Genomic DNA, 135,758 nt, shown 5'->3' on the forward strand with positions numbered 1-135,758 from the left:
TGCAGGGAAGTGCTGCTCCTGTGGGCTTGGGCCCAGGGGGCTCTTCCAGAACCTTCTCCACCCACAGCAGAGCCCCCACAAGTCCAGAGCAAAGCTGGCCGGAAGGCAGGGCCAAGCCCTGCGTCCTGCAGGCCCTGGCAGAGGGCATGGCTGGCCACTGGCGTCCCCTCTGCCCACCCACCCTGCCTCTGCCCCTTCCTCTTTCTTCATCCACAGGAGCCCCAGAGGGAGCCTGAGGCCGAGAGAGGGGCCGAGAGAAAACAGGAAAAGGGAAGCAGATGCAGAGCCGGAGAGAAGTGGGCGGGGGGGGGGGGGGGGAGTGAGCTCAGAGGAAGGGGGCGGGGCTGGGCGCAGGGCCTGGGTGGGGGTGAGCTCAGAGGGAGGGGGACAGGGCGGGGAGGGGCTTCTGGGCCACCCCACCCTCCTGGGCTCAGTCCTGGACCTGCAGCCTCCGATGTTCTCATGCTGCGGCCAGGCCAGAGCCCCAGGTCTCCCTCTGAGGTTCAGGGGCCAGGAGCACCCACGCAGCCTCATCTCCAGTGGGCACCGGACAGAGACTGGTCTGAACGCCCCTCTTCAACCAGGAATCTTCCTGGGGAGCCCACACTCTGTCATGAAACCATCCCCATTTGTAATTCTGCTCTAATGAGCAAAAGACACCATACACCCAGAAGGGTGTCTATACTGCATACACGGAGTTTAAAGGATTAAAGGATAATAGCAAAAATCGCACCCAACCACACCACCGTCTCATCTCTTCGAGTGGCTCCAGAAGCCACCGCTGACTCCCAGAGATTCAGGCAGGCAGGAGAACGGGGACGGAGGGAAGCGACCATCCAGGACTCATGATCAAGCCAGCAACCACCCCGGGCCCTGGAGACCCCACGCTGGTGAGCCGAGGGAGCCAGGCGCCCTGACTTGCGACTTGGCAGCCGGGGAGCACGTGCTGCTCCCCAATTCCATAGGGTGCCCTGAACTGGCAAGGCCCGGGGTTTGGGGCACCCCAAGGTGTCTGCTGCCCACTCACCTTGAGAAGAGGGTCAGTCTGGTCCCCCCACGAGCTTCTCACCATCACTGGTCACTAGGTTCACCCCACACCCATGGAGACCTGCAGGTCCCTCAGTTCCACTTTCCAAGCTTCTTAAAGAAGATGGAAAGTCCCCTGCTGATTTTACCCACTCGGTTACTAAGGGAATTTGACGTGGGGAGCTGGACAGGAAGGTAGGGAGACAGCGTGGTGAGGCCACCAGAGGTTGGCGAGGGAGGAGGTTGTCACTAGAGCCTGGAGCCCTGCTGGGTAGGGCTGAGGATCACGAAGGGGATGGAACTGCTGACCAGCAGACCCCCTGGGGCAAAACAGGTGAGAGAAACTCTGTCTTTTCCCTTCCTCCTGCCCTTTAGTCTCAGCCAGCACCTCCACTGGGTGAAACTCAGGGACAGTGCAGTTTTCAGATCCGGAGCAGGGGGGTGGGGGATGGGTCTGAGCAGGAGCAGGCTCTTGCCTGAGGACAGGTTCTGGTCTGCAGAGTAGTCCCTGCCTGGGAGACATAGGGGCACTTCCAGTTTTTTCTCCTATGAACCTTCTTGTGCACATCAGGTGACACTCAAGTACCAGGGACAAAGTGTTTCTCTGATATTGTTTTCTCAACTTTGGGACCAGAATCGTTTCATGAAGACCCAGGAGACACATATACAGCTGAAACCAAGAGCTGCGAAGCAATGTGTGCAGTGTTTGCTGGTATTTTCTTCTCTATTTTCTAACCATTATCACCACCACCATCATCACCACCATCATCAGCTCCACCATCATCACCATTATCACCATCATCACCACCACCACCATCATCACCATCACCATCACCAATACCATCACCATTATTACCATCACCATCACTATCACTGCCCCCATCGTCACCATCATCACCATTATTATCATCATTATAACCACAACCACCATCTCCACCACCATCACCATCACCATCATTACCATCATCATCACCATTATTACCATCACCACCATCACCACCATCACCACCATCACCATCATCACCACCATCACCACCATCACCACCGTCATTATCATAATCATCACAGCTCGTGTCCCACAAAATTGATTTCACTCACTGATGGGTAAGCAGTTGGAAAAGCACTGCTCCAGTGTACCTATCCGAGAATGGCATTGTGGCCCAATGTGACAAAATGTAGCACGTGTATCTTTAATTCTGCTGGGAATTTCCCAACAGTTTTCCAAGCAGTTCCACCCACATACCCACCAGCAATGCAGAAGAGTTCCAGCTGCTCACCATGCTCACCAACACGTGGTGAGGATACAGCAGAATCTCATTGTAGGTTTTAATTTGCATTGGGAAGGGGGAAGAGCAATTTTCACTGCTTTATGGGCTGTTCCTACATCTTTTCCGTGGCCTTTGTTCTTGAGCCCATCTTTCTTTTGCGTCATTTGATTTTCTTCTTTTTAAATTTGTAAACTTTTTTTATATTCAGGTTACTAATCCTGGTGGCGAATGTCTTCTCTCACTTTTCAGCTTGTCTTTTCACTTTAATTGTTGTGTCTTTTTATGAACAGTTCTTTAATGTAGTCGTGTGTATCAATCTTATCATATACAGATAATTTTTTTGTTTTGTTTGAATGTTTCCTCCCCTTGTGATCATAAAATATTCTCCTTTATAGTCAGTTTAAAATATTTGTCCTTTTACATTTACTTCCCTTTAATGTATTTGGAATTTATTCCTATTCTTGAATCACAGTCTGAGTGAAGTATTCGATTTTCTTCTTAGCTGCATAGATACCAACATTCCTGCACAGTTAGTGAGGCCCAGCCTTTCCCGCTAAGCTGTAGGTGTATAACTGTGTTGGTTTCCATATCTGTGAGGGTGGGCTTGGGGTTTTCTAGTCTGTTTGGTTAATCTCTGTCTACCCTCTGCTGATACTATACTATCTTAATTATTGTATCTTTTAATGCATCTTGATACGAGGCAGGGCAAAGTCCCCGCCTGGCTCTTCTAGATGCTTTGACAATTCTTGGACATTGGTTTTTTCATACAAATCTTGCTTCAATGTGTGAAGTTCCCAAAAGCCTTGATACTCTGTTTGAATTGCATGGAGTCTGAACATCTTTAGAGATAGTGGGCCTCTTTTCTGAGACGTGGATTCCTATTCATGAACATGGTATTCCTCTCCATTTACAAATGTCTTCTTTAATGCATTTCTGGGGAAAAGGATCTGTTGCGTTTGTTCAGCAGCTTGAGAGCTGCCTGTGGGGTGGGTATGAGGGGGTGTTCGTTCCTAGGCACTTCCAGAGGAAGCCTCAGGCCAACAGATGCAGATGCTGCCACGGAATTGCCGGGGCCTGTGCTGAACTCTGGCAACGGGGGTCACCACAGCATCTGCTACCTGTGAGAAGGAATTCCTGTAACTGCAAGAAAAATCCACTTGTACCAAGCCCACTCATTTGCTACACTGAGCTTTTTATTTTTTCACATGGACACAGATCAAGCATTTCATGTCATATTTTTGAAGTCACCTTGCAGGAAGCAGTAGTCTTATTTGCCCCAGTCCTGCTGTGCGATTCCAGGCTAGGGGTACTGGGTTGAATAGTGTCCCCACAAAATTCACGTCCTTCCAGAGTCTCAGACATGGCCTTATTGGGAAACAGGGTCTTTTCAGATATAATTAGTTAAGGTGAGGTCCCATCGGACTAGAGGGGGCTTACCTCCAACGTGACAGGTGTCCTTGTAAGAAGAGAGGAAGAGACACTGAGATGCCAGGAGAAGATGCTATGTCAGAACAGAGACCAGGGTGGGGTGACACCTCCACAAGCTTCTCCCTCCCAGCCTCAGAAGGAACTGGCCCTGCCAGCAGCCTGTCCTCGGACATCCAGCCTCCAGAACTGACAGATGATAGATTTCTGTGCTCTAAGCCCTCCAGCCTGCAGTACTTTGTCACCGCAGTGGCAGGACACTCACACGCCTTCATGGCTGTGACACACCTGGGTGGCGTGTCTCACTGAGAAGACTTGTCTTCACTGCAGGGTCTCAGAGCCTGAGACAGACCTGGGTCTTCTGTGGCCACGTGGCCAGATGGGCCGCTGGCTGGCATCTGCACCAGAGAAAGCCAGATGGAGAATACGGGTGGCAGGACCCCGGTCTCTCTTGGGAGTGATTATGGGAGGGGGCAGAAGGGCCACCCCCTGGCCATGGCCCTGTCATCAGTGTCCCAGCGTGGGTCAGGATTGCTCTGAAGGCTGAGCGGTTCTGGGGTGGACCTGAGGGCTCTGGTTCTCAGTGTGAGGAAGCACCCAGTGTTCTGGCTCCTCCTGGGGTCCCTCCCAGTGCAACGGGAGCTGCCCTGCCCCAACCCTCCCATGGCGCCCGCATCAGTGACCCGCTCGTGGCTCCCTCGTGTGATACCAAGACCTGTCCCAGCCACTCGATGGCCATCACCCAACACAGAGCTAACCTCCCAGGACTGGACCTGTTATGACACGTCCTTTGGGGCAGCAGTGGTTGTGCCTGTGGAGGAGGCTGCACGTGGGGAGGGCGAGCCCAGGAAGGGGTCCGAGCACAGCATGCTGGGCTACACCGACCTCCTGCTCACGCAGAGGTGGGCCAGTGTGGCACGGGGACCCTACCAATGTGCCCAGCTCAGGGCTGCTGGATGCACCGGCATGTCTGGCTCCTCCTGCCTCGACAGCCTGGAAACAGGGTGCAGCCTCAGCCACTGGTGCCTAGAGCCTGGGGTTGGGAAGGAAGGACGCGGAGCAGCTGGCTTCTCTCCTGCCACTTCAGATCCAGGGGCTTCACCCACTCACTCACCAACCTGGCCTCCTACGGGCTTCCAGGGCCCTGCTGCCCCCGAGCCTGAATGTCCCCTCGCCAGGCAGCGCCACGTCTCACAGCCACTCAGTTGACCACGAGCCCCACTGCACTTGGGGGGTCTGCCCCCTTTCCTGCCCTCCCGCCTGCTCCCCAACTGCCCCGTTCAGCGTTGGGCTCTCAGCCCGCTCCCTGGTCCTGACCACACGCCAACCAGCCCTGAGGACGGCTGAGCTCCCAGGTTGCCCCGGCCTCTGCAGGCTCCCCTTCGAGCCACGACACACACCCATCCAGCTGGTACCCGGGCCCTCCCATCGAGATAGCCTTTGCCAAAGTTCATGGCACACCATCCTTCCTAGACCCCCAGCCCAGCCAAGCACCCCCAAACGGTTTCCTACCAGTCCCTCAAAATACTCGCAGCCTCAAAACACTTGCAGCCTCTGTGGGCTGCAGCCCGGCCTCCCCTGAGCTGTCAGGCAGGACACGCGGCCTCGGGCCAGGCAAGGGCAGCCTCTGGGGTCCGCTCCCCCCCCCCCACCCCCGCAAAGGCGGAAAGGAAAACCATTCCTCTCCACGCACCTCCCTTCTCACACCAGAAATGTGGGTTTGCACACCAGGCCCTGGTGACACTCCCAGGGTTCGTGCAGATCCCACAGCCTAAGCACTCAGCCCCTCAAGACTGCCCCCCACTCAGACACCAGTCACCACATGGGGTCCCCGGGCACCCACGCTTCTGTCCAACTTGGCTGCGAATCAGAGGTTCCCACAAAGCTCTCATGTCAATAACTTGCTAAAAAGGCTCTGATGGAGCTCAGGAAGGAGCTCCCCTCATTACTGGTTAAGCACCAAGGATATAAGCGAACAGCAGACCGAGAGGCCACAGGGAGTCTGGCAGGGGCTCCGACCCCCGTAGAGTGGGCGCAGCACCCTCCCCGCAGGGCGCCTTCACCTGCCAGATGCTCTCTGAATTCTAAGCTCTTCCATGCGGGCGCTGTGGAAGGCCCAGGGCACAGGACCGTTGATTAAATCCTGGGCCTTTGCTGATTCACGTACCCTCCAGCCCCCCTCCCCTCCCTGGGCTGAGGGCTGAGGCTGAAAGGTGCCCCCGAACCCCGAAGGACTCCTGGGTCCCCAGAGTCCTCATTCGCATAGACTCAGGTGTGGCTAAAAGGCCTAGTTAGAGAGAGCAAAAGCCCCAGCCCCTGGGGATTGCAGGAGTTTTGGGCTCTGTGTCTGCACTGCCCTCTCGCCCCACTGGTCACTGCTCTCCCAGGAGGAGTCCCCTGCTCCCTTGCCCAGATGAGGAAACTCAGAAGTCAGGAAATTTCCCAGGTCACAGATGCGGAGGGGCCCGGAGCCAGGACGGAAAGCCGGGCAGAGGGTCTTGGGGAGAGTCAGGGCTGGTGGCCATCGTGGCGTCTCCTCCTCGGAACTGCCTCCCGCTAGGCTTCGCTGGACAGAGGTGACAGCTGAGCTGCCCCCTCGGAGCCGGCGCCCCTGTGTCCTGGTGGGCATTTCTGCCACAGGAAGGTGGTGGGACCAGCTGGGTGGGGCTGCTGAGGGGGAGAAGGGGAGTTGTGGCCCCGGATGCAAGTGCCTGGGCATCCTGCTGCCGCCCTTACAAGGGGCTCACTGAGCCCTGCCGGCCAGGAAGAGGATTCTTGAGGGGAGAAGCCTAGGGCCTCCGGTGGACGTGGTGCTCAGCCACGGGGGTGAGTGGGAAGAACGAAACCGGGGCCACAGTCCCCGCTGCGTCCCCTTCTCTCATGCCCCGGCCCTGCTCCTTCACGGCTGTCCTGGTGGCTGGACGGCGGCCCTGGGGACATGGTGAGTCAGCGCCGGTTCTCAGGGCCCTGGGGGGGTCCTCCCCATCCAGCCACCTCTGCACCCAGAGCGCAGGTCATCCCGCGGGCATGGACACCTCTGAGCCAGTGTGCAGCTGGGGAGTGTGGCTGAAGAGCAGGGACAGTCCTGGTGACCGTGGGGAGCGCCTGAGAGCTGCCCTGGCGGACACGCAGGGGTGCGGGGTGCTGGCTCTGCGTGAACCCTCAGCAGGAGGCCGTGCTCACAGGAAGGCTCGCCCGTGAGGCCGGATCCTAAGTACATGCTGGATTCAAAACACGCCCAACCCAAGCCAGGCTGTCACTCAGATATGCCGTCAAACGTGAAAGAACCGTGAGAAAGCACCTTCCATGCGCTTCGCCAGCATCCACAACTCAGGAGTGAGATCCAGGCAGCAAACAGTGGGTGAAGCTGGGAAAGAAGGCAAGAATGGCTCCCATGCCTGGGGACAGCTGAGAAAGGCTGGCACGTGCCAGGGCCTGGGGGTACAGGGCCGTGTCCGAGTTAGGATGAGGGAGACTGAGGGGCTCGCGGTCGAGACCTGAGCAGCCCTGGAGAGAGGGTGGGCATCCCGGCAGAGGGGGAGGGAAAGCAGGCCCGAGAGGCACCTGTGGAGGTCAGCACGGAACTGGACTGAGGTCGGCAGGCATGGCACCAAGGGTGCAGGCATGGAGACGCAGCAGCCGCAGCAGCAATGAAGCTGTCCCTCTCTCCGAGCTGGAGGCCAGACAGGATTGGAAGAGACAACGGAATGGCTCTCTGATCATCCTGGTTTAGACTAGAGTGGTAGTGGTTGAGACTGAGATGCAGGTGGGCTGGCTGGGGAGAGGCCAGGAGACAAAGCGATAGAGCTGGGTGGGAGGCAGGGGAGAGAGACGGGAGCTGTGGCACTGCTGTATGGCCAAGAGGGCACCGCCCCCCAAGACAAGAGCACCAGGAGAGGAGCGTCTTGGAAAAAGAGCGAATTCAGACAAGGATGGGCTGAGTGCCACAGGTGGCCATGGGGTGGGGGCTCGGGTACGGGGCTCAGACCTCGGCCTGGCTTCCCCCCTGCCCTCCCCAGCACAGGTCCTTGGGGAGTCTTTCCCACTGGAATCCCTCCCTGAAAGGGGATGAAACGCCCTCCTACATACCTTCTGCCCCCTCAGCTTCCACACCCCATGATTGTCCCTCTGGGTCCTCACCAGGCACATGAGGCAAATGCTATTATTACCGCCACTTGGAGGACAAGGATTATGAGCACGAAGTGGGAGAAAGGCTTGCAGGTCCACGCTGGACAGCGGACATGGGCCAGGCTGGCTCAGCCATGAGCTCTCGCCTTCTGTTCTTCGGGCCCTCCGTGTGAATCCTTAGCCATGAAGTCATTGGATGTCCTAGCTGGTTCCCCTGAAAACAGAGCCTGATGCGAAGGTTAAGTGCAGGTACTTTGTGGGAACAGTGATCTGGGAGCGGAGGTGGGATGGGGGGGGTGGGGAGCAGGGAAGCATGGAAGATGGTAACAGGGTGTGTTACTGACCTGATCAACTGTGGCAACGGGGCCCTTGAACTACCCCTGACCATTAGGCTGTCCTGTTCCAAGAGTCTGGAGGGGCCTCCCCTTCACTGAGCTCTGTTTTTCAATCCCCTGATAGACCCGGAGCATTTTAATCAAGCGTATGTGCCTTACTAAGTTCACTGCTAGGCATTTTATGTGTTTGTCACTATCATGAAAGCTTTTGTTCACCTCATGATTAAATGGATTATCATTGACTTCTAAGAAAACTGGTGTGTTTTTAAGTTTACCTCACCTCAAACTACTATTTTCAACTTTTATTTATTCTAATGTCTCTGCAGTTCTCTGAATGATTTCTCTTGGAATTCCTAAAAGAACATGCTGTCATCTGCAGATGCTCAATTCCAATATTTACTCATTCTTTTCTTGCCCTATCACATTGTCCAGGAACTCAAGAATAGGCAGATGTTTATTCTCATCAAATGATTATCTTTTAAAAATGATTTTTAAAGGAATGCATAGGAGTTCCCATTGTGGCTCAGCAGTAGCAAATCTGACTGGTGTCCATGACGACATGGGTTCAACCTCTGACCTTGCTCAGTGGGTTAAGAGTCCTGTATTGCCATGAGCTGTGGTGTAGGTCGAAGATGTGGCTTGGATCCTGAGCTGCTGTGGCTGTGGCGTAGGCCAGCCGCTGTAGCTCTGATTAGACCCCTAGCCTGGAAACCTCCATATGCCATGGGTGCTGCCCTAAAAAGACAAATAATAATAATAACAACAACAACAACAACAACAACAATAATAATAATAAAGGAATGTGTAACATGTCACAGTTAATTTTAGATACCTGAGAGACAGCATTTAATGAAAAAGTCTGTTTTGCCCCATAGCATGAGCAGTTTTGTCACCAGGTATTGAATGTTATTAAACATCTTGGGATTTATTCAGAGTCACAGGCCTTGTGCCTTTTGACCTACCAGAGACACGTTGTAATACGTGTGCCGATGTTGATCTATCCTCGCGTTCCTGAAATAAGCTAATGTTCATTAAATGCACAGACGACTTCGTTTGGGAGCTGCAGCTTCAGCTTGTGTGTACACACATGTGTGTTATCTTTGCAACTGACACGAACTCCCCTCAATGCCCGACATGTATTTCTTGATGGAAGTTGTGTCAGTCCTCTTGAATTATATCTGGGATACGGGGCTCTTAAGCTGGGAGGCTTCACTCACCACGTGGCTCTGGCGTTCTCACAACTGAGCTGTCACGTGGCGGGCGAAGCAGTCATAGAAGAAGATTAGGCACCTTTGCCAAAATCAACGAATCATAATACACACGAATCTATTCCTTCCTTCCCTCCTCTTTCTTTCTCTTCCTTCCTTCCTTCTGGCTATGCCTGCAGCATGCAGAAGTTCCTGGGCCAGGGTTCAAACCAAAGCCATAGCAGTGACCTGAGCCACAGCAATGACAATCCCAGATCCTTAACCAGATGAGCCACAAGGGAACTCCTGGATCTATTTCTTGATTCTCTATTCTGTTCTATTGATCAATATGTCCATCCTTTTGCCAGTACTGTGCTGTTTTGATTACTGTAGCTTTAAATAATTTGTTGAAAATTAGGTAAGGTACGTTTTCCAACTTGTTTTGACATTGTTGTGACTGTTCTTGGTCCTTGGCATTTTAATGCAAATTTTATAATCGGATTGCTAATGTTGCCCCAAAAGCCTCCTGGAATTTAGCTTGGCACTGTGCCATATCCCCCCCAGATCCCTTTAGGGAGAATCGATATCTTAACGATACTGAGGCTTCTGATGCAAACTCAAGGCCTATCTTTTTATTTGGAACCTCTTTAATAGCTCTTAGTGATGGTTCATAGTTTTAGCATACAAATCTTGCATGTATTTTATTAAATTTATCCCTAGGTAGTTCATGATTGGGTGCTACTATGAACGCGCTGTTCTAAATCTCAGTTTTCAATTCTGTGTTAAAATAGAAATGCAATCAATTTCTGTGTTGCCCTTATATCCTGTGACATTGCTCAACTCACTTACTAACTCTAGTAACTTATACGTAGATTCCTTGGGACCTTCCATGTACGATCCAGCTCATGTATGAATAGGCACTTTTATTTCCTCCTTCCCAATCTGTACACCCTTTATTTCTTCCTCCTGACGAAGGCCTTCCTGTCTAAGAGCTCCAGAACAATGCTGAATGGAAACGATGAGAGTAACCTCTATATTTTGCTCTTGTCTTAGGGACAAACTGTCAGTTTTTCAACATGAAGTATCATGATATCTATAGACTTGTCGTGAATGCCCCTTTTCAGGATGAGGAAGTTGCCTCCTATTTTTAGTTTGCTGAAATTTTTAGAGTAGATGGTTGCTTAATTTTGTTATATTCATGAATTTAGGGAAATGCTATGATCTTTCTCCATTATTCTATTAATGCAGTAGATTACATTGGTTTTTAAATATTAAGCCAACCTTGCATTCCTGGAATGAATCCTGTATGACCACAATACACTATCTTTATCCTTTTTATATGTTGCTGTTTTATTTGCGAACATGTGGGTAAGGATTTTTCCATATGCATTCACAAAGGGTATTGGTCTGAAGTTTTCTGGTGGGGTTTTTGTCTGATACCAGAGTCACACGCCTCATGAATGAGTTGAGAAGTAGTCCCTCCTTGGTTTTATGAAAAAGTTTGTATAGATTTACAATTATTTCTTCAAGAGATATTTTACAATATTCACCATTGAAGCTATTTGGCTAGGCGTTTTCTCTCTAGGAATGTTTTTAAGTTACGGATCCCATTTCTTCAGCAGATACAGAGCTGTTTGGATTTCTAAATTTTCTTCTCATGTGAGTTTGGACAATCTGTGTCTTTTAAGGAATTTGCACTTCTTGTCCAAGCTTAGACGATATCAGCTAGAATAAAGTTGTCTGCGATATTCCTTCACTATCTTCTCAAAACCTGCAGGACCTGTAGTGAGGTCACCCTTTCATTCCTGATGTTGGCAACGTACAGCAACACTCTTTTTCCTTGACCAATTTGGCTGGCGTTTCTGAAAAAACAGGATAAACAGAAAAGGCCAGTTTTGGGTTTCAATAACTTCCTCTATGATTTGTTTTTTACTTCGTTGCCTTCTGTCCTGATCTGTACTGTTTCATTGCTTCTACTTCCCTTGTACTCAATTTGCTCTTTCCCCCTCTTTTAACTTTGTGCGGGGAAGCCAAGGTCATGTCTTTGAGACATTTCTCCTCCTCTAACAGGAGCATTTAGAAACACGAGCATATTTCCCACTCAGCGTTGCTAAGCTTCTTCCCACCAATTTTGACATGTTGTGGTTCCATTTCCTTATTTTTTGTAAGGAGCGGTTAAGAGAAAGTTGTCATTCTTCTTTTGTATTGTTTTGTTTTTTTTAAATAGACTTTTTGAGGTACAATGTACACATGGTAACTTTCAGCCACTGTAAGTGAACGGACAATTCAACGACTTTTGGTTGGTGAGTCTACAGTTGTGCGGCTGTCACCAAAATCCAGTGTTGGGGCATTTGCATCAGCCACAGCTTCCCCCATGTCCCCCGCCATCCTCACTCCCTCAGTCGTGCTTACGTGCAGCCCACACATCCTAAAGCTCATTATGACGACTACAATTTTTCAGTTAGAGTACAGTTGATTTACAATGTTCTCTCAATTTCTGCTGTACAGCAAAGTGACGCAGTCATACGTATATAAATACACATTCTTTTTCTCGCAATATCTTCACCACGTCCCACCACGAGTGACTGGACATAGTTTTCCCTGTGCCGCACAACAGCACCTCGTTGCTAATCCATCCTTGTGTTCTCCCTTTCAATTAATTCGAAAAATTTTTTAAATTTCCCTGAGATTCCTCTTGGACTTGTGCTTTGTCCAGACACGTGTTGCTTAAAATTTCCAAAGATTTTTTGGCACTTCACGGATGTCTCTTTCTGATTCTTGTTCGGTTATGCTCTGAAAGCATGCTGAATATGATTTATAGTTTTTTAATTTGTTAACGTATATTTCACGGCCAGAATGTGGTCTGTCTTGGTGACCGTCCACATACACTGGAGACAAATGCCGTCTTCTCAAAGCGTGTTGCCAGGTGGAGGGCTCAGTGCCCCTCAGTGAGGTCGAGCAGCGGATGGCACGTCTTCTGTGCCCCTTTGGATCCTCCTGGCTCTTGTTCTAACAACCGCTGAGAGGAGAGTGGTCGGTGCCACCTGCAGATGGGGCTGGATTTCTCTTTCCCGTCCCGTCAGGTTTCGCGCCACACATTCTGCAGCCCGTGGTTGGAGGCCTGATGCTCACCTGTGAGCTGGACACCCTCTCGGAGAGCCCACCCCTTCTCGTCCACCCCTTCGCCGTCACTCAAGGCCGCCTTCGTCGGTGGTCTTGCTCCTTCTCCTAAAGTCTGTCGAGTCAAGGCAGCTGCTCTGATTTATTTTGGCGCGTGACCAGCCAGGTGTCCTCACCCTCACGCCTGAAACCTACAGGTCTTTATTTCGACGGGATTATTGCACACGTGAAACGGGTCGTTTAGAATCCAGTCTGGCCGTCTCTACCTTTTAACTGGTGTGTTGAGACGCCTCGCTTTCATGTGATCATTGGCGATTGGATTAAAATTAGCATGTACTGGACGTCTCTTTTGGGGTTTCTTTTACTCCTTTTTCCCTTCCTTTGGTGAATGGAGCATTTTCGGTGATTCTGTTGTATGTCCTCTTGACTTACCACCTTCACATCTTTAAAAAAAAGTCGGCGGCTCTCCTAGGGCTTACCAATCAGTGTTAAGTTCACCAGAGCCCACCTTCAACCAGCACTCGGCCACTTTGCATTCCGTGTAAGGACTTTTCAGAGAGGTTCTCCTAATTCCTTCTCCCATCCTTCCTGATGCTAAGGGTGTGGCCTTAAAAAGAAACAAGCAAAATAAAATAAAGAAGTAAGGGGGGGGGAGAAGTTCATCTTAGCTTCTTAGTACAATTTTGTACTCTATTTTTTGTGAAGAGAGCATATTCTTTTTTCGTGTCCGTGTGTCTTTTTAGAGCCGCACACGTGGCACATGGAAGTTCCCAGGCTAGGGGTCAAACTGGAGCTGCAGCTGCCAGCCTACACCACGGCCACAGCAACCAGATCCGAGCCGAGTCTGCAACTTACACCACAGCTCACGGCAACACCAGGTCCTTAACCCACGGAGCGAGGCCAGGGGTGGAACCCACGTCCTCTCGGATGCCAGTCGGATCATCACTGCTGAGCCACGAGGGGACCTCCGTCAGTTTCCTTCAGGCTGATGACCACCATTCATCACTGCCTGTAGAGCAGGGATGCCGGCAATCACCTCCAGCAGTTCTTGTCCCGAGATAGTCCTTTTTTAATCTTTAGTTTTAAAAAGATGTTTCCACTGCTATAGAACTCTGAATTAGCCCTTGTTCTTAATGTAATAAAATTTAAAAAACCACATCTTTTCTTTTCGGGCCTGTAAAGACATCACTTCATCGGCATCCGGCTTGCCTAGTTTCTGATGGGAATTCTGCTATAACTCTTCTCTTTGTTTCTCTGTACGTAGCGCATCTTTTTTTTCCCTCTGCCTTAAGAGTTGTTTTTTTCCTGAGCAGCTTGGGTATGTTGTGTGTTTGGGGTTGGTTGTTTGGTCCGTTTGTCTGGCTGACTCTGGGGTATTTATCCTGATGTCCTCGCTCTGTGCTTCTTGGGTCTATGGTTTGGGGTCTGTCATTAATCTTGGGAAACGTTTGGCTGCTTTTCTTCCGATATTTCCTTGGCCCCTCCCTCCCTCTCTTCCTGGGATTCCGGTTTATGAACAGTAGGCTGACACTGTCCCAAGCTCTGGGACGCACTGGCCTTCTTTCTTCATTCCTTTGTCTCTCTGTGTTTCCATCTGGATAATCCCCGTGGAGCTACTTTCAGACGCAAGGATTCTTTCCTTGGCTGCACTGAGTTTACGGACCAGCTCATCAAAACCATCCTCCAGCTGCTCACTGTGCGTGCTTTTCTTCTTTTTTCTTTCTTTTTTTTCCATCTTTTTAGGGCTGCACCTGCAGCATATGGAGGTTCCCGGGCCAGGGGTTGAATCAGAGCTACAACTGCTGGTCTACACTACAGCCACAGCAACACAGGATCGGAGCCACGCCTGCGACCTACACCACAGCTCACAGCCACGCCAGATCCTTAATCCACTGAGCGAGGCCGGGGATCAAACCTACAACCTCACGGGTTCCTAGTTTCGGATTCGTTTCCGCCGTGCCACAATGGGAACTCCTCCTGTGCTTCTCATTCTTGGCCTTACCCACTTGATTCTGTTTCACTGTTTCCACCTGGTTTCAAGGCAGTACATTATTTTTTTTTTGCTATTTCTTGGGCCGCTTCCGAGGCATATGGAGGTTCCCAGGCTAGGGGTCGAATCGGAGCTGTAGCCACTGGCCTATGCCAGAGCCACAGTAACACGGGATCCGAGCCGCGTCTGCAACCTACACCACAGCTCACGGCAACGCCGGATCATTAACCCACTGAGCAAGGGCAGGGACGGAACCCGCAACCTCATGGTTCCTAGTCGGACTCGTTAACCACTGCGCCACGACGGGAACTCCGGCAGTACATTATTTTAAGCAAATGACAAAACAACTTAAGTCTCGGTAATGGTGGGTCCACTGAGTAAGGGTCTCCATGGAGCCCGCGGGCTGTGGTCACCGAGTCCATGCGGACGCGCTGGTGTGGAAAGAGCTGGCGTGTGATAAAGCCAGGGTTAGACCCATGAGCATCAGCTCGCAGATGTTCTTAAAATTTCACAAGGCAACGTTCTGCCTTTCTAGAGCAACAGATGATAAAATGCAGGAGTGGGACAGCGACGGGACAGACCCGGCAGGAGGCGGGGGTTCAGGGCGGGGTGGGGGGCTGTTCGTAACATTTGGGGTTTTTGCTGTCGTACATCTTGCACGAGCTCTCCGTCCGACTGGGGTGAGGAAGGGCGAGAGCCGGCCGCTGGAACGCGGCTGCTGCGTTAGGTTCACGCGGTCCCAGCCTGCAGGTTCCATCTGGGGCTCCAGGGTCACTCTTGAGAAGAAGCCTTTGAAACGCTCGCCTCGCTGAAAGATGCCTTCCTTCCTTCTGTTCTGCGCTGCTCAAAGCAAAGACGCCGGTGGGCGGGAGTGTGTGGGGGGTGTGGGTGGAGGGGTGGGGGGTGGGTGGAGGGGTGTGTGGGGGTGTGTGTGTGCTATGATGGGGGTGGGGTGGGGGTGGGGGGTGGAGGTGTGTGTGTGTGCTGTGGTGGGGGGTGTGGGGTGGGGTGGGTGTGTGTGCATGTGTGTGTGTGGGTGTGGGGGGTAGGAGGGGGGTGGGGTGGGGGTGTGAATGGGGTGTGTCTGTGTGGTGGGGGGGTTGCTGAATCCTGGAAAGAAGTGGGGAGGCCACAAGAAAATACGTGAACAAGCAAACAGACCACAGAGCCAGCAGATGCGCAGGGAGGGCTCCTCAGACAAGCAAACGAGCCGGGGGTGGGGGGGGCTGGGCGGCTGCTGGGTGGTGGGTCCTCTGGACCGGCCGTCAGGCTGGGGTCTGCGCGCACAGACGGTGGGGGCCGTGGGGGGAGGACAAAAGGCCACCCTGGCTGAGTGGGGTCGGGGGGGGGGTGTCCGGGCTGGAAGCGCCCTACGGCCGACCTGGAACCGAACAGACCAGGGCGGCCGGTGGCGCTGGGGGCGCGCGTGGCCGTGGCCTGGGCTTGGTTTGCGGAGCGGAGGCGGCTGTCCGCCCCCGCGGGCGGGCGCGCCACACCGAGTCCCTGTGCGAAGGGGGCGGCGTCCTCGCCGCTGCCGCGGGGAAGGAAGGGACTGGGGTGGGCCGTCGGGGCGGGAAGGCTGCCAGGCGGCTGCAAAGGGCCGGGGTCGCCCGGCCCCTTCCTTCCCCCGTGAGTTGCCCACACGCGTTTCCTTCGCCTTGATGCGCGTCTCTGGGGACGCGGCGGGTCCTCAAGACAGAGAAGGTTCTGGGCGGTTAGACGATGCCCTTGAGACCTCGGGGAGCCCTCCCCTTCCCCCCGTGACTCAACGCGAGCGGAGGCGTTTCCGCGCAGCCGTGAGCCGAGGAAGCGGCAGCCCGGGGAATGCATGTGAGCTTCTGCTGCGGACCTTTGCCCGTCGCTCCTAACAGCCCCCCCCCCGCAAGTGTATTTCCTGCCGTGTCACCGCGGGCACTCGCGCTGTGGGACGTGGATTCTTCGTGGGGACATAATATTCCACCTCCTGTACATCATTCGCCCGCTGCTTCCAAATTCTGCGCTGACAGACGAGCCCGCCGCGAGGACGGCTCCTTCGGCTGTCCTGCCGCTGTGTTTGGGCTGCGGCTGGAGGCTGACATCCCGGCGGGGCGGAGGGCGGGTTGGGATCCGCAGGCTGCCAGAGTCGGTGGCAATTTCCACAGGTGATTATGGAGCAGCCCCCGGAGGCAGGCGGCCGCCACCCAGGAGCTGCAGGTGCCAACACAGAAGAGAGAAAGCTCCCGCTCTGGGCTGCCTGAACCAGGAGCGGCCCGCTGCGCTCCCAGCAAGCTCGGAACCAACAAATACAGACCTTCACTCAGGCAGTGGGAGGTGGGGTGGGCAGAGCCCAAGGGACGCCAGAGGCAGGTCCGGGGACGGGGGCCCACGCAGCCTCAGGCCTCCGCTGCTCTGACGCGGTGGAGGGACCAGGCCTGGGACCTGCGGTGTGCGAGCGGTGTGTGAGCGTGTGCAGCCAGCTACCCACTGTGCTTTTCACGGCCCCTCCACCTACCACATCCTTTTCTGGGGAAAAGTTCCTTTTGTAGCAGAGCAAGCCCTGGTGCGGTGCGGAAGGTGGAGGCGGGGACAGGAACAGCCTGGGCAGAGGTCGGATGCCCTGGCCTCTCCTTGGCCCTGGCCTCACCCGGGGCACTTGGCCGTGCGGCCCCTGTCCTGTGCGCCCCCCATTCCCTGCACAAGCCCACAACTTCCACCCAGGATACGCCCACGGCCCCGCCCCCGACTTCGGGGATTCCGGGTACTTTAGGAAAACCCCGCTGGGTTTAAAACACAAGCGAAGGCCGTGGCCCCTGTGGGTGGGTGGAGGTCAGTCATGCACCCTGGGCCTACCTCCCGGTCACCGCTGGCTGGGTGGCAGGGAGACCCCAGCCCTGGGCTTCACCAAGGGGCCGAGCCCAGCACGTCGGGTCATCCATCTGTCACTTCTCCCTGCGGAAGGAGCCGTGGGACCCACAGCCATGGAGACGGTTGGGGAAGAACAGAAGGGACAGAAGAAAGAGGCCAGAGCCCCCGCTCAGGCTGTTCCCCGAGTTCTCTGGAACTCCTCTCACCGCACAAACGCGCCACGTGCCCCAGCCCCCTCCTGCTGCCCGGCCTGCGCTCCAAGGCCCCCACCCAGCTGGGCTCTTTCCTTGGGGCATTTGATTTGGGTCTGTCTCTCCTGGAGCGCGGGGGTCCCTGCACCCACCTGTGCCTGGGCACCCCTGCTGGGGTCCTAGTGTTGTGGGGCACAGCCCAGGGCCACCCAATGGTATCCGAGGCTGATTTTTCTTTGCTCGAGTCTTTAGTTTTAAAAGTATCGTGCTTAGGGCTGACGGCTCTAGGGACACGTCTATATTCATTAGATCAACAGAGTTTACCTAACGGTGCCAGACACCTTCATAGCAAATGTTTTCCAGTTCACGAGAACCTGAACATCCTTTGGGCCAGTTTCTCTCTCTTTCTCATCTGCGCCCACAACTTGAGGAAGTGCCTGGGCCAGGGCTCAAACCTGCGCCACAGCAGCGACCCGCGCCTCAGATCCTTAACCCGCTGAGCCACCAGGGAATTCCTGCTTGTCTTTAGTTTGTTTTTTTCTGCAGTCATCACACAGCAAACGTGTATAGAAACGGAAAAATGAACTCTAGGAAGAAAAGGACGAAAGAGCCATGGGGCTTGTGACACACAGCAATGAGTCTGTGATAAGACATTCAGTAAAAAAAGGCACAAAATACACTTTTTCACAGCTGTAAGCTCAGCAGTCATAAGCATTTCAGAGTCAAAAGTCTTGGTTTTGTATTTTTTGTTGTTGTGGCACTTTTCTTTCTTTTTCTTTTTAAGGCCGCACCTGCAGCATATGGAAGTTCCCGGGCTAGGGGTCGAATTGGAGCTGCAGCTGCCGGCCTACACTGCAGCCACAGCAATGCTGGATCCTTAACCTTCTGATCCAGGCCAGGGATCAAACCGGCATCCTCATGGATACAAGCCGTGAGACCCATGGCTGTGGAGACGGTTGGGATACCAGCCAGGTTCTTAACCTGCTGAGACACAGCGGGCACGCCAGCGTAGCACTGTTCATGACACAGAGTCCTTGAAGCCGTCTCTTCGTGCAAAGCCCACAAAGGTGGGCTCAGCCCTGCTGGGGGGCAGGGGAGGCTTTCAACTGGAGCGAGGACAGAGGAGGTAAACCCCAGACCCGCGGGGCAGGGACCTAGCATCAGCATCCCTGCTCCGGCCTCTGCCTCCCAGACCCCCAGTCAGGCCTGGTGGGGTGGGTGGAAGCAGGACACGCCTGGAGGGCCGGTGAGATGGAAGAGGTCAAAGAGCCCCCCAAACATCAGATTCTTCCACCTGCACAGGGCCCCAGGGACAGCTAGACGGAGGGGCCACGAGCCAAAGAAGGGATGTTGTCAGGAGCCAGCACATGCCTGTCACACACATGGTCACACCACACACACAGGTGCAGGAATGCACTGAAACCAAACAGGACTCTGCAGGGCCCCCCAGGTCCAAAGGCCTCTCCCTGGCCCCCTTCCTGTTTGGAGAAAAGCTGTGACCTCCTAGCCCATCCCTGAGTTCCAAAGAGGCACAAGAAGTTAACAATTAGAGCAGTGAGAGAGGGCGGAACAAAGCAAGAGCAGCCCACCAGGCGCTGATAGCGTGAACAATAGTCAGCCGTAATCCGGTCCTGGCCCCCTCCGGAGACACACAACGCACCCCGCTTATCTCCGAGCTGTTCTGCAGAAACCAGACCCCCCACCCACGCAAGGGTGGTGACAACAGGCTGATGGCTGCTCGCAGACCCCAGGCTGGTTGGAGCCAGAACACGGTGATTAAGATTCCTGACACAGGAAGATTTTCTAAGAATGACCTCAGCACCAACCATTCTGAAGAAAGTCCACCAGCTGCGACCTTAACCCACATGTTGTCTTCCCGGAAAGCCATCAGGGAGTTTGGGTCTTTTGCGAGAGCGCTGCCCGTTCTCCTTGCTTGGTGCCTGTGACAGTGAACGCTGTACTTTCTTCATGCCAGCCCTGGTTGAGGGGGTTGGCTGCTTTGTCGTGCAAGGATGAGCAAAGCTCAGTGCCATGCACACACCACACACGGTCACAGGAACAGCACAGATTCTGCACACACAGATTCACGCACTCTCTTGGACACACCATGGACGGACACACAGCGCAGGACGCCACTGCTCCCCCAACACATGCAACGCAAAATTTCATTTCTATTCAATGCTATTCTCTTTCATTTCAAAACACGGTGGCCGCAACCCCTTAAGTGGCTTTCCTCACTGTGGACCACGAACCCCCTTTACTTTTCTTTTCTTTTTGGCCTTTTGGGGCCGCGCTTGGGGCAGATGGAGATTTCCAGGCTAGGGGTTGAATAGGAGCTGCAGCCACAGGCCTACGCCTCAGCCACAGCAAAGTGGGATCCGAGGTGCTTCTGTGACCTAGACCACAGCTCACGGCAACACCGGATCCTTTACCCACTGAGCAAGGCCAGGGATCGAACCCACATCGTCCTGGATACTGGTCGGGTTCATTTCTGCTGAGCCACAGTGGGAACTCTGGCCATGGACACCCTTTTCACCTGACCTGGAGAAGGACGCAGGTTCAAAGGCAGCTGCTGAGGAAGGAGGGAGCAGATGGACAGACACAGCAAGACCGGGCCCAGGGCCTGGGGTGCTGGGCAGCATCGGCCCAGCGTTTGCAGACTAAGGCAGACAGGGCTGGGGGGATGTGATGGGGGGGGAATCCTGGCAGGCCCCTCGGCGGTGGCGTGGGCTGTGGATAGCCCGCAGGGGCAGAGGGAGGTGTGGGGCCCGCTGTCAGGAGGGCCCAGCAGAAGCGCTGGCTGGGGCCCCAGGAGATGGAGGAGCATATGGGTACACGGGAGAGGTGTGTGGAAGGGCTGAGCCAGGCCAGGGGCTGGTCTCCAGGCTGGGAGAGTGTGTGGTCAGTGGTGCCTCGGGGAGCGCCCACCACGATGGCTGGGAGCCGGTAGGAGAGTGTGCGGAGAGGCCTGAATGGGCAGGTTCTACACTGTGGACACTGCTCAGGGGCCAGGCAGGAGATGAACCCGGATCAGCAGGCGGCAGTGGGGAAGAAGAGGTGAATCCGTGAATCCGGAGCCTCTAGCAGAGTTTCTGAGCCGAGGGCGAGGGCACGGGGACGCCGGGCTGTGCAAAGCGTGAGTGGACCGGGTCCGAGAATTCCAGTCTACGGCCAGAGAACGTGAGGGGCTCCGCTTGCCTGGAGAGGCCTGTGGGTGGCCTGAGGACAGGACCCCTTTCACAGCCTGGAGGAAGGAGCTGGGGCCTGCGGTTAGGCAGGGTGGGGGAGCCCTGGCTGGAGGAAAGGGGAATGCCCAGAAAGAACTCCTCGCGCTGCAGTGGGCCTGGAAGGCTCCGATGAGGGGCAGCCGGGCCTCCGGCAGCGGGAGGGGGCCTCCTGGGCCAGGTCTTGGGCAGGCTTCGTGGGGTGTAGGCCTGTCTACAGGGAGCCTTGCCAGGGGCATGGAAAGAGCAGGCATCCTGGTCCCCAAGCCGGGGGAGAAGCCAAGGCCTGAGAGGCAGCCACCGCGGGCCGGCGCACCCAGGAGGAACGTCTTTGTTCAAATCGCCCGCCTTCCCGCGGCCCTTATCAGACTCGGGGCCTGGGGACGAATCCCCTGGATAGGGTCCACCTTCCAGATGAACGCCGGACTGGACGCACTGCGTGTACCTGGACCTTGCCTGGGGTTGCAGCACCGACCCCACGTGCTGCCTTGGGGACCCGCAGGGAGCAGCTCCTCCCGAGCCCGGGCCGCGGGCGGGCCACGCTGCCTGGGGACTGAAACGCGGCTGCAGCGCAGCGGTGCTAGAACCTGGGGAGCAGCCGCTGACCGGGTTCCGGGTCCGCCCTCGCTCTGCGCAGCCTGGAAGCGGCGCTCCGGGCCCGACGCGGCGCGCCCCGCCCTGCCCCCGCAGCCTGCTTCGCGCGGGGCCCTGCCCCCTGCCCGGCCCCCTTCCCGCCCAGAGCCCTGGCCCCGCCCCGCCCCGCGCCCCGCCCCGGGCCGTCCCCGAGCCCCTGGCCCGCGCGCCCCGCCCCCGATCAGCCCCGCCCCCGCCCGCCCCCCGCCTGGCCCCGGCTGCGGCCAGAGCCCGGCTGGCCGAGCGGGTGCACCGCGGCGGAGGGCGCAGCATCCCGCGGCACAGTCCGTCCGGCCCGCCGAGCATGGCGCCGAGGTGCGGGCCGCGCCGGGCCGCGGACGGGCGCGGGCAGCGGGGTCGCACCGGCGGGGAACGCAGGCGCACGCAGCGCTCTAACTTGTGCTCTGTGCCCGCAGGTGGCCTCGGCTGCAGCCGCGGCGGCGGCGCCTCCGGGACTTGCTCGCCGCCCTGGTCGTGCTGCTCGGAGTCCGCGCGGCGTCCGCAGAGCCAGGTAAGACCAGCGGAGACGCAAGCGTGCTTGCGCCAGGCCCGCCCGACTCCGGCCGCCCTTCGTACGGGTCTCCCGCCAGTCCCAGGGACGACGGCCTCTCCCCAGCCTGTCTCGGCTTTGGTCCCGAGAGTCGGCCCAGGCTCCAACCACGCGCGCAGGTGGCCCGCGGGCGGTGGTCAGAGGGGGACGACGTCGAGCTGGGGCTGCCTGTCCCGAGTGTCCCGCGACAGCCATTCATTCCTCGATTCAGGGGTTCGCGCCACCTGGGCGCGCCGCGGGACCCGGGGAGCGGGCCGGGCTGGGATGGTGCGGGCCAGCGGTGTCCTGAGTCCCTCGTGTCGCGACCCAACTTCGGCAGCTCCGTGCGGAAGTTGGTGCTCTCGGCGGACAAAGTTGCCGGCTGAGGGCCAGCGAGGCCCGGAGGCTGAGGTCGTGGTGGCGGCTGCTACACGCGCGGTGGCTCCGAGACGCCCGGGCATCCACTGCCGCGCCCCCCACCCCACCCCCACCCCCACCCCCGGCCTGTGTCACAGTCGTCGGCTTCTTTCCTCCCAGCGCTGAGCGGCCGCAGTGGATCGCGCCCTTGAGCCCGGGCGTGACCGCGCGTGAAGTCCACCAGGTCTCCGGGGAGGACAGTTCAGGGCCAGCGCAGCCGTGTAGTTTCCAACCTGTTGAGGCAAAGCTGCCCAGGTTTCCCCAGAGCCTGCTTTTGTGCGCCGCCCCGGTCGCCAGGCCTCCGTCCCCTCACCCGCCGCGGTGTCGGGTTGCGCGCGGTTCCCTTTGATGCGGCCGAGCGCTGCGCGCAGCGGGGAGAACAATGCGCAGAAGTCCGTTGTTTGGCCGGCGCCGCTGGCCGCTTTTCCCGCGTGGACCGCAGACTGTGCTCAGGAGGGCCGCTTCTGCCTCGCGTTTAAAACTCCCCTCGTGCCACCAGCTGCTGGGACCCGGTTCCTAACCACGCGGCTGCTCAGTCTTACCAACAGGCCCAACAAAGGCCCGGGAGGGGCTGGCACCGGATGCCAGAGCCGAGGGGGGTAGCCGCTGCCCCCAAGGAGCGGGGTGATTTGTGCCCGGCGGAGCTGTGACATTTGCCTCAGGCAGCCAGCTCCTCGCGGCCAGAATGAATGTTGATGTGGTCACCCCAGCAGCCACACACCTGCTTGGCACAGCTGGCGGGAAAGGGGGGCCATGCCTGGAGGAAGTGGCTCTAGGGAGAGAGGGGTGATTTGTGTCCTGGTTCCAGTCGGCTTAGCCACCAGGTTAAATAGCAGCACAGACCTTTTAAAAAGTAACTACCTCATGAATACATCTGCTGAAAGCCCCTGTTTGTAGAGGAGCAGATAATTCCTCATGTGTTTGTGTTAAGCCTGGGGACATTCAGGGTTCGGCGGGTTCTGCTGTCCCCTGGTTCTTATGACCGCCAGGCCCACTTCATTAGCGATGGCTTCAGGGGCCGCCCCGCAGACGGCTGCACCCACAGGGCACAGACCTGGGCTCCATGTGCAGGAATCTGTGAGCCCGAAGCCTCTTTCATAATCATGTCTTGTCGGGAAAGCAAGGAGCCTCTGCACCCCGGCTTCTGAGACGGGGCTCAAGCTGAAGGAGTGATGGGGGCTGACTTCCAGCCTCAGAGAAGAAAACTAAAATGGTTTGCCAGGGAGCTTTGGTAAGATGAAATCTCTTAGGGTTCAAGTTCGTGCAGACTCCCCAGGCAGCAGGTGGGGCAGTGACAGCTCGAGTCGTGGAGTGTTTTATCTTCCGTCCTGCCACGTGGCTGCGGTGGGGGTTTGCTGGAGTCGCTGGTCCCCTGGAAGAAAGGAGGCCCTTTCCTGGGTGCCTGATGGAATTCGGCTCTCGCTGTTCCCTGGAGGTTGAAGCAGGAAGTGGGCTCAGCGGGATCGTGGGCCGCCGCCCCTCCCCCTGCGCTGGGAGGACACCGCCTTCGCCCCCTGCTGGGACCACGGCCCCTTGGGATGGGGTCATAACTGCCCCACCAGAGCAGTCGGGGACGAGCACGAGGGTGTGAAATCCTGGCTCAGCAGGAGCTCCGTGTGACCTGGAGACTCTTTCTAATGACCCCTGGGAGTCAAGGGCTTAAGCCCCTTTGGCCGATTTGCACATTTTTTGACCCCCAGCGAGGCGTTTTTCCACATCCGTGTCTGTGCTGCACTGACTCAAAGTCTTTGCCTTTGTGTTTAAGGCCTGACCGCTGGGTTCGGATGCTCCGGGGTGGCGCGTGCTCTCTGCCGTAACCAGAGACCCTGGCTGAGCCGGGCCTCGTGAGCCCAGAGGCTCAGGGCTGCCCGCGGCCCCCCTCCTGGTGGAGGGGCGGTTCACACTGCCAAAGCCGCCGCCTGCGGCAGGCCAGTGAGCATTTGCAAGGTGCCTGGGCCACAGCAGGAGCCTAGGCTTCCAGTCTTGCCTCTGGCCTCGCCCACCCGTGACCTCGGCCTCAGGCCGTGTCAGCCCCCACCCCGCCCCACGGGTCCCTCCGTCCCCACTGGGACCTCCTGGTGCAGGGCCCGTCTGCCTTAGGGGGGGCTTGTCCGGGCCATAGCCAAGGCCTGGGGGTGTCTGTCCCTTCCCAGGGCTGCCCGGGGAGGGGCCTCGGCTGGGGGACAAGCTCTTGTCGAGTGGGCGTCTTTCTAGGGGCAGCTGTCGAGGCTCCAGGGTTCAGGAGCAGGACCTCTAAGACAGTTTTGAATTTCAGCAAAACTTGTTTTTCAAGGCTCTTCTGGTTTCCTTTAAAGGGAGGAGGAGGGGAAAGTCCCTGCAAGGAAACCTAGAAGGAGAGAGACCGACTCTGTCCAGAGCTCGGGGGGCCTGGAGAGCCTGGCCCCCTGCCCTGCCTCACCCTCAAAATACAGGCTCCCACGTGCTGCGTCATGTGTGCACACTCGCCTTCTCGCCGCCATGCAGCCCTGGTCCAGGCGGGGCCCCCCAGGTGCCCGTGAGGGCCGGGGCACAGCGGTCACTCGAATCTCGGCTCCGCTTGGAGGCCGTGGGTTAGCGGTCACCGGAGAGAGAGCCGTGAAACGGAGGCCCCTCCCCCCAGAACCCCGCTGGCCGAGCGGAGCCGTCTGGTGTCTCGGTAGGTGGATGTGCTGCAGGAGACACGTGACACTACCTGAAACCTGATGCTGTTGGCGAGGCGGGGTCACGTTATTGGGAAAATTAAAATACGTGTTTGCTGTGCTCCTAAGATGATGGTATTTGGTGGTTTGACAGCAGCGGCCCAGGAAGACAGTGGGAACCGTTGAGGGGTGGTGTCTGCGGTGACCTTGGGGCCCCCCGCAGCTCTGCCAGCTCATGTGGCTCCTCCCACCTCCCACCCGACGGCTGAGGGGCTGGGGCGAGCCGTCTGCCAGGCCCAGCTCCTCTCCCAGAACCCTGGGTCTCTGAGTCCCCACCTTGCGCCACCCTCGAAGACTGGCCATTGAGGGGTGTGGGCACTGGCCAGGGGACTCCCTCTGACTCCGGCACTGGGGGGGTGGACTCTGGCCTGGGGGCTCCCTCTGACCCCGGCATTGGGGGTTGGACGCTGGCCTGGGCACTCCCTCTGACCCTGGCACTGGGCGGGTGGGCCCTGGCCTGGGGGCTCCCTCTGACCCCGGCATTGGGGGTTGGACGCTGGCCTGGGCACTCCCTCTGACTCTGGCATTGTGGGGTGGGCGCTGGCCTGGAAGCTCCCTCTGACCCCGGCACTGGGGGGGTGGGCGCTGGCCTGGGGGCTCCCTCTGACCCTGGCACTGAGCGGGTGGGCACTGGCCTGGGGGCTCCCTCTGACCCTGGCATTGGGGGGGGTGGACGCTGGCCTGGGCACTCCCTCTGACTCTGGCATTGTGGGGTGGGCGCTGGCCTGGAAGCTCCCTCTGACCCCGGCACTGGGGGGGGTGGGCGCTGGCCTGGGGGCTCCCTCTGACCCTGGCACTGAGCGGGTGGGCACTGGCCTGGGGGCTCCCTCTGACCCTGGCATTGGGGGGGGTGGACGCTGGCCTGGGGGTTCCCTCTGACCCCGGCATTGGGGGGTGGACGCTGGCCTGGTGGGGGTGGTGGGCTCCCTCTGACCTGGGTAGCGGCTCCTCCTCGGCCTGGGTGCCCAGAGCTCCACACAGTTTCCCGTACATGAAGTGCCTTGTGTTGATGGCACACATGTCTCCACACGCACCTGTGACCGCGTGGGGTTCACTGCGTTGAGCAGACGGACGGGACGTGCGCGTGCAGGGAGCCCTCGGGCCCTGCTCCCCAGCAGCGCCGGCGCCGGTGGGGTGTGGCGGAGGGATGCAGGCCGGCCCGTTTGGGATCCGGGGTCTGGGCCGCGCAGCACGGCCCTCAGGAGGAGCGTTAGATCACGGCTGCGCTGAGTCAGACGAAATTTGGAGGCCGCGGGGCCGAGTCTGTGCTCCGCCCGCCCGCTGCCTGCAGGGGCGCGTCGGCCCCAGCCCCCACCGGCCGGCAGGAGGCAAGCCCCGACACGGGTCCCAGCTGCCTTCAGGGACGGCCCCTGCCAGGAGGGCCTGCTCCCAGGCCGCGCATCTTTCTGGAAATCCATGCCGCAGACAGGGTCGCTCCAGGGCCGACCCCCTATGCCAACGCCAGCAGGACAGGGCGGGGCACCCAGCGCAGACCTGGGGTGGCAGATGGGGCTCTGGGCCAGCCCTAGTTTCTGGAAGACCCGGGGGGGGGGCCTCTGCGGTTGGTCCCGCTGCCCCGGGCCTGGGCCATGGGTCAGAATTGACATTTACAGGGTGTTTCCTCGAAAAGGATGTGAGACCAGAGCAAAAGCTGGGAACGGGACTGCCAGGTGACAGGATGAGGGCTGGGGGGAGAGCCAGTCGGTGGTGGCTTTCAGTGGCGGAGCCTGCGTATGAACCGCAGAGGCCGCGTGCTGTCGGCGGATTGGTTTGGGTGGTTTTCATGAGCCCGGACTGAACACCCGCAGATATCACGTCTTATTCATTAATTTTTCTTTGTGCAGCCATCCTTTTAACTGTGGTCTGCAGCACTCTTTTTTGTACTGCTCTTTCGAGTGGATTCAGAACCGGGCACAGACGGGCCTCCTTGATTTGAATCCAAGCTCAGAAATTCTGGAGATAGTACCAGGCTCTGGCAGTTGGGTCTCCCATTTGCACAGAACCAGCTGGTGGGGGCTGGTCTCCGTGAGTGGGGGACCGGCCTTCTGCTCTGGGGACACTTGACCTGAGGAGAACGCAGTAGCCTGGAGGGCACGTCCCAGCAAAAGCTGCACCTGCGCCCACGGGCGCAGGGGGTGGGGAGTGAGGGTCTCTTGCCCCAGGACGTTCCAGCTGCCAGGAGAGCAGGAGGTTGGATGCAACACTGCGGGGACCTGGGTCAGAGGCCCCATGGCCCCCGGGTGCAGGGACAGCTCTCCTCCACGTTTCCGTTGGGGCCACCTGGGGACTCCATCTTCAAGGAATCCAGATACTGTGGCTTTGACCAGGGGGTGGGGGCCTTCGGCCCCGCCCTGGGCTGCGGGGAGGGCGGGGCTGTGGGAGGGGAGGAGGGCAAGGTTCCAGGACCCTCTGAGGACCCAGCAGGGACATAGGGCTCCCAGTGGGCCGGCGGCCGGACAGGCGTGGGGAGGACGGGTACCGGCTGAGCTCCCTTGTTGCGGACCAGGCAGGTGGTCAGGAAGCCAGGGTCTCAGGCGGGGCCTGCGAGGTTTCGAGCAGTGGTCGGGGGAGGGGGAGCCCAGCCACCTGGCCTCTGGCCCATTGCCTTCCTCGTTCCTGAGTCATTTTTGAGTGCTTTTTGTGTGTGCACCCTGCCGGCTGTGACCAGGAGGGTGACGGGGGCGTGTCCCTGGTTGAGGGGTGACTGGGGGCAGCCAGGCCCTGTCTCCATGCTGGGGCCTGGGGTCCCAGCTTCGGGAGGCCCCTCGGCCAGAGCGGGGGCCGTGTGGGCGGGTTGGGGCAGGGGCTGTGGTCGGGACCTCTGGGAGGGCCTGGGCCTCCCTGCAGATGGACAGCAGCTTTGCGCAGCTCTTCCGCCCAGTCCGCCAGGTGGGGCGGTCGCTCTCAAGGCCCCGCTGACCTGAGAGACGAGCAGCGCCATCTGGGCGTCCGCGCCGTCGGTTTTCCTCGGTCAGCCCGTGGTCTCCCGTCGCTCTGAGGACCGCCCCTGTCCCAGCACTGTCCTCTCCGTCGTCACGTCTGCCACTGCGTCACCCCGAGGGCGGCATCCTTTCTAGTTTGCAGGCAGGCTTACTTGGGGATGTTGAACTTTTTAAAGCAGGGAGTGTCTCTTCCCCTCACTGTCACGGCCTGTTTCGTCAGAGGTGGGGCGCGCCTGAAGGCCGGGGCTCAGGAGCCGGGGGGGGGGAGGCTCCTCTGCGCCCCCGGGGTGCTGGGGGGTGGGGAGAATTCCCCGAGGGGGCTGTGCGAGGCCATGTGCTCCCCCAGCCGTACCTCCTTTACTCGGCTGGGTGGGTGTGGGGTTGGGGCTGGTTCTTGAAGAAAACACGTATGGAGTCGCTGCATCGTGGCGTGGTCTGGCTGGCACGTTGCGGTCGTGGATGTGACCCTGTCTCCTGTGAGGGTTGAGAGCCCGGCCTCCAGGTTCTAGCTCCAACTCTGCTTCCGCGGGCTGTGCGACCTTGGGCAGGTTACGCACCCTCTCGGAGCCCCTGCCTGTGGTCTGTGCATTGGGGAGGGCAGTAGGCCTCTGTGGGACTGAACAGGACCTTCCTGCGGGGAAGTCCTGACAGCCCCTCGTTGGCCTCTGGGGACACCATGTCGGGAATGGCCCGAGCCAGCCGCCGGGGCCGGGCTGGAAGGAGGGCCTGGCGCGCACGGAGAGCAGGAAGTGGGTCCACGTGACAGGAACGCGGTTTCTGGGCTTCTTACTTGGCCGGGGCCGCGCCTGCTGGAATGATCATCTGTGTGAGACAAAGCAGCCCACTCCCTCCCGAGGCCCGAGGCCCTCCCGGTGTTCTGGGCCCGCTGCCGGCGCGGTCACGCCCACCCACGCGTCCTGCCGGGGAGTCCGGGGAGCACGGACCTGCCTCTGCGCGTTGGGTCTTGTTACAAGGCTGCTGCATTTTGCAAACCTCTCCCGCTGATTCCACGGGGCCTCTTGTTCTCTGTGAGCCAGGGCGGTTCCAGGGGTCCCGGATGGGCCCCGTCTGCACGGGACCCTGGGCTCTGCCTGGACGGTGCTCTCGGGAGGAGCTTGCTGTTGGGAAGAGGACACCAGGCAGACAGTGTCCCTTCTGACCTGTCTCCACCTTCCGACCAGAGCGACGGGGTGGGGGCTCCCTCAATGCCGACCTTGGGGCTCCCACCAGGTCCTGAGGCCCCTCCAGCTGCCCCACCCCAGGGCCACCAGGCCCCGCCCTCCATGGCCCCCCTTCCCCTCATGCGGGGCCCACGGGCTATAAAGGCAGCCCCCCAAAAGAGGGTGAAGGGCCCGGGACGGTGTGGGGTTGGGGGGCATCAGTGCCCTGTGGAACCAGCCCATTGGCGGAGCCGGGAGGTGCTTTTCCTCCAGTAAATGAGTCTCTCAACCACGTGGCCTCCGCCTCCCCAGGCCTGGCCGCACCCGGCCTGAGCCCTCCCTGCTCCGCGGCCTCTCGGTCCCCGGGGTCGGGGGAGGAGGACGGCCCTTCCCGAGCCCAGTTGCCCCTCCAGGGCCCGGCCCTTCTGCCCGCTTCGAGCTTCTGGCCGTCACGTTGCTCATCTCCTCGGTCCCGAGGCTGACCTGCCTCATGCTGTGGGGCTGTGACGTGCCCATGCCCGCAGGCAGAGTTGGCAGTGAGCTCTGCTTCTTGGCCTTGTCCCCCGTGCCACTTCATCAGTGTCCTTGGGGCAGCCAGGACCTTCCTGTTTGCTGGCGAAATAAGCCTCCATCCCCAGGGCACTCAGGCCCAGCCGGAGCCCACTCGAGCCTGCGAGCATCGCTCATCACGCTTCAGATCCCTACTTGTGGAAACAGTTAAGAGCCGAAGGGGGTTGGAGACCAGAGAGAAAAATCGGACAACACAATCGGACAGTCATTGTGGGGAAATCTGACACCTGAGACAGACCCGGGCTGCCTCCTGCCACTGCTCCCGCTGTGATCAGTGGCAGGAGAGGGAGGGAGGCAGGGAGGGAGTCACGGCCGACAGTGAGCTGGGCTTCGAAGCGCCCGACGTCCCCCCGCTTGGGAACCTAGACAAAAATCTCCGACTTTGCCTTTGCTTCCGGTGGCGCGTTGTGATCTGCAGACGCGGGGACGCTGCCTCACATGGTAAGGAGGACCTCGCGGGCGGATTAAGGCTCTAGAGCAGGAGAGAGGATGCTGAGTCAGCCAGGTGGGCCCCACCGCAATCCTAGGGTCCTGATGAGGGGTGGACGGCGGCCGGAGGGAGGCCAGAACCAGGAGATGGAGGCGGAAGTCGAGGCAGAGGCGGGACCCGGCGGGAAGGGGCTGCGGGCAGGGGCGCCGGCGGCTTCTAGACGCTGACCAAGGAGAGGACGCGGTCGTGCTGACTCCCACCCCAGGGCTGGAAGGGCACACGCGGGCACACACGTGGGCTGTTCCAGCCCCGACTTTGTGGCCCTTTGCTCCAGTGGCCGCAGGACACTGTCCAGTGTGTGGTTGGGTCCCTGGATGCGGCGGAGTCGCGGTAGCGGTAAACCCTCTCATTTCTAAAGGATTTGCTGCTTCTCGTGACGTGGTTGAAGGTCTTGGGACCCCCGCCCCGCGCAGTGCCCCTGGAATGCCCTTCCGGACCCCGAAACCCGGGGGCCGACTTTCCATCCTGGGCTCCAGCACCCCTGGGCAATGGCCTCTCTGTGGGCAGGTTAGGCGGCCGGTCCTAGGGCTCAGGGCTACCTGTTCCCAGGCCCCCAGGGTGGCCTCCTCTTGTCCCCAGGGGCAGCCAAGGGCTCCACCGTGCCAGGGCTGCCTCGGGCCACAGCGGAGGAAGGGGAGCTTGGACCGAGGAGGAGGGCAGCCAGACTGAGGCGGCAGGGGTGTGGGAGCCGCAGGCACGGGTGGGGCCTGCGGGGAGGGGGCGGGAGGGGTGCTGTGCCGGGCCGGCGCCTCCCAGGGCAGGGGCGGGTGTTACGGTCCACAGGTCAGACAGCCACCCACTCTGTTCTATTTTTGGAGAAGGAGGCAAATGACGCCAAAGCACATTCCCAGAAAGCGCCAGTTCTGCCCGGCGCCCCAGCGTTGCAGGAAGGTCTCTGTGAAGTGAAGCTAACTGGATGCTGAGCAGGTGGACAGCCCGCAAGGCTTGTCGAACGGACCGTGTGTGTCCCTCCACCACCCGGCTGCTGGGGGCCTTCGGTTCCCCGGGCGCCGGGAGGCTGGAAGCCAGGCTGGCCTCACTTAGGAAAACGGCCAGGCTGGCCAATCAGGAGGCGGCCCCTGATGTGGGAACTACATTTTTGCCTCCACGGACAGGGTGTTGTCACCTCTCCTCTGGCGCCGGCGTCTCTCGGGTCTCACGCATTCGGAGAGAGCAGGGACAGTGAGGCAGGCTCCCGCAGGCCCGGCTCTGTGTCCCCAGGGGCCAGCACGGAGTCCAGGGCGGAGGGCGGCCAGGAGGGCTGGGGCTGTGCCCAGGACACTCAGGTGTGGTCCCCTCTTGCTCCACCCTCTGACTCTTGGCAGCGGACAGGAGCCCCCGGGCCCTCGGGGTCTGCAGGCCATCTCAGGAGTGGTCAAGGCTGGCCCAACCCACACCCCATGGTCGCTTCTGGCCAGTGCCTCCAGGGACTCTGGGGGAGGCTGTGGGGCTCCTCCCTGGGGGTGGGGACAGGGGAGGGGCAGGGCCCCCCTCTGCTCAGCTTCAGAAGTCCAGGGCCTGATGATTCTGGGCGGCAGCGTTTCCGTCCTTTGGGGCCTGGTCGCCCTGGTCTGTTCCGTCCCAGCTGAAGGGCCCGGCTCAGCAGGTCGCAGGCAGGTTGAATTGGGCTTGGAATCCTCGCTTGCTGAGCACAGTGAGTCCTTGAATTCTGCAGCCGCAGCCCCCCCAGCCCGAGGCCCCGCCCCCCTTTCCCTCATTTCCCTGGTGACACGTGAACAAGGGGTGAGCATCCCTCGGGAAGGTTCTAGGATGGACGTGAGCCTCCACGCGGGCGTCTCACTCTGCGTTTTTAGATGTTTGGAAGCATCTGATTTGACCTTTGCCCTCCTCTAACAGAAACAATCTGCATCTTTTTTTGTCTTTTGTTCCCACCTGCGGTTCATGCAAGTTCCGGGGCCAAGGACTGAACCCAAGCCACAGCAGCGACAATGCCAGGTTCTCAACCTGCTGAGCCACCAGGGAGCTCCTCCGGGTCCCTTTCTGAGCAATGAGTTCCTCCTGTTCTCCTGGCTCAGGACGTGTGTGTTTGGGGAGCCACTTCTCAAAGAGCAGCTCTCATTACACCCACTTTGTTTTGCACCAAGCACAAGAGTTTCTCACAATTTACATCCCCAGATATGACGCGTCCCCCCTCACGCAGTCCCTGTCAAATGTGGGTCATTTAATCTGTTCCGCGGCCTGGGGACCAGCCCAGGGGGTTTGGAAGTTGTTTAGTTGCTTTTTGGGGGCCAAGAATTAACAGCCAGCTTCTGGAGGGGAACGAGTTTCGGCATAGAAACAGCACAATCTCTGGGCCACGCGCTGCCCACAGGCCCTCGCCTGCTCAGGGCGCCCCCGAGACCCAGGGCCCTTTGGGGCGGGGAGCAGCGGAGTTGCGGTGAGGGACACTGCTTCACGTGTACCCATGCCCCGCCGGCCCCGGGGACTGGGGGCGCAGAAATGGAGGCCCCAGGGGTGCAGCTGGGAGGCCTCTTGCTAATTGAGGACGAGCCCTGGAGGAAAGGCCCTCTGTGCGTGGCCTGCGGGCCGCCCCACGCTGGTGCCCCCAGGCCCCCGGCAGGTTCCGGTGCCCTCCCACGCAGGGGGCACTGCCAACGACGTGCTCCTTTATTCGCAGTCAGCTCGTGACGCTGTGGTTTGGGTCCGGTTATTTCTGGAGGAGGGGGAAGGTCTTGCTGTCTAGACGCTAATCCCCCCACGAGCGTCTCTTCCTCGCCGTATCCTGGCAACAGGATTAGGGCTGGCAGGAAGGCATTCCCCTGGCCCTGCGAGGGCCAGTCCCCGTCCTCTCATTCTCCAGAACCTCCTGAGCAGTGCTGGGTGTGGGCAGGGAAGGCACACGGAGGCTGCCCTTGGGCCACTGGAGTCAGCAGTGGAACCCCAGTGGAGAGGGAGCCGGGACTCCGGACCCAGCGGCCTCCGTGGGCAGCTGTGCTGCCAGTGCGGGCCCTGCCCCCAGCCCTTCCCATGGCCCTGTGGCACAGTCCTGCTTTTTCCAGGAGGGGAGGGTGCCGATGGCCCACCTGTGCCTCTCCGTGGCCCCCACACACCCCCCAGCTGGAGGCTGGCCCCTCTGTGGCCCCCAACGGGCTCCCGGTGGCGTCCACACTGGCCGCCCCCTCTGTACTGGGTTAGCTGCTGCCTCCGTGGGTCTGGCTCAGTGCATTCCAGGCTCCTTGAGGACAGGTGGGCAGGCAGATGGGCTCTGGGTGGGCCTAGACTTTGTCCCCAGACGTGTTTGCAGCCCTGAGTTTGGTCGTGCCTTTGAAGAGATGGGGGCCACGTTCAAGGACCACCTGTGCCTAGGATCCCAGAAGTGACAGTCGGGGTGGCCGGGCCGAGTCCGCAGGGGTGCAGCAGCAGCGGGATGGGGGGGCGGTGAGCTCAGTGAGTGCGGGTCGAGGCCAGTGTGGGGGCAGCAAGGCTGTGCTGAATAGCAAAGAGCCCGGCTTCCACGCAGAGCCGAGTTCCATGTGGTGCTGGGCCCTCCCCCGTCTGACGGTCCTTTTGGGGCCTTGGTCAGGTGATGCTGCCCCCCGCCCCCGTGCCCTGGCCCCGACACAGCCCGAGAGGGCGGGCGAGGACACGTACCCAGGACACATGGCCTCGCTCATCCTCTTTCCTGGATGCAAGACTGCGGGTGCGGCCGTGGGCTCTGCACCCCGCCTCCGCCAGGCCCCTCCGCTCCTGTTGGTGAGTCCGGTTTGCAGTTAGCGGATTCTGAACGGCTCAAGACGAGGGGCTAGCTTCCCGCCACTGGGCTGATCGGGCTTCTGTTTGATGAGAAACTGTCCCTTCCGCCTGGCGGTTCCTGGAGGCGCCTCCCGCGGGGTCGGAAGGCTTAGGAGGGTGGGGGTGGGCTGGCAGCTGGGTCTTCGCCCCGAGCTGAGTGTACGGGACCCTTCCTGAGTCCGACGGCCCCGGCCCGGGGGTGGGGGGGCCTTGTCTTCTGGGCCCTGGGGGTGGGCACCCTGGACCAGGCCCTGCACCTCCAGTCTCTGACCTGCCCCCTGCCCGGCGCCCTGGACATCGGTGCCCTGGCTGCGTCTTCCCCCAGGGCGGGGACCGGAGCCCCCACACCTAGTGTCGTGCTTGGCGCACAGCTGGGTCCTTAGCCCTCTCCAGGTGCACAGGGCGAGAGCGCTGGCTCATGACTTGAGCCCCGGGTCACAGTGCGTGGCGGCTTCAGAGGGCAGTTCTAGGGTGCAGAGGTGTCTCCCCACCCGGTCACCAGGTCTCTCCTCTCCTTGCCGGCCTTGGGGGTGCGCAGACCCGCAGAGCTGGGGAGCTGCAGGCTGGGAGCAGCGCTGGGGCCCATGGCCTGGCCTGGCTCCCCTCACCGGTCGGCACAGTGGATGCGGGGCCTCAGCAAAGTGGCAGAGGAGCTGGGCCCTTCGCAGGAGGCCAGGCGGCCCTGGAGAAACTGGCAGGGAGGGGTCCGGCCCCAGGGAGACAGGCGTGTGCAGGGATCTCCGGCCAGGACAGCGGTTTCCAGGAGGAGTGGGCACTTCCGGTGCCCTGACTGTGGGCAGCTGCACCAGTGTGGCCCGTCTCCTCAGGGCAGACGGAGCTGGAAAGCAGGTCCCCTTGTCGTGACTCTGCCGTGGGCCATGGCTGAGACCTCAGGCCCCCAGACCCGTCCCCCTTGTTGGAAGGATGCCTGTTCCCACCCAGGTGTACTGGCAGGTGTCTCCCCTCCAGCTCCGTTGTTCGGGTGGCGTCTGGGGACAGGCAGTGACGGGGCCACCCAGCTCCCTGGCCCAGACGTCTCCGCCCCACATCTGATTTGGGATCCAAGGCAGACAACGTGTGTGAGGCTTGAGAGGGTGGGCACAGGCCGGGGTCTGTGGCCGGAGAGCCACACTGGGCCAGCCAATCAGGGGTCATCTGAGCTGGGCCTGGGGCTGGGCAGCCGCTGCTGGCCCTGGTGGGACAGACCCAGAGGGCCCAGCACTGGTGACATGGGGTCAGGAGGGCCACGGGCTTAAGGCCCCCGTTAGCCGCCTCCCTGCATGGGGCCTGATGCGCCGGCCGTGGGGACACGCCAGCACCTGGCGCGCAGGAGGTGCTGCTTGCACAGCAGCCCACAGCAGGTCTGTGTCTACGGAGCGTCATCGGTACAGCGGGGCCTTGGTGCTGTGCCGGGGGGCCCTGGGCAGGTGGGGAGGTGGGCGGGCTGCAGGCCACCGCGCCTGGGGTCCCTCCCGGCCTGTGTGAGCTGCAGGCCGGCCCAGGCCCCCTGCGGCCTGGAGTCCCCTGCGGAGAAAGTCTCCTGGAAGGAGGGAGCGGCCTCGGTCTTGTCGCTCTGGCGGAGAAGCTCCGGAGCACGACGAGCTAGGACGGAGCTGGTCCCCACGCGCCTCTGTGGACAGTCCTGAGTGGAGGCGGGTCTAAAATCGGGGCAGTTTCTGGAGCAGCAAGGGCGCCAGGCTCCCGGCTACGCCTGTGCCCGCCCCGCCGGCTCTGCTGCTCACGGCGCCACGTCCTTTGGGCAAGAAGCTCTGCATCCCGGGTTTCAGGTTGTTCCTTGCCTTCTTCCCTGGCTGGTCCCGACCCCTGCAGACCGTCTGTTGGGGACCATCTCTGCCCTCCTTGTCTCGTGTCCAGTGGCTCCGGGGCTGTGGCCAGTTGGGGTGGGAGGACGCCAGGCCTGGGGAGGTGCTCACGTCCCAGGTGGGAAGGAGCTGCCCAGCTCCAGGCCGAGCAGCGGGAGGGGTGTGACGGTCCTGAGCAGCACAGAGCAAGCGGGCCTCTCCTGGGCTGCCGGCCCCGAAAGAAGAGAGCGCCCCTCGCTTCGCGTGCCGTCCATTCAAAGAGCGTGTGTGCGTGTGCACGTGTGGGCGTGCGTGTGCGTGTTAAACCAGCTTTTCCAGAGCATTTGTGGGGCCAGGCGTGCTGCCCCCCAGACGCCGTGCGACTGTGTGGCAGCCCCAGGAGAGAAGCCGAGTTTCCACATCAGGACCTCGCCCCGCCCCGGCCCCTCCCCCTCCTTCCTGCCTGTGCACAACCTTCCCAGGGACCCTGGGGCCTGAAGCCTCTCCCCAGGGCAGCCCCACTCCTCGCTCACCTGCCTGACTGCCTTGCTGCCCAGACCCCAGACCCCAGACCCCACCTGCACTTCTGGGACACAGCCCACGCTGCTGGGACGCTGCTTGGAGGGGGTGTTGCCTCCTCCAGGCAGGCTCCCCTCTGGCCCTGTGCCCACCCAGGCTGACCTTGCCTGCCTGCCTGCGTGTCGTGGCCTCACAGGCCGAGCCAAGATTCTCCAGGTGGAGCTGCCCACGTGGCGACCACGTGGCACCAGCCCCTTTCCTGGATGGTAGATTCTGAGCGGCCAGAGTCCCGCTAGAATCTGGGTTCTGATTTCCGTCTCCAGGGACCTGGCTCGGGCTTGTCTGCGGTCGGCTCCGGGCTCCGGGCCAGGTGCCGCGGGGCCGACGGGGAAGCAGAGAGGGTGCGGCCTGGATGCACAGGCTGGCACCTGGGCGGCGAGCTCACGGCTAAGCAATGAGGCGCAGTGACTCACCGCCTGGGGCCTCCGGGGTCGGCCTCTCCGTGGTGAAGACTGCTTCCCAGCCAGAAGACCCCAGGTCTCCCGAGTCGGAGCCGAGGCGGGCGGATGTGCCCAGGCCACCTCCCCCATGCAGCCCTCCTGACTGCCCCTCCGGTCGCCCTAAGAGCACTTCTGAGGGCTCGCCTCGCCACACTATGTCCCTGGGGGTTCAGGAGTGCATGCGTGAGCGAGGCTGGGGGCTGTGAAGAAGCTCCCGTGGGGGCGGCCTCCCTGCACAGGGCTGAGCAGACTGGGAAGGTGGTGGCCCTTCCCCCGGGGGCTGACAGTGACCCAGGGGCGTGGCCAGGCCTGGACCTGAGGTCGGGAGACTCCAGGATGGCTGTGTCCTTCTCTCTGTCCTGCAGGCTGGGGAACAACCAGGCTCCTTAAGTCCTTATAGGAGTAAAACCCACATAGCCTGAATCTAACCATTTTAAAGGAGGGTTCGGTGACAGTACACCTGCCACGGGATGCCACCATCAGGACGTCGGACGTTCCGCCTGGGAACGACTCCCCGCGGGCGTCGCTCCCCCGCACCCGCCCGGCTCCCACTCAGCTGCTTCCTGCCTCTGGGCTCACCGGCTCGGATGTTTGGGCGGATAGACGCCGCGGTGTGTGTCCCGTGGTCTGGCTTCTCTCACCGACTTCATGTTTTCCAGGCTCAGCCACGAAGTTGAGTGTCTGTGCTTCCTGGCTTATTTCAATGGCTTCCTGATGCTCCGGGGAGGTCCTTTCGCTTGGAAGAGACATTCTCTCTGAAGCCGCGCCGTCTCTGGACTCGGGCTGTGGCTTTCCCTAAACGTGGTCCCCCGTCGTATCCCAAGGTCCTCGTCGTCGGAGTCCTGCGGGAAGGGGTGTGACCAGCATCCCGGGCAGCGGCCTGTCTGCTGACCCTCGGCCGGAATGGAGGGCGCTGCTCTCTGCTCACGCCGCACTCGGGGGAAGGATGGTGGCTGTGCGGGACGAAGGCAGAGCGGGCTGGCAGGAGGCTCCTGGCATGCGGGGCCGGCCCGGGGGTCTGTTCGTTCACGGCGCCCCCCGTCCACTCGTTTGTGCAGCCTCTGCGCCCACAGCAGACTCTGCGGGCTGGAGCTGCCTCCGGGGAGGCTCCTCTTCTCCCCTCCTGTCCCCGGATGGGCTGGAGCACCTTCCTCTGCTTTAGGCTCTGAGCCGAGGACCTGGCCCCGAGCGGTCCCCCAGGATCCTCCGCCTGGTGAGGCGGCCGAGGACAGGGGCAGGTGCATCGCAGAGCCCCACCCACGGCATCTGTCCAGCCTGATGCACTGCTGGGTGTCTCTACCCACTGGCCTGGTTCCCCCATCCGCAGTCTTTTGTGAGCCGTGTCACCACGGCTTTGTGGCCTCTGCTGCTGGTGCCCCCTCCCCTTCTCCCAGGGCCTGGCCCCGGGAGGCTGCCTGTGACCCCCCCCCGACAGCCACCCCCCGTCCCCTCCCTGATCCTAAAGAGGGCCCTGCCACCCTGCTTGTCGCGTCCAGGCAGCTGCCACGTGCAGGGAGCACTGTGGCCATGAAGCGGGGTATGGGCTAGAGTTCTGAGCAGGTGGAACTCTGGTCTCTCTGCTCCCCCTCAGGGCAGGCAGCCACCTGCCTGGGTGCTGGGGAGGGGCACTGGGGCCTGTGCCAGGTGCAGAAGGGGCAGGCCGGGGCGCTCCTGGTGACCCCGGGTCCGGTTACAAAGGCAGATGGAGACAGTGGGTGGGTGGCTGCCTGCGCGGCTGGAAGCCCAGGAATGCGGAGACGCGGTCCTGGCCTCAGGTCTCGTGCTCTGGCGGGTGAATTTGCTTTTACTTCTAGGCAGAGACCACATGGGGAGAACTTTTATGGCCTCAGGCAGAGGCCCCAGCCCGGCCCTTTCGACGAGGCGGCAGGTCAGCGGACACTGGCTGGCTCTGGAAGCCGGGGTCACGAGGCTCTGCCGCCCGGTCACCCACCCAGTGGGTCAGCCGGGCGGCATGGGGACCAAGGCAGGGATCAGAGGAACAGACGGGACCGAGTGGACCCGCAGGGACCCGGGGACTGTCAGGCACTGTCATTTGTCTTCCAGGTGATTTATTTGCAAAGCTGGGGCCTGACACCCCAGAGGGAGGTCACATTCCATTCGCAGCAGCTTATCTGGGCTGTCAGGCAGCCTGGGAGGGGGGCCTGAGACAGAGCAGAGCTCTTGCTGGGGCCCAGGGCTGGGGGCGTTCACAGCCCCCCCAGCGCCTGCTGCACACATGCAGCGACCCATTCTGCCGTGGCCTGGGGGCGGGGAGGGACCCACTGCGCCGTGGAGGCCAGGTGGGGATGGCACGGGTGCGGGAGGAGGCCCATTCTGATGGGGGTTCCCAGGCTGGCCATGTTCTCAGGGCCCCAGGAGTTGGCTGGGCACCTGGCTGAAGCCGACAGGATTCTCGCCGAGATCCCCACGGGGTCCCCGGCTGCCCCTGAGCTTCAGTGTCTGTTACTAGAGACTCTTTCGGACCCTGGCCCAGGACTAGGGCAGCGCCTGCAGGGCCAGGGCTGGGGTGGACTTTGGAGGAAGGGGAGGGGAGAGCCGCCCACGTGGGGCCCGGCTGGCCCTGTGGGGCCCGGCAGGAGGCACGGACAGAGGCCTTGGGGACCCACCGGTCCCGGCACGTTGCTCTCAGGGTCGAGTGGAACAAAGGCTACCAAGGGCCCAGGGGCCTGCTCTGCTTCTCGCCCTGGCCCGGGGGACACGACCACAGGGATGTCCTGCGGGGCTGGAGCCCCAGGGACGGGCAGGCAGGCTGGCGCCAGGACTCTGGGGAGGCCCCTCTTATGAGCCTGGCCGAGAGCTGCCTGCCTGAGGGCTCCCTAGGTGGGCTCTCCCAGGGGGGCTCCCCCAGGGTCCGCTGCAGCCGCCTCCAGGCTCCTGGGCTGCATCCTTCCCCACGGGCCCCGGAGCAGGTCGCCTGTGACCACCCCCCCACGCCCGGGCTCCGTGCTGAGAGGTGTGAGGACGTGATGCAGGGCCGGCTCAGGTGCCCCCCGCCCACGGATGCAGTGTCGCCCTCCCACCGCTCTGTGGGTGGAAACTGCACAGGCTGGCCTGGCCCCTCGGCCCCCGCCCCACCTCCAGAGCGGAGTCCGATGTGCAGTGATGGGCTCCCAAGAAGCCCCCGCGGGCCCGGCCCCCTCCCGCAACGACCGCATGAGAAAAGGCCAGAAGGTTCTAGAGAAAAACAGCAGCGAGCACAGATGTTAATCCTCTTTGAAACTTGACTGAACAGTTTAGCCAAAGAAAATAACAGCAGTTTCGTTTTGAAAGGGGTCACAGACTCTTTGATTTCTTCTGACCTTCCGGGGCTCGGAGCAGAACGTGGAGACAGACGCAGGCTGCGCTTGTCCCATGTCAGTAGGAAGCGCGGCTGAGGGGACGGGGGCGCGGTGTTCCATCTTTCGAATGAGGGAAAAGCCCTGTCTTTTGTAGGTACGTTCTGAACGGACTTTCAAATAACGAGGCGCCTCCCTCCCGCCAGGTGTGCCCGGGGGGCCGTGTGCTTCCCAAGGGAGCTGGGAGCTCAGCGGGAGCCCCGGGCAGTGGGGGCCCCGGGCAGCGGCTGGGCTGCTTCCGGAGGTGTTGGCGGGGGCGCTCAGAGGGCCCGGAACCCCCAGGCCTCTGCAGGCGACCGGGCTGGATGCAGGCTTATCCCACAGACCTGGTCCCAGGCTGTACCCCCGGGAGAGGCCTGTCGGGGAGAGCAGGTTTGCGGTAACTTTGGGGGACCCCACCAGGTCCCATTCTCTGGATGTGTCCTTGTGTTGGTGACCAGCCCTGGACCCGCTCTGTGACTCAGTTTCTCTCACACCTGGGCGGCGGGGAAGGGGGCGTGCGGGGGTGGGCCTGAGGAGGCTGTTGTGGGGGCGCTGGGGGGGGCCGCTGAGGGACAGGGGCCGGCCTCGCCAGGGACCCTGGGGGGCGTGGCAGCCTTTCTGCTCTTTGACCCCGGCCTTGGGGAGCAGGACGCAGGAACCCCCTTGCAGGCACAGGTGTGGGCGCTCCGGGAACCACTGCTCTCAGCTCCGAGACCAGGGCTTCTCCCGTCTGACGGGCCAGGGGTGAGGATGTGTCTGCCCTGAGACAGGCCCAGAGGAGGGGGAGGCGGGTTGGCGGCCCGGCCCTTCTGCCTCGGCCCTTCCCACCCCACACCTTGTGTCTGAGGGGCAGGCTGGCAGCTGGGATGGCGATCGGGGCTCCGCCTCATCCTGCCCAGAGGTCCTGGAGGGTCCTGGCCTCTGGACCCCAGCAGGCCGCCCATCTCTGGGCAGCGCTGGCCTTGCCCTGGTGTGGGCCGTCCTGACCTTGACCTGTGTGGGCTGACCCCGGGGCCTTTGAGCAGCCGTCTAGACAGATGGAGGCTGTGCTGGTCTGTGGGACACGGACAGGCTGCAGGTTAAGGTCCTGTCGGGTGGGGTGGGGTGAGTCGGGCAGGCAGGGTCCAGCCCCAGAGGTTTTCTGGGGACACGCGGGGCGTCGGGGTGCTCGGGGCAGCCCGGATGGTGTGGGGCCCTTGAAGAAGCACCCCCGAGGGAGAAGCCTCTGTAGTCAGGCCTGCGGGCCCCGTGCTGGCTGTCACCTCTTTGGTGACACTGCTTTTACCTTGGGCCACACGGTGAGGACCTGGTTTGAGAAGTGACCTCTTGGGCAGGGGCCCCGGGGGACACGGGCGGTGCCCCTGGTCCTCGGCGGGATGTGGCGGGGAGGCCGCCGCCAGCGGGGGGCGTGGGAGCCGCGAGGCAGGTGCACGAGGAGGCTGTGCCCCCGCCCCAGCCGCTCACCGTGAATCGGAGCTCACCTTCCCACCTGCCGCCGACCCCGTTCCCAGGGTTCAGAGCTTCATGGAACAGCCATTCTCAACTTTTATCTGGAACAAGAAGGGCTGTTAATTAGGGACAAGGTGGCCTTTGTTGGTTCAGGCTGGGCCAAGGCCCAGGCCGCAGCCCGGAAGTGGCCGTTTAGAGTTGACCGTGTGTCCCCGAGTGCCTGTCCCCAGCCGCTGTGGGCCGAGGACTGTCGCCTCCCCCCTCCCAGGTTTGGGCCGGTCCAGCTGCCCGGGTTCTGGAGGAAGTGTGCATCACACGCACACTCACTGTCACGCACTCACTGCCACACACGCACACATCCCTGGGCCTTGCCCCCTGTGGGGCGGGTGGGGCTGGTTTGGGGGCAGCTCTTCCCAGGAAGAGCCGGACGGAGGCCCCGTGCCCTCCGCCTTCCGCTGGCCCTGTCACCACTGAGCCTGGCCGTGCGCCTGGTGCCTCAGCAGTGGGCCTCTGGATGCAGCGGTTTGCTCGCCGACTGGCCTGGGCAGGTTTGTCCCTGCAGCTGGAACAAAATGACTCAGACGCCCCTGGTTGGGGTCAGGGCACTGAGCATAGAAAGGACAGTGCCTGCGTGGAGACACTCTGTCACTGGGCCCCACGTTACGTTTGCGCTGTGTGCTATGAAGAATTGGCCATGACGGCTCAGGGAAGCGGCCCGGCTTGCCTCGGAGAAGCAGGGGCCTAAAGGCCCCACGTTAAGGAAAATCCAAACGTCGGGCTGTCGTTGGAAGGCTGGTGGGTCACAGTGTGTGCGGGGTGGGGGCTCAAAGGACCCTCGGCCGAGAGCGAGGAGGGGGGTCCGTCGCAGGGGCGTGAAGAGCAGGCGCAGGAAGAAAGTGCGAAGAAGAAGCCGGAGGGGGTCTGACCGCAAGGGCGCCTGCAGGCCGCACCCCCGAAGGGGGAAGAAGAGGCCGGGCGGGGGAGGGACCCCCAGGCCAGGAGACGCAGGTGCCGGCGCTCGAAGGTGAGGGTCCCCGCCTCGGAGCAGGCAGGGCACGCAGAGCTGACGCTGGTCCTGCGGCTGCTGAGACAAAGGACCCCGCAGTCAGGGCCTTAAAACCACGCAGATTACTCAGCGCTCTGTGGGTCGGGGTCCGACGTGGGCTGGGCCAGAGCCAGCTGCGGGCCAGCCGACCCCTCCGGAGGCTCCTGCCTTTTCCGGCTCCTCGGGGCGCCCGCGTCCTTGGCGGTCTCGGCCACTCCATCGTCAGGGCCGCTGAGACGGTTCAGTCTTTCTCCTGGTGCTTCTCTTCGGTGGTGGCTCCTCTGCCTCCCTCGTCCCAGCTAAGCGGGCCTGTCCGGATAATCCAGGGTAATCTCTGTGTTTTAAGAGCAGCTGATGAGCAGCCTTGATCCGTGGGCAGCCCTAGCTCCCCCTTGCCCGTCCTGTGCCGTGTTCACAGGCCCCGGCGAGCAGCACGTGCGCGTCTCGGGGCTGTGAGTCTGCCTGCAGCCCCCGCGGAGGGAACACCGTGGACGGGCCGTGCCCGGGGCACGTGGGGCACGTGGGGCCCATGTCCCCCTTGGAAGGGCCCTGCCCTCTGTTACCTGAATCCCGGGAGCTTGGCTCTTTGACCCGGTGACCCCACTTTGGGGAAGCCCTTCGTGTCGGGGCATCTGTCCAGCGGCATTGAAGCAACCAGACCAGACGAGAGGGACTAGCCGGCGCCTGGGCCGCCCGGCGCGCAGCCGAGCCGGCTGGAGCTGTGTTCAGTGACCGAGGGCCAGCGGGGCTGGTGCCTCTGCTTCCTGGGCCCGTGCATCAGAGGACCTGCTGCCTGCCTGCCTTCAAGGGATCCTGCAAGGCGGACCCAGCGGGCCTCCCATCCCCAGGTCTGTGGCTCCCCCTGGTGGCCGGTGCTCACATGACAGCCCCACGCGGGCGACCTGGGCTTGCTGGTCGACCTCTGGATGGTGCAGGGGCAGGGGTCTGCTCTGCGGGGGTTTACCCACCCAGAGCCTGACGTTTGAAGGGCACTTGATACCAACGAGGCTGTGAGGGCCTTGTAGGCTCCGGCCACAGGTTCAGCCAGAGGGAAAGCTGGAGCTGGTGGACTGAAGTGTCTGGACCTGTTCCTTCCACCCCGTGTCTCCGGTGGCCCTGGAAGGACAGGAAGCAGGGCCTGCAGTGGGCTGGGGACAGGGTGTGTCTGAGGGGAGATTGCGGCCCAAACCTGCGGTCAGTCTCATGACTGTCCCAGTACCAGCTACCATCCGAGTGGCGTTCCCTGGGCTCTGGGGTGGTGGGGGCTCAGTGCCCTGTCCAAGCCTGTGCCCTGGGGTGGGGTGGGGTTAGCAAAGCCTCTGGAAGCCTCCGGGGGTCGGGGCTGTGACATCCCCCGGGAGCAGCCAGGACTTGCCGTGGTTTTATTTCACACCCAGCTGCCTGGAGGAGTTGCCTGAGAGTGTTTCCAAATCCTGAGGCTGGACCTACCCAGGCCCCGGAGACCAGAACCTGGGCGGGGAGCGGCCGCCAAGCCCCAGGGCGTTGGAGGCGGGTGGGGGCTGGGCGGGGAAGGGTCAGTGCCCGGCTGCGGTGGGCGACCTCGCCTCCCACACGGACCCCCGGGCCCCTGCCCCCTCCTTCCGAGGAGCCCGCCTCCTGGTCGCTGTTCTGAGGGCCAGATCCACCCAGACCTTCGCCCCGGTCTCCGTCAGAAGCTGAGCTTTGTCGTTTTCCAGCCCTTGACTGGCGGGGTGGGGGGACCCTCGAATGCCCCCAGTCCCTCCTCACCCTCCTCCTGACTTCTCACCTGGAGCAACCCAGCTCCATTTTTCTTGGGGGGGGGGCGTCCGCAGAAGGTGGCTGTCCCCCCCGCAGGTCCTGGGCAGAGCCCCCTCCGTGCACCTGACAGGGGCACAGGCATCCCCCTCTTGGGGCAAGGGTGGCTGGGGGTGAAGTTCAGGCAGCCCCCAGACCCACGCTGAGAAGGGCCGCACCCCCTTCGGTGGGGGCCGGTCTTCCTTTGAGGAGAGAACCAAGTTCCCAGCACTTCACTCCATCCTTTTAAGGAAACAGGCCATTTTCTCCTGGGAAAAGCCCCCCCCCGGGGGGGGCAGGTGCTGGGATCTGGGCCACACACCTTGAGCTTGCTCTCCCTTTGAAGCCGAAGGCAGGAGGCAGAAGTGGGGGGGGTGGGCCCCTGTCACTTTTTATTAAACTGCTGCCGCTGGGGTCTTCCCGGGTGCGTGTGGGTCCTGCTGCTTCTCTCGCCTTCCCAGGGCCCAGGACCTGGTGTGGGACCTGGGGTGTCAGCACCTAGGAGGTGCTGGACCTGTGACCCTAACCAGCCTGGCCGTGGACGGGCCCAGCAGGCGGCCGCCTCCCCGCCCCTCCCCGTGGGAAGCGGGCTGCCCCAGCCTCCTCCAGCCTTCCTCGCAAATCCGGTTAATGAGCAGCCGGCCAGGCCCTTAAAAACGCATGGGCCGCTCACTGCTTTGAAGGTCTCGCGTCTTCTCCGCCTGCCCCGCGGCCCCGGCCCTCGGGACCCCCCAGCCGTCCTCCCTGGGGGTTCTTGCAGGCCCAGCAGGTCACGGGGGCAGCTGGCCTGAGCCTGGGGGAGGGCTGTGGGGATGGGTCCACGTGGGAGGTCCCTTCCCTCCTGTCCCCACAGAGTAGAGCAGTGAGGTGACGCTCGGGCACAGCGTCCCCAGCCACGCGGTGGACACCAATCGCCTGCTCACGTCCTGGGTCAAGAGCCCCGTTGGCAATGCCGGCCCCTCGTGTCCCATCTCGTGCGTCACACATGTGACGCGCTAACTGCAGCCCCCGGAGGACGCTGCGCCTGGCTGACCCCAAGGCTCCTTGTGAGGGGCCTGCTCCCCCGCCGGCCGGTGGGGCTGCCTGTCCCCCTCCTGGGTGGCCGAGCAGCTGTCTGGAGAGACCTTGGCATCCGCCTGCAGGAGCCACCCCCCTGCTGCTTTGAGCGCCTTCCGAGAGGCTCCTTCCTTTCGTCCCCCGTCCTGGTCTGTGCGCTCGGCCGCGTGTCCCCGGCTCTTCCGCTGGTCCAGCTCCCTTGTCCCCACCCTGCGGGGGGCTGGGTGCACGGCAGGGGCTCAGCGCTGTTTGCTGACCGATGGAGGGCGGCGTCTGCAGTGAGTGCAAGTAACGCACAGCGACGGGGTCACACGCTGGGCCCCGAGCCGCAGCGGCCCTGCTCCCCGAACCCGCTGGGGGCTGGCCCGCCCTGTCCCCTGGGCTCCTGATGGGATGGTGGGGGTCGTGAGGTTGACATCCCCCAAGACAGGTGTGGGAGTCCAGGGTGAGCGTTCAGCGAGGGTCAGCTGGGACCCCGGAGGTGACCTCCGGCAGCTCCGTGGACAGCCGGGCGCCAGGCCAGGGAGGCCCCAAGTGGGCACAGACTGAGCGGGAGCAGAGCTGTGAGCCCTGGTTTGTGGAAGAGGCTTGGAAAGCATCACGAGCAGCAAAGATGCCCGGTGTGCGTATCCCTGGCTGCTGTTTATTTACTTATTTTTATCAAAGTATAGTTGATTTATAACGTATTTTTATTTATTTACTTATTTTTATCAAAGTATAGTTGATTTATAACGTTTCTTCAATTTCCATTGAACAGCAAAGTGACCCAGTCGCACGTATACGTACACTTCTTTTCATACTGACTCTGTCATGTTACAGCCGAGAGACTGGGCATCGTGCCCTGTGCCGTCCAGCGGGACCCCATTGCTCATCCGTTCCAAATGCAACCGTTTGCGTCTACTAACCCCAAACTCCCCGTCCAACCTGCCCCCCACCCCGCTGGGCTTTTTAACAAATAGCACATACTCCCTTAGAAATGAGTAAAATTGCATAGGAATTTATAAAGGAAAGAAATATTTTCATTGAATATATTAAAAACCTCAGTCTCACAAAGCATCAAATAAATGCATATAAAGTAGCATTTAGGATTGTGTGGTTTGAAAAATATGGCAGTTTCCCTTTGTTCTTTTTTAAACAGCTTTATGGAACTATGATCTCCACGCCGTAAACTCCCTGACTTAAACTACACTATTCGGTGGTTTAGCACAGGGGACAGCCGTCACTGCAGTCAGTTCTGGAACATTTCTTTCACTTCGAGAAGAAGCCTTGAAGGGAGTTCCCGTTGGGGCTCAGTGGGCTAAGAACCTGACTAGTATCCGCGAGGATGTGCGTTCCATCCCTGGCCTCGCTCAGTAGGTTAAGTATCCAACATCGCCTCAAGCTGTAGCATAGGTCTCAGATGCAGCTCAGACCTCCCGTCGCTGTAGCTGTGGCGTAGGCTCCCTAGCTGGGAAATTCCATATCCCGAAGGTACAACCGTAAAAAGGGAAAAAAAGGCTTTAATTTGGCCGTTTGCAGCCACATGAATGGACTTGGAGGGCACTGTGCTTTCGAGAAGGAAGTCTGGCAGAGAAAGGCAAACACTATGTATCTCTTACATGTGGAATCTAGAAACTGCAAGGAAGCAGTGAATGTAGCAAAAAAGATACAGATTATATGGGGAGAACAAATTAGCGGTTCCCGTGGGGAGAGGGCAGGGGGCGGGGCAGTCTCGGATGGGGGCATGGGAGGTACCCACTGCCACGTGTGAAATAAGCCGCAGGACATGCTGTGCCGCCCAGGAATGGTGCCAGTGGTTTATAACAACCCTAAGTGGAGGATAAGCTTTACAAACTGGGTCCCTATATTGTACACCTTCGACTGATCTAATGTTGCACATCAGCTGTGCTTCCATAAAAAAGAAACCTTTTCGCTATAACCCCCAGCCCTAACCAACCACTCATCCACTGTCTATAGAGTTCCCTGTTCCGTGTATTTCGTGGAAATGGAATCATAATACATGACCTTCGGTATGTGGTATCTTTCACTTAACACAACGTGTTCTGTTCGAGCTTTGCCGATGCTGTAGTGTGTATCAGGACGTCACTCCTTTTCATGGCCAAGTAATATTCCCCCAGATGCATGGGCCACCTTGTGTGTCTGTCTGTTCAGCAGCCAAGGAACAGGTGCCTCGTTCGACCTCTTGGCTGAAGTGAGTAGTGCACAGGTTTTTGTGTGGACGTGAGTTTTCATCTCTTGGGATAGATCTGGAGTGGAATTTCTGGGACATAGGTGACTCATTTGAGGAGCTGCCAGATTTGTGCAAGGTGTTGGCCCCGTCTCACCCTCCCGCCAGCAGAGGTGAGTGCTGCGCATCCTGGGTCTCGCCATCCCTTGTAATCGCCTTTTAGACTGGAGCCGTCCTAGTGGGTGTGAGGGTACCTCCTCGTCGTTTCCGTTTGCGTTCTCCTGGCCACCGACGGCACGACAGCAGCTAGTCATGTGCTTAGTTATTGGCCATCTGTGTGTCTTCATTAGATAAATGTCTATTCAGATTATTTGCTTTTAAAAAAAAGAAAAACTGGGAGTTCCCGTTGTGGTGCAGTGGAAACAAATCCCACGAGGAACCATGAGGTTGCGGGTTCAGTCCCCGGCCTTGCTCAGTGGGTTGAGGCGCTGCCGCGAGCTGCGGTGTAGGTCGCAGGCGCGGCTCGGATCCCGTGTTGCTGTGGCTCTGGCCAGCAGCTGTAGCTCCCATTGGACCCCTAGCCTGGGAACCTCCATATGCCGAGAGTAAGGCCCTAAAAAGACAAAAGAAAAAAAAAACCAAAAAAGCAAAAATGGGATTGTCTTTTTATTGTTGGATCATAGGCGCTGTTTATATATTCTCGATACAAACCTGTTGTCGGGTGTATGACAGGCAAACAACTTCTTCCATCCTGCGGGGCCATCTTTCACTGTCTCGTTCCATCGGGAGCAAGACAAGGGCGGCCCCTCGCCCGCCCCTCTTCACCACTGTTCCATGTTCACAAACGGCTTTGGGGCTGGAGGCTCTTCCTCCCGCTGGGTGGCAGCACCCTCCCTGCCCTGCCCTGCCCAGCAGCGGGTCACGGCCCCCGGAGCCCTGGGGACTGAGCTCAGGGAAGTGCACTGGGAATCCACACGGGGTCTCTGCTCTGCCGCCCCGGGAGGAAACCAGTCACTGACACCCGGGTTGGCTGGGGGAGGGCCTGGCAGCCTGGTGGTTAAAAATTAGCTGATGCCACGCAGTCTGTGGCTCTGAGGCCAGGCGGTCCTCAGGTGACCAACCAGCAAGAGGGGAGGTGCTCAAGGGCCTTGAGCTGAAGCCCTGGCTGCCCGGTGTCCCCTGCACAGCCACCCCAGGGCAGTAGGGGCCAGAAGGGGAGGCTGGGAGGGGGCCTGGCAAAGTGCCCAGCCAGTGCAGTGACCTGGCCGGCGGTCTACCTAGGGCTCAAGGTCAGCCCTTCAAGAGCTGTGGCCTTGCAGTTCCTGTTGTGGCTCAGTGGTAACAAACCCAGCTAATACCCATGAGGACACAGGTTCAATCCCTGGCCTCGCTCAGTGGGTTAAGGATCCGGAGTTGCCATGAGCCATGATGTAGGTTGTCGATATGGCTCGGATCTGGTGTTGCCGTGGCTGTGGTGGAGGCCGGCAGCTCCGCTCTGATTCGACCCCTAGCCTGGGAACTTCCATGTGCCAGGGTGCGGCCCTAAAAAGACCCAAAAAAAAAAAAAAAAAAAAAAAAGCTGTGGCCTTTATCATTGTGGCTCCAAAAAGTCACCACGAAATGCAGGGATGGGGCAGGATGTTGAGCCACTTTGGACAATTACCAACTAAATGAACCGCAGAAAGAGGTCCAGTCGTGTTCCGTCTGGAGGGGCTGGAAGCGTGTCCGGGACGTACGGTCCGTGCTGGACAGGCTGCCGCCCTCGGGAGTTGTCCCCGAGCAGGGTGCTGGGGCCATGGTTTCCCGGCTCTGCTCCCTGGACCCCTGTGAGGACTGGCCGGTGGACAGGGACATGTGCTGGGACTGGCCCGTCGAGGCCATGTCTTGAGCAGCCTCTAGTATTGGCCCGAGGAAGGAGCAGGAGCAAGCCCCAGGGTGGCCAGAGGGGTCTCTGCAGGACGCTGCCAGCCTGGGGAGCGTCGGGGGTCAGGGAGGGCGGGCTGCGTGGGGGCAGCAGGGCTGGCGGCTGCCTCGGCGTCTCCCTCCCCGCGTCCTGCCGCCTGCGAGCCACGCATGGGCCGCCCCGGGCCGGCCACCCGAGGGCTCCAGAGGGCCATCGTGGGCCCGGTCGTCGGCCAGGCCGCAGTCCCGGACGGCTCACCTCCCGCTGCTGGGATCTGCTTGGCTCGCGTGCGGGGGTTTTGTGCTTTTTCGCAAATGAAAATAAAAGAGCACATGATTCAGGCATCCAAACCAGACAGCCAACAAGACAGAACAAACCCTGGCGAGGAGCGAGGCGAGCGGGAGGCAGACCCTTCAGGAGGTTCTGGGTGCTGGGTCCTCTCGGAGGGGGGTGGCTGGCCCCTCGGCACACAGTGCTCAGAGAGGGAGCGATCCTGAGCCAGAGAGACGCACCCCGAGAGGACAGCGCGGGTGTCCCCGCGAGGCTGAGGCCGCCGTCCGCTCCGGGCCACGTCCGTCCCAGCCAGAGGGAGCCGACTGCGCGGGCAGGGCCTTTGGGGCGCCGTTCAAACGAGGGCACGTGGGCGGAGGGCTGTGCTCGGCAGCCGCCGTGTGCGAGTCCTGACACCCGGCCCCGGCCCTGGCCCGGCGGGACTCCCCTGCTGGCCCGGGGCCGCCCCGCGTCCAGGCACCCTGAGGTGACCGTCCCCACAGGAGCGGGGGGACACATAAGCACAGACCCAAGGCGCGTGCACACGTACATACACAGACATACACACCAAGCACACGGAGACGCGCAGACACTCGCCATAAACGCACACGCAGCCTGGAGAGCTTTGGGGGTGAGTTACCAGGGGTGATGTGCCCCTGCTTTGGGCCACGGGCCGCAGCATGTCATGGATGGAGGAGAGAAGGGGGCCTTTCAGGAAGGCGGGGGTGAGGGGGGGAAGGGCATCGGGGACCTGCCCAAAGCCTGGCTAGGGGTCACCCGGCACCTACAAGACACCTGCAAATTCTTGCTGGGCCATTCCCAAGACATTCCTAGGATCCGTGAGAGAGGAAGCCACCTGTCCCCGGGCCACCTGTGTGTCCACCCAGGTCCAGAGGTCTCTTCTGGGGTTGAAAGGACCCTCCTGTGGTCCGTCACATCCAGGAGCCTTGACTGAAATCCGGTGTCCTCCAGGCCGGGTGTCGTCATCAGAGACGGTTTGGGGGGTGGCGGGGGAGGAGGAGCCCACGGACGCCGCATAGCTCGCCTTCACTCACGAAACAGCAGCTGAAATCTGAGGGCAGGTGGACACCAGGTTCGTAAGGAACAGGAGCTGCCAGGCCACCGAGGAGTGGACACCATCACCCGGGCTGGATGCAAGCCGGGGCCGGTGAGCCCTGCCTGGGAGCCGCGGGGAAGCAAGCAAGCACGGGCCGGGGTCCTGAGGCTGCGTGAAAGCTTGCGCGGTGACCACAGCAGAACCTGTGCCGTCGGGGCCTTTTGGTCACTGATCTGGTGAACTCCTAGCCAGCAGAATTCCTGAATCCCTGCCATTCCTGAGCTGGGTGCTGGCACCCAAGGGCACCTGCACGTGCAGGACTCGCCGTAGTCCCTGGAGGGGCAGCGTGCACTATCTCCCTCCCTGGCGCCTGATTACGGTCCGTGGACTCTCCAGGTGGCCGCCCTGGGGCTGAGATCCAAGCCTGCTCTTCTCAGGTGCACCTCGAGCTTCCCAGAGGCGTCCCGTGTGGACACTGGGCTGCTGCCCGCTTCTGAGTTTGAGCGCAGCTGGCTGGTGGCAAGCATGGCGAGCCCACGTGTGGCTCTGTGGTCAGCAGGGCCACTCCTTGGGAGGGACGCGCCCTCAGGCTCCTCCAGGGCCAGGGAGGTGCTGGGACTCCTGGAACTGTCATGGCCAAACTCGACTGGAAGGCCCAGGACAGAGCATGCGGGGGCGTGTGGGTGGATGGATGGATGAGGGAGTGACCGAATGGCCAAGGAACTGCTGTGGGCTTGGGGGCTGGGGCGGACCTGTCGGGGCCGCCCGACGCCGGGGGTGGAGGGGCCCCGGCTAGTTCCTCAGCAAGGATGCTGAGCCGGGCTGGGGGCTCGCCTGGCCTGGGGAACAAAGCGCTTTCAGAACCATGGCCCCTCGCCCAGCGTTACTGTGTTTCAGAGATTTCGTAGCGTGTCCCTCGAAGGTCCTTCACCCTCCCCCACCCCCGTGGGCAGCTCAGGAAGCTGATCCCACCTCGAGACAGCACAGACCCCGGGGCAACCAGCAGCTACAGGACCCTCCACGCGGCAGACGGAAGCTCTGTCCAGGGCTCCGAGGCTCAGACCCCGTGTGTCTCCAAGGAGATGGGGGAAGCAGGCCCGCACTGCAGGCCTTCTGAGTGCTGCAGTGTCTGTGTGAGCATGCGCACAGGCGCACATGTGATTGCATGCGTGTGCATGTGTGTGCGTGAGCGTATAGATGTGCATGGTGCATGTGCACGTGTGTATGTGTGTTTTAATGTGTGTGCACATGCGCACGTCGATTTGCATGCTGTGGTGCATGTGTACTCTACGTGTGCACGTGTGCGTGTTTGCATGTGTGTGCATGTGTGTTTGCGTGTTGTGCATTGCACTGTGTGTCTACATGTGTGTATGTGTGAGAAGGTTTGCATTGTGCATGCGTGTTCATGTGTGTTTGTCTTACGTGGTGCATGTGTTTTCGTGTGTGCACGTATGTTTGCATGTTGTGCGTGTGCACATGTGTATTGTGTTTACATGTGTATGTACATTTGCATATGTTTCCATGCATGCTTGCATGTGTGTGTGGTGCATGTGAACATGTGTGCAGGGAGCCTCAGGGACCAGCACCTCGACAGGTTGCTTCCTGCTAGGAGCTGCCTTCCTGGCAGAGCTGTGCTGGCATTTTCCAGAGAAGGTTGATCTGTGGTGTTCTGGGATGCTGGGAAGTGACCTTGGCCTCCAGAATGTGGGGGGGGGGCGCCAGGAGGGGGAGGCAGGGGGCTGCCTGATGGATTGTGGTGTGGGCACCCAGGGTGCTGGGGCCATTACCGCTTCCTGGAGAATGTGGCCCCTTGCAGGCCCCAGCTGCCACGCCTTTGTGCTCCCTGGTGTCCTGGGAAGGGTGAGTGCCCGAGGAGTGGAGGGAGCCAGCTGGTGAGTGGCCCTGGAGTTGCCGAGTGCCTGGGGCCATGGGGCGGACAAGGGAGCCCCCCCACTTGGGTAGATGGCCCAGTGTCCCTCTCCAGTACGTGCTGGGAGAAGGGGAAGGGCCTTTGGAATTTCTATCCTGAGATTTTCCCCAGACTTTAGGCATATAATCCCATTAGCGGCCGTGAACCGCGAGAGACTGTTCTGGGGCATTTCTAAGAATTCCGGATGTGAGGGCAGGAAGGCCCCGCAGAGACCCGGATGCTGACGTGCGGGTCCCCACCTTCTGAGAGGTGACGCAGTGTCCACCTGTCCTGAATGGGGGTTCTGATCCCGAGCACCAGGCCCTGCCTGTGGACAGGGCTCCCGGGTGGCAGCCAGGCCACAGCCTGGAGAGGACCCGGGCAGGAGGGCCGACGGGCGTGCGGGCGCCGTGGGGTCCAGTGTGGAGCCTGGTGGGCAAACGCGGCTGGGTGTGTGTGTGGCTGGGGTCATGTGGGCCCACGCGAGGCGCGAACACTCTGACCTGGAGCCGGACCTTTGGTTCCCTCACTGCAAGCCCTGCCGCCACGCGGCGTGTGGCCCGCGGTGCAGGCAGGCGCCGGGCCCTGGCCTGGCGGTGTGGGTGCGCCGCTGGGTGGTCAGGATGGGAGAGAGCTGGGGGTGCATCCTGCCGGGGGTCCTCGTGAAGGTGGGAAGCCCACCCCCTCCACCCTCCTGCTGTCGGGGCCGGGGCTCCTGGAGCAGCTCAGAGGGCGGGTGCTGTCTGGGGGGTGGCAGCCGTAACCCAAGCTAGGGCCCCACAGGCTGTGAGTCCCAAGCAGGCCTGCTCCTGGTGACCGGGACTTGCTCCCCACGCCCCATTGCGGGCTCTGGCAGGACTCCGGGCCACACGGCAGCATCCGGCCGAGTCTCGGGCAGAGGACCCCCAGAGCAAGATACCCAGAAAGGTGCCCGAGTGATGGGAGCAGCACTGGGCTCAGGGAGGGCACGCTCACCCAGCCCCCACCCGACCCAGGGGCTGCCCTGAGCTGTGGGGGCGGCGGGGAGGGCAGCTGTCTCTCTGTCTGTCTGGAACCGCCAGTCCGCTGATGCCCCCTTGCTGTGCTCTGTTCCTTTAGAGCAATTCTCAGGGGTTAAGCAGAAGCCTTGCAGGCCTCAGACCTGGTCCCAGCTGGGTTAGCCCGGGAGCGGTTCCAGCCCTTGGGGACAGAGGGCAGTGCATCTGAGCAGCTCGAGGTTGAAAGAAGAGGCCTTGGCCTCTGGCCGGATGGACGAGGACTAGCGGGTGTCTGTGGCAGGGTAGGGGCCTGGGCGGGGCTGGGGAGTGTGCGACTCTGAGCAAGTGGGAGCTAGTGGCCCTGGGACTGGACACTGGGGACAGACACTGGCCACCTCAGGGCAGCAGCTGCAGCAGGAGGGGCTCTAGCAAGTCCTGTGGTTTCCAAGCTCCAGCTTTGCCCCAGAGCCATGGCCCGAGGCCAGGCTCCCGGGCTGTTCTCCGTCGGATTGGCCCTGAGCGCAGAGGGCAATGGCCAAGTGGGCCTGGGGACTGCGCCTGGCATCCCGAGGAGCCCAGCCTCCATTCCCAGCCCCACCCAGGGAGGACGCCCCCCGGGGCTGTGCCAGGCCCTCTCCCTTGGGTCCATGCCCTGCAGGGAGCAGGGCGAGGATGGGGGTCCTTCCCGAAGCCCCCAAGTACCCAGGAGCCCCTGCCCCACCTCCAAGGGGACCAGTTGGGACTCTGGCCCAAAGCCCCCGTGCGCACCCCCGTGCAGGGACTCAGCGGCAGCCTGGGAGGGCCCCGGCCTCCCCCAGCCCCCAGCCCCCAGCGGAGGGAGCTGGGAATTCTGCTCTGTCCGTGCCCTTTGGCCTCGGATGGGGGGCAGGGGCAGGTCTGCTGCTGCTTTAAGGAGGTGGGAGCTGTCACCTTGGGGAGAGGCTCCGGTCTGTTTCCTTCACGAGCCAAAAGGTAGAAGGAGGGGCCTCCTGGATGCATGAATGGGGAGCTGGCTGCAGGCCCGGGGGCAGGAGGCGGGAGCGGACGGGCCCCACCTCCGGACGGCAGAGGCCGCCCGCTGCTCCCTGGTGCACACAGCGCGATGGCTCCCGACCCCAGCGGCCGGCCTGGCCACCTCGGCCTGCTGCTGCTGCTCGCCTGCTGCCTCGCGGCCACCTGGGCCGACCCCTTTCCCTGGCTGTGGTTCTCTGAGGCCACCATGCCCAAGGCCACGCCGGCATCTGTGCCCCAGGCCACGCCGGCCCCCGTGCCCCCGGGCAGCTCACCTGAGCAGCGCCCAGAGACACCACCGCGCACGTGGACCCCTGGGATGGCGCCACCGACGCGGGGGAAGCCCCGGCCAGCCCTGAGCCTCGTCTGGAGAGGCTGGAGGGGGGCCAGGGCCAGGGCCCCGCTCTCCCCACGGCCCCCCCGGGAGCCGGGACCCCAAGGAGGAGAACATCGCGGGTGTGGGAGCCAAGATCCTGAACGTGGCTCTGGGCATCCAGCGCTTCATCCGGCTGTGGGACGACACCACGCACCCCGAGAGCTCCGCCGGCGGGGGGACGCCAGCCCTCCGACCCCCACAGACCCCCTCACCACCCCCGGGCCGTCCAGCACCCTCTGGGAGAGTGGAACCACGCTCTGGCTGAGCAGTGGGGCCCCGAGCTCGCCAGACACCCAGAGGACGGAGGCCGGCACCCAGCCGCTGCCCACCCAGCCGCCGCCCTCCCCAGGCGGGCCCCTGGCGCCGTTCAGGGCACCCTCGGTACCACCACCAGCCCCAGGTAGAGCTTCTCTGTCCCCCGCACCAGGTGGGGCTCCTCCCTGGGGAAGCCAGCTGTCTCCCGGGTGGTCCCAGGAGCTGGACGGCAAAGGACTCTTGCCCGTGGCAGCCAGGCCAGGCCAGCAGCACCGACACCCTGACGTCCGCAGGCCACCTCTGCTTCCCTTGGTGACGGGCTCTCCTGGCGCGCACGGCCCTTCGGCTCTCTCCTCTGGCGCCCCTGCCACGCTGTCCTACGTCGCATTGGCAGCTCTAATTGGGGACGGTGGTGCTTGGCTTCCCCACGTGGCTAATTCTTCGGGGCCTGGTCTCGCTCATACCTCCGCACAGCTCGGGGCCACCGGCCGCTGCCTGCCTCTGCCGCCCTCCCTGGCGATCTGCAGCCGCCTGGGCATCGGGCGTGTCTGGCTGCCCAACCACCTGCACCACGGGAGCGGCGAGGAGGTGCAGGCCGCGGCCCGGGCCTGGGGGGCGCTCCTCCAGACCCGCTGCCACCGCTTCCTCGCCTGGTTCTTCTGCCTGCTGCTCGCCCCGCCCTGTGGCCTGGGCCCTGCCGCCCCACCGCCCTGCCGCCAGTTCTGCGAGACCCTGGAGGACGCATGCTGGAGCCACCTGGACGGGGGCGGGCTGCCGGTCCCCTGCGCCTCGCTCCCGGCACGGGAGGACGGGCACTGCGTGTTCATTGGGCCGGCTGCAGGTAACCCACCGGCCGGCCGCCTGCCTTTCCTCTTGGCCCAGCCTGGCCCGGCCGGCCGGGAGGACCTGCACAGAGGCCCCAGCCGGGCCCTGAGCTGTGCCCTCGGGAGGCAGAGGGCGTGCGCCGTCTCCTTTGCAGGAGGGAGGCTGGGGACTGGAGAGGCTGAGAGGGTCCGTGTGTGACCCCGCCCCCGGCTCCGAGACCACCTGTCACGCCCCATCACGGGGGTGGGGGGGGCCTGAGGCCCCGAACAGTGACAGGACTTCCCGAGCGAGCGGACTTACACTGAATTCTAGCCACCGCCTCGGCCACGGTGCTGCAGTGTCTGAGGTCCTTTCTGCCCAGCCCGCAGGGAGCTGCTGGGGTGCAGGACTTGCTGCCCTGAGGTGGCAAGGTCCTGACCATCACGCAGTCGGCGAGTCTGGGCAGTGTGGGACCGCCCAGCCCGTCTGGAGCTCAAGCCTCTGTGCCCGCATCGCCGTGTGGCTGACAGGGAGTAGGAGGGCTGCACAACCTCTGAGGCCCCCCAGCTCCTTCTGCATCCCCAGTGGGCTGGCCCTGAGCTGCGCCCACTGCCTGTTGGCATTCGCTGGCCTGCCACCCACCCCCTCCCCGTCCCGCTGTGCATGCCCTACTCCCGTGGTACTGAGGGGAGCAGCCGTGACTCTCCTCCTGACCCCCAAAGTCACTGGGCTTTGAAGCTGGGCCAATGGGGGTGGGGTGGCTCCCCTGGACCCCAAGAGGGGGTGTCACCCAGCTGAGCTCCTGAGGGGGGGTGTGTGGGTGAATCCCTGCCTGGGGTGCAGTGAGGGGGTGGCTGCAGTGCCCAGGCAAGTGCCCGTGGCAGGGGTGCCCACCCCACCAAGGAAGCAAACCTAGGGTTGCCATGGAGGGGGAGGCGGGGCCGTGGCCTCTGCGGACAGACCGGGATGCCGCGCCAGGGTGGGGATGGCTGCGCCCGCCTGAGCAGGGTGGCCCTTGCCCAGTGCTCGACACAGTGGGTGTGGATCTCACCCAGAGGCTGGGGCTGCAGTGAGGTGCGTGTTCCCACACCCCACGCAAGTTGGTGCTAAACACCCGAAAACAGGCCTGCCCGGCCCCCTCCAGGCTCTGCACAGCGTGCCCACCCGCCACCGCTGGCTGGGCCTCCTCGCCCCGGCCGCCTCGAGCGCGTGGGGCAGGGGCAGCCGCAGGGAAGTGTCGTGCCGGGAGGGTCCCCCGCGGAGGAGCACCAGGCCGTCCCGGCACGGTCCGCCTCCTCTCCCTCCTCCTCACCCCTCCTGCCCGCCCAGGCCTTGGACACACACGCCCTGCCGCTGGACCCCAGGCAGCTCGCCTCTGGGAGGAGGCGCAGCCACGGCTGGGCACGGGGCTGGGGGCGGGCGCAGGAGGGCTCTCCTGCCCGCAAGGCCCAGGCTGGGCCGCGTGGGCTGTGGAATTTCCCTGACCACAGCTGGCCTGGTCAGCGGAGTGGCCTGGAGGGGACAGCTCACTGGACATCTGCACACATTGGCAGGGCCCCAGCCTGTGAGGGAGGCTGTGTTCCCAGCAGAAGTCCAGGGATTCTTGTGTCATCTGGCTCAGATGTTTGTCACAGCGGGGACCCCGCTGGGTGTGGCCTGGCTGGGGAAGGTCCCACAGGCCCAGGGCTTCTCTGGCCTCTGGGGGGGACCTCAGGGGGGAACCACCCACCGCTGGCACCTTGTGCTGCACTGGACACGCCCTCCCACCATGTGCTGAGGCAGGTGCAGGTGGCCGCAGGGTGGGGGGCGAGTTGGGGTGCAGCTGTCTCCGGCTAGTGAAGTTCCTGGGGTGGGGGTGGGGCATCTTCTTGGAGGAGGGGTCGCTTCCTTCCTAGAACTGCCTGCAGAGGCTCCCCCCACCCCGTGGCACTACTGCTTCCATCCCCCCTCTCAGAGTGTCCTGCAGCGTGTGACGGACCCGGGGCAGAGTCGGGCCCACTCCCCTCACGGTAGGCTGGGGGGGGGGGCGTGCGGACAGGCCCCCTGGTCCTGGCACAGCAGCCTGCGGCCTCAGCCCCATCCCCCCCATTCCCAGTGCTCCCCCCATCTGCTTCCTTCCGCCCCCACCCAGGCAGGGGAGGAGGGGCTGGGGCTGGCACGCGGCTGGGGGGACATACGGCCATGGAGAGGTGGCCCAGAGGGAGACCTGTGCCGTGCCCGGTAGGGAGAGGGCAGGGCAGCCGCCCAGGCCCCGCCAGCTCCCTCTGTGTCCCTGTCGGGCTGGGCCCCCAGCTGGGCAGGCCTGGCCACCCCCCGTCCCTGCAGGTGTGTCCCCAGGCCGCGGTGCTGTGGGGAGCAGCGCACTGCTGGGGATCCAGTGCAGGGTCTCTTGCCCCAGAGGAACAGGGAGTGAGAGCCAGCGCACGTCCCGTCCTTGGGTGGGCCGACGGGGCCGTTCACCTGAGAGTGGGGAGGGAGCTGGGGTCAGAGGGACCGGGGTGAGGTCACGGGCAGAGGTTCTGCAGACAGAGGCCTCGGACCTGAGGAGAGATTGTGCAGAGTGGCCAGTGCTCTGATGCAACCTGCACACCTGCAGGGGTGGCCCTGGGGCTGCCTGCACCTGCCACTCTCAGCCCCTGAGGGCCACTCTGCTGTCATCTCATCCTCCCTGCTTCTCCCCTGGGTTAACCGTTCCTCCAGAGTGCACACACACTCAGCGAGGACCCGGCCGCTTGGGAGCTCCCCGGCCCCTCGCTGTGGATCTGCAAAGATGTGCAGGGGTGTCCTGCGGCCACTGGGACAGATAACCACAAACTCGGGGCCTCAAGTCAACACAAATGTATTACCTTTGGAGCCAGATTCCAAAATCAGCTTTTCTAGGCCCAAAACAAGGTATATGAAGGGCTGTGAGGCTCCTGGGGCTCTAGGGGAGACTCTGCATCTCCCTTCCCAGCTTCTGGAGGCTCCTGCCTTCCCAGCCTCTGAGGCTTCTCCCTTCCCAGCCTCTGGAGGCTCCTGCCTTCCCAGCTTCTGGAGGCTTCTGCATTCCTTGGCCCTGCCTCCTGGCCTCCTGGAGCTGCCATGTCTGGCTGGCTCTCTGACCGGGAGAGGTTCTGTGCCTGGGGTGGGCTACACTGGCTGGCCTCCTCCCCCCTGCGAGGGTCCCTTTGCAGAGTAACGGGACCCTCAGGTCCCACATGCTGGGGGACAGACCTCTGTGGGGCCTGTGGTTTTGCCGCGGTTGCGCGTCGGGCGTGCACCTGTGCGCCCGCGTGTGCGTTTCCCTGCCACCCTTACTGTGCGGACGGGGACCTCGCTGTGTACCCGGAAGCTCCTCTCCTCCTGCACAGTGTCGGCAACCGTGCCTGCTCCCTGCCCGGTCCCTTCAGCCTGCGTTAACCACTGATGCCCGCTGCCCCCGTGGGAGGGCACCGCTTCCTTCAGAGGCTCCCGGGAGGCCCGTGGGTACTTCCTCTCCTCGCTCGTCAGAAACGCTCCCCGCGCCTGTGACTGGGTCCGGGTGGACACGCGCACGCAGATTTGCACGTTGTAATTGGGTCGAGGTGTCCGCGGGGTGGGGTGGCCTCTCCAGGTACTGGGATGCTCCCCAGGCCCGAGAGGTCTGTTCTCAGCCTTTTCTCCGTGCGTCGAGGCCGGGGTCCTGTCCTGACGGGGCGGTGGCCTCAGGTGACAAAGGGCCGGGGATGGATTAGACACCCCATCGGTTTCCCACTGAGGTGCTTTCGTTCCGTCGTCACGGAACCATGGCGGGGGGAGGCCAGGGCCGCTGTCGAGGACGAGGACCCCCCTCCGCAGGCATGGGGTGCAGGGGGGGCCTGCACACCCCGTCTAGTGGCCCGTCCAAATTACCATCCCCTTTGTCCCACTTAGTGGCTTTCATCTTCCGTTTTATCTCATGATAGTGTTGTAATGTTTGCTTATTTTTTTTTTATCATGTGCCAGATTTTTTTTAAAGGGTTATTTTTTAGGGCAGTTTCGGGTTCACAGCGGACTCGGGGGAAGGTACAGAGAGTTCCTGTGTCCCCCCGCCTCCCCACTGCCGCGGCTCCGCAGACGGTCCTCCGTGGTGATGACGAGCCTGCGTCGACTCGTCACAGTCACCCCGACCCAAAGCCCAGGGCTCGCCGTCGGGGTTGCCCAGTCTGGGGATCCGATGACTCGTACCCACGTGTAGTGGGGCCTCGTCACTGCCCCGCAAGTCCTCTGGGCTCCCCCTGCTCATCCCTCCCCACCCCGGTTCCCGGCAAACGCGGGTCCCTCCGCCGTCCCCACAGTTGGGCCTTTTCCAGAGGGTCCGACAGCTGGACTCAGACAGTCTGGAGTCGGTTCGCCCGGCTTCCTTCCCCGGGAGCGCGCGGCCCGGGCTCCCCCGGGCTGCTCGGGACCTGATCGCGCGGTTCTCTTTCGCGCCGACTCGCGTCCCTGTCGGGAGGGACCAGGGTTGGTCCTCCTGAGGGACATCTCGTGGCGTCCAGGCTTTGGCAGCTGTGAGTAAGGTGGCTGTTAGACGTGCAGCTTTTCGTAGGAACACAGTTTCCAGCCCTCGATAACCCCGTGGAACCTGGCCGCTGGGTTCCCCGGGAAGAGCAGGGGGCGTTTCGTGAGAAGCCACCAGACCGTCTCCCAGAGCGGCGGCGGCGCGGCTCCGGGGCCCAGCCGTGGCAGAGGTCCCGCCGCCCCGGCGCTCGTCCTCGTCACCGTCGGGCTGCGGGCCGTGCTGAGCCGTGCAGCGGGCTCTGCCGTCGTTGTCATCATTTGTCTTCTCCTGGGCCGATTTGCCGTCTGTCTTCTTCTCTGGGGAGTTTTGTCCATATTTTCATCTCATTGTCGGGTTTCAGGTGTGGCTTGTGTGTTTGGGTCACGGTCCTTCATCGGATTCGTGCTCGGCACATTTTTCTCCCAATCTGTGGCTCGTCTTCTCATTCTCTTAACAGTGCCTTCTGGGGAACAGAAGTTTCCATGTCGGGGAGTCCAGCTTCGGTTCCCTCAAGGATCGTGCCTGTGGTGCTGTATCTCAAAAGTCATTCCCAAACCCAGGGCCATGAGTGGCTTCCCCACGTTGTCTTTGGGGAGGTTTGCAGTTTCCCAGGCTACGTGTAGGCCTGGGATCCACTGTGAGTGAGTTTTGTTAAGGGCATGAGGTCCGTGTTGAGAGTCTTCTTCTTCCTTTTTTTTTTTTTTGCATGTAGCGTCCGGTTGTTCCAGCACCATTTGTTGGAGAGTCTGTTTCCCCCGTTGCAGTGCCTTTGCTTCTTAACTAAAGATGGGTTAACTACACTCGCGTGGGTCCGTTTCTGGGCTCTCTCTTCTGTTCTGCTGGTCGGTTTATCCGCTCTGTCTCCACACCGCCTTGTTCACCGTAGCCTCACGCCGGGCCTTGAAGGCGGGTGGTGTCGAAGTCCGACGTCGTTCTTCTCCTTCGGGACCGAGGCAGCCGGCGGGGCTTTTCCTGCGGTAGCAAAGTGCTGGCGTTTCTGCTGGGATTGCGTTGACTCAGCACGTCAAGTGGGAAGAGCCGGCATTTTGACAGCATCGAATCTCCTAGTTACGAACATGGAGCCCCCTCGCGTTTATTTATTCTCTGATTTCTTTTGTCGGAACAGTGTCGTTTTGCTCATGTAGGGCCTGTCCAGGGGTCGCGTTTGTGCCTGGGGTGAATGTGAGTAAGTACTTCTTCTCTGGGGGGGCTGCTGATGTGAGCGGTTTGTATTTTGAACTTCAAGTTCGACTCACTCATGGCTGGTACAGAGGAAAGTGATGGACTTTCTACACCCTTGCCAGCCTTGCTCGTTCCGAGAGGGGTTTTGGACGATTGTTTGGGCTCTTCTTCAGTTCTCTTTCCGACTGGCCACCTGCAAATGGACACTTTCACTTCTTCCTCCTCGATCCACGTGCTTTCATCTCCAGTTCTCGTGTCACGGGGGTCGCCAGACTGTCCCGCGCGGGGTTGGAAAGGAGGGGGGGGAGTGGTCTTTGCCGTGTACCTCGTTTTGGTGGAAAAGCTTCCAGTTTCTCACCACGAAGCACGATGTTGGCTGTGGCTTGCGATGGTCTCATCAAGGGAGGAGTCTGACCTCTGCTCCTGGTGGACAGAGAGTGTTTGTCGTAACGGGATTTTACGCAAGGCCTTTTCTGCATCTAAGGCCACGAGCGTGTGGCTTTTCGTCTTTACCCGGTTGAAGTGGCGGATTTGCGTTCATCAACTTTCGACGTCGAGCCAGCCTGAGGCACCTGGGCTACGTCTCAGTTGGTCGTGTCAGGATCCACCCCACTTGTTCATGGCTGCCTGTTTGCTGAAAGGCAACCTGTCTTCTACCAGGCAAGTCCCCTGCTTCCTTGATTGCAGGGGAGGGTGGCCGACCGGAGGGGCCAGGGCTGGCCATGGTGCCACCCATCGTGTTCCCAGGAAGGTGCCCTCTGAGCGCCCAGAGCTCGGCCTGGGCATCGCTGTTGGAGAGGAGCTGGTTTCCTTCCCGAGTTGGCTGGGCCAGCACCTCGGGCCAGCGCGGCCAGCGCAGCAGCTGCCAGATCTGCAGAAAGGTGTGGCCCACGTCCCACCCCAGCTGCCTGTAATTGGAGCCTGGATCTGTGATCTCAGGGTCCTGGCATTCGGAGGCTTCTCCCAATGGGACGCAGGAAGAATTTCATGCAGAGGAAACAGGAAACTTTGGGAAGGAGCTCTTGTGTCTCTCGGTTCCCGGGCCTGTCCCTCGTGTGTGTCTCTCTTTCTAGGCCCCTGAGACATCCCCTGCTACAAGCTGTTGTCTTCAAGCCCAGGACACCAGCTGCTGCTGCATCTTGCATTCTTCATTAATTTGGAAACGTCTAGCTGCCTGGAGGGAAGGGTGCTGCTGGGGCACATCCATGCTTAACTTTGGGGACAGTGGGGTGGGGACACCAGGGCCACTGGCACCCAGGCCGGTGAGAGTCTTCTTTCCTAATCTCAGGGGACACGTGGGCCCCGGGCGTGGCTGATGCTAAGGGACCTGGACGGTGCTGTCTTGCTGGACAGCGGAGTCTGTCTTTGAGCAGGAAGTGATTCCTGGCCTCCCAGAGCCCAGGGACCTTGTGAAGGTCCCCCTGCTCCTGTGAGGGGCCATCTGCCCTGGGCAGGCGCTGAGGCCACTTCCACGGATGCTGCTGTCCCCACCTCTCATCGCAAAGGGTTTTACCTGCAGGACACAGAGAGGCTGAGGGGAGCCCGGCGGGCCGGCGGAGCTGCTCACAAGGCGGGAGGGCCCCCCCGCAGGTGCCCGAAGCCCCGTCCTCGTGCCAGTGGCTGTCTCTTCTCTTTTCATCGATTGTCCTCAGGGCCCTTTGAACAACAGAGCTTGTCTTGGGAAGTTGGGCTTCAGCGTTTCTTCCCTCTGCTCCGTTCTAGTGGTCCTGGGTCAGCCCGACCCTGTGCTCAAGGACCGGATCCCAGGCGTCCGCCACACGGGACACGCACTGACGCAGTCACGCTGTCACCCTCACACACATCCACACACACACCTGCAGGCTCACCGGGCCTTCTCAGGACACCCCCGCCAGCAGCCGCCTCCCGGAGGGGCGTCTGCCCCAGGGCCTCCCTCTGGGGGCCGTGCCCCCAGATAGTGGTGGGAGAGAAGACGCCCCGGTGGGCCGTTTCTGGGCCAGACCACGGCCCAGATCCCCGCCCTGCCTGGCAACGCGTGTGTCCCGGAGGTTGCTGGGACCGGCCCGTCCCTGGGTTGGCGCTTACCCCCTCCTGTGTCCAGCAGTGACCACGCCCCCTGGACAGAGGTGGGCCCCACCCTGAGCCCCCAGCCCCGGACACCCTCATCTTGGTCCCAGAAGTCAGCAACCCAGGCTTCTGGTGGCCCTACCTGTCCAGGCCACCCCCTGTGTCCAGCCTCTCTCTTTGTCGTCACGTTGTGATGTTTGAAGGGCTGGAGGTGGTGACCAGTGTCAGGTGCGTTGCCTCGGAGTCCAAGTGCAGGAGCGGGGACGGGCTCGAGCCCCCGGCACCTGGCACTGGGAACCTTGTGCTGACAGGGCACGTGGTCACCGAGCTGGCCGTGCCCTTGCCCCTCCCACCATGCTGGTTCGCACCCCACGTGGAGCAGTGTGCACCTGGATGGACAGGTGGCTGCCGTGTCCCTGCTGGCGCGGGAGAGCAGGGTGGGCCCCGGTGCCAGGGTGGCCAGTGCCTCGGTTTCCCCTCGGTGGTGCGTGACCTCACTCCTGTCTTTTCTCTCCACAGAGGGCGAGGCCGTCGAGGTTGGGCTCCAGCAGATGCTCGGGGAGCCCCTGCCGCGGCAGGTGGCCCTGGTGCACGACCCTGACGTGGGGCCCGCCTACGAGTTCGACGGGATCAGCGGTGTTGGCCAGGCGGCCCTGAGCCTCGTGCCCCGCACGTTCTTCCACGACTTCTCGCTGCTCATGCGCGTGCGGCCGGCCTCAGCCGGCGCAGGCGTGCTGTTCGCGGTCACGGACGCGGCGCAGGCGGTGGTCTTGGTGGGCGTGAAGCTGGCGGCGGCGCGCGGGGGGCAGCAGCAGGTGCAGCTGCTGTACACGGAGCCCGGCGCCACCCGCACACGCACGGCCGCCAGCTTCACACTGCCCGCGCTCCACGGTCGCTGGACGCACCTGGCGCTTAGCGTGGACGGCGCGCACGTCGCGCTCTTCGTGGACTGTGAGGAGGTCCAGCTGGAGCCCCTGTCGCGCTCCCTGCGCGCCCTGCAGCTGGAGCCCGACGCCCGCCTCTTCGTGGCTCAGGCCGGCCGAGCGGACCCTGACAAGTTCCAGGTAATTGCGAGGGCCATGCCCGCGGCAGGGGACGACGGCACGCCCACCTGCTGCGGCAGCGGGACAGGAAAACCCCACGTGGGCTGGCCGTTTGCCCGCCTCGGGTCAGGTGCCAGGGTCCTCGCTCCCCGCTCCCATGGGTCACGTGCTCCCAGCACCTCTGGGACCACCCGCCTCACCGGGTGCCCACCCGTGCCCGTGCGTGTGTGTCTGGTGTGTGCTGTGCCCCATGGTGACCTCCCCGTGGTGAGCAGGGCCCGTGCCCAGGCCCAGCTGCACAGAGAAAATGAAGGACTCGGAAACAGCAGCAGAGCCCCGAGTGTGGGCCTTTCCGGGGGCAGCTGCACCCCGTGGGGCGGGGCCGGGGGGCTCGCCAGCGTGAATCGTGCTGGTGGTGGTTTTCCCAGACTGCACACTGGCCCCGTGGCCGGTGAGCCCCAGGGCAGGCCTCCGCTTCAGAGCCGCACGGGCAGCGCTGACCCGGGCGTGGCTGCCTCCCCTCTGCCCCCAGGAAGCCCCTCCCCCCAGGGCTGGCCCTGGTCTGCATTTTAGGGGAGCAGATCCCAGATCCTAGCAGGGTCTTCCTCCCGAGCCCTTGGCCCCACGCTTCTTGGAACCTTTAGCTGGAACCTTGCCTCCTGGAAACAGCGCGTGGGCACCCTCAGCAGCGCTGTCCCCTGGGGTCACAAGTCCCCGAATTCTACCATTGCCGCCACTCTGCGGCGGGCACGCCCCTGCGCCGCGGTCCAGACAGGGGTCCCTGTGTGTGCTCCGGGGTTGTGTCCTCAGGGGACAGAAGGTTAATTATTGCCCAGACAAAGGCTGCTTTTTTGGTTAAAGTTGTTCTAAGTCCTGGTGACTCGGTCCCGAAAGCTGACCTTTCACCTCTGGCGGGAACTTTCACCCGCGGGGTCTGGGAGGCCGGCAGGACGTTGACACCACACTGGGCCCCTTTGTGTTTTCATTTTGATCCTCGAACATGATTAACTGGTGAGAAGTCAGAGAGTGTCCTGCTGTTGGGGAGGGTCTGTGGCTCCCGCCTTGGGTGTGAGGTTTCCCCCCAGGGTCTCTGTCGCTTTAACGTTTCGACACAAAAGTTGCTCGAGTGCCCATGGGGACGGGGGTCTTGTCCCACCGCTCTCACAGAGGTCACCCTCCTCCTGCAGCCGGGCGGCCCGGGTGCCTCCTCCTGGGGCCTTGCCGGCCTGGGGTCGTCCATGCAGCTCTGACTCGCAGTTGGCAGACAGGGTCCGGGTGTTTCCATCTGATGTCTTGGTTGGTAGTGAAGACGGATGCTGTTCATTTAATACTTAACGTGTTTACTGGCGCTTGGTGTTTCTTCCTTTGTGACTTGGCTGCTGAAAGTCCTTTGCATTTGTGTTTTAATGGATTCAATGTTTTCTTACTGGTTTATATGAGCGCTTTATATATGAAAGCCACTGATTGTTTGTGTTATATGCTGCAGATTTGCTCTCTCAGTTTTTCATTTGCCTTTTTACCTTTTCTTTTTCTCTTTTTTTCAAATCATTGGGCTATCTAAAGTGTTTATGTGGTTAAATCCGGCCTGGCGCAGACACCCAGAAAAATCTTTAAGGCTTAGAGACAGAAGCAGAGGATGTAAGGTCCTTCTATCTGGCTCTGGCTGGGGCCCGGCTCCCCCTGGGCGGGTGCTCCCTCCTCTCACTGATGTCGCTTGTGCCACTTCCAGCCGGGTCCAGTTCCAGGAATCTCTCTGTGGGTGTTTGATCAGCCTCTGGCCAGACGAGAGGCAAAGAATGTCGGGTGGCGTAGAACTGATCAGCTTAGGACAGGGTTTGCCAGCCTTTCGGAACCGAGACGCTTGAGAAGGAACCTCTCAGGTGTGTCCTTTGTAATGCGCGGTAGAGGTGAGGTGAGCGCAGGGGTTCGGGGCCCGACGAGAGGGGTGTCCCCCTCCGCTGTCTCCCCAGTGGGACGCTTAGCCCCTTGCCGACCACCCGGAGCTCAGCCTGATGCTGCTCGTGGCCAATCCCGGCAGAACCTTCGTTGTTTTCTGCTGACAGAAGTGAGGACATGCTTGGTCTTTTCGGGTTCAATCTTCTCCAGTCAATCTGGTGACAGAGATTTCTTGGGAAATCCCTGATTCCACCCAGTCGTTGCAACATTTTGCTTAAACTGTTACTTCCAGCTCCTTTTCAGTGGTTAGTGACCTTTCGCTTTCTTTTTCTTTTCTTTCTTTCTTCCTTTCTTTCTTCCTATTTCAAACGCCCTGTGGCTGCATTTTCATGACTTAATTTCTCCTTGTGGAAAGGGTCCCCTTTTCCTCATTCCTGTTTGCTTTTCTCCTTATGAAGTCACCTTCCTCTTTACCCAGGTTTCTGTGGGGGTTCAGTCATCTGTTTATTCACACCCCCTGGGACCCTCATCTGGAACCAGCCCTGGGCCAGAAGCAGAAGTGTGCTTGGAACAAGAGCCTTGGCCCAGCCTCCTGGGGGCTGCACTTTAGCTGTGCACCTCATGTTGGATATTCAGTGCTCTTGTTCTGTGACAAGGGAACCAGAGGCTATGAATTTTCCTCAGCAGGCAGCTTTATTGGCCACATTATAGAAGGAATAAGTGATTGGTCTGCTGAAGCCAAGGAGGTGCCCCAGCCACTGGGTTTGGGCAGGCTTGGCATCACAGAGTAGGCAGGAGAGTGCTGGTGTCCTCTGACCCACTCCAGTCCACCCCATGTGGCCCCCAAGTCCAGCCACATCAGACAGCTCAGGCCACCTAAGGTCACCTTCACTGGCTCCACCCAGTACCCATCTCTCCATCATTTGGAGTGACATGAACTAGTGGCATAGCCTGGTCATGGTATTCACACAATTTCCTGACTTAAAGGGATGGAGAAATAGGGAGAGAGTTGCTTGTGATAGAATTTGACGTAAATAATCAAGGAGTTGGGCTTGATGCAAGAAGTTGGTCAGAAGCCACTCAGTGCAGGAAGTGTAAGGCAGTGGGAAGGGGCAGTGTGGCCCAGCCACAGTGATCGCTGGGCTCAGTGACAAGGGACCAGGCCAACCTGGGGGTCAGCCAGCAGAGGAGGGAGGGGCTGGGTGGTGAGGAGGGGCGAGGTGGGCCCAGGAGTGCTGCAGCTGCTGCCCGTACAGCCTCGTTCAGCCCACTGCCTACAGCCAGACACAGCCCTTCCAGATGAGGCAGAAGGGTTGGGCCGGTGGCCACCCTGAGAATCCTGGGGTGCCCGGAGTCAGGGTCCCAGGGAGGCATCCCCAGCGCAGGGACCGGGGGTGCACTTCCACAGTGGGGGGCTCTGGTCATCTGCACACAACTTTAAGATGAGTCGCTCCAGCAAAGGTGACAGGACAGGTTTTAAATGGTCTGGATTTCACAACAGCTGCTTCTGAGCCTGTCTAGTGTTTGCAGTGGGTCTCATGGCCTTTGGGCTATTGACGTCCTCCCAGCTGAGCGGGGCCCCGGGAAGCTCCAGCCGGCGGGTGGGCGGGTTCCTGCTCTGCTGCTGCTTATTGTGTCCTGTGGCCTCTAGTCTCGTGGGCAGCCTTATGCCAGGTGGCGTCGGGGCCAGAGCCCCTCAGGCTTTTCTTGGTGGTGGGCCTGGCCTCACGGGACAGTGTCACTGTGGGCACAGTTGTGCCCAGATGTCCAGCACCCCACCTCCACCTGCCAGAGCCTCATGCCTCCCAGGGCCATTAGGAGTACGGCTTTCTAGAATTTTCCCATCTGGGCCTGTGCTGTCTCCGGATTCTCAATCTTGGTGACTCTCAGTCACCTGGGACCTTCAGCAGCGCTGGGTAGGCCTCTTGGTGCTGCCACTGACCTGGACCTGAGCCCAGCAGCCGACCCCTGCGTTTTCAAGCCCAGGATGGCCTGTGCGTCCCGTGGGCGGCGGGGGCTGGGATGGGGTGGGCACCCCGTGCATGCTGCCCTCGTGGAGGTGGGGCTGATGCAGAGTCTGCTCCTGGCCTGTGCCTCCCCACACGTGTGCTTGTGTGCGTGCACTCGTGGGCCCTCCACACGCCCTCCGTGGTGGGGGAGGGCTCCAGAAGGAGAGGACGCATGTCATATGGAAAGCCAGCCTCTGCCCACAGCCAAAGCCCACCTCTCGGCTGCGGCCCGTCCCTCTTCAGACCGAGTGCCAGCAGCCTCCCCCACCGCCGCCTGCAGCCGGGCCTCTGCCCCAGGAGCCACTGTACCACACGGGGGCCCAGGGACCCCACATCTGCTAGGCGGGCTGTCAGCACAGCCCTGCATCCCACCAGTGACCTCCAGCCCTGGACACTGAGCTCCCCAGGGGCCGCTGAGAAGGGCCAGCGCTGCTCCGACCTGGGGCCTCGTGGAGATGCTGCAGGTTCAAGACCCTGGAGGAGACGGTGCCATTCCGCCCAGGGGGGAAGGTGACCAGGACTTTGGGGGCGGTGAGGGTGGAACGGGACCTGAAGGACTCAGCCTTGGACACAGGCATCTATGCAGGCTCAGCTGAAATGACGGGCTAGTGGCCTGAGGGGCAGGGCCCTCCGAGGGCCTGGTCACCTCTGTAAGGACCTGCCTCCTGCAGTGCAGCCGCCCACCGGCCTGGGGACAGGCCCATGGACAGGCACCCCCGCCCTGTGGTCTGTCAGCTCCCCCGAGGCCCAGACATCACCAGGCAGGTGCTGCTCCTCGCCAGGCTGTCCTGCAGAAGCTGCTGGAACCTCTGATCATCCCGTGCCTGAGAGCCGCACAGCTTCCTGCCAGGCCGTGGGGGCTGGAGCTGCGGGGGTTGGGGGGGGACCCTCCGAGCTCTGCCCCAGGCAGGCCGGCCTTAACCATGGAGCCGCGGGCAGTTCTGCCTTTGAGCTTCTGGGCTGAGCTGCGCGCAGATGGGGAGGATAGAGAGGAGGACGGGGGGTCCCACCAGTGGACACTGTTTCCAGTGCCTTCGGAGATGGACCCAGCGACTGTTGGCGGCTTGGTGCCCCCTGGCCCCCGTCGGCTGGTGAGGCAGCTTTGGGCACCCCTGGCAGTGCCCACTGCCTCAGGACCAGCCCCCGTGCTCACCTGAAGAGGGGAGGCAGTGCACGCGGAGCTGGTGCCCCCTCTGCGCCCGCTGTGCTCTCGGCCCTCCCCTGGCGGACCTGGCTGGACGTGGTGCTGGGAAGTGAGGACCTCATGGTGCCCCCCAGGCCAGCCGAGCTCGTTCACCTCCAGGAGCAGGTGTTTGTGTCTGAACATGCACACACACACACACACGTGCACACACGAGCACATGGGTGAGATCACGCGTGTGTGCATGCGTGAACCCACAGATGTAGATCACACACATATGCACGCATGAGCGCAAGGGTGAGATCTCCCACACGTGCACGTGTGAGCCCATGGCTGCAGGTGCTTGCACATCCATGTGCACGTGTGACACACGACAGGTACACACACAGGAGGTGGGTCCCACAGGCATCGCCATCAGTGGGGATGGAGGCACAGCAGGGAACGTGGAGCCGGGCAGTACTGGCCCTGGAGGAGCTGACCCTTGGGAGGGAGTCTAAGGGGCTTCCTGGAGGAGGCGGCCCGCAGTGAGTCTGGAGAGAGGGCTGGAGCCCTCACGTGGGGCCTTGGGGGGACGGGCTGGGCTGTTGTTAGCTTGCCGTCTTGTTGGTGTGGAGCAGGGGGGCCCGTGAGAAAGGGCGTCCAAAGGGCACTTGGAGGAATACACCATAGCTGGCCAGGTCGGCCCGCGGCCGAGCGCGTCCTGCCTACAGCCTGTCTATATAGCCTGAGATCTGGAAAGGCATTTACGTGCTAAAATAGTTGGTTGGAAAAACCAAAAAAGGAAGACTGTCTTGTGACACATGAACACGGCCGTGTCCCGTGAGGTCTGGTCGGAGCAGGCACGTCCAGCGTCCACGTACTGCGTGTGGCCAGCTTCCCCACGGCCGCAGAGCAGGGGTGGAGAGCGGTGGCCGCAGGGGCCTGGAGACCCCCCACGTGGCCCTTGACGGACGTCTGCCGACTGGGGACTGAAGCGCCTCCATTTAAGGATCATCAGAACGCGTGTCCGAGCGGACAGAACGTGGCCTCTGTTGAGGAGAAGATGCACTGCAAACCCCCGGTGGGTTTCGTCGAGAGAAAACAGAAAGAAATGCTGGAAAAGGCACTGTGGGAGCTCCCGTCGGGGCGCAGCGGAAACCAATCTGACCAGTCCGTGAGGACGCGGGTTCGATCCCTGGCCTCGCTCAGCGGGTTAAGGATCTGGCATTGCTACGAGCTGTGGTATAGGTCGCAGACGTGGCTCAGATCCTGCGTGGCTGTGGCTGAGGTGCAGGCCAGTGGCTGTAGCTCCGATTTGACCCCTAACCTGGGAACCTCCATATGCTGCAGGTGTGGCCCTACAAAGACAAAAAAAAGAAAAGAAAAGAAAAGAAAAGGCACATGTGAACACACCACTTCCAGGCTTTTCAAATGGGCGCCGAAGGCTCAGGACCCAGTGGCCTCACGCATGGGGCTGAGATCTCGGCCGAGGTTCAGAACCTGCCGTCGTGTCACCCTTTGGGATCGGGGGCCTCGAGGGGAAGGGCCGGGGTGGAGGGAAACTCGGCCGTCGTGCTGTCCCGCGGGTGCCGGCCCTGCCCCCGGCCTCCGCTGCAGGCTTCCCATTCAAGAGGGCGCCCCATGGCCTGCACGGGCCGAGTCTGCCTCCGGCCGCAAGACGTTGCCCTGAACGGGCAGGGGTCTGCTGCTCCCCAACCCAGTGCGCTACCTTGTGCCCCGAGGGAACACCGCCCAGGCACACACCCTGTTCGTCCTTGTCCTGCTGTCCTGCCTTGCGCTCTGCGTGTCGCGGGCCTTTCTCTGCACTGAGGTCCCAGAGCGGTGCTCGCGCTGCGTCCTGGCAGCGGGCAGGCTGAGCCCGCGGGAGGGAGCACATGACATCTCACCACTTCGCTGGCACCACTGGAATTGACCTCAGGGGTGCCCACTCTGAGATGGTGGGACCTGAGCCGCGGTCTCCCCGCGTCCTCTGCCTCCTGCCTGGGGACCCAGCGACCTTCCTCTCCCTGTGTTTAGGGCATGATCTCAGAGCTGAGGGTGCGCGGGGACCCCCAGGTGAGCCCCCTGCAGTGTCGGTACGGGGACGAGGACGAGGACGACAGTGACAACGAGGTGAGTGGCTGCCGCTGCCTGGGTTCCAGCGGGGGTCTCCTCCCCCACCCATCCCCACGGGAGGAGGGCCCAGGGTGGAGGTGGCCTTTCCTGGACACCTCGGGGTAACGAGGCTGCAGAGGTCTCTTGAAAGATGCCATCTTTCCTCTCCCTCCTACCGTCGGAACAAGCCCCCCTGCCTGGGACCGTCCACTTTATGCTTTAAAACTCACTGCTGGAGTAGCCAGTCGGGTGACGGAGTCAGTGTAATTACGGGGACAAGAGATGTGGGAGTCGGGAGTTCCCGTTTGGCTGAGTGGTAACGAACCCGACTAGCATCCATGAGGATGCAGGTTCAATCTCTGGCCTTGCTCAGGGGGTTAAGGATCCAGCGTTGCCGTGAGCTGTGGTGTAGGTTGCAGACGCAGCTCGCATTCTGCGTTGCTATGGCTCTGGTGTAGACCAGTGGCTGTAGCTCCAATTCCACCCCTAGCCCGGGAACCTGCATATGCTGTGGGTGCAGCTCTAAAAAGACAAAGAGAAAAATGTGTGTGTGTGTGTGTGGTGAGCGTGTGGGGGTGTGAGAGTCTGAGTGTAGCGAGTGTGATGGGTGTGTGTGTCGTGTGTGGTGAGGTGGTGAGCGTGTGCGGACGTGTGTCCTGTGGAACCGCAGGCAGAAGACACCAGGGCTCTGGGGAGGGAGGGGAACCGTGGCCCCAGCAGTGTCCCAGTGACCCCAGCGCCGAGGACCGAGGGCGGTGTTGGGCTGCGGGCAGATGCAAGGCCGTGTGGCCTGCGGGAGTCCGAGCCCCAAGGGCTGTGGGGCCAAGGAGCCGAGGATGGCCGCGTTTTCAGAAGGTTCTGTGTGCGGCCCAAAGCCGGCCCGGCTCCGCAGGGCGGTTCTAGGTGGTCTGCGTGGAGCTGCCCTGTGGGCAACCAGGTGCAGTCGCCTGTCCCCCGACCCGGGCCCACGGGGACGTCCGTCACCCCTTGTTTCCTGCGCCCCGCAGGCTTCCGGAGACTTGGGCAGCGGGCTCGCCGAGGAGGCCGGGGAGCGTCTCGGGGCGCCGTCGGTGAGTGTGCACCTGCGGGCCCCACTGGGTGTCCGGCCCAGACCATCCTGACGTCCGGGGAGCCCGTGACACCTGTGTGCGTCCCGTTGGCTCGTGGGGCCGTGAGGGACCAGGGGCGTGAGGCCAGGCCGCCCGTGCTGCAGCCCGCGCCCCGAAGCAGCAGGTCCCCCGCCCCGACCCCCTGTGGTATCTACGGGTGAGGGCGCCATGCCTGTCACCGTCCGGGGCTCCCGAGGGGCAGCAGGGCTCTCAGGGTGAGGACCCCCCCCCCCCGCCAAGAGCGGTTTCGAAGAAGCCAAAAGCCGGTGCTGGAGGGGCCCGAGCTTCTTGCTGCAAGGACGGAGGCCTGCTGGCTCCCTCGTAACTGTCCTCAAAGCCACCAACATCCAACTTTACAACCAAATGCGTTGGAAGCGACAGCCTGGCGGCAGCTTGTTCACAGGCCTCCCACGCGGCAGGCTCAGGTGTGCTTCCCACCCTGACCAGGGCGCGCCCCTGAGGCCCCGGCTCCCAGAGGCCCCCCCAGTCACCTCCCCGCCCTTGGCTGGAGCTGGCGACGAGGAGGATTCCAGGACAGAGGAGGTCGAGGAGGCCACCACGGTGCCGTCGCCAGGAGGTACGACCTGTGGGCTGGTGCACGCATGCAGTGTGTGTGCGCGCGCGTGCGTGCGTGAAGTGCGTGCCTGGCGTGTCTGTCTGTGGGCGGGTGTTCCATCCGTCACTCTCACCTCCCCTGGGGAGGGCCTGTGCCTGCGCCTGCCCCCCGCTGCCCCCGATGTGGTCCCTCTTGTGTTTTGTTTCTTGTTTTCTGCTGCTTCTGAGCGGTTTGTGGGGCCGTCATGGGGCTGCCACCTGGGAGCGGCAGGGTCACCAGGGGGACGTGAGAGTTGGTTGTGCGGGAGGAGCAGCGAAGGTGCCCCTGCCCGGGCCTCTGGGAAGTGGGGGAGCACTGGGGATTGGGGGTGCCCTCTGTCTGCCCTGGCCCAGAGGGCGCGCAGGCCCTGAGGGGGCACAGGCCTGGAGGGCGCACAGGCCCCCCCACCCCGAGGGTGCACAGACTCTGAGGACCATAGGCCCCGACACCCGGGACACCCTGGGAAGCGGACTGCCTCCATGCACAGCTGCCATTGTCAGGCGGCAGACGGCCACCAAGGTGGCTGCTCCAGCAGTGCCCGCAGGTCCCTCACTGAGGCAGGTAGAAGGGCATCCTGCATGCCCCCCAGGGGCTGCAGCCCGCAGGAGGGGTGGCTGTGTCGGTGTGGGGGGCGGGGGTAGGACCCCAGTCTGCCCCCTGCGGCTGCAGGACCGAGCCTCCAGGGTCCTCGCTGCCGTCAGCCGGGCGTCACTCAGTTTCTGCCTTCGTTCCTGGGCTCCGGGCCCGGCCTCGCGCGGCAGGTGGCGTCCTTCGGATGTGACCCCCCCCCCCCGCGCCTCCCCTTCTGTCTGGAGCCTCGGGGACAACTGGGTCCCACCCTTAAGCCACACGCCCTCCCCGCCTTCGCGGCAGCGGGCTCGCCCTCCGTAAAGGACATCTCCAAAGTCGCTTTCTTGGGGCCCAGGGATTATAAACCCAGGGGCGGGGACAGGGAAGGCCGTGACGTGCCAGTGGCTGCACCTTGTCAACATTTTAGAAAATCACAGAGCAGTTTTTTTTCTTTGGAGAAGAGAACTTATCACTTTTGAAAATTACTGAAAGAGCACGTGTTTGATGGCGTCAACTTAGAAGCCGAGGTGAGCGCGCGAGAGGCAGGGGCCCCCTCTGCGCCCCTGACACCATCGCCGCGGGGTGAAGCCACCTGCTGGCCCTGAGGTTTCCAGCGCCCTGTGCCCCCCCCGCCCGCCCCCGCCGTCCCTGCCGCCCGGGGCCCCGCCGCGTCTGTCATTGTTGGAGTTTTACCTGCAGGGACCCAGGACTTTTCTGTCGGATCCGCTCACTCGCCACCGTTATTTTGAGCCCCCCTTTCATTGCCGGGCGGTGTCGCCCTGTGGGGTGGACGCGGGGGCTGTTACAGAAAAGGCATCCTGTGCCTCCGGGAGTCCACCCGTCTTGGGTCCGCACTCGGGGGGCGGGGGGACTGGAGCGTGTAGTTGTCGTCCCCGGAGCGATTCAGGGACCTGCCACGCTTCCCACACGGCCGCTGGGCTCCCGCCACTGGCGCGTGGGTCCCCGTGGGGCTGCCCCTGACGCAGCAGGTCCGTCCTTCTAGTTGTAACCGCTGGAACAAGGGGGTGGCGGCGTCTCCTGTGGCTTCATTGGCTCTTCTTCCTAATGACTGTCGAGCAACTTTTCGTGGGCGGGTTTGCGGTTTCTGCATCTTCGTTAGAAAAGAGTCTGTTCCAATCTTAGGCCTGGTTTTCTTTTTCTGTCTTTTCAGGGCCACACCTGCGGCACATGGAGATTCCCAGGCCAGGGGTCCAATAGGAGCTGCAGCTGCCGGCTGACACCACGGCCACCGCAACACCGGATCCGAGCCGCGTCTGCCACCCACACCACAGCTCTTGGCAACGCTGGATCCTTTACCCACTGAGCGAGGCCAGGGATCGAACCTGCGTCCTCATGGGTGCCAGTCGGGCTCGTTGACCACTGCGCCACCACAGGAGCTCCTTTAGGGCTGGTTTTCTAATGGGCCGTTTGTTTTTCTGCCCTCGGCCCCTGAGAGCGTATGTATTCTGGACTCGCCTCCTGCACCACACCTTCTGTGTGGCTGCCTTTTCATTTTGTTCATATAGCGGCTGGGAAGAGTGGAAGTTTCCACTTGGATGAAACCGAACTGAGCGGTTTTCTTTGTGGGTCTCGCTGTTGATGCCACATCCAAGCAGCCGCTGTCCCAGGTCACAGGTTCCACTGTGTCCAGGCGTCCCTCAGGGGCAGGGCTTCACTCAGCCTGTTGGACGTGGCTCTCGCATGTGGCGTCAGTGGGATCTGGTGGCTCCAGCCACGTTGCCAGGGGCACAGGTCTGCGTGGACCCCGCTCTGTCCCCGCAGCTGTGGCACAGGGTCCTGAGCACTGGGCCTTATGTCACCGTGCCGTGGGTGGCGCGGCCCCCGCCCGGCTCTCCCTTCCTTTGCGGATGGCTTTGGGGTTCTCTGTCCTTCAAATGTTCATGTGAATTTGAGGTGCAATCTGTCAGCTTCTACAAGACAGGCTGCTGGTGGTTGGGCTGGAGGGTCGCGGGGGCTGTAGGTCAGTTTGGGGGTGGGCTTGGGCATCTGGCTCAGGTGGGTCTGCCAGCCCTGGACACGAGGTCTGTCTCCTTTGGTTTGCTTAGGTCTTTGCTTTCTCACATTCCCTGAGGCCGGATTTAATTCACCTCGGGGGTGTATCCTGGTCAGGGCCAGGCCGTCGTGGGGCAGGGCCGCCCTCTGGTGGCCGACTCGTGGCTTGGCGGGTCGGCGGGCCCGGTGGGGCTGGTTGGGGCAACCGAGTCCCTCCTGAGCGGGCCTGTCCCCGTTTGGCTAAAGGGCCTCAAGTCCCGTCCAGCCCTCGCTCAGAGCCGCGGGATTCGCGACGAGAGCGGCCGACCCCCATGGTTCATGGAGAGAAGAAGGAAAGGGGGTGGGGCCTGGCCCTGGGGGGCAGCGGCCGAGAGCAGACCTCAGCCTGATGGCCGCCTCTGCCTCCCCAGCTCAGACCCTGCCTGGCTCGGGAGCTGTCACCACGTGGGACGGGAGCAGCTGGAGCCCTGGGGACAGCCTGGAAGAGGTGAGGCCGCCACCGGGGCCCAGAACCACAGGGACCCAGCTCACCCGAGACCTGGCAAAGATCTGGGGCTCACACTGCCCTCCGCGCCCCTGCCCTGCCCAGCGCGCAGGGGGCACCGGCACACGGGGCATCCACAGCACAGACTCTCTGGTCGGAGTAGGAGTTGGTGTCAGAATGCACGGGCGGAGGAGGGACGGCCAGCAGACCCTCCCAGCGTCGGCGCCTCCGAGCCAGCCCTGCATCTGTCCACCAAGCACGTTCACTCTGCCTGTCCCCTGTGCCTGTCCCCTGTCCTTCCCGTGCCTGTCTGTGCCCGGTGTGATCCTGAGCCCAGCGCCCCCCCCCCATCCCAACCTGAACCCTCTCCTCTTTGTCCCCAGCGAGGCCTGAAGGGGCAGGAGGAGCCAGGGGCTCAGGGCCTGCCTGGCCAGGCCAGTCCCCAGGGTCCCACAGGCCCCGTGATGCGGAGCCCCGAAGCACAGCCTGTTCCTGGGCCGCAGGGACCCCCCGGCCCCCCAGGACCTCCAGGGAAAGACGGTGCCCCCGGCAGGGACGGCGAGCCGGTGAGTGCCCAAGTCCCTGTCACCCAGCTGGGGGGGGGGGCAGGGGGGGGGGCAGGCAGAAGGGTCCCAGGGCTCCGGGCAGCGCCTACGTGGCACAGGCAGACGCAGGCCTCAGCGCCCGGGACAGAAAGCCGCCTGCCCGTGGGAGTCAGTCTGCAGGGGCCACAAGCAGGGGTCCTTTTCCCTGTGTAGCTGCGGGAGGGGCAGGGGTGTGACTTTCTGTCACTGATGGTTTCTCTCCACTCTGCAGGGTGACCCTGGCGAAGACGGGAAACCCGTAAGTTGGCTTTTCTTTGAGAACCTGCATTATCTGCGATGTTTGCATAAGACGCTCAGGCCCCCCCATTGACTCTTGAACTCAGCATCCTCAAGAGAATTTCAGATGAGGCCATTTTGAAAATGCAACTTAACTTTCGATAAGAAAATACAAGTCTTGGCGTTACCTTCATGGCTCAGGGTAACAGCCCAGCGGGCATCCGTGAGGACGGGGCTGGGGCGCAGCCGGCAGCTGCAGCTCCAGCTCCAGTTTGACCCCTAGCCTGGGAACGTCCATGGGTGTGGGCCTAAAAAGACAACCAAAAAAAAAGAGAGAGAGAGAAAAAAAACATAAGTCTAACGGTCGATAGAAGAGACAAAGCTGCGAGGCGGATAAGGAGACGTTTCGGCTCCCAGGGAGCAAAGAAAAGGGAAGAGAGAGCCGCTAAAGCTTCCAGATTCTTAGGGGAAAAACGGGGACAGAGAAACGGCCTGGATGTTCCGGGTGGGGTCGGCGGGGGGGGAGCCTCGGATCCCTCAGCCTCACTGTGAACCTGGAGTGGATCTTAAAACACTCGGGTTTTTAAAAAAACCAACACATGCTCTTTCCCAGAAACCCGATAAACTGCCCCAAGGAGGTTCAGGTAAAAGTTGGGAAACCACAAGCCAGCAGACCGTGACGGGCTCGGGTGGGGAGGCTGCAGGACTAACAGGGACTCGAGGACGGCTCGGTGGCAGTGGGGTCGTCCGCAGAGCAGGACGCATGTGCGTGTGTGCGAGCGTGTGTGAGCTTGTGTGCACGTGGAGTCCCAGACCTGTGACCCGAATGACAAGCTCCTGGGTCAGAGCACCTTAGGTCTCAAGTTGGACGAGCCCGGGGGACGCTCAGATGCCTCGGCCGCTCACCCAGGTGGCACACCGACGGCAGCACCAGCCCTTGGTGCCCCAGGGCTCAGGCAGGCACTCACACGCGCCAGGCGGGGTGCCCGCCCTCCAGCGAGGGCGGCTGCGGGACGCTGCGTCACCTCTGCAGGGCGCTGCTCCCGGTGGGGCCTCGGACTTCTGAGGTCGTTGCTGCCCACCTGCGGCCCCACAACGTCCCCGTCGTCTCTGGACGGCCCAGCCGTCTGCTCCGTGTGGCTCTGGGCGCAAAGCTACACATTGGTGGTGGCTCGGCGAGGCCGGGGCAGAGGGGCCTCCTGCTGACCGAGCTTCCTGGCCTCTGTCTTCCAGGGGGACACTGGGCCGCAGGGCTTCCCCGGAACCCCCGGAGACGTGGGCCCCAAGGGTGAGAAGGTGAGCCTGGGACCCGGCCGGCACGGGGAGGGTGTGGGACGGTCTCCACCCCGACCCAAGGCAGGGCCAGGCACCCTGGTGTGACAGTCTGTGTTCTGTCCCCAGGGCGACCCTGGGGTCGGGCCGAGGGGACCCCCAGGACCCCAAGGGCCTCCAGGGCCCCCAGGACCCTCCTTCAGACACGACAAGCTGGTGAGTTGGACTCTTCCAGCGCGGGATCCGCCCACTGTCCCAGCAGAGGGCCCCGCGTGCTCGGGCCGCTGCTCAGACCGGAGCCAGCCTGGGGGGTGGGCACAGGGTCCAGGCCCGGAGGGTCGATCCTGCCTTCCTGGTGTTTTCGCTCGGGGCCGCTGGAGGTCACCTCCTTCGCTTCTGTTGTCAGACTCCGGCCCGGGGCTGCCCCTGCGGGCCGGGGCCTCGCTGGCCGGCAGAGGGGGCGGGTGGGCCCGATGACTCTGGTCTCTCCCCACAGACCTTCATCGACATGGAGGGGTCTGGGTTTGGCGGCGACCTGGAGAGCCTCCGAGTGAGTGTCCCCTGGCCGTCCTCACCCACGGTGGAGCCCGTGGGCTGCGCTGAGGCCTGGCGGGAAGGGGCAGGGGCGACCTTCGGCTGCACCGCGTGCCGTGACCCTTCGGTGTTTTTCTGTGTCCAGGGCCCTCGAGGCTTCCCGGGGCCCCCCGGCCCCCCCGGCGTCCCAGGCCTGCCCGGAGAGCCAGGCCGCTTCGGGATGAACAGTTCCGATGTCCCTGGCCCCGCAGGCCTTCCCGGAGTGCCTGGACGGGACGGAGCCCCTGGGCCTCCCGGGCCCCCGGTAAGGCCCTTGTCCATATCCGGGCAGCCGGGTACAGGCTCCCCCGTCTGGGCCAAGCCCCCCTCGTGCCTCTGTACGCTCCAGTCCTCCCCTCTGCCCCCCAAATCTTCACAAGGGCTCCCATCTCTGGGCCCTGGGGTGGGAGGAGCCAGAGCATGTGGCCCCCAGGGTCTGGCTGCTGAGCCGCTGATGACCTGGCCTCGGGTGGGGCTGACCTACAGAGGCCAGGCTGGGGGGGGATTCTTGGGGGCTGGGGGTGGGCCCCGTGGCCCCTACTCCCGGGGACACCACGCCGGGCCTGGCAGGTGCCTGAGATGCGCTGCTGTGATCAGACCCGTGATCAGGCCTGGTTTCCACCTCGTAAGGAACCCACTCAGGACATAAAGTCTGTGGCCTGGGCAGTTACCTTGCCGAAGCCGTGGTGGCCCTTTAGTGAGAGTCCGCAGCCGGGTAGTAGCCCCGCATCGCTGCCGGAGGTGCCCCCCTCCCCATGGGGCTGCCGGTCCTTCTCATCCTCCACAAGCTGATGGGAAACTAATTAAACTACAAAGGGGAAAAACTTTGACCTGAGCTGTCCAAGCGCCCTTGTGCCCTATGGGCACGATTCCCATGAGCTCTGAGACTCTGGGCCGAGTCCAAGAGTGTTTGGGGTATTGGGGTGTCTCCCAGGAGCCTGTGGACACACAGGTTGCCCCGGGCCAACCCACACGTCTTCTCCGGTCGGTGAGTTCCGTCCAGGCCACACTCTGCTCTTCTGCCCCCAGGGCCCCCCAGGTTTCCCAGGAAGAGATGGGCAAGCAGGGCAGACCGGCCAGAAAGGCAGCGTCGTAAGTCACTTCTCCAGGCACCCAGGGTGGACCTGGCTTCGCGCCCCAAGCGGGGGTGTTCGGTGGTGTGGCCTCGGGTCACCAGGGAGGAGAAATGCCACAGGGTGGTGGTGCCCAGGGCTGTGGGGCTTCACCCCAGTCGGCAGCCCAACAGCCGGGGACCCTCGGGCTCCTGCGTCTCTTAGGGCCGGCGGCTGGGGCTCCTGTCAAAACCCAGGATCTCGCCCAAGCTGTTTCTTCATGATGACAAGTGGGGTGACGGTTCTGAGGAATGGCAACACTTTGCCTCGTTTGGAAACTTTATTTCAAGTTTCCATTTTATCTGCGTCAATGTCGGAGAAACTTTCCCGCAGGCGCGAACCTGCAGCGGGCAGTGGATTCCGAGTGGCTTTGCCGTGCTGGGCGGGGAGGCACTCACGCAGCCCTTTGGGGACGATGCTTTCCTCGGTCCCTCAGCAAGAACCCAGCTGTTGGGCTCCGCAGCAGGGTCTGTGCTCAGAGCTGGCTGCTCTGCTGCTGCTGAGCTAGGACTCTGCTGCCGGGGGGCGTTGGCTGCTCTGCAGTGAGGTCAGCCCGGCCCCCCACAACAGAGCCTCCCCTGCGGCCTCGGTCCCCTCTGAAGTGGGGGTGACGGCAGGAACAGCAGGGTGGTGACTGGGCCAAGAGGAGACACCCCGTTTCGGCGTCAGTGCAGCGGGAAACCTCACGGGCTGGGCTGCTCTCCCCGCGCCACTACTGCTCGGTGCCGTGACCGTTCTCTCCTCCTTCTGCAGGGCGAGGTGGGCGCCCCCGGACCGAAGGTAGGGACAAGCCCCGGTACTGCCACCCTTCGGGAAGGGGTCGGCCCCAGGTGGGAAGAGGCAAGGCTTACCGGGAGGGGACAGCCGCAGCTGGGGAGGAAGTTCGGCAAAGGTGCTGCCAGGTTCTGTTTGGGTTCCTGGACGCCAAACTTAGACACTCGGGAACACAGGCGGCTCGGCCTCGAGGGCACGCACGCCGGGCTCCAGGGCAAAGTCTGCTGCCTCCTCACCCCAGCCTCCCTGGTGGCAGCGGGGTCCCAGGTCCCCAGACTCGCTCCCTCCAGCAGAGCCCACCCCTCCCTTGCATGCTGGGGGGTTTTGTGTTAAGCGGGTGAAGTCCCGGAAGGCAGAGGAAAGAGACGCTGCGGGGCTCGCATCGCTCCAGGCCCGCTCGCCCCCGGCCTTTCAGGTGTAAAACGCACCTGAGAACTCGCAGGTGCACCCGGGCTTTTCCCACACCCCAAGGGCCAAGAGGTGACCTTGTCTGCCCCCCGCACAGGGAAGCAAGGGAGACCCCGGCCCCGTCGGCGCTCCTGGGAACCCCGGCCTGGCAGGGGTCCCCGGACCAGCAGGACCACCAGGGCCCCCCGGGCCCCCCGGACCTCCAGGCCCAGGACTTGCCGCCGGGTTTGTGAGTAGCAGCCACTTCTGGCCCCAGAAAGCCCGCTCTGTGGCCCCAGGCGCCCTCGGGCGCCCACACTGACGAGCCCTGCTGGGCAGCAGCCAAGCTGACACCGCCTCTGCCTGGGTCTCTCCCAGCTGGTGGCAGAGCCCCCACGTGTGAGCTGAGGCTGTGCCGCCCAGCAGGACGGGCAGGTTGGCCCCAGCGCACTGAATGGGGTGCTTAGAGCCCTGGGTGTCCGCCCTGCAGTGTCCCCGTGACCCCGCCCAGCAGGCAACCTGCACACTCGGGATGCCCTGCTCGGCGTCTCGGCCTCGGGCCCCTGGCCGGCCTCGGGGAGGGCCTCTTCCTGTGAGAAGAGACGCAGACCCGGTGTCCCCGTGTTCCCTCCAGGACGACATGGAAGGCTCCGGGGGACCCTTCTGGTGGGCTGCCCAAGGCGCCGACAGGCCGCAGGTACTGCCCCAGAGCCAGCTCGGTCAGCTTGGGGAGGGGCGTCCAGTAGGGACCAGGAGCCGCCTGCGTCCAGAGCGCCGTCACCCTGGGGCCACCAGGACAGGAATGCTGTCACAGCGCGGGAGATGACGCTGGGGGTCGAGCGGGCAGGACGAGGCCTGAAGCCAGTCGTCCTGGACGTGCCAGTCAGGCTCTCCTTCCGGCTCTCATTATTGGGAAGATATGTGTTTTTGACCTGAGCGGACTTTCAATTAGACGGAAGGGGCTCCCGTGTAACCCCATCTTGTGTGGCAGCGTCAGGAGCACCTGACGGCCCACACGAGCGGGAGGCAGCAGGACAGGCCTCCTCCTCTGAGCAGCGCGGATGGGCAGAGCCGCCTCTCCGGTGCATTAGGGCGGCTTTGCCACGTCCGCTCAGTGCCTCCCTTCGTACGTTAGGAGCCTTGGCGTCGGGCGAGGTGTGAGCCGAGAGCCGGCACAGTGGGGGAGTCCCTCCCTTCAGTCCAAGGACTCTGCCCTGGAGGGTCCGAGGGCTGTTTCAGGGCCTCCAGGTGATGGAGCCCCTTGGGGTCTGAGCGCGGCCGAACCAGCCCTGCCCCAGGATGCCGGACGGCGGCCTCCCTGCGTGCAGATGCCGCGTCTGGAGGGGCTCCGTGCTGGGAATTCTGCACACCCGCCCCGCGCCCAGTTGGCGTGCTGTCCAGGGTCTGGGCGCTGCTGAGGACCGACCCCTCTGGTGGGATCTCGGGGTGCTCGGGCCGCTGTGGACAGACTGTTTCTGATAAGAGCTCCGAGCCCTGGAGGGGCTTGTGTTCTCGTGGGGAGGCTGTCCCCGGGGTGGAGTGGCTCTGACCTGAGCCCTCTTCCTTCTCTGCCCCCGCAGGCACCGCCCGGCCCGCCCGGAGTCAAGGTCAGTGAGCCCTTAGTTGGCCCGGGGCCCTGCAGGAGGGGCCCAGGAAGGAGCCCTGCTGGCTGCCTGCCACCCCCGCCCCACACTGGCAGGGTCCCCCTGGGGCCGGCCTCTGCTGTCGGGCGCATTCCCTTAGAGGGTTTTGCTTTGATTTGCAAACCTGTGACAGTTTGGGCGAGTCATTTAGGAGGGCGTGCTTCTCGCCTTTTCTAAACTGTTCAAGGTGAAGTCACCCGGGTTAAGCTGCTCCTTAGACAGAAACGGTGGCCTGGCTTCCAGAACAGTCCAGGCCCTGTGCCCTCAGCATGTGGGTGGCCTCAAGGTCTGGGGCCCTCGGCTCTGAGGTGGGGTGAGGTGTGGGCCCCCCTGTATGGTCACCTGGAGGGGGTGGGTGCCGCCTGGGGGTGGGTCGGCTCGCGGCCCACAGGAGCCCTTGTTCACTTCAGGGGGATCCTGGAGCCGTGGGGCCAGCAGGGACCAAGGTAAGTCGAACACGTTCTCGGGTTCGGGGAATCCAGGTCGTGAGCAGCCCTGGTTGGGGCAGGAGGGTCCCCCAGGCTGAGGACCAGGCCCTGCATGCCCTCCCACCGTCCCCCGGCCCTCCCACCCCAGCTCTGCAGTCGTGTCCTCTGCCCCCGCCCCTCCTCTGCCCCCACGGTGCTTCCCCAGCCACCCATGGGGTGAGCCAACGGCCCCCGGAAACTCCGGCCTGGCTGGTCCCCACCGCTGTGGCTGGTCCGACACTCCTCGTGTCGATGCAGGGAGAAGTCGGAGCAGACGGAGCTCCCGGGTTGCCCGGCCTCCCCGGCAGAGAGGGCGCAGCTGGACCCCAGGTGAGTGGCCCCCAGGGCTGCCGGGTGACACCGTGCAGTAGCCACCCCTGGGGGAGAGCTGCCCCCCTCCATGTATCTCAGGGTCCCCATGGGGTCCGGGGGTCCCCAGCTCCATGCGACGTGAGTCGGGCGTCCAGGCTGCCAGAGGGGGTTTTCTGCACGGCCAACACCCCACCCCCAGCTCCCAGCTGGTCCCCTTGGTCCCACATCTTCACTCAGAGCCAGTCCCAGTGGCCTGGGGGCTCCGGAAAGAGGGGGCTCGGGTTCTGTTTCTGATGAGCCGTTCGCTTCGTCTCCACAGGGACCAAAAGGAGAGAAGGGCACCCGGGGAGACAAAGTGAGTGCGGGGTGTCAGGGCCCAGGGATGGGGAGGCGCGCCTGGCGGGCTCGGGGTGCAGCCCCCCGCCTCACGTGGGCGGGGACCCTGCTCGGAGCCCCCCTGCCGGGGTGGGGCCCTCACTGCGTGGTCGCCAGGAACCCTCGGAGTCCCGGCCGGAGCTGCCGTGACCGTCCACCCCCACGGGAAGCCCCCGAGCTGGAGCCTGGCTTTCTCTTCCAGGGAGACCCCGGGAAGGACGGAGTGGGGCAGCCGGGCCTCCCGGGACCCCCTGGACCCCCAGGGCCTGTCGTCTATGTATCAGACGTAAGGACACGGTGCGGTGGGCACTCCCTCTGCCTGGACCCCAGTGCTGGTTGCAGTTGGGACCACCAGCCCCCTTATAGGGCGACCCCCAGAGACACCCAAGTCCCAGGCCTCCGGCTCGGGGCGGGGGCTGGGGGGCTTCTCGGCTTCCAGGCTGCCCTTTGGTTGTGTGGTTTGTCCGTGTGTCACCCTACTCCGGCTGTGACGTGTCCCCTCGAGGGCCCCACACTCAGCACAGGGGGTGGGGGTGCTGCCCCCCGGGCGCCTTTCCTTCTCATCCAAGGGACCTTGAGGCCAAAGCCAAGAGACTTAAAAGCCAACTTTTCTTCCACGTTTAATTTCTGGCGTCCCGTGCGGGGTCTTGTGTGGGTAACGTCACGGGAGTTGTTTTCATTGTAAACGTGGCTCCTTTCCTCTCCCGCGACTCCGGGGCTCTGCCGACGCGTGGACAGAGAGCGGTGGCGAGCGTGCCAGGCCCCGAGGTACGTGCGTCCCCGGTGGCCTGGGCGCTGGGCGGACCCCGTCCCCACGGGGCAGTCCTGACCGTCCGTCACTGTCTCTCTCTCCCCAGGGCCGCACGGGGTTTGCAGGCTTCCCCGTAAGTACCCCCGCCAGGGGCTCCTCTGCTTCCTGGGGGAGGGGGCCTCCGCTTGCGGGGGAGGGGCGGGTGGGCACCCGTGCGGCTGAGGATCCAGAGCAGAGGCCCTGGTCCAGCCAGGGTCTCAGGTGGGTATCTAGGGTGCGGCTGGGGATGCCCCAGCCCAGCGCCCTGTCTCTCTGCAGGGACCGGCCGGGCCAAAGGGTGACCTGGGCTCCAAAGGCCAGCCAGGCCTCCCGGGACCCAAGGTGAGGGGCCCTGTGGGGCCGTTGGGGTCCAGCAGGTGGCTGCTCCAGGGGAGGGGGGCGTGCCCAGGAGCCCATGGCCCATGCGCCCCGGTTGTGTCCCTGGACCCGCGGAGGCCTGCTCGCCACTCCGCTCCGCGTTCTGGGTGCCATGTCGTGCCCAAGGTGGGGTTTTCTGCGGGTGTGTGAGCCCTGTCCTGCCCGGACCTGGCCCACCTGACCTGCTGCCTGTTCCAGGGCGAGAAGGGCGAGCCAGGCACAGTCTTCAGCCCCGACGGCAGACCACTGACCCCTGCCCAGAAAGGAGCCAAGGTGAGGGGCGCCTGGGCCGAGTCTCCCCCTTTGTCTGGGCAGGGGCGGCGGGTTGGGGGGCCGTGGAGACGGCGCGGAGTGGCTTGTCCTCCTGGGAGGGGCCCGCTCCTGCCCGTGCATGGGAGCCTCTGCTGACCCAGATCCCAGAAGCTTCCGCAGCATGGCCTCCTCGCCCACCCCTGTCTGCTCCTCCTTGGGAGCGCTCTCAGGGCCCCCAGAGCCTGCACGCTCAGATCACCACGGCCTGGCCGGCCCCTCGTCCTCCTCTGCCCCTGTCAGCTGAGCCCCCTGTGGAGGGGCTGGGGGCTCTCGGGGCTGCGGGTCTGGATGTGCTGCCCCTCCGCCTGGGCCCAGCCTGGGGTGCTGCACACCCTGTGGTGTCCGGCTGCCCTCGGCCTCTGTGGGCACTGCCGCTGCTCATGCCACCTTCTGGTTTCTGTTCAGGGTGAGCCTGGCTTCCGAGGACCCCCGGTGAGTAGCCCAGGCTTCCCCAGGGCGTGCGTGTGCCCCGCAGGCAGGGGACACAGGAGCCTGCCTGGCTGCCGGCGGGGGTGGGCGGTAGAATTTGCATCCCGGTTACGGCGGCACCTCCAATTCTGGGGCGGGGTTCAGGAGGGAGCCCACAGGGGTGAGGGCTGCCCTCTGCTCCCCTAAAACCTGGCAACCCCACAGGGTCCATATGGGCGGCCCGGGCACAAGGGAGAGATTGGCTTCCCCGGACGGCCGGTAAGTGCCTGGGGTCTCGTGGTGCGTGGGGACAGCGGCCCGCCCCTCATGGGTGATGGGCTCCGAGGGGCATGACCTCAGTCCCAAAGCTGTCCTTCCCCCAGGGACCGGTCCCCAGCACGGGCAGCTCGGGACCCCAAGGGACGGACACCCCAGGAGGCCCCGGGTAGGGACAGGAAGTGCCAGCCCCCCAGGGCCCAAGGCCTCCGTGCTGGGCAGCACCCCCATTTCCCACTCACTGTCTCTGCCCCAGGGTCGCCCCGGGATGAACGGATTGAAAGGGGAGAAGGGGGAGCCGGGAGATGCCAGCGTGGGATTCAGCCTGAGGGTGAGTGTCCTGCAGGCTGTGGGGGTCGGGGGGAAGGGGACACCCAGACCAGGACGCCTGGCCCCCCTGGCTCGGGTCCCAGAGCTCACAGGTGGGAGCCCCTCTGAGCTGGTCGTAGGATGCGTGGACCCCAGGCACACAAACACAGACGCCGAGGACTCAGTCTGACACCCCCCCACCCCCACCCCCCGGCGCCCAGCAGCCCGCCAGCCACATCCGGTGCTTCTTTCCTGGGAACGGAGGGGACAGCTGTGTCCCCAGGAAACCCGTGGCTGCAAGGAAACTGGTCGGGTTCTCAATTTTCTGTTTTCTGACAGTACTGTGATTTTCAAAATTGCTTCTGCCCACGTCGGCCGTCCTGGCCAGTGTCCATGGCCGGCTGTGAACGTGACCGAGCAGAGCTTTCTCTTCCCCCGCACAGGGTCCGCCTGGCCCACCCGGGCCCCCAGGGCCCCCAGGCCCCGCCGGGACTCCTGTCTATGACAGCAACGTAAGTCACCACGACACCTGCTGTTCCCGCTGCCTCCCCCACCCCTCCTCATCCTGGGCCCGGAACGCTGTTGCCCCCTCTGCCTCTGCTGAGCCCAGGACGGGGCTGACAACCCCAGGACAGGGCTGAGCCCAGGATGGGGCCAACCCCCAGGCAGGGGCAGCCCAGGCCATGGCCGCTGTGGCCCTGGTCGGGGTGCTGTGGGGGGGGCTGGGGGGAGCCAGGCCTGGTAGGCGGTTGGAGGACAAACTCCCTGGGCGCGGGAAGGTGGCGAAGGGTCGGCTCTCTGGGTCTGGGCTCCTGAGCTGGAGCCCGCGGTCCCAGAGGTCACAAGGCCCAGTGACATGCAGTGACATGAGGCCGGTCACGTCGTGACCAGGGCTCCCGACTCCGCGCTGTCCTCCCCTCCCCGTCCCTGCTCCCCATCTGGGGGACGGGTGCTGAGGGCTTCTGGGCAGAGACCTGTGGGCGGGTGGTGGCCCCCATTTCCAGAGCATCCCCTCAACGGCCACCTTTGGCCCACATTCATCACAGGCGTTTGTGGAGTCCGGCCGCCCTGGACCCCCAGGACTGCCAGGTGAGGGCTCCTGGGGCCTTGGGGGCGGGTCCGCCCATCCGGCCAGAGCTCAGGGCGGGGGGTAGGCGACCCTCATAGGAGTGCTGGGTGACCCAAGCACCCCAATCCCAGCTGATCGCGGCCCCCTGTGCTGAGCCCCCTGGTTCTTCCCAGCATAAGCTTCCAGGTGGCCCAGCTGTGGACAGGAGAGGACACCGAGTGGCCACTCGTTTGCTGTCCACAGTCCAGCTCCTTGTCCGAGCCCCCCTCGCAGGAGCGGCCTGGTCTCTGGGAGCTGCAGGTCCTGCTGCACGAGCACCGGGCACTCCCGCTGGTCCCGAGCTCAGACGGCCCCTGAGTTTACACACCGCCCTGCTCTGCTCCCCTGGCCCAGGCCCACCAGCACACGTGGTGCCCGCCAGGACCAGCCTGTCCCCAAGGCCCTTGTCACACATTCAGTAACAGGCTTTGGGGTCTCTGTTCCTCCAGGGTACCAGGGGCCTCCTGGGCCGAAGGGTGACAAAGGAGAGATGGGCCCACCTGGACCACCAGGTGAGCGGGCTCTGGGAGGTCCCGGGCTGAGGGGCCCCAGCAGGACGCCTGGGTGGGGGCGCTGCTCGGACAGCAGAGCTGAGGCAGTGGCCGGGCAGGGTGTGCTGTCCCCCCACTTGCAGAGGAGCAGGGCTGGGCACCCCGAGGAGACCAGGGCCTCAGGTGTCCCCCACTTCCGGGGGCTGCCCAGGGGCCCCAGGGGGGTGGGGGGACGGGTCTCCAGGAGTCTCGTCCTGGCGAGAATGCCCTGCTGAGTCCTGCTTCTGCAGCCGGATGAAATCCGGAGGCACGCGTGATGCGGGCGCAGGCCGGGCAGAAGCCGGGGGAGCTGGGCCCCGGGCGCTGCCAAGGCCTCCAGGACGAGGGGCTGCGCCGGGGGCCAGGGTGGTCAGCGAGATCTTGCCTGCGGGCTGAACACCCTCCCCTCAGGAAGGTGAGCTCGTTGAGGGCCTGGGTTTCGTAAGGATGAAGCAGGCCACCCTGGGGCTGAAAACTGCAGCTCTAGGTTGAAGGCTCCATGTGACTTCAGGCCGATGGCCCCAGCCGGGGAGGGGAGGGCTCACGGGGTCCGGCAACACCCCGGAGGTCAGACGGGTGAGGACACGGGGGTCAGGCGGGGTCAGGTGGGGCCAGAAGGGCATCCGAAGGCGTCTTAGCCAAGCTCTCTGAAAGCCAGTGGAGATTCGAGGGGCCCTTCCCACAAAGGGTCCTCAAGCCCAAGAGCTGGACCCCCACAACGTGAGAGAAGCCAGAGGCCGTAGACTCCCAGACGGTCGGGAAGAACATAGCGGCTCACTTAGAATTCGGCATCTGGTGAAAACCTCCTTCGAGGGACGAGGAGGTGGGGGCGAGGCTGTTCCAGGACACCAGCCGGAGCGGGGACACTGAGGTCCCCTGGGGAGAAAGGGGTGCCGGTGACCTGGGGACAGAGGGCGCACCAGAGAGGACGGCGAGAGCTCGCAGCCCCGCACAGCCGTGCGGCATGAGGTGGAACCGAGGCTTCGCCAGCCCAGCCCGAGGGGCTGAAACCCTGGTCCCATCAGACCCAAGTCAAGGCCGCACCTGTCACCTCAAGGAGCAGCCAGGAACAGCGAGGAATGTGCCCCGTAACGGAACGGGAAAGAACAGCCCAGACAGCCTGACCCAAAGCCGCCAAGAAAGGCGAGGAGGGACCAGGTCAGGGGAGCGAACGGAGGACGGCGGGGAAAGCGACGGTTAAATCCAGAGCCGGCCTTGCGTGCGTCCAGCGTGAGGGCGCTCCGTGCTCCGTTAAAGGACAAACGTCATCAGGGGACAAGAGCATGACCGTGTGCTGCCCCCAAGAGACCCCCACCCAATAAAAGGACATGAGCGCTGAGGGCAGAGGATCTGAACGGCTGAAGACTGGCCCTCAGGCCTGGCGCACAGCCAGTCCCTAAAGCCTGTCTGCCCGAGGGAGCGGGAGCCGGCGTCTAAGCCTCAGCAGGGACGTGCCCAGGGCAGGGGGGACCACGGGGGAACTGGGAACTGGAGCTGAAGGGTCGTGGGTGTGGCCGGGGCCTGGATCGGGGCTCTCAGCCCTCACTCTGCCGAAGGAAGGACCAGGACAGGAGCCCCGACGTGCGAGCTGGGCGGCCCTGCGGGGGCTCCCCACGAGCTCCCACCCACGGTCCACCAGCAGGTGTCACCTCACCCCAGGATGCCACCTCCCCCGTCAGCAGGTTTCCAGGGGAAAGGTCACGACGCGTCCGCCCTGGAAAGAGCACAGGTCTTTGCCGACAGCGTCACAGCCCTGAGTGGCCTGTGCTTCTGAGCACCCGGCTCGGGAAGTCAGGAAATGCATCAAACCTGAGATAATAGATGCGAGAAGCAGTGACTGGGCACACGTGCAGGACGGGAAGCCTCGGGGAGGCAAAAAAAAAAAAAAATCAAGCAAGATTCCTCGCACAGACAAACAACCCCACCGCCCCGGCGCGGGGCCGACGCGGGAAAGAGACGAGGGGGCTGGAAGCCGCGCCACCCTGTGCGGGGAGGGAGGGAGACGCAGGGGTGGCTCTGGAGGAAATAAACCCACCGTTTTCACACAACACCTTCGAGACGTCAGCAACCCGAGGCCTGTGCGTGTAAATGTTCGATGAACGAGGCGGTTTACTGAGGTCGCGAGGCTCAAAAATCAGGGCGAGTCGTAAACCGAATGACGTCTCAAAGGCACCGCTCAGAAGAGCAGGCTGGTTGCCAGGGCAGGATGCGGGCTGGGGGCCGAAGGGGGTCAAAGGTACCGGCGTCTGGGGACAGGACACGGCAGCCCGAGAGGCGGCTACTGCCACCACCGCTGCGGCCCGTGTCCTTAGAGGCGCCTGTCTGTGTGCGCGGTGACGCGGGGCTGGTCCCCGGAGGCCGGCGCACGGTGGGTGAAAGTCGGCCGTGTTCTGAGTGTCTCAGTGCCCTGTGTCCATCACACACCTGAAGGGGAGGAGCTCCCGGGCGGCTCAGCAGGTTACGGACCTGGTATTGTCACTGCTGAGGCGTGGGTTCGATCCCTGGCCCGGGAAATTCTGCGTGCCACGGGCATGGCCAAAAACAAAGAAGGAGAAAAGGCACCATTAACAGAAACACCCCCATATCTCAAGAAGCTGGGGGTAAGCATGACAAAGCGTGCTGGGATCCCCACACAGAAACACGGGCATTAGGAAGAATACGAGCCGGAAGCTCCGGGGTCGGGCACCTCCTGAGACCCCCATGTCTCCCCGCAGGGCAGTTCCCGTTCGACCTCCTCCACATGGAAGCTGAGCTGAAGGTGGGTGACACCGCGTCGTCACACGGACGCAGGGCCCAGAGGACACCCGGGACGTGCCATCCGGCTCGACGCCCCTTCTGCAGGGCCCGCCAGGCCTGGGCTGCAGAAGTGCCCCGCTGCCTCACCCCGGGCCCGTGGGGGTCAGCATGTGCCCCCCGCAGACCCTTGGGAGTGGGGCGCCCCTGACAGGCCCTTCTGTCCACAGGGGGAGAAGGGCGACCGAGGGGAAGCCGGGCAGAAAGGAGAAAGGGGCGAGCCGGGGGGCGGCGGATTCTTCGGCTCCAGCGTGCCCGGTCCCCCTGGCCCGCCAGGCTACCCTGGGATTCCGGTGAGTCTGGCCCCCAGCCACCTGCAGGTGCCCGGGCAGATGCCCAAGCCTGTGCCAGACCTCGTGATCCCCGGGCTCCCTGGGGCCCGAAGCCAAAGGCAGGTCCACCTTCTGGCCGGACCCGAGCACCGCCCCTCCCCCTTGGGGTGTTCACAGCAGCTGCCCTCCCAGACGGGGCACCTGACCTGGCGGGTGGGGCACCTGCTTGCTCCTGTTCCTGTTCTCCTCCCAGCCCCCCACGGAGACCCTCTGTCCTGAAACAGGTCCTGTCTGGGGAGAGGAGGAGCGGGGGCCCTTGGGCTGCGCCTTTGTGAGCAGAGGGCCCAGGGTGGGAGGGCCAGGCCTCCTGGGCCTCACTGTGCAGGGAGGGGACAGGGGCTTAGAAACATGGTTCCTTTAGAGGCTGGTGGCAGATGCAGCCCAGACCCTCAAGCTTGCTTGTCCCCGGCCTGGGGACACAGGTGATAACCCCTAGGTGTCTTCCTCCCTAGGGTCCTAAGGGAGAGAGCATCCGGGGCCAACCTGGCCCTCCCGGACCTCAGGGACCACCTGGCATCGGTTACGAAGGCCGCCAGGGGCCGCCAGGACCTCCGGGGCCCCCAGGACCACCGGGGCCCCCTTCCTTTCCTGGCCCTTACAGGCAGAGTAAGCCGGGCAGGGAGCGGGTGCTGGGCTCCAGCCTCATCCAGCCAGGTCCCTTGTCCCCACTTCTGGCTTCTCTCTTGTAGCTATCAGCGTTCCAGGCCCCCCAGGCCCACCTGGGCCACCGGGACCCCCTGGATCCATGGGCGGCTCCTCAGGGGTAAGCACTGCCGTGTCCCTGGCCTGGGGACCCCAGTGCCAAGGGCCCCGGGACAAAGTGGTTTCCGAAGCAGAAGTGGGGGACCAGGGCTTGGCTGGGGTCTGAGATGGGCACGGAGGAGGTCCCGGTGGGTGGGAACGCCGTGCAGAGACCACAGTGGCCCAGGGAGTCTCCAGGCGGAGGCTTCTCTGCAGCACTGCAGGGCCAGCCTCAGGAGGAGGGGGCCCCTTAGGTCTTCAGACTCCCTGGTCACGAGGCGCCCCACCCTCACCCCGGGAGCCCAAGGGGCCACCTCTGTGCAGGGGACCCCACTGGGCTGGGCTTCCAGCAGGTGAGGGTCTGGGCCACGTACCAGACCATGCTGGACAAGGTGCCCGAGGTGCCGGAGGGCTGGCTCATGTTTGTGGCCGAGAGGGAGGAGCTGTACGTCCGTGTCCGGAATGGGTTCCGGAAGGTTCTGGTGAGTTCTGGACAGCGCTCGCCCTGCATGTGGAAAGGGGGGACCTTTCCATCCTTGCTCTTGGGGCCAAGGGCATGGAGAAGATGCGCTGAGGGGGGCAGGGACCAGCACCCGGTCTGGGAGAGCATGGCCCCCAGCTTCCGCTCTGGCTGCATCGCCGGGCACCGGGTAGGGGGCGCTGGCAGGGTCAGAGATCCTGGGGTGACCCCCGTTTTCTTCCAGCTGGAGGCCCGCACGCCACTGCCACGTGGGACGGGGACGGTAAGGAGCATCCCTACTTCTCAGAACCGTCTCCTGGCCCCGCGGGCGGGGCGGCGGGCATTGTGCCGCCCGGGTGGGTCCGCCTGTGCCGGGTACCAGGCTCACCGGCCTGCGGGGATGTGGGGAGAGGCTGCTTTGCGACCTTGTCTTTCTCCGGAGCGCGGGACACCGGGAGACCCCTCAGGGTGCGTGGGCGCGGGAGGGCGCTTTCCAGTTTCCCTCCGTGGGTGACGTCCCTCGGCGGCTCCTCTGAGCAGAAGTCCTGGCTTCTCAGAGGGCTCAGGAGCCAGGCTCCGTGATGGGCGTGGGCGGCTCGGTGGGAGCCTGTCAGCCGCGGGGCTCCGGGAGTCCGGTCTCTCGCTCAGCCTCCTCCCATCTGCCGGGCGCGGCTCTAGGCTGTGCTTGAAACTGCCCGGGAAGTGACCCTGGGGGTTGGGGCACAGAGGTGACGGCGACGTATTGAGCGTAAGGTGTGGATATATAAACGCTTTGTGTGGATACACACGCCGTTTACATACGTTACATTATAAGCCGTTAGCAGGTGCCAGGTACCAGGTAATAGATGCAGAGCTCGCAGGTGTGTCAGAGGGTACGGGGGCCGTGGGGACAGGACAGAATCGGGAAGAGGGCAGGGGCACAGGGGCTGGTCTTAGAGCTGAAGGTCACCCGCCCAGGCGGAGGCTGGGCAAGGCTTCCGGGCAGAGAACGTCGCTATTGGCTGGGCGGAGGAGGCCTCGAGGGCAGGTGGAGGAGGTCGGCCCGGGCGCCCTGGGCCGCAGGGAGGGGCTGGCCTCTGAGGGAGGTGCACCCCAGAGCGGGGAGGCTGCCTCCCCATTAAGGGGTCACCAGGGGGCTACTGGGCCCCAGAAAACCAGGGTGCAGGTGGCGTGGCGCCCGGGCCTGGCAGCAGGGAGCGAGAGGGGCCCCGCGGGCCTCACTGAGCGGCCGCCTCTCACCCGCAGGACAACGAGGTAGCCGCCTTGCAGCCGCCGGTGGTGCAGCTGCACGAGGGCAACCCTTACCCCCGCCGGGAGCCTCCCCAGCCCACGGCTCGGGCCTGGCGGGGGGACGACATCCGGGCCAGCCCCCCGCGCCTGCCTGTCGCCCAGCCCTACCCGGGGGCCCCGCACCACGGCGCCTACGTGCACCCCCGGCCGGTGCACCCCACGGGCTCGCCCGCCCACACCCACCACGACTTCCAGCCGGTGGTGAGTGACCGCGCACAGTGCTGGGGGTGGAGGAGCCAGACCCCAGCGCCGGGACTCGCCCTCCCTCCGCCCCGGGCCTGACGCGCGGCTCCCCCGCAGCTACACCTGGTCGCGCTCAACAGCCCGCAGTCGGGCGGCCTGCGCGGCATCCGCGGCGCCGACTTCCAGTGCTTCCAGCAGGCGCGCGCCGTGGGGCTGGCGGGCACCTTCCGCGCCTTCCTGTCCTCGCGGCTGCAGGACCTCTACAGCATCGTGCGACGCGCCGACCGCGCCGCCGTGCCCATCGTTAACCTCAGGGTGGGTGGTCGGCCAAGCCGGCCCAGGGGCCCCGAGGGCGGGGGTGGGAGGGCCGGGGGCGGGTCATCCCCCAGACACCCCATGGAGCTCCCACGTGGCTTCACATTCCCCGTGCACAGCATCCCTCGGGCTGTCACGGCGCAGGGCAGCCCAGGGCAGGGGGGCCGCGCCAGGTCCCTAAGCAGGGCCGTGTTCCGTGGCTTCTTCCACGAACAGAAGTATGTGCTTTCTGGATGCTCGGAGCACCCCGTTCCTCAGGACCAGAGAGGGGCTCGCTCCAGTCCGGGGGGTCCAGGGCTGGCAGCTGGTGCCCAGCAAGCAGGGGCTGCCAGTGCCGGGAGGAGGGGGGGGCGCAGGAGGCCTGGGGTGGGCCCTTCTCAGACCGCCCCGGCTTCGCTGAGGCCGCCCAGCCGCTTGTCCCTCGGGCAGGAGGTGACCAGCCAGGACGACCTCACTTCCCCCCGCAGGACGAGGTGCTGTTCCCCAGCTGGGAGGCCTTGTTCTCGGGCTCTGAGGGCCAGCTGAAGCCCGGCGCCCGCATCTTCTCTTTCGACGGCAGAGACGTCCTTCAGCACCCTGCCTGGTAGGTGCCCAGCGTGGGTGCAGCAGCGGGGCCTCTGGCCCCACAGAACCCGAGCCAAGGCGACACCCTGGGCTCTGAGGCTCCAGGCTGACCCAGTTCCTGTTACCCGCCCAGAGTTTAACCACAAGCACAGGAGGAGCTGTGAGAAACGCTGTTTGAGGTGTTACATGAAACGCCCTTACTAGCCGGCTGCCGGCTTTCCCAGCAGGTGGCCCCAGCCTCCCGCCAGGAGATGGGGTCTGGGGGCCACAGGCTCCAGCCCCTATCACATGAACGTCATGGCACGGTCCTTCTGTAACTTCCTCAAAGTGGAACTTCTGCGTCAGAGACACGCATGCGTGACGTGCTGGCAGAAGTTGCCAGGTTGGCCTCAAGTCAGTGTCACATCATCGTCCCTAGGCCAGCCGGTGTCCCCCAGCACCCATGGGTGGCTCGGGGTGTCAGACAAGCTTGTAGCCTTGTCCTCACTGAGGAGCACCCCAGGGCCAGTCTCGGGCAGGGCTGTGGGCATCCAGCATCCGAGGGGCTGGCCAGAGGCTGGAACGCCAGACCGTGCCAGCTCCTGGTGAGGAGGCTGCACAGGGATGGGCTTTACGGAGCTCAGGCACCCGGACTCAGGTCCACCCAGCCAGCCGTCGGAGTCCTGCTCCCTCAGCTGTGCCCCTTAAAACAGCAGCATCTCGGGAGCAGTCTGGGAGGCAGCCCCTAAGAACTAGGATGGACTGACTCCGGCCACCCAAGTTCTTGCCCTCCCAGCAGCCCCCTCCAGTCAAACCTCCGGCTTGGGGGCGCCCTTTTCTGCCCAGGGCCACCCTCCAGCCTGGGTGGGCAGCCCTATGGGACTGATGCCCAGCGCATCTTACAGGCCCCAGAAGAGCGTGTGGCACGGCTCAGACCCCAGCGGGCGCCGGCTGACCGAAAGCTACTGTGAGACGTGGCGGACTGAGGCCAGGACGGCCACGGGCCAGGCCTCCTCGCTGCTGGCGGGCCGGCTGCTGGAGCAGAAGGCCGCCGGCTGCCACCACGCCTTCATTGTTCTCTGCATCGAGAACAGCTTCATGACCTCCGCCTCCAAGTAGGATCTCGGCTGCCTCCACGGACGGATGGACGGACGGACGGACGGACCGACAGGTGGCTGGAAAGGAGCATCAGGCTGGAGGAGCAGAGCGGGGCCCCAGGTGGGGCAGGAGCCTCTGCCGGCACCTCAGAGAGGGGCCTGGCGGGGACACTTTCCTGTATGGTTCACATTTCATGTAATCTTCAAGAAATAAAAGGAAGCCAAAGAGAGTATTTTTTAAAAAGTTTAAACAGCCTGGTGCCCAGCCTCTTCCTCTGCCCTCCCCATGGTCCAGCGCCAGCTGGCCAGCCAGGTCAGCAGGGGGACTGCTCGGTGCCCGTGCAGCCTCCCGGCCCGATCAGGCCAGAGCACAGAACTGCCTCTGTTTAGGCATCGACTGCCCCGGAGGCGCGTCCCCAGGGCCTCCCAGGTGCTGAGAGGGGCCCTCCGCCTCCCGGCAGGTGCCGGCTCCTGCAGACCCCAGGCCTGTGCTGCCCAGCCACAAGGGGGCGCCGGGGCTGCACCCTCAGGCTTCCTGCTCCCTCCCCTCCCCTGGCCCAGGGGCTGCACGTTCCCAAGCTCGACACCCCCTGTGGACCCCAGGGGCTGCCACACAGGAAGCCTGCCTGTCCCCTGGAGCCAGCCCTGCCACGTGAGGTCCGGACACTATACTGGCTTCTTGAGTGACCCGAGGTCACAACCAGCAGAGCTCCGGCTGTACTGGGAGTTTCGATGAGTCCATAAACCCAGCGCCCTGTCGTTGGGCCCCGGCCTCACACCCGGGGCGAGGATTCCTGCCTGCAGCACCTGCCCAGCTCTGCCTCGGAGCACGTCCTGGGACCCAGCTGGGCCCCAACCCAGCACCCCGCCCCCTCCAATCCTTGGCCGGAACTGCCTCCTGCTGAGCTCAGCGCCCGGATCCCTGGGTTCAACTTTGCAGGACACGGAGCTCAGAAACCTCTGGGGCCACAGGGGGTGGCCACGTGTGCCCCCAGCCGGGACACGGCTCACAGCCTGCACGGGCCTGCCCAGTCCAGCCCCGGGACAGGCGAGGTGGCACGGAGGGGTCCGAGCCAGCCGGGGACAGGACTGGGCCGTGTGCCCAGTGGCCGCGTGTGCAAGGCAGCGGCTGAGGGCCATGTGGGCTCGGACCCTGCTCCCCACTATGCACAGCACAGCCCTGGGAAAATACACGGCCTCCTTGCTGGAGGAGTGAAGGGGACTTTGGGGGTGCATGTGGGCATCTCTGGGGGAGCTGGCAGGGTGGCAGGCCAGAGCCCAGGGTCCATCCCAGGGTCTGCCGTCCGAGCATGAGACTGTAAAGCGGCGGGATCTGTCCTGTGAAGGATGTTGTTCCAAAAGCTCCAAATAAAAACAACCGTTTCCACCAACACCGGCCTGCGAGCAGCCTTCACTGTCCCGAGACAAGCGCTTCAGAGCCTTGTCCTGGAGGCCCAGCTGGATGACCCTGCCAAGGAAGCGCAGGTGTGCCCAGGGACACGGTGCCCCTGGATACACACAGGCGTGCACAGGGATACACAGGTGTGCACATGGACACTGTGCACAGTATACACGGGTGTGCACAGCGACACACAGGTGTGCAGATGGACAAGGTGCACCTGGATACACACAGGCGTGCACAGGGATACACAGGTGTGCACATGGACACTGTGCACAGTATACACGGGTGTGCACAGGGACACACAGGTGTGCAGATGGACAAGGCGCACCTGGATACACGTGGGTTTTCAGATATGAGGTCGTCCCTGGGTATCCATGAGGAACCGGTTCCAGGACCCTGTAGACACCAAAATCCGAGGATGCTCAAGACCCTTCTATGAAATGGTGTAACATTCGCACCCCCTCCGTATACGTCACCCCACGTTATTCACGAAACCTCATACAAGAAAATGGGGTGTAAATAGTTGTAAATAGAATGTAAAGCCCATATAAGTAACCCACACGCGGCAACTTCAAGTTTTGCTTTTTGAAACTTTCTGGAATTTTTCTGGCTACTCCTGCGGCATGCATAAGTTCCCAGGCCAGGGACTGAACCCAAGCCACAGCAGTGACAACGCTAGATCCTTAACCCGCTGAGCCACTAGGGAACTCCTGGAATTTCTTTTTTTAATATGTTTAATCCACAGTTGGTTGACCCCTCAGATGTGAAGCCCACAGCATGGACCGCTGTCTGCACACGCTGTGCGGTTGCGCGTGGGTGTACACGGGTGTGCAGGGCGTATGTGGATCCACAAAGGCACGTGGATGTGAGCAGGCACATGCGTGCGCAGATGTTCCCACATGCACGGGTGTACACAGGGGTCCTGGATCCCCACGCACCTCTCTTCTCTCTCGGGGGTCTCTCTGGGTGGTGACCAGTCTTCACTTCAGAACCAGGAAGCAGTCTGTTTCCTGGGCGCTCAGACCCAGCACCCACGTCCCCACAGCTGCTGCAGGTGTCTGACGAAGGGCCATGCGAGCTGCACGGACGGGGGCTCACCTGTACCCCAGGAGCTCAGGGGCAAGAGACACCGGCTCTCAAAGCCGGGGAAGTGGCAGAAGCCGAGGGGGCCCTGCACCTGTGGGGAAGCTGCAGGGGGAGCTGGGGCACCAGGCCCTGGGCCAGCTGCAGCTTAGGTGCCCGCAAAGGGGAGGGTGTTGGGCACGGAGCAGAGCCCTGCCTCCTGGGTCAGTAGGCAGAGGGGAGCCCCTCCACCCACCAAGCCCCCACCGGCCCCTGTGCATGATGGGGTGCAGTGCTCGGCTGGTTGGCTGCGGTGGTGTGTGGGGGTGCGCCCAGGGACCACCTACCCGTACGGCCTCTTTCTCGACCCTCAGGGCACCCCAAGATGCCCTGCTCCCCCATGCTGCTCTCAGGGACCCCAGGGAGCAGCCAGCTCTGGCGGGGGCCCCTTCGCCACCCAGAGTCCTCCTCTGGGCTGGAGCAGTGGCCTTTCCTGTGGGCCCCCGAGGGCGGGGGCCGTCAGCGGCCCAGGCCTGGATGAGGGCACAGGGCAGGGTTCAGCTCAGGCTGGGGTGTTGGGCCCCGCCTGTGGCTGGGGGCTGGGCTGGGACCCCCCTCTTGGCCCCTGGCACCGTGTGGAGTCTGAGAGTCTGGGGACCAGCAGACGGTCCTGTGTTTCCAAGGAAGCAGGACTGGCTCTCAGGCCTCAGCAGCACCCAGGGTGGCGCAGGCCAGGCCCCCGCCTTGGGGACGGGGCGTGCGCGAGTGAGCTGCCCCTGGTGGCCCCATGGGGTGGCTCAGTGTTACCCCGCTTCAAGAGCCAAGGGAGGAGGGCCTGAGGCGAAGCCAGGGACCAAGGACCAAAGCGCCAGCTTCCCCTGATGGAACCACCCCCTGCGCACCCAGCATCGCCCCCAGAAGCAGGAGCCACATGAGTATTCTCATCTGTGCCAGCTTTCTGTTGTTGTTGTTGTTTTGTTTTGTTTTGTTTTTTAAAAAGGAACAGAGCATCATTTAAAATGCAAGCACCTGAACAATTACAAATGTCACAGTTTAGCCGCGGGCCCCAGGACCTTGGCTCCCACTCCCGCCCGCAGGGCCCAGGACAGCTGAGGGGGGCCAGTTCCCTGGCTGGCATCTGGGACCACCTGGGGACAAGTGGGACCTGCCTCCCTGGGGGTGAGGACAAAGGCCTGTGGGCATGAGGAAGCGCCCCCGCCAGGGCGTGAAGCAGGCCGAGGGTGCCGCGTTCGGGGCCACATGGGACAGGCCAAGGACCCCTCGCTGGGGTGGGGGTCACGGGGACGGACCATTAGGGACCCCTGGGTCACCGGTACTGCAACTGAAGGCTGGAATTCGGACGATGCCACAGCATGGCCTGCTGACCCCAAGAGGAGAGGCAGCTGCAGGGACGCATCAGTGCCCAGAGGTCAAGGCCCAGGAGGCTCTGGCGTCAGGAATCTGGCCGCTCAGCGGGCAGGACAGCAGGCCGGGTGGGTCAGGCTCTGGTCTCGGGCAGCTGGCAGCGCTCCCGGGAGGCCCTGGCACCGTCCCCCGGGGCCCCGGCCTGTGCGCTCAGCGCCTGCCCAGCCTTCTCGTGCGCGGGACTCCTCAGCTCCTGGGCCAGCGCCAGGGGCTGGTGGCGGCCCTGTCGGAAGTGGCGCAGGCCCGCCAGCACAGCTGCGAAGAAGTAGGCGACAAAGAGCACCAGGAAGTACACGGAGTAGATGAGGAACTGGAACAGAGAAGGAGCGGGTGAGGCAGGCGGGCGCCCAGGGTCTGCGCACCTGCCAGCTCCGTGATCTGCCCTGCGGCCCTCGACCACTGCGGGTGACAGCTGATGTGCAGGGCCTCTGTGCCGCGTGCTCCACGGGAGCCTGGAGGAGGAGGACAGGAGCCCCCGGCCCAGCCCCCGGGCCCCGTGACCAGTGCCCAGCCGCGACGCCCGGGGACTCGGGCCCAGCACCGGGAATGCCAGGCGTGTCCCTGGGACCCTGGGAACCTGGCTCAGCCCTCCTGGGAAAGCTCATGTTCAGAGCCAAACCAGAAAACGAAGCTTCAGGGCCTTCGCTTCCAGGAAGACGAAGCCGGCGTGTCGTGCCCGCTCCTTCCCAAGTGCGATTAAAACCACGGACAAGCAGAGGGCACGCCCGGGGGGACTCTGAAAGGCGGACGGCACAGACAGGGCAGAACCAGCCGGACCTCGGAATCCGAAAGGCAACACGGCAGCGTCGTCCCTGGGCTCTTTCCCTCCACTGCACACACTGTAAAGGAACCAAAGCAGCCAGCGACCTGGAGACGCCAGAAAACACAGGCCGTTCTCTCTGATCAAAGGCTCGCGAGAGGGGCCACCCCGCCCAGCAGGACAGGTCCCTAACGACGGGAACCCCAGCCAGACCCCACCCTCGGGACCCAGGCTGTGAGGAAAGCGCCACCCCTCCCGGGGGTTGCCGGTTCAAGGCCCAGTGGTGAGCTGGAATGGTCACTCCCACAGACCACAAGGCAACCTGGACCTTCAGTCTCAGCAGGTGGTGCCCAGGGTCTGTGCAGAGGCAGGACTTCCACCCACGGGGCAGTAGTGAGAGTGCCCCGCCCCCACCAGTGTCACTGGAGGCCACGTGGGGGGCAGGACTGAGGCAGCCACACCCCCTGACCACTGGAGGCCACACAGGGAGCAGGCGCTCCCACCCTTGCCCAGTAGGGAGAAGCCCCCAGCACCCGCCGTGTGAGGAGGGCTGCGTGGGGGGCCTGGATCTCCAGCCGACCTGCCGTGACAGGTGCACGCCTCAGCCCTCTGCCGGGGTGGTGTCAGACGCCAGCTACAACAGAAGGCCTGAAAAAGAGCCAGCGTCTCCTAACATAACCGCCAGAATGTACAGACTTCATGGGAAACGTCACTCAGCATTCTGAGAAGCATGAAGGTGTCTCAACGAGGGAAACACGATGGGCAGACACCAATACCAAGCTGGCAGAGAAGTACGGGCATCTGAGAACGAGCTGAAAGTAGCCATCACGAAAATGCTTCACGCAATAACGAACACGCTTGAAACAAATCAAAGAGGTGTCAGAAGAGAAAGAGAAGAGAGAAAGAGAGCTTGGAACTGAAAAATAAAGTAACCAAAGTAAAAACTCAGCAAATGGTCTCAACAAAGCACAGAGGGGACGGAGAAAAGAATCAGTGAACTGGAAGACACAGCAATAGAAATGACCAAATCTGAACAACAGAGAGAAAGCAGAGCAAGGGCGGGGCGGCCGGGGGGTGGGGCGCGCGTGGTCCCCACTTTCCCCCGGGGACGAGCCACGAGATGCAGCCCCAGGCCACGGAAGCAAAATAGGAGCGAAAGAGGCTGAACAAGGGCCTGGGCAAATAATGGCAAGAGTCAGAACCCGCAGATTCAAGCAACTGAGGGGACCCCACACGGGACAACGCCCCCCACCCAACCCACGCACGCCGTATTCAAATTTTTGAAAGTTAAAGAGAAAGGAAAAATCTTGAATGTAGCCAGAAAATAAAATAAAAATGACGCCTTGGGGGAAAAGAATTAAAACGACAGCGGATTTTTCATCAGAAACCAGGAAGGCAACAAGGAAATGACAGATCCTTCATAGGCTCCAAACTGTCAACCCAGAAAACCCAGAAGTCTAACCAGTGAAAACACCCTTCAGGCACGAAAAAGAAATCAAGACACTCTCGGATAAAGAAAAACTAGGAGAACAGTTTGTCTCCAGCAGACCTGCCCAGAAAGACGGCTGAAGGAGGTTCTTTCAACAAACAGTGAGCAATAAGGGACGTGGAAGACCAGGAAGGAATGAGCCAGCCACCCCCGCCCTTCTCCCCAGGTGCACCGCCGTCGGCTGGCTCAGGCAAAACTTCATAACCGCACTGGAGGTGGGCCCAACGGCATACAGAACAAACGCCTACTGTTCCATAAACAGGACTTTTTTATTTGTATACAGAGGAAATAAGACACTGCACCATAAACTGGATTTTTTCAAATTTGTCTTTTTAGGGCCGCACCCACGGCATATGGAGGTTCCCAGGCTAGGGGTCGAATTGGGGCTGTAGCCACTGGCTTACGCCACAGACACAGCAATGGGGGATCCGAGCGACATCTGCGACCTACACCACAGCTCATGGCAACCCCAGATCCTTAACCCACTGAGCGAGGCCGGGGATCGAACCTGCGTCCTCATGGATGCTAGTCAGTCGTTTCCACTGAGCCACGATGGGAACTTCAACACATTGTACCATGAACAGTGGAGGGAAAGAGACATAAAAGAAGGTGGCATTTCAATACTTCACTACAACCGGCCGCTCAGTACACAAAGCAACCAAGAAAAACAGAAAAAAAGCGCTATCCCGAGAGATACACTCAAAAATACAGCCGATGAGCCAAAATGAAATTCTGAAGACCGTGTCAATAACCCACAGGAAAAGGTACAAAAAAGAGCACAGAACAAAAGGCAGAGAGAAGAAAAGGACAACAGAACAAATGACCGGCCCATGTAAACACTACCACATTAACGAGCACACAAACAGGCTGTCTCCATAAACCAGCTGCGAGACAGGGGCAACCGTGCACTGGCTACGAGACGTTCGTTTAAGAACCACAACACTGGCAGGTTAGAAAGAGTGGAAGAGAATGTATCAGATACACATCAATCAAAGGAAAGCAGAACGGCTCTGTCAACACCAGGCTGAGTGGACTTCAGAGAAGAGAAAACGACCACAGGCAGAGAAGGACATTCTATAACGACAAAGGCTCAATCCCCCAAGACACACGGCAACTGCAAGCGCGTACGCAACAGCCCTGCAGCACCGGGAAGCAAAAACGAGACAGAATCGAAAGAAAAAACAGATTACGTTCACAACTGGAAGTGGAAACACCATTTCTTTCTCAACAAGAGGCCAGAGAGAAAAAAATCAACATCCCATCAACGACAGGACCCAACCGATGTTTTCGAACGCTGCACCCCCCACGGCAGAATTCGCATTACCCTCAAGTGTCTGTGGGGCATATAACAAGACAGGCCGTGTCCGGGGCCGTAAAACAAACCCCACATTTACATAACACACACCGTGTTCTCTGATCAGGACAGAACAGAACCAAAACAGAAATCAATATCAAAACACTTGGAAACTAGACACCACACTTTAAAATAATCATAGGTCAGCAAGAAGGTATAAAGGGAGATTGTTAAAAAGACACACTGAAATGAATAGAATGAAATACAATATATCAAAATCTGTAGGCTGCAGCTAAAGCAGAGCAGAGAGGGACACCCAGAGCAGTAAGTGCACACATCAGAAGGGAAGAAGTCGCAAACCGTTCACCTGCGCGCCCATCTCAAGAACCTAGAAGGAGACGAGCAAAATAAACACAGAGCAAGAGGAAAAGAGAAAATGAGGTACAGCCAGGCAAGAGAAAGAAATAAAAGGCATTCAAACAAAGACCTCCAGGAACTAACAAGTGATCCCGGCAAGGGTGACCGCACAGGAATCAACGTAGTTCTTACACGGATGGACCTCGGAGGCATCACGGGCTCAGGGGCAAAAAGCACCACGATGAAGCAAATGTCGCGACAAAGTCAAATGTCCGACAAAGTCAAATGTCTGGGTTTCCCAGCGCAGAGGAAAATTCTGCTCTGCTATACGGCAGTCTAAGAGCACGCGATAGCACCGTGTCTTAAAAACAATACACGTATCTAGTAAAAGTATTTTACCGCTAAAAAGTGCCAACCATTATCTGATAACTCGGGGTTGCCACCGACCCTTCAGTCTGCAAAAAAGCACAGCCTCTGTGAAGCGCAATAAAGGGAGTCCAATAAAACGAACCTCATTTTGCTGCTTGTGCCAGCAGGGAACACCTGGGCCCAGCAAGGAACGGGGCCCGGGGCCCTCCAACCCCTTCGCCGACGCCTGTAACCCGCAGCGTGACTGCATGTAGAGACGGGGCCTTTCAGGAGGCGACTAGGATTCAGCGGGGCCGGGCGGGGGGCTCTCGCCCCGGAGGACAGGTGTCCTGCTGAGAGAGGCCCCGGGCGTGCGCACGGTCGGAGGAAAGGCCACAGGGGTGGCAGGGAGAGGCAGGAGGGAGGCCTCGGGAGAGACTGAACCGCCGAGACTCGCACCCCAGACCTCAGCCTCCAGACGGGCGCAGGAGAGACTGGCGCTGCGTAGGCCGCCAGGCTGAGATGCCTCATCATCGCGGCCTTAGCAGACGAATGCACACACCGACGTCGGAAGAGAGCAGCACTTAGGATCCCTCGAAGAGCAGTGACGCGCTCAGGGACAGATATAACCCAACTCGCCCACAGCACCGCGTCGGGGAGACGCCACGATGCCGAGAGAAATCACAGGCGCTCTGGGCAGTGGCGAGACACACCGCGTGTTCCCAGGCTGGAAGGTTCCACAGAAAGATGTCGACTCGCCATCATCGACAATCAGGCCTCAAGCGACTCCCAGCAAATTCCCAGCAAGAACGTCTGTAGATCCAGACAAGATGGCTCGCAAATGTATAGAGAAAGACAAAGACGCTGTAACAGCTAGAACGACTTTGAAAAAAGTTTCAAAGCTGGAGGAATCAGTGACCCCGCTTCCAAGCCGACCACAGAGAGGACAGGGTGCTGGCGGTGGAAGCGGAGTCACAGGACTTGACGGATGCGAACCCAGAAGCACGCGCTCGCACAAGTGGTCAGAAAGCCACGCAGTCTTGTCAACAGAGGACGCTGCAGCAACTGGACAGCCGCAGACAGATGACAGGAACCTGGTGGACTTCACCTCGGATGCAAAGGTAACTCAAAACCGGTCACACGCTTCAACTCTAAAACTTTCCAAAAGAAACAGGAAAACCTTCAGGCCCCATGGTCAGGCAAAGAGTTACGTGTTCCGTGTGACACCCAAACTAAGAGCCACAAAAGGAAAAATGAATAAATCGGACCTCATCAAAATGAAAAGTCCTGCTCTGCTCTGCGTTTCTTCTCTGTTAAGAGGAAACGGCCTGGGAGAAAGCAGGTGCAACCACACGTCCGCCCAAGGACGCGTCTCCAGAACACACGAACAAGGCTCCACACTCGGGAGTGAAAAAAAGCCACGGGATCCAATCAGGAAATGGGCAGAAAGTGAAGCGACACCTGCCCGCAGAGGAGGCTCAGACAGCGGCTGCAGGTGGCAAGAGGAGCGACAGCAGCTGCCAGGGAAACGCACGTCCCACCACAGGAACCAGGCCTCCTCGCCTCTCAGGGCGGCTGAGTAAGCAGAGCCCCCACGCTGGGAGCTCCCGCTGCGGCACAGCGACTCCGACTAGCATGAGGATGCGGGTCCCTGGGTCCTTGCTGAGGCTGTGGCGGAGGCGGCGGCTGCAGCTCCAACCGGCCCCCTGGCCCGGGACCCTACACATGCCACGGGTGCGACCCAAAAGAAAGAGCAGTGACAGCGCTGCCAGCTACTGACCACATGGGTCGCTCAGGCCTGGCTCAGGGGAACGTAACCGGGGGCAGCTACCGGGAAACCTCGGGCAACTTCGGAAAACCTGGGCCGCCACCATGAGGCTCAACCACAGCTCAGAGCATCTATCCAGAGAAACGGACAGCTCGGTTCACACCACGCGAGATGAACACATTTCCGGCAGCCCCAGACCGGACCGACCAGGGCTCCTCGAGGGCAGCGGGTGAACGAGCCTGGGTCCAGCAACCTGCGGGCCCCGCGCAGCCAAGAGCGACATGAGCCAGCGCTGCACGCAAGGCGCCGGGCGGGCGGGACCCGAATGATGCCAATCACGCCGTATCCCGTCGGGCTGTGTGGACGCTTTACAGGCAGAAACAGGGAGAGACCACCGTTGCCCAGGTCAGGGAGGAGGTGGCCGGCGAGGGCCAGGTGGGGCTGCAGAGGGGCAGCCTGAGGGATCCTGTGGGGAGGGACGCTTCGTCTCAACTGCGGACGGTCCGTGATCGGGCAGCACCCGCACCTCCGAACAGCAGGAGGTGACCAGTGGGGAGGGTGGGCCTGCCCGGGGTACGTGGGGCTCCGGGTCACCTGTCCCAGGTGCGTCTGTGGGGATCCACACCCAGAGCTTCACTGAAAAGATGAGCCACCCAGGCAGCCCCCACGGGCTCCATGCTGGTTCCCACCCGGAGCCCCCAGGGTCACGTGGTGAGAGGGCACATGGGCCACCGTGCAAGAAAGGTGACTAAGACGGCTGGAAGCACCTGCCTTCCGGCCGCCGGTATTTCCAGCAATGGACAAACCTCTAGGGTCCCTGTTGACCAAGAAATTAAACCAGCCAGTGAAAAACCCATATATTGGGCTAGCTTGACCCAGAGGGGCCAGGAGCTGCCACACGGAAGGGGGGCCAGGACAAGGGAGGAAGGCTCTGCCCCCCAGCCCAGGGCCGGGACAACTGGGGTCCGGGGCAGGGGGCTCCCTTGGGCCAGCGGGACGGCAGCCAGGCCAGGCTCCAGAGAAAGGCCGGGGCCACACCCCACACAGGAGGCCCCAACCCCGTCCCTGGACAGCAGGCCTCGGGCCCTGGGCACAGCCCTACTGCCCACACCCCTGTGGACCCGAGTCCAGCCACCCTGCTCAGCTGCACATGAAGCCTGGGGGCCGAGACCCACCTGCCCATGGGGACACAAAGGCCAGCAGTGCCACGTCCTTCCCCCAAGGGCATTTCCAAACCTCAGCCCAAAGGCAGCCCCTGCCTGGAACTTCCTTCTGGCCAGCTCTGGGGTCACCCAGGAACAGAGCATCGGGACAACTCCACGGAGCTGACCCGGCCCCGGGGGCAGTGGGGCTCCCAACAGAGGCAGGGGGCTGGGCAGGCTGGCCCCCAGGAGCCCAGTCACCATCCCCTGCAGGCCCATCATTCCAGCTCATTCCAGCAGAGAGGTCCTGCCCTGGCTGAGGCCACCAGGAGTCCCATGTCCGAGTGTGCCCAGGCTCCCAGTACACAGGAATTCTCAAGTACTTCTCAGGAGGCCGAGGACCTGCCTGGGGCTGGACGAGGGGAGGGGGCAGAAAGGGCCGGCACTTGCCAATGTCAACCCCGCCGGCTCTGCTCTCAAGCCCTGAATGAGGCCTGAGTGAGGGCAGCGGGCTGAACAACCCAGGGGAACCTCAAGGCCACGCCTCTGTCCCTCCTAGGAGGTCAGCCAAGGGGGTTGGAGGTGGTGCCAGGGCCCGGGGGGGTACCTCCAGAAGTGACCCGAGCCAGGCCAGCCTGGAAGGCCCCAGGCCCCACTGCCCCGGCGCGGGCGGCATCTACAGTGGAAGCTGAGCCACGGAGGGAGCCACCCAGGCCGGCGCTGGGGTGGCCAGATCTGCCGCCCTGCCCGCTGCCCCTGCCCTCCCGCTCCCACGCAGTCCAGGGGCCGCCCCCGCAGCAGTGGATCTGTGGTCTGGGTCCCGGGCGGGACCAGGAGGCCCGGCCAGGCCACCCCCGATCCGGGGCTCACCTGAGAGGGGACCGGGAGGCCCAGGCCCCGCTTGTCGGAGACGATGACAGTAATGACGGTCTTCAGCACGGTGGCGAGGAAGGTGTTGACTCCGAAGACCAGGGCCCGCAGCTCTTGAGAAAGAGAGGACGCGATCTGGAACCTTCCCAGGGAAAGGCGAGATGAGGCGGGGGCGGGGCCGGGCGGCCTGGGGGCGGGGCCGGGGTAGCTCCGCCCCCCACGCTCTGAGCAGGCGCCCCTCCCACCCCGAGGCACAGGAGCGGAAAGCCACCCCCGCCCCCCAGAGGAGAGTCAGTCTCGGGGGACAGTCAGTCTCGGGGGGACTGCGGGTCGGAGTTCTCACACCATCACAGGACTCTCCACAGTGGTCCCCCCGAGAGCAGGGAATTAACAGGATCACCAGCTGACAGAGCAGGAGGAAAATGCCCGATTTAAAGTCCTTCGTGGTTAAGTGACTCGGCAAAGGAGGGAAAGAACCGCGAAACGAATAAGGAGAGCGGAGCAATGGATGCGTTCGGCGCCTCCCGCGCCCCGCCAAGAAATGCACATGCGAACCGACTTGCGACTCAAAGCCCTAAGCGTCTTCAAAAAATTAACCAGACAAGAGGCTTCCAAAGTTCTGAGGACGAAATGGACAAAAATACCCAAAAAGCCTTTAAAGAGAATGACCAAGGCCAAGGAGCTTCTGCTGGGGCGAGTGGGGGGGGGCCGCACAGCGGTCACGGCCGGCACAGCAGTCACGCGGCGGCGCACGGGCTGCGAGAAGAGCCCTCAGCCCTAAGGTCCGGGCGGCAGAGGCGGTCCCGGGAGAGGCCAGGCCCCGCCGCGCCCCCCACAGGACCGGCTCCAAGGGTGCTCCCTGCGCTCCTCGGCAGGCAGGATCAAAGGCAAACAGCGGTAACACGGCTGATGAAGAGGCTCCTAGGGAAGCAGCGCAGGCTCCTCCCCGCCAGGCCCCCTGCCGGCCTCTGGGGCGTGGGAACCTCTTGCCAAAGAGTGAGTTTAACGAGCGAGGGAGAAAGTGCAGAAGCGAAGGAAGACAAACAAGACCCGAGCACCAACGATTTAGTCATTAAGCAAAGTCAAGGACCTTGAGTTCCTCCTCAGGGGCTCTGGACCGCACTCTGAGCCAAGTCCTCGAGCTGCTGCAGAGACCGACAGCCCAGCAGGTGAAAGTTAACTGCGTGATGACCAGACTGCAGTCGTGACATGAGCTGCCGTGATTCCAAGAACTGGTCTCCAAGAAATGGGAACAAACGGACGCCGGCACTGAAGACTAAGCACCTAAATAAGGCTGCTCAGACCACCGAACGGCCGGCCCTCCCTCCACCTATAAAAGCTCTTGCCCCCGGCTGTCAGTGGGGGGCGGCCAGGGGACACACGTCCACCTTCCGCAGCGGCCGCCTCCAGAATGAGACAACCTGTCCTTTCCACCAGCCGCCCCCTATCGGCTTTAGGGCAGTGAGCGGCCGGCCCACTTTTGGTTGTGCTATCACGGACGGTGGATGTGAGCACACTGCCCATGACAAGGGTGACAGGAACCCCAGCAGGAAGAACCCACAGACAGAAGCTGGCCACGACGCCGGGCAGCAGGCAGCCCGCTGTCCTTCAGGAAAAGCGAATGGCCCATGCCACCCTCGGGCGCCGCACGCCTGCCTGGCCGACGTCTGTGACATCTCGAGAGCCCCCTCTAAAGCGCAGGCCCTCTGACCTGCCAGTCCCTTCTAGGACCCACCCAATGCCACTGTTAGAATCTGGGGAGAAAGGGGGGGGGGGGTCTCGCTCGCCACGCGACCGCCACGGGAAGACACGGAGACGCATCATCGCCAAGAGCACGGCCCGCCTGCGACCCGCGAGCTTAAAGGGCCAGGGGGCAGAGCAACCCCAGGCTGGCTCCCGTCAGCCCGACCCCACACGTCAGCAACGGCGACTGGGGGGCCGTCTGCCTCTTCTTCACATCTTTCCGTGTCACATTTGTCCTTCTCCGCGTCACACGTGACCTCTCCTGCTTTGTATTAGATCTTTTCACCATGAGCACGTATGGTTTTCACAATTAACAAGGACACTCCTGAGAGAAGTGAGAGAAAAGCACCAACGGGCCTGGCGCCCTTTCCAGAATCGTCAGAAGAGGGTGACAGAAAGTGACAGAAGAGGCCGAGAAAGCGTGAAGAGGGGACAGGGAGGAGGGGAGGCCACAGCGTCCAGTCTGCACAAAGGCCAGGCCCCGGCCACGCAAGGGGAATCGGGGAAGGCGGGGAGCAGACGTCACCCCGGCAGGGCCAGCTGTGCTCCGGGCGGCACCGGGCCTGAGGGGCAGGGAAGAAAGGACGCCAGCTTGGCTCGCAGCTCTCACAGCCCAGGGCAGGTGGGGCCTAAAGAGGGTCTCGCGGTGCCCGGGGTCAGGCCGCCACACTGAGGGGACAGCTACAGAGGGTCAGGAGCCCAGGACACCGTCCAAGCTCAACACAAGGCGGGGACGGATGTTGTGGTGCGGGTGTGACTGCAGAGTGGGTGGGAGGGAAGGGGGAGGCCGCGCCCTGGATGTCAGGCCTGGAGGGCCCGCCGGGGACAGGGCACAGAGAGGAACCAGGGCCAAACGGCCGGGGACGGGGACGGGCCCACCTGCTGGGTGCAGGTGTCCGTGCGTGTTACGTGTGTAGTGAGGGCCCATGTGGTGTGTGTGTGTGTGTGTGTGTGTCCAGGGTGAACACATGGTGTGAGTTTGCAGCTTCCTGAGAGCTCTGGTTCCAAGGGTACACACAGGGTGTTAGGAGCCAGCAGGACGTGGGCCAGGGAAGACTCTGGAAGGCACAGGGGGTCGATAGGCAGCTCTCAGGCCGTCCCTAGGGAGGTGCAGGAGTGTCCCCAGGGGTGTGACAAACACAAGGGCATTGGGGGAGGGCTCCCCCCAGGCAGAAGGTGAGCTGGGTCACCGGGCCACTCCTGGGCTGGGAGTCACAGTGTCCAGCAGTGGCAGCGGGAGAGACCAGGAAGGGCTGCAGGGCTACCCAAGACGTGACCTCAGACGCAGGACCTGGAGGCTGGGGCAAGGACGCGACGGATTGTCCCTGTGGACCCTGAGTGGCTTAGGGGGAGCACAGGAGACGCCCACAGGGCCAGCTCCTTGACCAGCTTTGGGGTCTCAGCAGCCCAGACCCAGCATGTTGGAGAAGCAGCCCGCTGGCTAAGGGTACCCAGGGCTCACGCGCCTACGGACCTGAGCCATAAGCTGCCTGGCACACACGCCTGCGGCTCCCCGTGGAACCTTCTGGAAGGAGGGCCCTCCAGCCGCCCGCCCTGGGCTGCAGCCCTTCAGGAGCCGCCTGCCAGCGGTGTCCAGGCCCCCTGCCGCTGACTCACGTGGCGATGGGCACCAGGAACTGGTAGGCGCCGCGGAAGAGCACGAAGGCGCCGTAGCACAGCCAGATGCTGCTCGTGCTGTACATGAGGAAGACGAGCCCCGCCTGCACGGCCGTCACCACGGCGATGACCAGCTTCGCCCACAGCGCCCAGCGGATCTTCACGAAGCCGGCAGAAAAGGAAGTGATGGCACCTGCGGGGACAGGGCGCGTCACCGCGGGCCTGCGGGGCGGGCGGGGCGCGGGGGGGGGGCCGTACCGAGCAGCGTGGAGGCGGCGTCCGCGCCGCCGTTGTAGACCCGCGAGCTGTCCGCGGTGGGGTGGACCACGTTCCACAGGATGTGCACGTAGTAGACGATCAGGTAGTAGCCGGCCGAGCTGAAGACCCACCAGAGCGACCAGAGGCGCAGCTGCGGCAGTCGCAGGGCGCGGGCCAGCTCCCGCAGCAGGCGCGCCAGCACCGAGTCCCGCCGGGCCGCCCGCGCCACCGGGGGGCGCCGCCCGGGCGCATGGGGTCCAGCTCGCAGGGGCGGGCGCGCTGCGGTTAAAGAAGAGGCTGCGCTGGGGGCGCTTCAGGAAGAGCGTGAGGACCAGGCTGAAGAGCAGGAAGGCCAGCGAGACGTAGTTGAGCGTGGAGAAGGGCACCCTGCCCATCGTGACCAGCAGCTGGCCCAGCACGGAGCTGGTGAAGACACCCAGCAGCACCGCGGCGCGCGAGTAGCCGGCCACGCGCTGGTAGCGGGCGGGCGGCACGAGCGCGAAGATGTAGGAGGAGTAGGCGATGCGCGCGGCCATGGTGATGCTGAAAAAGAACTCCATGAACTGCATGTGCAGCACCGTGGAGCCGAACAGCAGCAGGAGCCACACCGACACGTAGCTCAGGCCCTGCAGCAGCAGCACGGGCGTGTAGCGCAAGTAGTCGGTCAGCAGGAAGATGGGCACCAGCACGGCCAGGTAGGAGTAGGACAGCACCGGCGTGATCTCGTTGGTGACCTACAGGACAGCCGGCGTGTGACCCCGAGCCTCTGGAGGGCTGGCCCAGCCACTGCAGTCCCCTGCCACATCCGCTGGGCCCCGCTACTGCGCCCCCAGTCAGGACGACACAGAGCGCTGTCCTCTGAAACCCGAGCCCCTCAGGACTGTCCCGGACAGCGGGGAAGGGAGAGGGGCACCCAGGGCCCCACCCACCTCGGGCTGCCTCTCACACGGCAGCTCGGCGCTGCCAGCCGCACAGAGCTGCTAAGTGCCCTGCGATAGGCAGTCATTACGTGTCAAGTCAGGCAGACCAGGCTTACTTTTCTCTAATGCAGTAAAAACACGAAATGACTTCACCTTAAGTCTAACAAACGGAACACAGAGCTGGAACCTGCTTACATTCACGCCAGCCCCGAGGAAGGTCTCCCGGGACCCTGGAGGGAGGGAAGGTGCCCTGCAGCCACCCTGCCCGGCCCCACGGGGAGCAGGACTGGGCCCTCACCCCCAGCCACCAGGCAGAACCAGGGCCACGTGTTCCATGGGGGCCAAGGGAGCCACCCGCAGCCTCGGCCACTCAGCTCATCACAATCAGAACACCCGCCGCCCCGCCCCCGCCCCCCGCAGGACGCAGCCCCCCGGGGCACACAGGGTATGTGACATAACCACAGACCCACTCGGGGTGAGAGCCAGATGTCCCCCAGCTGCCCAGGAAGGACCACCCTGCACCCACTCCCTAGGAAGAGGGCCCCAGCTCTCTGGCCTCTGGGATGGACACAGGAGGTGCCTGTCTTGTGCTCAGAGCCTCTCAAAAAGGCCAGGTGGGCTTCCAGCAGGTGGCTCCTCACAGGACCCCACCCAAACCCACCTGACCCTACCCAGGATCCGGCCACAGCTCAGATGGGCTAGGGACAGCACCAAGCGAGACAAGGGCCTTGCTGGGCTCTCAGAGGCTTGGGCCTCTCCTGGGTGCCCCCTGACTCAGGGCGCTAACCTTGACTGGGACTTGACCACCTGCCAACGCCAAGGGGTGATCCCTGTAGCAGCCCAGGGGGCCCTCAGCCCTGTGAGGCCAGCAAGTACCAAGGTCCACTGGACAGGTACAACCTTCAACCGAGGGCCCAGAGCCAAGCCCAGGTCAGCTTAGCGTCCTCGGGAGGCCCTTCCCTCGTTCACCAGTGGCTTTCTGCAGCCCTGGCATCTTTCCACCCAGGACGTGCCATCTGACCAGCCAAGCCCAGAGCAGTGCTTCCCAGGCTGTGCTCAGGACGTCAGGCTGGCACACACCCTCCAGGGCCCTGACCCAAGCGCTCCTGCCTGGTGGCCTCCTGAACCACATGCCCACCAGAAGCCAAAAGCTGTAGTCCCCGATGCCATTCCAAGAGAGGCTTCGTGCACATCTGAACCCCAGGGAGGCTGGATCACCAGTGCTGCTCCCACAGCCTTGGGGTGACTGCAGGGATCAGAGCCTTGTTTACGGAAAATTTCGGGAACCTCAAACAACCCCTCAAGCGACAAGCTCTGTTGGCAGACAGCTTGCTCCCTTGCAAGGGCCACAGGGTCAGAGCCACCGGAGGCCTTTCTGCCCGTACCCTGCCCCCACCTCCCCTCTCCTCAGGCGGGGCAGCAGCGGGCCAGGCGGGGACTGACCCCTGTCACACTTGGGAAGTGCTGCGAGCATGGGCACCCACAAAGCCCCTGGGGCAGATGGCAGAGTGACAGCCTCCTACTGGCCTCAGCCCAGCACTGCTGGGCCACGTTCCCAACGCATCGGTTTGGGCAGGACGCGGGAGAGGGGCCCAGACTGGGACCCCGGAGGTTTCAAGGCAGCAGCTTCTCTGAAGTCAGCAGCTAGGCCCAGACCCCACGGCAGCCAGACAAGGATGTGGGTGTCGTGAGTCCTGAGCACCAGGGAGACAGGGAGCACGACAGGGCCAGGCCCCAGGTAACCGGATTCCAAGCGAAGCCAACACGGGCAGCACCCAGGGACCCCAAGTCCTGCCTGACGGGGGAGCAGGGGCAGGGCAGGGGCTGTCACGGAGGTCAGCCCAGGCTCCCGCCAGCGATGCGCGGGTCAGCTGTGGGCCAGGTCTGACGAGCGCGTGGAGCGTCCTGGGCAGGGGTCACGATGGAGGCAGGACAGGGTTGCAGGGCTCAGCCCAGGCAGCTCAGGTGCGGAGGAATCACAGGCCCAAAGGGGCACCGCAAACTGTGGACCTTCCTGGAGGTGCTTCGTGAAGCCGGGAAGGCGGGCAGGGCAGCGCTCAGCATAACCCAGGGAACATCTGGCTGCAGCACAGACGGCCTCGGCCAGCAGAGAGAGGAGGCCTCAGCTGCAGGGGAAGCCCTGGCCCACAGGCACTCGGGGGCCCCTGCGCCGGGGGCCCCACCAGGCACAGGAAAGCAGATGCCTGTGGGGAGGGGAGCTGGCTGGGGCAGTGCACCAGGGACAGCCGGGAACACGCGGCAGAAATGGAGTGGGCGCCAACCCAGCAGGCGGCTCCCCCATCTATCAGATGGGCAGAGACTCAACAGTGCCTCGTGGGTGCTGCCGCGAGGGGGTCAAGCTGCAAGCTGCAGAGGGACGGCAAAAGTCGCGCAGCAGCGTTCTCACCGCCCCCCACGGGCCCCCACTGGGCAGGACACGAACAAGCTGGAGACCCTGCGGGCCCTGGAGCAGGAGCGCCCTCTGTGGTTCGAGGCCCTCGGGCGGGAGTGAGGCAGGACCAGCCTAAACCTGTGCCAGAGAAGCAGCCGTGGCCACAGGCCCACTGGGCTCTTCCCAGACAGGCCTCTGCCGTTCCTCTGGTCACCTCCAAGGCCTGGAGGGTGGCTTAGTGTCTGGATCCTACTATTAATCAAAATGTGGTCTGAGGGCTGGCAGGTGGGACTGGTAAGTTTCCTGCTACAGGGACTCTCCTTACAGTATTTTAATGGAGCTTCGCCCTTGCTTCTAGGTGGCCTCGGAGGTGGGCGAGGGCCCCTTTGAGAACAGAGTGGGGTCCAGGGAATGGCTGTCTGGCCATCGGTCAGTGAGCAGCGTGAGGGACCGGCTGCTCCTGGGAGGCCCTGGGGGTCTGAGGGGCATGGGGGCAGCCCCATGGCCCTGGCCCCTCCTAGCTGATGGCCAGAGCCCACCCCCCGCCGAGTCACCTGGGAAGTGACCGCTCTGGCCACAGGGCTGGCCGTGGGCTGGGAAAAATCACACACGTGCAGTTTCGAGCTCGTGCGGCCCAAGCACACAGGTGTGTCTATTTTCCAGGGGAGCTGCCTCATGGGGACAGGCCCCGTCTGCAGGGCGACTCCATGTGACTTAATTCTAGAGCCAGGGAGGGCCGGGTGCTGAGCTCTGGGGTGGGAGACAGGCAGGGGCTCCCTGAAGAATCAGGTGAGAAGTCTCGTTGGGACTGGGCGCCAACGATGTGGGTGTGGGGCTGCCCACGCTGCGGGGGACAGACAGAGCAGGGGCCGGGGTGCGTGGCTCAGGACACGTGGCCAGGCAGCCAGGACCGGGCTCTCCGGCAGGACGAGCAGGGGTGGTGACCAAAGCTCAGACGACTGGTCCGCCCTGTGCTTCACCAGCCAAAGGCCTCCGTCCTCGTGATGTTTTATTTTGAGGAGAAGGAGACCAGCGGGGACACTGCCCGTTGCTGCTTCTATTCTGCCTTTGACCCCAGAGGCTCCCGCTGGGCCTAAGCTTATTAGTCAGCTTTCAACGAGACCCTCTGGCTGTCGTTGAGCAGAAGGAAAATTCCTTTGGTAAAAGCCGGACAAGCGGGCCCTGCTGCCAACAAGTGCCCGCACAGCGGGGGCCCCTCGCGCTCCCCTCAGAGACTCCCGCACGGGGCCCTCTGCTGGGCCGGCCGAGCTGTAACTGGCCCAGAGTGGCAGGGACCCAGCGGGCGCAGGGTGGCACCTGGGGACCTGAGGGGACGGCCCCCTGGCCTGCGTGGCTCCCGTCCCGCCCGCTCCCGGCGCCCGCGTGCCTGCTTCTGCGTGAAGTTCTTGTCGGGGCCTAGGAGGTAGGGCGTGATGAAGCTCTCCCCGGGCCGCATCTGGGCCAGGAAGCCGTAGAAGCAGAGGAAGAAGACCAGGCACCACCAGGACGGCAGCCTGCCACCCGGCCGGGGCTCCGCAGACGCCTGCTTCTCCCCTTCTGGGCCAGGCAGCTCCATGCCACCCGGGGCCCTGGCGGCGCTGCGGGACCTGGGGGGGAAGGCCGGGGTCAGGGCAGCTCGGAGGATGGGCCGCAGCGCCCCCGACCCGACACGCAGCAGAAGGGCGCCCATCATTCAGTCAGGATTCCACGGCCCCAAGCCCGTGGTCCCAGCCCGGAGCTCGTGACATCCAGACACCAGGTGCCCCCAGACCGGCCATCCCCTCCTCCCGGGGTCCCCAGGCTGCACGCTTCCACAAGGCGACCACCAGCCACGCCCTGGGGGCCACAGATGTTGAGTCGATACAACGAAACGCAGTTTTAGATCCAGTCCCTTTGGGGGCGTGGCACTCATTTCAAGTGGTCACAGCGCCGCCCGCCGTGACCACGGGCTGGGCGTGTCTTCCTCCCCGAAGTCCAAGGCTGCTCCGAGGCCCGATGTCACAGACCCAGGAAAGGGGCAGTCCCAGGAAGACGGCCAGAGGGCATGGCAGAAAGCACCCCCCCCCCAAGCCCAGGCACACAGCACAGGGGTCAGGGATGTGCACAGGGCCCGCCAGGGACCAGCCACCCACCGAGGGCGGAGAAAGACTTCACGCCAGTGTCAGGATTCTGACGCAGCCGGGGCCTCAGAGGGAACGACAGGTGGGTAAGCAGGACCGTCCCTCTCCCCGCCTGCTTATTTCCATGACTCAGGGAAATGGGGCGGGGGCAGGGGTAACAGCTCTAACCTCCCCGAAGAAGCCACGGCTGGTGGGTGTGTTTGTGAGGTGACAGGGGGCAGGGGCAGGGTGACGGGGGCAGCCGTGGCCTGGGAGCCCCAGGGTTACCTGCAACAGCTAGCTTCCCGCCCTAGGGCCAAGGAGACAGCAGTCGGGCAGTGGGGCTAGAACCCAGCCCCTCCCCGAACCCCAGCACCCCCAGGAGGCGCACCCCCGGGGAGCATCCAGGCCAAGTGGCTCCAGCAGAAGCGCCGATGCTTGCTCCCCTCGGCCTGGTGTGTCCGAGGAGACAGCCAGGGTCAGGGCAGACACACACCCCCGGCTCCAGCCCCAGGATTCGCCTCAAGTCCACTCCCCGCTCCCGGGGGCGCTGCTCCCTGGGTGCGAGAAAGACCGCAACCTCGGCCAACCCAGCTGGCACCCAGCGTGGGGCCAAGAGCCGAGAACGTACAAAGCCCAGGGTTCCCAGGAGCGGGGCCCACGCTCCCTGTCCCCCAGGGGCTCAGGCCCTTGGCCCTTCCATTCTGAAAGGTGTCATCTCCAGAGGTGACGGGACTTCCCTACCTGGTGTCCCCGAGTCCCCGGACAGACGTCTCAGACTCCAGCGCCGGGAAAGAAAACTGCTGTCTTCGTTTCTACTTCCTGGACGCCCATGGCTTCTGAAACCCCGAGGCGGTGCTTCCAGTCAGAAGCGTGTCTGAAGGTCTGAGCTGGCCCAGGACTCTGCACCCACACAGCCTGAGACACGCCCAAACAGGTGACTGAGCACGCCCGAGCCCCAGCTCGGGATTCCTGGCTGGCCGCTGATAAGAGCTCGGCCTCAGTATCTCAGGCTAGCACCCAGCCAATGCTCAGATGGGCCCCAGGCCCCTGGCGCCAGCCCTAAGGTCCCAGGAGTCCTCCAGGGTCACCGCATGGGGCTGGACCACCTCCCTCCCCAGAAGCACAGAGATGCAAGGGTTCCCCCCCGACCCCAGGCGGTGCCCAGGGAGCTCAGACAGCAGAGGAGCCGGCGGGGGTGGGGTCTGCAGGGAGCGCCCCTCCCAGCCCACCTCAGGGCGACCCGTCCAGCACCGACCCCACAGGCCGGCCCTCCAGCCCCATCCCTGCCCCTGGGCTCAGCACAGGAGCCCCCTACCTTCCTCCTGAGTTACAGGACAGCGGGAAGGAAGGGGGCCTCCCCCAGCCTCCTGGGCTCTGGGGTCACAGGGCCAAGGGCTCACGTGCACGGGGTCTCGCCTGTGGTTGCAGCCCACTGGCTGGCGGGTCTCCAGGCCCCAGGGAGCCTCCACCCGCGTCTCCATAAACACCTGCTCAGGGGGCCACAGGCCCAATTCCTGCATGGGTGGCGCCAGGAATGCGGCCTTCTAGCCCCGAGGAGGGACGGCCTGCAGACACTGCGGCTCCGCCAGGTCCACCAAACGCTCCGGAAAGAGGGACTCGCGCTCCCTCGGCCCTTCTTACTCGGCCCGCTGCCAGGGACCCTTCAGGGACATGAGTGGGGCTGCCCACCTGGGACGGAAGCAGCTGCCCGGTCCTAGGAGAGCCTCACTACCCCGTGGCCAGCCCGGTGCGCCCTGGAGCCCAGCCTCCCCGGCGCGGCCAGCGGCGCCGAGCAGCACAGTGGGTCCAGACCCTTCCAGGCTCCCCTCGGAGGTGGCCACGTCCATCTCGGCCTCACGCTCTCCCGAGCGCTGCTGGAAATCCTGGCCCTTCCCCGACACAAAGCCCTCCTCCAGGCTCTCGGTGGGGGCGCACAGCCCGGGCCTCCCCTGCACCAGCACCTCGGATTCCCTCCAAGAGCGGCGCCCCCGGGGCAGAACTGGCTGAAAGGCCACCAGAGGCCTCACAGGAGAGAAGGGCCAGGCCTCGAGGCGCTGGCACCTCGTCACTGAGTGCAGTGTAAGCACAGCACTCATTTTAACTAAAGGGCCGCCCTGGGACGTGGGAACGAGCGTCTCTCCCTGCAGGGCCGCCTGCGCTTTCCAATACCTCCCAACAGGCCGAGGGCTGCCAGTTCGTGCGCCCACCGGCTGGACGGCAGGCTCAGGAGGGGCTCGGCCATCCCAGGAGCATGACCGCCACGCAGGAAGCGGGGCCTTGGGCAGGAGAGGCTACCTGTGCCACACTGGGCTGGGCACGGGGACAGGGGATGCAGAAGCCTGGTTCTCCCCAGCGAGGCCGGGCTGATGTGCTCCGGGTTTGTCGGCGTCAGGGCTCATGCTCTTCGTTTACTCCAGCTTAATCACCAGCACGGACAGGCGAGGCGGTCAGCTGCCACCGCTAAGACTAACGTCCCCTCCACACACTCAGGCCGGGGAGGGGAGGCACAGGGACGCATGCTCGCGGTGCAGAAACAGCGCAGAAGGCAAATGAGGGGGGTGCCCGAGCGCAGGGCAAGCGGGTGGCAGGGCACAGAAGGCAGCACGGCCAGCCGGGGGTTGTGGCGAGGACGAGGACCGAGGACCTTCAGAAGAAGGCTGTGGTTCCCAGACCCCCTGACCACCCGGCCGGCACCTGCCCTGGGGGGTGGGGCACCAGGTGCTCCCCCTGCTCCGTCCTCCCAGCAAACAAAACAACAGCAAACACCACCTCCGGTTTGCCATTTGGCCCCAGCTGCCCGGAGCAGGCTAACACCTGCCAGTTTTTCACAGAGAAAAGCCCTCTGCCCCTCCCGGATCAGGGGACAAGCCTCTGCGCTCCAGAGAGTAAAATAAAATCCTTGCTCCGTCACCACTGTGGACATGAAGCCCCTCTGGAGGCGCTGGTCAGCTCTGCCCAACATAAACACTCTAATACGCAGGGATACTGAACCCACCAAAGCCCTCCCTCTGGGTAAGCAACGTGCCAACACAAGAGGACAAAGACGCAGAGCCAGGCAGTCCAGCCCAGCAGGGGGTGAGCCCCAGCCAGGAGCCCTGGGGCCTGGGCAGCCAGCTCCTCGACCTGCAGAGAGCCGTGGTTCTGCTGATTCGGTCTGGCTTGTGGAAGCCCCCCAGTCTCCCTGGTCACCTCTTTGCAGGGCTTCCTTTGGGCAGCCTGGACAACAGCTCCTTCCTGCTGCGTTTTGAATTTTGGAGCCAGCTCAGATTCTAACCTGTCCCCTGAGACCTGCGGCTGGGACCCCAGTGGGGTGAGGAATACCACCAACCCATGTGTGTGCCTGGCCACTCCCTGAACTCTCCAGGACAAGAGCTGCAGACACGACCTGACAGAGGCGTAACTGCCCCACTGCCCTGGACCACCTCCAGCGCTGGGCTCCAACCGAGCCAAAAGCTACTCCAAAAGGAAGTTGTTCCCAACTAGACTCCAGGCGCAGGAAACGACAAGGGCTTGGCAGACCACAAAGGCACCGGGGGCTTCCCACACGCGAGGCTCCAAAAGTGACAGAGTCTCAGAGCACGCGCCAGGTTCCCACGAGCGCCGAGGCTGCACGTGGGGCTGATGGCTCCTGCATGCCCGCGAGCGCCCCAGCGCCCACCCGTCACCAGGGGCTCATGCGCCCCACGCTCCCCCCAGGCCCCGCAACCCCCGCACTAAGGGCCCATGCAACCCGCCCCCACCCCAGGCCCCGCAGCCCCCAGCCCCCGCCTCAGCGCCTACCTGGGCACCAGGAGCCCGTGCAGTCCGCGCTCCCCCTGGACCGCGCTCCCCCTGCAGCCCTCGGCCTGCACCCCTGCGCCCACCCCGGCACTCGGAGCCCGGGCACTCGTCCCCGCGCTCCGGCCGCGCTCCCTGCAGTCCTCAGCCTGCGCCCCCACGCCCACTCCGGGCCCCTGCAGCCCCCGACCCGCGCCCCCACACTTCTCACGGACCGCGCACCCAAGTACCTGCCAGCTCGCGGCCTCCCGAGCTCTGTGCCCCCCAGGACCACAATGCCCACAATGCCCCGCGGCGGCACGCTTCCGGGAGACTGGGGGAGGGGCGCGCCTGGTCCCGCCCCCGCCACACGTCACCACCGACCCCAGCCGCAAGGTCTCAGGCGCGCGCCCCGCGGTCGACCCCGCGGTCCGCGTCGGACGGGCGCAGCAGCTTCGCGCGCACGCCCCGAACCCCAAGCCCCGAATCCCGGGACGCCATCCCCACCCCAGCGCACCCTGCTGCCACCCCCCTAGTCCTGCGCCCCTAGTCACACGGCGCAGGCGACTCCCCCGTGCGTCCACCCGCCCCGCAGTCCCCACCACACCCCCGGAGCCCCCTCCCGAGAGCTGCTCGCGCGCCCCTAGCGCCCACCCACGCAGCACCGGGCTCCGGTCATACGGTCGCAGCTCGGGATGTGCTGGAGGCCTCCCGGGACCCGACCCTGCACGGAGGCACAAACCCACTCCCAGCTGTGACCGCCCCTTGGGCGAGTGCTGGACCCCTGACTTCGCAGCCTGTCCCGCTGCCCTCCTGAGCTAGAAGTTCGTGCGCTTTTTAAGTTCTTTCCGTCTCTGGCCAACCCGAAAACGCAAGCCAGGGACATTGGTCACTAAGCCAGGCAGGACAGGACAGTGGGGTTGGAAGGAGTCCTCCTCCCCCCAGGCAGCTGCCCTTGTGCGGGTCACCCTGACCCAATTCTGGTCTGGCGGCTGCCTGGGCGCGCAGTCGGCTCCCCCGACTCCCCCGACTCCTCGGGACTCTGTCCCCGCGCCCGCTCAGCTGCCAGAGGGAAGCAGAGCGAGTTGGGGGAGGGGCGCGAAGACAAAGGACAGGCCGTAGCTCTGGCGGGACAGAGCGGAAGGGGAGGCCTGCCTGAGGACCTGGAGGGGCCCGAGGGAGGGCACAGCCTGTCCTTGTGTGGGGCTGTCACCGTCTCCTTGCCAGTGCCTGTCCCCCCACCCCCCTTCTGGGCAGGACCACCCTCCCTGGACTTGGCCGGTCTGGGTCAGGGAGGCCCCTGCGCCAGGTCGTGGCCGAAGGGGGCACTGCCCAGGCCGTGACGCTCGGGCTGGAGCAGTGGGAAGCCACCCACCCCCTCCCCCTGTGGCAGCCCCACTCCCCACCCCCCTCTACTGGAGGAGGGAGAACCTGGAGGCTGGGGTCCTGATCGCAAAAGGCGGCTCCTCCCCGGCCCTGTCCAAAAGGCAGCCACGAAGGGGCGCAGCATAGGAGGCAGCGGTCAGCCACGCAATTGGGCAGGTCTGGGAACTGGGCCCTGGGTCAGACCGGCAGGGCAGCCCTTGGAGGCCAGACAGGGGCTGTTACTGGGAAGAGGGGAGGGTTAGGGAGCTGGACAGACAGCACCCAGGGGCCCGGCAGCATGGAGGCTCAGCAATCTGACCTGGGGACAGGAAGGAGGGGCGCCCATGGCACACGCAGCTGTGCACAGGTGTGCAGAGAGCAGCTGCCCCTCGAGTGAGCCCACTGTGAGGCTCAGAGCTCTGCCGCCAGGTCCCTCACCCGGTGGTCGCTCTCTGACCTGTGGGTGTTTGCAGAGCCAGAGGCAGTGCCTGCCTTCCCAGGCCTTGCTCCAGCCCCTGGCCACACAAAGCCCAGGGCTCCCGCGGGAGCTGGGCCTGGCCAGGGGTGGAGGGGTCGTGCTCACCACTGCCCCTCACCCCCAGGACTGGGCCAGGGCTGCAGTGTCAGACTGGGCAGTGGTGCCCGACGGTGCCCCAAGGGCGTTGTTACTCTGAGGAAAGAGGGAGGGCTCCCCTCCCCACCGCCGTCCAGGTGTGCTCGCACTGTCAGGTGGGCTCCCCCCGTCCAGGTGTGCTTGCGCTGTCAGGAGCAGCCTGGTCACCAGGGCACGGGCTCCCGGAGGCCCCCCAGAGGCAGCCACTGGAAATGGAATCGTCAGGCAGAGAACCATGCGACAGGGGGAGCCATCCTTGTGGGGGGTGGATCTTGTGCTTCTGTCATTTGGCTGAAGAGGTTCTCTTGGCTTTAAGAGTCTATGCATCGGACGTCTCTGTGCCAGCTCTGAGCAAGCTCCAGGTGGCTGCTGCAAGGGTCGCAGAGGGAACAAGAGCTAGTTAGTCCCTGGGTGAGCCCACGGCCTGAAGGGGTCAGGAAGTGCCAGTGCACAGAACCACAGCCTCGCCATCTGTATGCTCCAGCAACGTCACAGGGATGCCCGGGGTCCACAGCCCACGAGAACTGAAGGGGCTCAGACGGGTTTGGGGTTGTGGTGAACAGCAGCCCCCAGCCCAACCTGGCCCACGCAGCACCGTCTCCCTTGCAGAGGGTGCTCCAGGCTGTCCCCCACTCACCCCCTCCTGGCCCCTCCCAGAGTCTATCCCAGCCCCCTCCCCTCCCTCACCCTCCCCACCACCAGTAGAGCCCAACAACCCAACAACCTGAGCCCAGGTTGCCAGGGGAGGGCCTGCCCCCTGCTGCCCGGGCCAGCCTGCCCGTGTCCCCCCACGTCTCCTCCCAGGAGGACTTCAAGGGAGGCTCAGCCTTGGGGGTCAGTCTTGTCCAGTCTCCTGAAGGGCTTCTCTCCCACTCTTCAGGCGTGGGAGTGGGACTCCTCCAGGGAAGGGTCCTGCCCAGGCCCCTTGGCTCTGCAGGGACACACTGGCCTAACCCAGGAAGACCGTCCATTCCTGAAAGGAGGGCCCAAGGGACGAGGTTTGGGGGTGGCCGTGAGGACAGAGTGGAGAAGAAACGTGACTGTCTCACCAGCCCGAGATGCTGAGGGGCCTCTGCTGCAAAAGGCCCAATGACGGGGCTGGAGAGGGGACAGGAGACAGGCGACCTCTGCCGAATGAGGCCAGACTGAGCTGTGCACAAATGCAGAGTGGAGGAGGGGGAGAGACGGAGAGACGAGGCAGGGGGAGGGGGCGCGGGACAGGCACTCAGCAGAGGAGGGACACAGGCCCTGGACCTGCCCAGCACATCTGGGCCGTCCCAGGGTCGGGGTCTCCTGGGGAGCCTGTGGCCTCTGGCCCGGAAGGCGAGTGGGACGGACCATGTTCCCCCTGACCTTGGCCGTGGTGACCGCTTTCGCCTCTGGCAGCAAGGCTAAGAGCAAATGCCAATACATGTGAGCATGCACAGTTGGTGCCATGGGCACCCCAACCAGCACTTTCTGGGGAAGAGTCCCAAAAGGCGCCACGGAGCTGTCCATCGTGGGAGGCAGGGGGGCAGGCCAGGCACCTGCACCTCCAAGGGCAGGACACAGGTTGTGGCCCTGGAGGCTCGGGTCTGCAGGGTGGAGGGGCCGGAGGGGCCTGCTGCCTCTGTCCTGAATATCCGTTCATCTTTCACCAGCGAAGTGTGTCCTGGCGCCTCTGGTGCCTGGAAGATTTGGTCGAGGATTTGGCAAGGAGTGAGGTGATCACGTGGGAAGAGGGACTTGGGGGTCAGGGTGCCTCTGAGGCCAAGGGCTGTGTCCCTTGCAGGTGGAGGCCAGGAATGTGAGCGCTGGGAGTTCAGGAGGTCAGGGAGGGGGGTGAAGTAGATGCTCGAATGCACGCAGCTCCACCCCACGGTCGTGGAGCCTCTGGCAGGGCTGTTGCTGGGGCAGCCACCAGCAAGCTGAGACATGTCAGCAAAGGTGGGTGTTGGGCTGTGCAGGGCTGAGTTCTGTTTGAAAGGTGCACATGACTGGGGCGGGAGTGGGGTGACTCCCCTCTTGACTTTGGCTAGTGGATGATGGGGGCAGCAGGGTGGAGGTTTGAACTGTGGAGTGAGGTGGGCCCTGATAAAATCTGAAAATATCTGTTTAAAGTCCCGTTCTTCCAGCTTTTCCAGAGCACTTCACCCAAAATGCCTCATTCCTGATCGCTGCCCTGAACCCTTTCCAGAGTGAGTTAAGTCATCAACGGCACTGGCTAGCGACCTAATCCTTGAAGAATCAGATGGCAGCGACTTTTCAGTTGCCAGGTTCAATGCTCATTTCAAACAAGTGTTTGTGAGTGTGGGCACCCAGTGGATACCCAGCTGTTCTTGCACTCACTCTTTAATCCAAAGACTGTCTTTCCCCAACTGAATTACAGTTGATACCTTTGTTGAAAATCAGTTGTTTACGTACATGTGGGGCTTTTTCCAGACTCTGTTCATTCCCTTTGATTTTCTGTGTATATGAGTCCTGCCACTTTGCTCTTCCTCAAAATTGTTTTGGCTATTGAATGTCCCTTACATTCCCATATGAATTTTGAATCCATTTCTCAATTTCTTCAAAATAAAAAGCCTTTTGAGATTTTGATTGGATGGCACTGAATCCATAGATTAACTTTGAAAAAAGTTTCACCCTAGCAATGAGCCTCCTAATCCATGAACATGGTATATCTCCCCATTTCTTTAGATACTCTTTAATTTCTCTCAGCAGTGTTTATAGTTTTCAGTGTAAAGAACATACAACTTTTCATTAAATTAATGCTTAGATACTTTAAGATTCTAGTGCTACTGTAAGTGGTGGCTTTAAATTTGTATTTACCTAATATTTGTTGCAAGTATATAGAAACACTATTTACTTTCATATGACCTTTGTATCTTGCAGCCTTGCTGTGTTCACTGGTTAATTCTAGTATTTTTGGATTGATTTCTAAGAATTCCTGCACTCACAAGCATGTCATGTGTAGAGACTTTCATGCCTTCCTTTCCAACTGTTATGCCTTCTGCTTCTTTTCCTTGCCTTGTCACATTGACTCTCGTGTGAGAGCCAGCCTCCTGGCCTTGTTCCCAACCTTAGAGGCAAAGCCCCTAGTGTCTCACCACTAAGAATAATGTTATGTGGAAATTTTAAAAATAACCAGTTTGCAACCAGTGTCCACTTCCAGTGATTTCAGGGCTGGGTGGAAAGCTCCTCTGACCCCCACATGCTTCGTGAGCCGGGGTAATTCTCCACGTGGGAGAGAAGGCCAGGGACACCAGTGCTTCTGGAGGGTGGGGAGGGTTCTGTGTCATACCTTGCACTGGCCCTTTTTCCAATGGTTAGTTTCATGGTTCTGAGCACTTCCCCACTGATATGTACCACTGCTGCTGCCCTCCTCCCCCCTCCCCAGGCTTTGCCAGGACATGTCAGATCAGCTTGGTGGCCTTCCCACCAACAGGAGCAGGACAGCCCCTCTCTGCTGCTCTCTCTGCTATTTTCAAAGCGTCCAAGTGCTCAGGAGAGAGGGCTACTTAGGGGGCCTCTGAGACCCAGACCTCACCTCTGCGGGGCAGGGGAAGCCAGCTCAGCCTGGGGGCTGGGAGGGGGGGCACAGGGAGGAAGGAGGCCCTTCCAAGGCTGAGATAGACACTCCATGGCCGTCTGTGCTAACAGAGGCCTTGCCTTTGGGGTAAGTCCCAGTCCCTAAAGTTGTGATGGGGACGGAAGGACAGTGCTGTTTACAAAGCAAATCCTGGAGACCCTCGGAGGGACCTTCACGGGGCAGTGGGGCCAGGCAGCAGGGAGACACCACCAGACTGCTGAAATCACATCCTGGACACGCGCCCAGGAACTGCCATGTCTGGAAGAGGCGCAACTGGTCTGTGCTGGCACAGGATCCCATGAAGCTCTGTGTATGCATGGTGTGTGTACACACATGTGTGTGAGTGTGCAAAGAGATTGAGAGAGGTCAAGATCCCAGGTCCAGCCTGCAGAGACCCCTGGGTGAGTAAGGTCTGAAATTCCTCCCCCACCCCCACCCCCACCCCTAGCCCTCCCCCTGCTCCCAGGTGCACACCCACCTGTCAGTCTGTGTGTGTGTCATACTGGTACACCCGTCAGCCCCTCTGGAGTGCCAGGAGGGTTGGGCTGTCCCCCACCAGGTCTCAGGACCCAGAAGAGAGAGGCACGCAGAACAGGTGAGTAGGTGCTGCTCCCAGAACAGGCCCGGGGCCGGAGTGTCTCTGGTGCTTGCTCTGTGCATGCTGCCAACCCAACCCCTCCATCTGCGAAGGAGGGACCAGAACAAACCACCTGGGAATGTGCCTCTGGCAAGCAGAGGCCACTAGGGGGCAGTATGGCTCTTCCTGGGGACACTCGGAGGACCGCTGGGGACCAGGCTGGCCCCGCTGCCCAGGGAGCACAAGTGGGGAGGCTGGGCAGCCAAGTGTGTGGAGCCGGGTCCCCGTGGGGTCCACACCCAGGCCTGGCCGTTATGTTACTTTGTTTTTTGGGTACAGTGTGCATAACATGAAAAGTGACTTTGTAGAAGCGAGCAGTCCAGTGGCATGGTCAGCAGCCCTGACCCCAGTGGTCCTTTTTCTCCCAGGAAAACTGAGCGAACAGGTTCCCCCTCCTGGGAAACGTGTGTATCCCCAAACCTTGAGCCCCGCGGTCGCACTTAGCCTCAGAGGAGCCCAGTGGCCATGGACACTGACCCACCTGTGACCCGCGACTGGTGTATGCCTGGGGCCAGGTGACCAGGGCCGGCCCCACCGACGCCACATGCCTGGAGGGCTTGGGGGTTCCTCCTGGAAGAGGGTGCTTGTTCCCAGAGGTGGGGGGCGGGCTGGGGAGGGCACCGTGCCCTCAATCACCCCACCATCCAAGAGGACAAGAGACGCTGCACTTTTAGTTCGGGTGACAGGTCCTGAATCAGGTGGCGGCGACCGTGCTCAAGGCCCAGTCCTCCTGCCGACCCACCGGGATGTCCCCGGGACAGAGTCCCAGGGTAGGTACAGCCGGGGCCGCTCCCTGCACACCCAGGTCCCCCCCCCAACCCCCCCCAGCAGAGCACTGTCCCCATGCAGTCGTTGCGTCGTCGCCACTAGGCCTGTGGCCATTACGTTACTTTTATTGGGGCAAAATGTGCATGACGTGGAATGCACCTTTTGAACCCTTTTGAAGCGTACATTTCAGCGGCATTAAGGACTCACACTGTTGTGCAACCACCACCCTCATCTCCAGAACTTTCCATCTTCCCGAATGCTGTCCACATGAAACACTTACGGGCCCTCATCTGCCCTTGCTTTCTCATACCTGCCCTCGCTGCCCTCATCCACCCTCACCGGCTCACACCTGCCCCCACCTGCTCTCTCTGACTCTCGCCTGCCCTTGTCTGTCCTCCCTGGCCCTCTCTTGCCCTCATTTGCCTATACCTGTTCCCCCTGGCCCTTACCTGGCCCTACCTGTACTCACTGGTTCCCTCCTGCCCTCACCTGTGCTCACCGGCCCTCACTGGCCATCACTGGCCTTCATCTGCCCACACCTGCCTACACCTGTCCTCGCTGGGCTTTGCCTTCCCTCACCTGTCCTCCCTGGCCCTCACCTGTCCTCACTGGCCCTTGCTGCCTCTTGGCCCTGGGCCCTCCCTGCTGACTGTGGACGGGCTGGGCAGTGTGGTAGCCCTGAGAGTAAGGGCACCCCACCGGGGGCCGGGCCGCCCTGGCTCCAGAGCCTACCTCTTTCTGCTGACTCAGCAGTCACTGCAAGGCCAAGCGGGGGACGAGGGTTGGGGGGAGCCAGGCAGGGACCTGGCGACTGCAGGGAGCTCGGCCAGCCCAGTGATCCCTCCCTCTCCCCGAGGGGCACCTCAGATCTTGGCTGCCCCAGGCGCGGCTGCCTGACCACGCTGCCTCTCGTGCTGGTTTTCGGTAGTCGGGACGGGGGGACGAGTGGAAGAGTGACATGGTGAGCTCTGGCCCTTCTGCTCTGTGTGGCTGGAACCCAGTGCCCAAGTCCAGCCCGGGGGGGGGGGGGGTTTAGAGCCTCGAAGCAGGAAGAAGCTGGGGGGGGGGGCACAGAGATGTGGAAAGAGGGCCGAGGTCTGGGTGACAGCCAGCACTGTGCTTCAGGCCCCAGCCACGTGTCCCCGGAGGGACGCTTCTGCTGAGAGGTCATTGTGACTCCTAGGCAGGCTCATGCCCAGCCCCATGTGGAGCTGGAGGAGCGCTTGGCTATAAACTCCCCATCTGCAGGAGCAGGACGCGCCGAGGGGCAGGGCAGACGGGAGCTGGGCAGCCCTGGTCCAGGGCAGGTATTCAGGGCCCGCCTGGGTGGGCTCCACTTGGACTGACCACTGCCTCCCCCACGGGGCTGTGGCCTCACGATGCCGGTGCTGCAACGGCTCGAGAGACGCCTGATACCTGACATGGTTATGTCAAACCCCTGATCTTTCACTAATTAAAAAATTTAAATTAGTTAAAGCTAATTAAAATTGATTAAATTTGTACTAATTAAAACTACTTGAATTATCTTCAAAGCACTGAGCTGACTAAAGCACCTGCCACCTCGGGTAGTATGCGGGCAGCGGTGCGGCAGGAGCGGCCGAGCCCGGAAGACAGAGAAAGAACTGGGAGCGCAGCCCCACCTGTTGCCTCGCTCGCTCTTTTCAGGCTGCACCGTGCAGACAAAAGGTCCCGGCCAGGATCAAATCCACGCCACAGCAGTGACAACACGCAGGGGTCACCAAAGGGCCTCAGGGAGAAAGAGGTCAAGGAGCGGGGCCCTGCCTCCTGGCGCAGCGCGTGAGCCCAGAGCGCAGGCTCCCCGCAGGGCCATCACCAAGCCACGCGCCGCGGCTTCTCCCAGGGTGGGGGTGGGGGAGCCACCAAGGGGGACGAGCAGAGGGCGTGGCAGAGCGGGAACATGGTCCAAAAGCCCTGGGGCCCGCCCTGGACGAGCCACGAGGGCCAAGCTGGACAGGTGCTAGAACCACGAGAGGGTGCGGGAAGCAGCTGTCTGTCTGTCTGTCTACCTATCATCGGTCATCGATCACATCTATCTACTATCTGCCTATCATCTATTATCTATTATCTATCTGCCATCTATCACCTGTCTATCATCTCTCTACCTACCTACCTACGTATCTACCTGTCCATCATCTCTCTCTGCGTCTGTCTGTCCAGACACATACAAAACAGAGTGTAAGACACCTAGAAATGAACTTAACAAGAAATGTGGGGAACATTCAGTCGGAGATTTGAGTGAGTGGAAGATACACCTGGAGACGCAGGGGCCCGTGGTGCCGTTTTGTTTCCCCGGGACAGGTCTGTAGCCTCAGCACTGTGCCCCTCAGAACACAAGGCGTGTGTTTTTCTTTTCTTTTCTTTTCTTTTTCATTGTTTTTTTTACGTGGCATTTGGAAGTTCCTGAGCCAGGGGTCGAGCCACAGCCACTGTAGAAGCTCTACCGAGTAGTTATGCTGAGAGCCACACGGGAAGTCTTTTTTTTTTTTTTTTTTTTTTTTTTTTAGGGCCAAACCTACGGCATATGGAAGTTCCTGGGCTAGGTGTCAAATTGGAGCTGCAGCTGCCCGCCTACACCACAGCCACAGCCAAGCTAGATCCGAGCCACATCTGTGACCTACACCGCAGCTCTCAACAGCACCGGATCCTTAACCCAGCAAGCGAGGCTAAGGATCAAACCCCCATCCTCATGGATACTAGTTGGGTTCATTACTGCTGAGCCACGATGCGGAATCCCAAAGAGTGTGTCTTTCTCTCTGAAGCTCCTCTCTAGGAATAAACGTGTATAATGGAATTATTTTTTGTTTGCAGAAGAGCAGCCACAGGGAAGAGATCGGGGCTGATGTGAGGAGCCAGGACAGGCTGGCAGAGGCTGCTTCCTCGTGCCCACCCGGGAGGGACAGCGTGGCCCACCCACCACTCAGGGTAAGAGGCGGGAGCCTGGCACCTCCCCTGGGTAGAGAGACAACTGCAGGTGCATCTGGTTTGAAATAAAGCCAGTGCCCACACATGGGGATGTGGAAGGTGGGGACCAGCAAGGGGAAGGCTGCCGGGCGCTGAGCCTGCCTCCAGGGCGAAGGGCGGACCAGGACCGTGGCCCCGCAGCCCCGCGGCTCCCGGGGACCGTCTGCACAGACGCCAGGCGGGCTGGCGCGCTCAGGCGGCGGGTGTGTTTACACATATTTGCACATTCCTGTGTTGGATGGAACGTTGTTGTACCAACAAGGAGAAGATGAGCACACATGCTGAAAAACGGGCACGTGATACCAACGACAACCGCTCCAAATAGGAACTAAAAATAGTCATATTAAAGGCGTGAAAATGCTGTGTTTTGACAATCCAACTTTAAAAGATTTTGAAAATGTTTAACCTATTTTTTCAGCTGAGTTTTTGGTCTTTCTTTGATTGAATAGGTAGTGTATTGGCTTCATTCAAACGTCCAGAAGCACGACAGGTGAGGCGCTCGCTGTGAGCCCCCCCCACCTCCCCGGGTCTCAGCCGCCCCGCCCCGCCCCGCCCTCAGCAGGTGGCCTCGTCCAGGGCAGACTCCGCCCCCGACGCACCCAGGGCCTCCCTCCTTTTCCGCTTGGCTGCGGGCCTCGGGCTTTCCTCGGCTCCAAACCCACCCGGAGGGGCTCCGAGCTCTCTCCTGAACGGTGGCCGTTTGGCGGGTGCGCAAGGGTATTTATAAGGTCCTTTCCTGGACGTAAAGTTTGCTGTCAAAGGGGCCCCCGTGGGGGAGGGGTGAGAGGTTCGTGGTCACCGTGGCGCCCAGGTCTAGTGACAGCGAGGGCCAGGAGCCCTGGCACAGGGCTGGTGTGAGACGCCCCCGGGTCAGTGGAGGGCGCAGCCCCCATCGTCCAGAACGCGCGTGAACAGACTGGTAAGGGACCCGGAGCTCCAGGGGGCAGCTTCAGCAGTGCTTTTCACCACAAAACGTGGGCAACTGGCCGGGATGTGGGCACTGGGCCCCTTGGGAATGTGCAGAGTGGCCTGGCACTGAGGGTCCCACGAAGCCCGCAGTGCCCTCCAGGGTCCTATCCCCGGGCTCCTCCCGCAGAGCCGCACCAGGCACAGGCCACGGAACGTGAGGCCACTGGAGTGGGGCGGGCTTGTGTCACCACCGGTGACAGATGTGCTGGGCATATGTGACGATGCCCCACAGCAGTCAATCAGCCACACAGCGTGAACAGACCTTAGGAACGCAATGCACAGGACAGGCCTCTTAGAGACGCTAGGAAAGCACACGGAACGTGCACCTTCCCGCAAAGACCCGCAGGACGGCTGTTGGGTGCGGAGGCGTCAGAGGTGGGAACGGGGCTCAGAGGGAGCAAGGGCGGGACCGAGAGAGGGCTGGGGGGGGCACGTCCCAAGAGCAGGGAGGGTGGCTGTCCCTGGAGGAGGTGAGACAAAGGGGAAAGGAACAAAGGACAAGCACCTGGGCCGTGGACTGAGGGGCGTCCCGTGTCATCAGGAGTTGCCACTGTGACTACAGGGGGTAAAATAGAGCCACAGTCCTGCCCCTGTGCCCCCCCCCCCGTCACAACTGGGAGAGGACACACGTGGTGCTCTGGGAACAGTTGCCCCATCGCCGTTCTTGTTGCCGTGCGATTATTTGCTGGGCGTGGAAATATAATCTCTTCTCAACCACTCCTGATCTAAGAACAGAGAAAAAAGGGAAGAATCCATGGACCTCATCGCTTCCAGGAGCCACGTGAGCCCCGTGGCATCTGCCTGCCGGCTGCCCGTGGAGACGCCCGGTCGGGAAACGGAGGTCTGAGGTCTGAGTGGCCCAGAGCTTCGGGTAAATGGCCTCGATCTTCGCGGCCGAGGTAAGAGCAGGAGTGAATAAGGACCCTCTACAGGTGCTGAAAATAACACTCAGCACTGAATGAAAACTAGTAACTTGCCAGCCGTCTGTCGTGAAGCGGATCTCTGCTGGGTGAGGATAGGGTTGCCTTTGTCTTTCCTGACGACGCTGGAGCGTTGAGTCCTCTTCCTCAGGATGTGCACCCAGCCCGGTGGACGCGAGTGAAACACGCTGGACGCCAGGCTAGGACCGGGAGCGGAAGAGAGAACTTCCAGAGACGTGCGCCGCATCAGCAGGGCTTCCCTGCGGTCATCTCCGTAGCTACAGCAAAACCTCCCCGGGGAATCGTCAGTGCGTGCTGCTACGTGAAAGAAGTCAGCCTGAAAAAGCGACGCACTATCTAACTACAGTCGTAGGACATTCGGGAAAAGGTGGACTTTTGTGATGGTAAGAAGATCTGTGATTTCCAGGGGTTTGTGGGGAGGGCTGGGGGATGGGGTCGGGGACGCATGGGGATGTTTTTAGCATGGTTGCACTATTCTGTATGACACAGTAGTGCTGGCTGGCTGACCTCACGCCTGTGTCCAACCCCAGAGAAACACAGAGGGTGCACTTTATTGAATGCAACCGAAAAGGTCACTGAGGAGGTTGGGGGATGTCGGGTGGAATCCAGAATGTGACAAAACCATCCGACTGTGTCACCACCCTCACCAAGAACGGGAGGGGCTGACCCCTTTAGGGATGACCTGTTTTGGAGGCGAGTGGAGTCTGTAAGTTTAGAAGCCAAAGAAACTGCCTAAGTTGACATAGTTGTTTCCCGGGGGCATGGGTTGCTAATTCTGGTCCTGCTCTCGGGTTTCCTGTGACCCAACTGAGCTTGGGTCCACTTGCCGAGGCAGAGCAAAGCAAATCCACTGATGGGGTTGTGGGGAAGGAAAGAAGAGCGTTTATTTGCAGGGTGCCCAGCAAGGAGAACGGGCAGCTCACGCTCAAAAGACCTGAAGCCCCGATGGCTCTGAGGGAAGGATTTTAAAGGCAACACGAGGGGCGAGGGTCCAGCTCACGGGCACATCCTTCTGAAGGTTGGTGAGGTGACAGGTGGGGTCTCGGAACCTCGACTGTCAACCTTCTGGCTCCAGCTTGTCTGTGTGCAGGTGGTCAGCAGGCAGTCAACTTCCTCCGCCCGGCGGCGGTGTATTTTCTACAAATATGCACCAGCATCTTATCTGCAGCCCTGGAGGAGGAACGAAGGGCCCTTGACTTTGTTTTATGGCTGACGTATTATTATTTTGTCTTGCTGACTTCTTTCCTTTCTTTCTACGTTTTACACTTTTCTGACGAAAGCTGCTCCTTGGAACTCGGGGGAGGCCTAGGAAGCTAAAGCTTTTCTACGAACAAGAGACAAGGGCCACGGGATCTGATCCTGGGAAGGTCCCGCGGGGTCCTGCTCTGTCTCCACGTCAGAGCTGGACAGGTAAGTAAGCGGATGGGGTGGGGGCCCCGGGGGTCTCACTGTTGGAGGGGGCAGAAGCCACGTGAGGAAGGGCAGGAGGCTGCAGCCCCCCCTGTGGTGGCGGGTCATCACTGACCATGCGGACACCGATGTGGACGCATGCTTAGCTCAGTGGGGACGAGAGGGCTCCTTACAGAAGAGTTTTAGACGTGAGTACAACGTACCTCAGAAATGCACGGCTTCGCTTCCAGGCAACCACAACGAAGAGACCTTGGAAGTGAAGCGTCTCGCTGTCTCTCACGTGAAGTTTCGGTTTCACTACGCTGTGGTCTGCGACGCGAGCAACGGCCTTGCGTCTAAAACCCCCACGTGCCTTCCTCCATCAGACATAGCTGATTGATAAGAAGTGCTGTACAGGAACAGAGGAAGAGGGAAAACATCGGCGGCTTCAGCAAGTCCCGGTGGTAACCTCGCCGATCACAGATGCTCGCAGCTGGTGTGATGAGAGCTTGGAGAGGCCGCGAGAGTTCCCGAGTGCGACGCAGAGACGGGCAGGGAGCAAATGCGGCGGGACAAAGGGCGCCAAGGGACACGCTTGACCCGCGGCTGCCACGGACCTTTGATGCATACAGACACCGTGTCTGCGAAGCACAGTGACGAGGCGTCCCACACACCCGCGCGTGAGGATGAGCACGAGCTCCCGTCTTCGCCGCCGGGAGCAGCGGAGGCAGGCGCACGGCAGCAGCGACCAGCTCGCCGGGCCCAGGTCTGGCTCCCGGTACTCTCCTCGGCGGAAGGCGCCGGGCTTCAGCCTGGAGCCTTTGCCCCAAAGCAGATGGAGGGCGCTCAGAAACAAGGAGCCCCTGGGGGAGGGGGCAGCAGGGATGACAGAAGGGGCCCCCAGCCAGCCCTGGAGCCGGGTCAGCCCCAGGACAGTTGGACTGGGTCCCTGCCGCAAGCATAGAATAAACCCCATGGTCCAAACCGAGGGCCGTGAGCGGCCGGCAAGTGAGCAGGGAGGGGAGGGGCTCTGCGGGGGGCCCACCTGGCCCTGAAGCTGCTCTGTCCTCGTCCCCGGGGAGGGCCGCACCCCTCCTGGGGTGGGTGTGCATGACCTCCTTCCAGGGGACGCTGTGGGGGGCACAGAGCAGCTGACAGAGGCGCCCGGGCCCGGTGCCCAGGGCCAGCGTCCTCGGGGTGGGGCCTGTGACGGCCCGCGCCCTGGACGGGCAGGACGGGCCCTTCCCCTCTGGGGTCCGTCCTGAAAACCACCGGCCTCGTCCCCCTGCAGCTGTCAAGGTCGTGAAGAGCAAGAGCGTCTGGGGACTCACAGCAGAGCCGCTCGAAGGGGCTGTGATGTGGGGTCTGGGGTGGCGGGGATACTAGGGAGAAGCC

At 62.6% G+C, this 135,758-nt stretch overlaps 2 protein-coding genes across 10 annotated transcripts; one reads left to right on the forward strand and one right to left on the reverse strand.

Annotated features, from left to right (window-relative positions):
- COL18A1 (collagen type XVIII alpha 1 chain) lies at positions 21,570-97,817 on the forward strand. 9 transcript variants are annotated; one of them, XM_021071536.1, is made up of 42 exons: positions 21,570-21,686; positions 21,788-21,882; positions 64,391-64,935; positions 71,977-72,072; positions 73,062-73,124; positions 73,611-73,740; positions 76,752-76,828; positions 77,209-77,391; positions 77,642-77,668; positions 78,880-78,942; positions 79,048-79,134; positions 79,415-79,468; positions 79,598-79,756; positions 80,521-80,583; positions 81,357-81,383; positions 81,883-82,014; positions 82,399-82,461; positions 83,345-83,371; positions 83,818-83,853; positions 84,133-84,204; positions 84,506-84,541; positions 84,764-84,847; positions 85,300-85,329; positions 85,419-85,445; positions 85,631-85,693; positions 85,928-86,002; positions 86,447-86,473; positions 86,675-86,728; positions 86,982-87,056; positions 87,478-87,546; positions 88,081-88,123; positions 88,592-88,654; positions 91,387-91,430; positions 91,636-91,758; positions 92,250-92,403; positions 92,487-92,560; positions 92,889-93,020; positions 93,243-93,281; positions 94,244-94,489; positions 94,589-94,786; positions 95,254-95,369; positions 96,235-97,817. In XM_021071536.1, the coding sequence occupies exons 1-42, from the start codon at positions 21,676-21,678 to the stop codon at positions 96,446-96,448; spliced, it is 3,996 nt and encodes a 1,331-aa protein (XP_020927195.1). In that variant the 5' UTR covers positions 21,570-21,675; the 3' UTR covers positions 96,449-97,817. The 9 variants fall into 9 exon arrangements, with proteins under 9 accessions (XP_020927195.1, XP_020927196.1, XP_020927197.1 ...); XM_021071537.1 differs by having other exon boundaries at positions 92,892-93,020; XM_021071538.1 differs by lacking the exon at positions 85,300-85,329 and having other exon boundaries at positions 92,892-93,020.
- SLC19A1 (solute carrier family 19 member 1) lies at positions 99,829-121,590 on the reverse strand. The gene is given in 8 exon segments (XM_021071539.1): positions 99,829-100,625; positions 108,344-108,485; positions 111,704-111,896; positions 111,962-112,185; positions 112,187-112,695; positions 116,661-116,880; positions 118,117-118,290; positions 121,383-121,590. Coding segments are annotated over 6 exon segments (1,494 nt in total). The 5' UTR covers positions 116,850-116,880; positions 118,117-118,290; positions 121,383-121,590; the 3' UTR covers positions 99,829-100,388.

The sequence above is a fragment of the Sus scrofa genome, chromosome 13, assembly GCF_000003025.6.
Source record: "Sus scrofa isolate TJ Tabasco breed Duroc chromosome 13, Sscrofa11.1, whole genome shotgun sequence".
Taxonomy (NCBI): domain Eukaryota; kingdom Metazoa; phylum Chordata; class Mammalia; order Artiodactyla; family Suidae; genus Sus; species Sus scrofa.

What these genes read in the sequence shown, in the direction of transcription:
- COL18A1 (XM_021071529.1), top strand. Translation starts at nt 54,802, where the DNA reads ATGGCTCCCGACCCCAGCGGCCGGCCTGGCCACCTCGGCCTGCTGCTG. An exon ending in CGGGGTTTGCAGGCTTCCCC is followed by an intron (nt 85,446 to 85,630) that starts GTAAGTACCCCC and finishes GTCTCTCTGCAG; the next exon opens with GGACCGGCCGGGCCAAAGGG. An exon ending in TGCCACGTGGGACGGGGACG is followed by an intron (nt 93,282 to 94,243) that starts GTAAGGAGCATC and finishes TCTCACCCGCAG; the next exon opens with GACAACGAGGTAGCCGCCTT.